Raw genomic sequence first — 144,179 nt, 5'->3', positions numbered from 1 at the left:
AAATATTTCCGTGGTGCGATTTGAAAACTGACTGGCTGCAGTTCATGCAGCCGGCTTGCAGTGAAAGGGTGAGGGGTTTGTTGGGATCGGCAGTGTAGGGGCCCAATGGAAAGGTCCGGAGGGCCTGGGGTAGAGGATGGGCGGGGTGCGCCCTCGCGCAAGGCTCGGTTGACATAAGCCCGAGCAGCGGGGGTCAAGGCGGCCTTCACCTCCTGAAGTACGTGCCGGGTGGTACGAGGGCTGGAGAGCCCCATGCGCCGAGTGAGCGTCAGGGGATCCAGCCAGTCTCTCCGGTCATAGTCCAGGAGGTCTCCGACCCTCGTGACTTCCGCCAGGACCAACCTCTGGCGCACCGAGCGGGACTCCGCCACCTGCACACAGAGTTGGGGGTTGTGCAGCAGGGGCTCCGTGAGGAGATCTGCTCCCACGGTGGCCGCCACGGACCTGGTCGTTAGAAACAGTTTCCAGGTCCGGAGGAGGTCCTGGTAGAAGACCGGCAGCCTGGAGAGGTCTCGCGGAAAACCTCTTGGACAAAGATAAAAGAGCTGCCGGTCGTATCGGAGCCCTTGGAAGCGGTACAGGAAAGCATGTGCCAATCTGCTCCACGCCGAACTACCTGCACTATAAAGGAGCCTCTGCAGGGCCTGGAGGCGGAAAACGCGGACCTGAGTGTACAGACACTTCAGGCCCTGCCCTCCTTCCTTCAGGGGTAAATGAAGAACTCCAACAGGGGCCCAGTGCATTCCTGACCAAAAGAACTCTAGAATCAATCTCCGGAGGTGGGTCAGGAAACCCGGGGCCGGGGCCAAGGTGTTGAGCTGGTACCAGAGCATGGACAGGACTAGTTGGTTAAGCACCAGTGCTCTCCCTCGGAGGGAGAGACATTGGAGTAGCCTCATCCACTTCCGGATCCATTCTATCACCCTGCCCTCTAAATTTTGCCAGTTCTCCAGCGGGGAAGGGTGCGTGGCGGAAAGGTAAACGCCGAGATAGAGCAGTGGACCCGCACTCCACCGGATGGTCTGAAGCACGGGTGCGAGGGAGCTCACCTGCCGCCAGTCCCCCACCACCAAGCCAGAGCTCTTGACCCAGTTGACTCGGGCAGAGGATGCTGCCGAATAGATGGCCTGGCAAGCCTCCACTCGCGCCAAGTCGCCTGGGTCCTGGACCACGAGGAGTACGTCATCGGCGTACGCCGACAGGACCAGCCGCAGCTCCGACTCCCACAGCACCAACCCTGTCATCCTCCTGCGGAGGAGACAGAGGAAAGGCTCGATCGCCAGAGCGTACAGCTGGCCCGAGAGGGGGCACCCCTGCCGCACCCCTCGCCCGAAGCTGACCGGTTCAGTCAGGGTCCAGTTGAGCCTAACCAAACACTCCACGGAGGCATACAGCACCTGGAGAAAACTCACAAACTGAGGTCCGAATCCAAACGCCTGCAGGGTGCTCAGGAGGTACCCATGGTCTACTCTATCGAACGCCTTCTCCTGATCAAGAGACAGGAGGGCGAACGACAGACCATCTCTCCGCCCGAGTTCCAAAAGGTCTCGGACTAGAAATAGGTTGTCAAAAATGCTGCGACCCGGGACAGTATAGGTCTGGTCTGGGTGGATCACGTCCGCCATCACGGACCCTAGCCGCAGCGAGATTGCTTTCGCTACAATTTTGTAATCCTTGCTAAGGAGTGAGACGGGACACCAGTTTCGTAGATCGCGGAGGTCCCCCTTCTTCGGCAGCAAGGTGAGCACCGCTCGCCTGCACGACAGAGGGAGGACCCCGCTCTGCAAGGACTCAGCCCAGACGGTGACTAGGTCTGGGCCGAGGATGTCCCAGAACGCGCAGTAAAACTCCACGGTCAGCCCGTCCATGCCCGGAGATTTATTGTTGGGCATGTGACGGAGGGCTTCCGAGAACTCGGCCAGGGTGAGAGGCAGCTCTAGTCAGTCTCGGTCGCCACGCTGACCGTGGGGAGTTCCTCCCAGAGCACCTCGCAAGCGTCAGGATCGGTCGGGTCTGGGGAGAAAAGGCTTGTGTAGAAGTCACGGGCCCTCCCACACATCTCCTCCGGATCCGTGAGGGGGGTGCCGTCTTCCGCAAGAAGGCAGGTGACGTGTTTCTTGGCCCCCCTCATTTTCTCCAGGGCATAGAAGAAGCGGGAGCCGCGGTCCATCTCCCGAAGGAGGCGGATGCGGGATCGAACGAAGGCACCTCGGGCCCGGTGGTCCTCAAGGGCCCGGAGCTCCTCCCGCTTCTCCCGGCATGCTCCGCAGAGGGACGGGTCCTCGGGATCGGCAGCCAGGCGCCTCTCCATCTCTAAGACCTCCCGTTCCAACTGCTCTATCGCCGCATTTCGCCGTCGGCTGGTGCCCCGAGTGTAGTCACGGCAGAAGAGCTTGGCGCGCACCTTCCCGAGATCCCACCATCGCCGCACCGAGGGAAAGGCACGCCACTGCTCTCGCCAGGCCAGCCAAAACTCCCGGAAGGACGTCACAAAGCTCTCATCCTCCAACAGGCTGTTATTAAAGCGCCAATAGGCCGGCCCCGGTCTCTCTGCACGGAGGGAGACTGTTACGGTGACTAAATGATGATCGGAGAATGGGGCCGGCCGAATGGCGGAGGAGTGGGCCTGTGAAAGATGGAAACGGGATAAGTAAATACGGTCCAACCGAGAGTGGTGTGACCGATGGGCCTCCACCCGGACAAAGGTGAACGTGGAGGTGTCATCTGGGTGATGGTCACGCCAGACGTCCACTAGGGAGTGATGGTCGACTATCCCTTGGAGAATATTCGCAGCGGCCGGACTCGGTTCGGCCCCTGAGCGGTCCCGTTCCTCGAGGGTGGTGTTAAAGTCCCCTCCCAGGACCAGGCACTCGTGCGAATCCAGGGTGCCAAGAAAGTCGGACACCTGCTGATAAAATTGTGGCCGCCTGGAGCTCATTTGCGGGGCATAAATGTTAACAAGATTAACCACGAGCCCCTCCATACGGACTCGAAGGTGCAGCACGTGGCCCGGCACGGCCTCATTGACCCCTAGCACCTCAGGCCGTAGGTTGGGGGGGAATAGGGTTGCCACTCCAGACTGCCAGGTCGCAAAGTGGCTAAAGTATACCCCGTCCCCCCACTCCAGCCGCCACCTGTCCTCGGCGGCCGGGTCCGTATGGGTCTCCTGCAGGAAAACTACAGTGTACCTCCCTTCCCGAAGGTAAGAGAGCACCTGGGACCTGCGGAGAGCCATCCTACAGCCCCTGGTATTCAGGGTCGCAATAATAAAAGGCGTCATGCGGAGGGCTGGGGGGGTGGGGGCCTCGTTTTGGCAGGGGGGTTCAGGGCCCCCGGCGGGTTGCACAGCAACCCATGACCCATCCCATGGGTGAGTAGATCGCGTCGGAAGTTGCGGGCTCGCTCGTAGGCCGCAGCACCGCGCTTTCCTTGCCCCCTGCCCTCCTTTATAAGGGCCCTTGTGGCCTGGAGGAGTTGATCAAAGTCCCCCCATAGCCGAAGAGCCAGCTGTGCCCTATCGCGGGTGCCACGGGAGTGCTCTAGGAACTTCCGTAGCGCATGCCGCAGCTCATGGGGGGGTGGGGTTACAATTCCCGAGGTATTCCCTGATGGGCCTCTTAATACAGCCTCGTGGTCCGCTAAGGCAGGTAGACAGGGTGCGGACCACCGACGGGGCGTCTGACAGGCTGGGGTTATTAAATTCATTTCACGCCTTGGGGTGGAGGGGGATGGCAGGGGAAAAATTGCCACTCCTAATGGGTCGCGACTAGAAAGTGCAAAGACTGCTCCCTGGGGGGAGTCTGCAAAAGGCGGAAAGGAAATAACCCCAGGGGCGGCATTAACATTGCAGGAGGAGGGACCTTGGGCAGGGGCAGGGGTGGGGGCAGGGGCAGGGGTAAGGCTCTGGGGTGCAGGAGGCGAGCAGCTAAAGGAAGGTGCCTCCTGAGCAGAGTCAAGGGTTAAGGGGGAAGGGGAGGGGCTCCCAATAATGCTAGGTGCTGGCTCCATGGTGGTCTTAGCGGTCATGGCATCAGGTGGTGGACCGCCTTCTGCAGGGTGCTCACCCGGGAAGGCAAATAGGGGAAGGGAGCATGGGGAAAGGGAGGCTGGGGTAAGGCTGCCCAGCTCGAGGCCAGCCGGTAGCAAATCATCCCCTCCCTGGGTGACCGGGGTCAAATCTAGGGCCTCAATCTCCGCATACACGGAGGAGAGGCCAACTCCTGCCACCCCGGGGGCCTCTCCTCTAGGGCCCGCCTCAACGGCCGCCTCGGGGTCCGCGGGGGGTTCGAGTGGTATCCAGGCAGACGGGGCATCCTCAGGAATCCTCAGGAATTTTGGAGGCCGCCACAATAGCCGTGGGTCCTACCACCTTCGCCAATGCCTGAACGTATGTCTCCACGTGGGGTGAGGCGGGCACCAGGAGGCAACGGACACCGTGCCTTCTGGTCAAGGTGGGGAAAGGGCCCCGGCCGCTGGTGATGGTGGCGGAGGCGGGGGGGGGCGAGATGACGAGGCGGCAGGCAGGGGGGAGCCCGTCACCGCCTGAGCATACGTCCTGGGGGCCAGGGGAGGGACAATCGCAGAGCTGGTGGAGGGAGACGCAGGGAGGGGCGCCACGGTAGATGACGAGGCCACAGCGGCGGGGGCAGCCCCTGCCATGGAAGGCTTAGTGGTTTTTGCGGGGCCCTTTCCTTTCATCCTGCCCTGGTCCTTCCAGCCAGCTGGGGGGGATTTCCTAGAATCTGGGGGGGCGGTGGGCGCAGCAGCAGCAGTGATCATCCTGGTACCTCCTGCCGCCGGTGCCCCAGCGGGGGGGTGGCGGCAAGTATCTTTACAATAGTGGTGGTGGGGGACCTTGGGGGTCGGGCAGGGGGGGAGGTGGGGGAGGCACAACTGATTTTGTTGGAGGGGCCTCGTCCCTCTCATTCCCCGCCATTGTGAGCAGGGAGAAACAGGGAGACACCGGAAGGAGGAGGAGGGAGGGGGAAAGCAAAATAACCGCTCCTCCCCGCTGGGCTGCAGGCGGGGGGTGGGAATGCCGAGGGGGTTGGACCGGGGGGGGGGAAACAAAATCAGGGTCCAGTAATAGGGGCAAGCTGTGGGATAAGCAATCGGGGGGGGGGCGCAGACCCACACATGTTTGTCCAAAGAGTCTCGGTTGGTCGGCTGTTATGTCCGGTCCGAAAGGCAAAGTTCAAAGCGAACAGCTGGATCCGAAGGGAGATGGCAGGTTGCCAGCAGGGACGGATGGCGGGGGGGCCGTGACAGTTGTAGTAATGGTGGGGGAGTTAGGGGCACCGATGGATCAGGGGTGGGGGTCTCCACGCCACACCCCCTGTGCCGCCACTAACGCAAGTAACCACAGTCAAACTCCCCCCCACGAGAGTATAATTCAGAAAATTACTCAGTCTTACGGCCCCCCTTCATGATGATTTGTAGCTTCCCCGGGTTGTTTCTCCTGTCTTCTGAAATCTTCTTCTCCGGCTGTGTTGGCTGTGTTCCAAGGCTTCCGGCATGCTGAGAATGTTGTAAAGATAAAAAACAAAACGGCTGGGTCTGGGGGTTTCCACTCCCCCCTCCGGACAGCAAAATCGGCAATCTTCCCCCCCTCCTCCGGGGGCTCAGCTGAAGCAAATAGCTGCGCCCGAAAGCAGGCGTGGGGGGGGTGTGGGTGCTGGCGGCAAGCTGAGGGCCAACCAGCACGTAGCAAGAAGAAAACAAAACAAAGAATCAAAACAAAGCAAAAAAAGCTTCTGGCCCGGTCGGGCGGGGACTAAAGCAGGTTCAAAAAGTAAGGAAAATCCAGGCCAGGGGGCTTTAGGAAAGAATAGAAAGCAAATAGCTGAGGAGCAAGCGAGGGACGTTCCGTTTCTCAACAGGGAAGGCTCCAGAACAATCAGGAACCTTCTGAAGACAATTAAGACAGGCTGATTAGAACACCTGAAACCAATCAAGAAGCTGCTAGAATCAATTAAGGCAGGCTAATCAGGGCACTTGGGTTTTAAAAAGGAGCTCACTTCAGTTTGTGGTGCATGTGTGAGGAGCTGGGAGCAAGAGGTGCTAGAAGCTGAGAGTGAGAACGTGTACTGTTGGAGGACTGAGGTGTACAAGCATTATCAGACACCAGGAGGAAGGACCTATGGTGAGGATAAAGAAGGTGTTGGGAGGAGGCCATGGGGAAGTAGCCCAGGGAGTTGTAGCTGTTGCACAGCTGTTCCAGGAGGCACTTTAGACAGCTGCATTCCTCAGGGCCCTGGGCTGGAACCCAGAGTAGAGGGCAGGCCCAGGTTCCCCCTGAATCCTCCCAACTCCTAGTCAGACACAGGAGGAGTCGACCTGGACTGTGGGTTCAGAAAAGCGGCCAAGCTGAGGGCTGCTGTGAAGCTCCAAGGCGAGCAAATCTGCCAGTAAGCACGAGACCCACCAAGGTAGAGGAGGAACTTTGTCACAACTGTTACATTTCTCTCTCTAGATTGTGGATATATGTAGCTACACTATCTTTCTATGTTTTTATAGTTCTTATTCATTCTGATTCATTTATCTGTCACTATTTAAGTTAGAAATGACCTGGCTGCTAACAGCACAACATAACTAGCTGGACTAGAAAATCCAGTCATGTCAGGCTACCAATTCAGTAAGTTATTTTAATAGATTCCAAGTCAGTGTTTTGAAGCTATTTTAGCCATAATCACAAGAGGGCAGTAGATGATTTGGTCATATAAAATGGTCTTAGTTTTGTTATCTGTATTTTAATCGTTTAGTTTCCCTTCCACTGAACTCCTATCTTGTCAAGAAATAAAAATTTGATGCTGATGCAAGAAAGGGGATTTGATTTTCATTTCCCTGTGTGAGCTGGGCACATTTTCTTCATATTCTTATTAGTTCAGCTTACCGTCAGTGTGTGACGTGCGAATTGCACTCAGAGCAAGAGGGGAGGTTGAGGGAAAACATGTTTGCACAACTCTCAAGGTCAGGACTTTCTCCCAAGAACAAAAAGTGAAGCCCAGGACATTTTAAATGGTTATTTCTGCAGGTTCACAGATTGGCCTCGATGTATTGAGAATTCTGTCATCTCTGTCTAAAACATTCCTCTAGATTTATCACACATGCCAGACTTCTGTCAACAAATAATTTAATAAGAAACCCACATAATAGTGAATCTGGATGGCTTAGAGGATTGCTGATGGGCTGTAGAGTCTTTTGCCAGTACAATACCCATTCAAATCCAGCCCTTCAGTAATGACTATAAGCTATAACTGAAAAAAGAGCAAAGTATGAAAAACAAAACATGATTTTCCCTTTTTTTGTTGTGTGGGGCTCAAGAAGTCTTTTTCCAGAGAACATAAGACAGTATGCAAAGTATACAAGGCTATACAAGTAGACAGTATTCAAGTAGACAAGCTGTCTGGGCTGAATCTGAATCTTAGAAGATTGTAGAAATTAGTGAACCTCAAAAGATCAGAGGAAGGGACATACCCAGTATGAGCTGGTATAAGTAGAAATAACAAAATCTTATTTCTAAGGGAGGAGAGGGGGGGAAGGCAAACATTCTTTAGAAATAGAATAAAAATTATGCAATTCCCAATACAAATGAAGTTTTAAATGTTTTTAAATATTTCTAATGGAGTGGAAGAGAAGAAAGGCTCTTTCTGTAGGACACTGAAAATGAAGGAAAAAAGTAGTCTCTTATCATATGCCAAAAAGGTATGAAATATGGTCCTTGTAGTTAGATTAGAACTCTGCATGTCAAAACTTCTAGGCCATATTCCCAGTATTCCACTAACTCATTGTATGATCTTGTATAAGTCATCCAAGTGCTCTGTGCGTCAATGTCTCCGCTAATAATAGGGGGACAGCATTAACTTACCTCACAAGAGCTGTTCTAAGGCTGAATTCACAAGCACTTTGAGATCCTGGGATAGAAGGTGCTACAAGAAGTGTTATCATTTAATTATTACTGTCCTCTAGCTATTTTACAGCTTCTGGGTTTTTCGTAAGTATAGTCAGACCTGCTCTCCACGGCCCCTCAGACTCGATGGCAACAAAACAGAAAGAACTCAGATTCTCCAAAAATACAAGCTCCCCACCACACGAGCTAAAGGAGAACTTCCTTTAGTTGTTAACAGTGTAGGACCCATGACCAAAAGTGGAGCAGTTCAGATTCCATCTAGTGGAGGTCAATAGCACACGTACATGCTGGCCAGTTACAGTATAAATAGACCATTAATATTCCATGACTGATCCTTGTTGTAGGGGTTTAACACACATAATAAAAAATGAATGACACTGGCCCTCCTTGCTGTTAAATGGACAGTTATGTGACACTGAAAAGGCAAAGATCCAGGCTTAAGTATGTCATGGATGGAACTGTTGATTGACTCTATGAAAAGCCTTATATCATGGTTATCTCATTTGAAGACTTTAACCTTGGATTACAGTACATTCAAAACTAGATCCAGACTTGTTGACACACACAGACTTTTCTGTTATGTGCATTACATCAGATACACATCTATATCATACCAAGCACTGCAAAATGAATATCACAACTAAAATGTGGGCAAATAAAGCACACACACAAAGGCTACAAATATTTCTTTAACCCTTATTTTTAGTATTCATGTCTCTTTTCTGTTTGCTTTCCTCATATATTGTTGGAAATGAGTTTACTGTCAGAGATGTTTGCTGACAGAGTAAATTTTAAGCAATTTTTTAAGACTATTATTGGAAAATGGATTCTAAGGTCATCATCATGAGTATTTGTGCTGGCAACTTGATTCTTAGTGTTACATTCTCCAGAAAGAGAACACAAACACAACATGAGACCTGTGTCCAAACAAAACAGCTCAAAAGTTGGATTCACACACTGAGAACAAACTGCTTGTGAACCCACTACAGACCAAGAATTAATTAAAGAAAATTTATGTAGTGAATAATTTCATATATTGAATACATTCAAGAAAATTGCAATCTATTCATGAGCAATTCTCAGGCATAAAAAGGGAAAATTAATAAATTGTCATGTGTTGTCCACATTGCTAATAAGTGTGTGTACATTTATAATTGTGTTTCTGTTACCTCAGATACTGTGCATATGCTCTTGTACTTCAAGAAATGTAATGTTAGATTCTTTCCCTTTTGATGAATAGCCTATGACTTGATTTGTAAGACACTCGGGCACTATCTTTTTGATATATGTGCTCATTCTGTTTCATTGTTTCCTTTTGTTGTATCTCTGGAATGTTCCACAGAAAACCAATAATCAATTTAAAAGTTTGGTTCATTCCAGATAAGCATCCAAAGTCAAAATGGTTAACCAAGCCTCTGTGGTCAACATCATAGTAGTGAAACTCATTTGTTGTTCTCCAGTGGTTTCTATTTTCAATTATTGTCTACAAAGTTTGAACCATATACCACTCTCAATCCCCAACAGATCTCCCAGTGTTGATAGTAGGAGGGCAGCGCAAAGACTCAAGGTAGGGTATAGCCCTTATCTAGTAACTAAAGGCCAGTATTTCCTAAGTCATCACTGATTCTGGATGCTTAAACTGAGACAGCTAGTGCCTGTTTTTTCAGGAGTGCTGAGCACTCACAACTCCAAATGAAGCCCATGGGAGCTCTGGAAACTCGGCGGCTCACAAAAATCTGGCTCAGTGGGTCTAAAAACTGAGACTTAAAATTTAGGCCTAAAATTATAATTAGTTTGTTGCTGTTAACAGCCAATGTAAACAGCTGCACAAAAGATGGTATTAGCAGTGCACACATAATGCCGCACTGATGGATGGGTTGTCAGTAGTGGGGATTAAACCTAGGACCTCTGGTTCTAAAAGTGTGAGCCTCTACTGCCTGTGATAAATAAGACCCACCTCTGTTAGACAAGGCTGTAGCAGACTCATCAATCACTAGCTGTGCGGTCCAGCCACCACTAGCTGGGGACAGAGTGCCACACTAAATGGGTGGGGGGTTGTACATGCAGCAGAAAGTTTACTGGTTCTACAAAATCCAGGATCTATGTTACAGATTCTTGAGAGCAACCTACTGGCATCTTATCCATTTACTGTTTACAAATATACACATGCAGAGCACTCTCCCAACAGCTGCCACATGGAGTGGTAAAAGGATAGGACACTTCAGGCTATTTCTGCCCCTCATTTTATTTGGCAGTTTGCATGTGCAGTTTCCACACATGCCTGCACAAATGTAAGCATACTGTTGTGTCCCTAGGTTGTTTGAAAAGCTGGGCTTTACTATATCATTAGTGAGCTTCAGAGTTCACACTCATTTTTTGATGAAAGAGGACAGATCTCACCTCTCTTAGGTCCCAAACCTATTTCCATTGAACTTAATGATAAAGCTCCCGTTTTCTTCAATGGCGCAGCATCAGACCCTTACATTTGTTGTTTCCGACAAAGGCAGAGTTATATCAGTTCAGATGCAGAAAGTTTTCTCATCAATCCTAAAGGCTAGACAATTCTTTTTAAATGTTTTTTATTCTACAAAAGCAGAATCTGTCTGGATAAAGCCATTACATGTGCTGGATAAAGGACTCGTGAGTGCCAAATCTGACCTTGAGCCCAGGAGCCCAATACCTCCACTCTAGGGAGGCTGGAAATCAGAATTTCTCATTAGTTTTCCAGTTCTCACCAGTTTTGACCCAACTGGAAATACACCCAGAAGAGTCGTTGTCATCGTGTTTCAGTATTTCTGCTTCTAGACCCAGAAAGAACAGATATGTGTAAGGGCGATAAGGTTCCAAAGTGTTTTTAAAACTCAGAAAAATTCATGTCCAGTTCTTATTTATCCAAAACATTCCACTAATCTGTAAAAGAGAGAGACTGTACCATTTATTCAAACTGAATAGCTCGGTTTTCCCATGGGCCTTTCTAAATCCTTAAGAATCCACAATCTGTGCCATCCAGCTGGCTTAGGTGAAACTATATATGCTGGGCCATAGAAGGCAGGGGGCGGGGGTGGAGGGAGGGAGCAGCCTTGTGTGTCCCATTATGGTACCAGTAAAGCTGAGGGCATATAGTAATGGTGATGTGCTTAATTTCCAAAGCAGGGGAAGGAGAAGAAGAACCTAAATATGGGTGTGAACAAGGACCAGGGTGATCTATAAAAATGTTGAAAGTAGGAAAGTCTAGTTCTGTTCTTACTTTGCACAGAACCTTCCCTCCCCCAGTATCTGCTTTTGTTTACCAAGCCTGAGGATCTGCTGTGGAACCTTCATAAGAACATAAGAATGGCCAGACTGGGTCAGACCAAAGGTCCATCCAGCCCAGTATCCTGTCTACTGACAGTGGCCAATACCAGCTGCCCCAGAGGGAGTGAATCTAACAGGTAATGATCAAGTGATCTCTCTCCTGCCATCCATCTCCACCCTCTGACAAACAGAGGCTAGTAGCCATGAATGGACTTAACCTCCATGAATTTATCCAGTTCTCTTTTAAACTCTGTTATAGTTCTAGCCTTCACAACCTCCTCAGGCAAGGAGTTCCACAGGTTGACTGTGTGCTGGGTGAAGAAGAACTTCCTTTTATTTGTTTTAAACCTGCTGCCCATTAATTTCATTTGGTGGCCCCTAGTTCTTATATTATGGGAACAAGTAAATAACTTTTCCTTATTCACTTTCTCCACACCACTCATGATTTTATATACCTCTATCATATCCCCCCTTAGTCTCCTCTTTTCCAAGCTGAAAAGTCCTAGCCTCTTTAATTTCTCCTCATATGGGACCCGTTCCAAACCCCTTGTCATAAATATAAAGGGAAGGGTAACCACCTTTCTGTATACAGAACTATAAAATCCCTCCTGGCCAGAGGCAAAACCCTTTAATCTGTAAAGGGTTAAGAAGCTAAGATAACTTTGCTGGCACTTGACCAAAATGAGCAATGAGGAGACAAGTTACTTTCAAGGCTGGAAGGGGGGACCAAAGGGTCAGTCTGTCTGTGTGATGCTTTTGTAGGGAACAGACAGGAATGCAGCTCAGAAATCCTATAAAAAGTTAGTAAGTAATCTAGCTAGAAATGCATTAGATTTCTTTTGTTTAATGGCTGTTAAAATAGCTGTGCTGAATGGAATGTATATTTCTGTTTATATGTCTTTTTGTAACTTAAGGTTTTGCCTAGAGGGATTCTCTATGTTTTGAATCTGATTACCCTGTAAGGTATTTACCATCCAGATTTTACAGAGGTGATTCTTTTATGTTTTGTTTAATTAAAATTCTTCTTTTAAGAACCTGATTGATTTTTCATCATTCTTAAGATGCAAGGGTTTGGGTCTGTGTTGACCTGTACCAATTGGTGAAGATTCTTATCAGCCTTCCCCAGGAAAGGGGGTGTAGGGTTTGGGGGGGATATTTTTGGGGAAGACGTCTCCAAATGGGCTCTTTCCCTGTTCTTTGTTTAAAACGCGTGGTGGTGGCAGCATACGGTTCAAGGACAAGGCAAAGTTTGTACCTTGGGGAAGTTTTTAACCTAAGTAAGAATAAGCTTAGGGGGTCTTTCATGCAGGTCCCCACATCTGTACCCTAGAGTTCAAAGTGGGGAAGGAACCTTGACACCCCTAATCATTTTAGTTGCTCTTTTCTGAACCTTTTCCAATGCCAGTATATCTTTTTTGAGATGAGGAGACCACATCTGTATGCAGTATTCAAGATGTGGGGGTACCATGGATTTATATAAGGGCAATAAGATATTCTTATTAGGCACTAATAACAGCATTACATGGTCACTCATGACCACTGGGGGGAGGGCAAAGCCAAAGCCCCATTGCCCCAGGCTGGGGCGGGGGCAAAGCCGAAGCCCAAGGGCTTTAGCCCCAGACAACCCTAGCACCGCTGCCCTCGGGGTTGGACTTTGGCCCTAGGCCCCAGCAAGTCTAAATCAGCCCTGGCGACCCCATCAAAATGGGGTCATGGCCTACTCTGGGGTCCTGACCCACAGTTTGAGAACCGCTGAACTATAACATATATTTTACAGTTGAGCTCACAATTCAGGTAAATGTGAAGGCCCAATTGTCACAACAGAGGTGCTCAGATACAACAGCAATGGAGGCCATTTATGTACCATGGGTAAATCTTTATAATGAACTGAATGCCCCAGTTGCCCAGGATAGGATGCTGGAATGCTGTTAACTTGGGGACAACTTGTAAGTGTGGAAATAACAATAGCAGGTATTAAAGATACAGGCAAGCCAACAGAAGCTGATAACCTAACATAGCTCATCATGTCCTGTCAGGTATATTTTTGTCTGAGAAGTTGTACAGAACACTGCCAGAGGATCCCGACCTAAGAAATGATGCGGTTTCTTTCCTGAGCTTCTATGCTCTATGGTTTTCCCTGATGACTAAGGCAGCATGCCTCACTCTTTTTGTAAATTTATTATTACTTACATTGAAGTAGCATCTGGAGATCCCAGTCAGGATCTGGATCCATTGTGCTGGGTACTGTATAAACACAGGAAGAGATAATCCCTGCCCTGAAGAGTTTACTCTAAAACAAGACACAACAAGTAGATGTGACTAACAGCGGGACTAGATTGGGGAAAGATGGTAACATGATAGAAACCCAAGGTTAACTTGGGCAGCCGTATCCCCAATTAGCAAATTTCTAGATAGGCTTTTTTGTTTGGGTTTTTTAAGATAAAATAAACAAGAAATGTTAATCCCTAATCATCAGTAATCCCTACCGGCCATCTGCCTGGTCATTAACTTTGCTTATTTCCCTAGGCCAAGGCAGGGCCATCACATTGTGTTGATGCTTCAAGCAAATATCAGTAGCAAATGACCCTCTTAAGTAAGTGCCAGTGGCTGGAGGCAATGCTGAGGGCTAAAAATACAAGATGGACAAAACCCAAAACAACTGCTTACCCTCAATGGCACTTTGTTGCTCGGGTGCCACTAGCATACTAATACAGAAGGATCCATTTAGCCAGCAATTGTCTGACAGCAAAATGAAATATATGGCCCCTTTTGATGTAGGATATCTGTTTGATCATTGCATGCTGTCATTTCTTATAACTGGTAGAGGATAAAACATTTAACATATCATGAAAATGTCAAAAGAACAGACCAAATTAATCTCTACTATAAGCCAATGGAGTTCTGCCAGGTATGTATTTAGCCAAATATGTCCACAATACTTTTAAACTTTACTTAGGGTCTTATCCAACTTTCCTTGAAGTCAGTGTTAGTTGATCTCTAAGGTGCACTTTTAAAGTAATTAAAGTGTGACAAAATATGGTTGTTATGCCTGGATGTTAGTTTTGTCAAGCAGACCAGAAATTTAGTTCATTATCAGCTTCTGATGTGAATCACCTGCTGTCATAAATATAAAGGGAAGGGTAAATATTTAAACCTTTAAATCCCTCCTGGCCAGAGGAAAAAGCCTTTCACCTGTAAAGGGTTAAGGAGCTAAGATAACCTCGCTAGCACCTGACCAAAATGACCAATAGGAGACAAGATACTTTCAAAGCTGGAGCGGGGGGCGGGGGAAACAAAGGGTCCTCTCTGTCTGTGTGATGCTTTTGCCAGGACCAGAGCAGGAATGCAGGTCAGAACTCCTGTAAAGAGTTAGTAAGCAATCTAGTTAGATATGTGTTAGATTCTGTTTTGTTTAAATGGCTGATAAAATAAGTTGTGCTGAATGGAATGTATATTCCTGTTTTTGTGTCTTTTTGTAACGTAAGGTTTTGCCTAGAGGGATTCTCTATGTATTGAATCTGATTACCCTGTAAGGTATTTACAGATTTTACAGAGGTGATTTTTTTTACTTTTTCTTTAATTAAAATTCTTCTTTTAAGAACCTGATTGCTTTTTTCATTGTTCTTAAGATCCAAGGGTTTGGGTCTGTGTTCACCTATGCAAATTGGTGAGGATTTTTATCAAGCCTTCCCCAGGAAAGGGGGGTGTAGTGCTTGGGAGGATATTTTGGGGGGGAGACGTTTCCAAGTGGGCACTTCCCCTGTTCTTTGTGTAACACTTTGGTGGTGGCAGCTTTTAACCTAAGCTGGTCAGAATAGGCTTAGGGGGTCTTTCATGCAGGTCCCCACATCTGTACCCTAGAGTTCAGAGTGGGGAAGGATCCTTGACACCTGCTCTTCAGTCTGATTGTCTTTCCATTATAAAAGGAGTCTGAGGACTATACTGGTGCAGAATCAGGTCAGAGTGACAACCAGGAAGTTCCCAGATGGACACAGATTTTGTTAGAATGTTTATCAGGAACCTTCTGATAAATTCATGAATGAATTTGCAATGGACCCTGGAATTTTGAGAGCTCTTCTGTAGTGAAAGACATGGATTTCTCTTATTCCAAATAAATCTGTTTCCTGACAAATCAAGTGCAAATGAAGATTCCTATCACTTCCCTCCTGCTTTTAATCTTCTATTGTTTAATGTTCTCCTATACTTAAGCAATAATTTCTGCTGGAGTAAGACTACCTTGTAGACAGACTGCTGCATATCTAGCTGGGAGATCCCTAAAGTTTTCATTTAGGTATTCAGACAGTTTAAATACATACCTGTAAAGTTCCTCTGGGCTATGTGGTGATGTGGTGGCTGAAAGCCAGCCCTGTTACCTGTGATCTCCCTGGCCTTTGTAACAGTCCTTTTGATTCTAAATGAAATAATTTCCTTGTCCTCCAGATTCTTTGATCCTGTTGTGTCAGATTCATATCATATTGTGTTGTCTGTCCTGTAAATTCCCCATTGTATTTTCTAATCTTCTGAACATTTGTATGACCTATCATATTTGTATCAGTGTATCTGATAATGCTGTCACATTTTCTTTTTGCTTGTTTAATTCTATACTGTCCAACATGCTCCCACTCTCTCTTCTGGATCTATGTTCTTTACCTCCTTCTATCTTTAAACCATATGGATGCTGAAGGCCAGATATACCTGTTTTGAACCCCACCATTTGAGTAGCTCTGCAGGGGCTAATTTAAAAGCAACCTTTAAAAATTATCATTTATTTTATTAACTGTTGTTTGTTAATCTCAGTCCTGCTCCTGTTACAGTTAATGGGGTTCTTGCCACTGTTTTCAAGATAGGAGAATGGAGGCCTCAGAGAAGTTTGTCAAACCATAGCATTTGTTCAGATCATGGGTGGGATTGTGAGTGGGATCCACCAAAGGGACTTAGGTGTTTGAGATACTGTGCCACAATGCCTAACCTTTAAGTGCCTAGAAAATCACAGGAACAGCACTGCAATTCACAAAGCCTGGGTTAGATGCCCAGGCACCTGTACAATGACTGGGGGGGAGACGGGTGCCTTAGAATGTGATCCACAAAAGCCAGCCTGCTTGCCTCAGGTAGCCAGTGGGAAGTGCAGATGACAAGGGTGTGTGCTTAGCCCTGCCCTCTCTTGGAGATAGGCACCTGAGTCTGGACTGCAGGGAGGCACTTCTTTCTGCTTGTGATTCATGAACGGTCGCTAAGTCACATGTAGTGTGAGTTTAGACGCCGACAGGGTTAGGCAGCAGCTAACTGGGGGGGTTTGTGGACCTCAGTGGTGTGTAAAAAGTGGACTTGGGCGCCTAAGTACCCTGGTGGATTCCACCCTGTGTTCCCTGTAGTGGAAGCGTATAGGGGCCGTAAATAGCCTGCAAGGATCCTTGCCTCATATGGTGCTCAGGACGTGAATTGGGCTGTAGAGTGAAGTTGGGCACCCAAAATTAATCTCTCAGAGTCTCAGTTCCTCATCTGTACAATGGAGATAAAAATACCCTCTTACATCACAGGGGCATTGTAAAGATGAATGAACTAATATTTGTGGACTGCCCAGATAGCACAGTAATGAGTGTCATAAAAAAGCCCAGGAGGACGTTTATAATTCTGTATTCGGTTCAGGGGTAAACCTGTGCATAGTAAATTATAGGAATAAAAAAAAGGTTGATTGAGTGCTGCCCATCCTATGCGTTGAATGATGGGTCCTGTGGGAAAACTAGTATGTGCTCATGCAATTAAAGACTGTACCATAATGCCTATGCACTCAAGTGGGAGGAATTAACCATTTAATGAGCCACATTAATTCTGGCACTTCTCAACTTTTGAGTGCTTGACTATGCACTCTTGTTGTTGCTGTAGCTTTTAAAAAAATGTAATAAATATATAGAGGATTATCCATGGCTTTAGAGGGAAGGCAGAGGGTAATCGCCCACTTGAGGGGCTCTGTTTGCTGAGGTCAAACTGCAAGAGACATTCAATCTTAAATTCAAGCAGTGCAAAAGGGTGGCAACAGAGCCTAGGGTCATCTCATGGTATTCTTAATATACAAGTAGATTTTTTGAAGTCTCACTCTTTTCGGAAGGCAGCTACAGTATTTTAGTTTCCGTTTCTCTAATTTCTAACGGAACTATATGCTGCCGTGGCTGCATCCCATGCAATCCCATTGACTTTGGTGGAGCTATTTTGGGTATAACTCAGAGATGAATTTGATATAGCATTTTCAGTTCACTGATGGTCAGAAAAAAAGTGTGACCAAACCTTATAATGCCCTTTCGTTTCTGGCATTGAGCATGAGAATTATGAGCTTATTTGCTTTGTCCACTTACAGAGAAACAAACCAGTCTTTAGGTAGTAGTATACAATATTATGATGTAATTATCAGATCTGCATATTTAGAATATAGTTGTGTTTTTTATTTTAAACTGGAATAAATCTGACACAAATCCAGTCCAAGTTAGTAATGATTGTCCGTTGCTATTATAGAACAGGTGTTTAAAAGTTAAATCATTTATAGCACGTACAATATATATCTGCAGCACTTTGCATGTTCAGGGTGCTGAACAAACAATGAGTTTCATCCCAGTTTCTAGTCGGCATGTGTCCACATTACAAAAGCATCGTCACAACTGGCACTTATTTGGCATTCTCACTAGCAGCCTCTACAGGGAGGCTCAGAGAGATGGAGTGTGTGTTGGACAAACTGACCTCCGAGACGGACTATCTGAATGGAAGGCGTGGCGTGGCATGACAAAAATACTTGTAAGCACACTCTTGTGATAGATTTGATGTTAATATTAATGCTAATATTAACTCTTGTGATTAATTTGTTACTAATAACAAGAATTGTCCACATGTATAATGTATGTGATCTTTTGGAAAAAACCCTTGAACATGTTAGTAGTGGTACACGAGGACACACTGTGTGTTAGAAACCCTTGTGGTTATGCTGTTTCATTACATGAGGACATACTTTATGTTAAAAAGCTTTATGATACTGAGATTTCACAGCTAGTGCCTGTAAACAATCTTAGAACTTTTCACAGCAGAAAAGCCATTACAGCTCTTATTTGCTGTATGAAAAAGAAAACTGAGGAACACTACCATGTTGCTTTCCTAGCTAAATGCCAAAATACCTATACTATGGGGGAACATTAATAGCTACATTGAGTTGATGTTAAATAGGTTCCAAACATTTGCCGGAGAGCTATTTTCATTAGCTCATGGCAAGATCACATAAAACACGTGGGGATTAAGCTGCAAGAGCAGATCCAACCAAATATTACCATGGATTTGCAAGGGGATTCAGTAACATTGTTATTTTCATAATGGACTTTACAAAGAAAAAGCCTGTTTTTAGTCAAACATGATTTGGATGAACCATTTCTGTTATACCTTGATACTTCTAATATTGGGTTAGAAGCTGAAATAATACAGGAACAAGAATGGGAAGTTCCTAGGATGCATTTAGCAGTGTCTGAGAGACCCCTTCCTGCATCATTTTTGCACTGGGGGTGTGATGCTGTATGATTGAAATATGACAATTTATATTGTTAATATTGCCACTGCTAGACAATTGCAACAAAACTTGTACAAAGTATGTCACGTCAGGTATCAATGGAAAAGTTATGATTCACTAAAGACGATTATCCTGTTTAAATCCATTATCATCACTCTATATGAAGTTATGAATATTGGCTATAGATCTGTATCCCAAATGTGTTTGTTCCTGGGTAACACCCACCTGGTAACATCTAGATTGAAGCCAGACAGCTTTGTGTTGATGATTCATTAAAGACTATCAACTCTCACAATGGGCCATTGAAGAAACTCATCCTGCCCAGCAAGTCTTCCTGTGGATGCCTTAGCCTCCAAGTGGACTATGGCTGCTCCTGTGAGTCATAAAAGTCGTGTGAGGGCATATAAAATGCTCATGTGACATGCTTTTGTGACCATGGCCGCCATCTTGTGCTTGTAGTTTCCCACAAACTGAGTCTGAGAGCTTTGTTTGGGACAATAAAATTCCCTCCACATGGAGGAGGGTATAAAAGACCCTGGAAACATCTCCATCTTGCCTCTTTCCTGCTCTGAGTCTCTGGACTTGAATTTACAACTAAAAGGGAGCATTCTAATCTCTGGATTGAGGACCTTCCAATCCTTTGGAAGTCACCAGAGAGACTTTACAAGCCAGCAGTTTATTCCATCACTGCTCCAAACTTGATACAAGAACTTTGCAATGATTGTATATATATGAGCTATTAACCATTTTAACTCTCTTCTTCTTTTCTCTTATAAATAAACCTTTAGATTTTAGTTAAACATGCTGTTGCCAATCCCTTAGTATTGGGTAAGATCTAAGTTATATATTGGCCTGGCTATGTGGCTGATCTCTTGAGATCAGAAGGACCCTTTGTTTGATGAAATTCGTATTCAATAGGCACTTATCATAAAGTCTAGTGTCTGGGTGGTGAAATAAGGGCTGGGATGCCTAAGGAGACTGCATTTTTGACTTCCTGTTAAACAGCAGTTTACTTTTGTTACTGGCTTGGTATATCTGATGATAGAATAACCACTAGCGTGGGATGAGTCTGCCCTGTTTCTCATCAGTTTGTCCTGAATTTGGCATCCTCAGCTGTGACCCACTGAGGCACAGTGATACAGGCTTCAGGGCTGTCAGTTCATGACTTTTCACAACAACAACCAAAGTATAAAGATGTTTATGTGACAGCATCTCTTCAGCTAAAGTGGCCAAATTAAAATTTGGTGAAACTTCCATTGACATTGGCCTAATGGGTCTCATATTGCAAAGTCTGGGAGATGCTTATACTGTCAAAATCCCTTGGATCCACTGGAAGTTGAGAGTACCCAGTATCTCCCAGGGTCGGTCCCAAAGGTTATTTCTACCTTGTAATTGGAGGTATGATTGCAATCTGGATAGGCATACACACACTAGCTTTATGCTAGCTATCGTGGCTAAAAATAGCAGTGAAGACAGGGTGGTACAGGTTTCAGCGTGGACTATACAAGCATACCAAGGACTCTGGGTTTGTACTCACATTGCTAGCCTGTGCTGAAGCCCGTGTCACCTTCACGGCTATTTTTAGCTGTGCTAGCTAGATTAAAGCTAGTGCTGGTATGACAACCCATGGTGCATTCACACCTCAGTTGAAGCACAGACATAACCAAAGTGACTAGGTTGGTTCAGTGCTTACAGAAGGATGCTACATTTTTCTTATGGGAAGGTGACAGTGATTTGAGGAAAGTTGGTAGTTGTAAGTAAACTGTTTAATCAGTATTTATCTTTAGTAACTGGATAAATATATCTTATTTTCTAGCACTGTCTGTAATACCTGTCATTGCATTTATTTCTGGTCTATTTCTTTATTTCTTCCAGTCGCCGTGCTTGGTCAGTGGTATTATTTCATTGCTGAGATCCTTTGGGCGAAATATAACTGCATGCTTTTCCTTTGGATGTGATAAAGCTACAGGCTACTTACAGCTGGAATAGCAAGGCTTGTTTCAGATGATAATTGTGCTGCCTGAGGATATCTCACCAAAAGCAGAAATTGTCATTCTGCTTCTGTTTACTGCACCTTTAAGTGGAGAGGTTTCCCTCTCCTGCTGCACTGGGAGTTGCCATTTTGTGTTTTGTTCCAGATGTCTAATGTCAGTAAGTCATGTACGCTCAGTCCCCTCGGTCCACTGGTGGAAATTTTAGACTTTTGTTCTTTGTTGTTTCTCCCTAATCTGAAATAAAAGTAAGCTAAATTTAAACTACAAATTTTGTTCTTTGTATATGCAGAAAGTGCAATGACTGACGTGATGATGTATTACTTCAGTTACCTGTATTTAAATAGGTTGTGTGTCACAACAGGGCAAGGTTTAGAGAAACAATTCCTTGACAGCTCAAGGCCTAAAATTCAGAAAAGCACTTCAGCATGTGCTCAAGCCCCATGCTTAAAGTTAAGCACGTGCTTAACTGTTTTGCTGCATTTGAGGCCTAAATTATTGCTTCTTGGAATGCCTGTTTCTAGAGCTTTGGAAGGAGAGACTCACTACTTTGAATTTGGTTCTAAGTAACACACTGGAGTTTGTTCAAGAAGTAACTGTAATGGAGTCATTAAGTAACAGGAACCACACTATAATAAAGTTCAACATCCTTACAGGAGGGACTATGCCAATAACTAACAAGGTGAGGCTGAATTTCAGAAAGGAGGTGTGATGGGGTATGCAAACTCTATGCTAGCCAGGAGAGAGTTAACAAGCATTTATGGCAGTGATCCCCAACATTTTTCTGGCATGCCCCCTTCCCCGTAATGGAACCTGTCCTGCACCTCGTCGTGGCCAGGGGCTGGGAGCTGGGGTCGGGGCCGGGGTTTGGAGCTGTGGCTGGGGCCAGAGCAGAGCTGGGGGGAGATTGGGACTGGGTGGCGCTCCCTCCCCACCCCTCAGGGGGGCTGGCCTGTGTCCTGCTATGCCCCCCAGAATGCGGGGCACGTCCCACAGTTTGGGGACCACTGTCTTAATCAGCTCACCTTGCAACACCTGCAACAGAGGGAGGGAGCCCAGATCATTTGGGAGCTGGCTGGGAGGGAGAGCAGACCTTCAGCTCTTTGCCAGTGCGAGCAGGCACTGACTTGATACTGATGTCTGCCAAAGCCTCCCGGGGTAGGCCTCAAGCAGGACTATTGTTCTGATTTTGCTACCGGTGACTTGCCTGTTGTTACTGAGGAAGACTGCTGCCCTACCTGAAGGGGTTTACCTGACAGATAAAACCCTTTTGTCTTTTGTACCCGATTGAAGACCCTCCAGTGGTTTGTTGTGAGCCCAGGAGTGAGCTGGGTCACATAATGATTGGGGGGAAAAAAGAAACGAAAAAAATAAAGAAACGAATAAAAAGACCCTAAAATTAAAATTGAATGAGTTCGCTGATGACAAATGCAAGGTAAAGTGTAGTGGAAGGAATAATTAGAACTGCTCACTCCTATTTCTGGGATCTAATTAACTGTAACAACTCAGGAAAATAACTTGGATATCATTTTGATAGTTCAATGAAAACAGCTGCTCAATGTGCAGCTGCAGTAAAAAGAAACAAGACAAAATATTAGGATATGTAAAGAATGAGATTGAGGCCTAGTGTCATAAATCAGAGGTATGGCCTCAGCTAGAATTCTTTTTTCAGTTTTGACCACACTGTCTCCAGAGGGATATAGCAGAAATAAGAAGGGTATACTGTTGGACTGCAAAAATGGCCATAAGAATGGAGGGTTCTCCACTGAGGTTAAAAAGATCAGGACTGCTTAGTTTAGAGAGGAGATAAGTAAGATGGGACGTGATGGAGGTGTATGAAATAATGAATCCATAGAGAGAATAAATTGGGTGCTTCTATGTACCCTTTCTAATAATACAAGAACAAATGAATGTCTTATCAATGAAAGGCCACATATTTAAAATTGAAAAAAAGAAATTTTTTTTGCACATTGCAAAATAAACTTGTGAAACTCATTGCTGCAAGATATCATAGAGCCCAAGAACTTAGTTAGACGACCAAAGGATTATCATTAAGGCAATTTATAGATAACTAGAACATTTAGAGTTGTATTAGGAAGAAAATGTAAAAGGGATATAAATCTTCACACTTCAGGGAATATGCAAACCATTCACTGACAGGGATTAGGCAGAAACTTTGTCTGTGATCAAGTTGTGCCATGATTGTCCATATGGGGGTTTCTTGTACCTTTCCCTAAAGCTTATGGTGCTGGCCAGTAAAACAGAAACAGTATCCTGAACTATTCTATTATATAGTTATGATGGAGGTTGGGTGAAACCTCCCGGAAGCTGGTGGATGTGTTAAGCTCCTTTTTAGATAGCTAAAATATGAGTCACTCCCCAAAACAAAGGCCATGTGCAAGGCCAGTGTGGTGGTATACATAGTCCACACTACACAGGGAAGGGTTGACGGGCGGCAGGGGGCTTGATCTGTTCCACCCTGCTTTTAGTTATGGTGAGTGGAGGGATAGCTCAGTGGTTTGAACATTGGCCTGCTAAACCCAGGCTTGGAGTCCTTGAGGGGGCCATTTAGGGTTCTGGGCCAAAAATTGGGGATTGGTCCTGCTTTGAGCAGGGGGTTGGACTTGATGACCTCCTGAGGTCCCTTCCAACCCTGATATTCTATGATTCTATGTTGGGAGTACCTTTACCTGCAGAAGAGCTCTGTGTAAGCTTGAAAGCTTGTCTCTCTCACAAGCAGAAGTTAGTTCAGTAAAAGACTTTATCTCACACTCCTTGTCTTTCTAATATCCTGGGACTGACATGACAATAACTACACCACATACAGAGTTTTTAAGGGAAGCCTCACCTCCACATGTAGATAGACTGTAGGGAAATGGTGGCCATCTTGCTGGCTTCAGCCCCATTGGCAGTAATAAGAGATTGCGGCCATTTTGAATATGGGAAAATTAATGAGTTGGTGCCTTTTAATACTGCCCCTTTGAGGGAGGGAAGGTAGGCCTGATGGAGGACTGTTGTTCTTTTGCTTTGCTACTGGTGTCTTGCCTGTTCTTGCAGGGACAAATGACTCTAGGTGGTGCCCTTTCTGAAGTCCTTTTATTTCTTTACACTCAGCCGAGGATTAGATAGTGGTTGTCCTGAGCCCAGGAACGACCTGGCTCACAGCTGTTCAGAATCTGAACAATGTGCGCAGAGGGGTTTAGCTGTGTATTGTTTAATGGAGGCTGTGTGTCTGTGAGCACACATAGAACAGGAGCACACACAGAACTAGAGAACAGGCAGAAAGAAGCAGATAAGAAAAGTCCAAGCAGACAGCAAGAGAATCACTGAAAAATTTTCCTGTGAGAAATCAGAGAGAGCTTTTGGGCATAGTGCTTGCTGGAAAGACGCTTGGAGCTGTGATCAAAAAACTGCTTTTTGTTTGATTCCTGTTGTGTCCAGGGAAACAGGAACTTGTTTACATTCTTTGCAAATAAATAGGATTGCACCAAAGAAATACAAATACCTCACTATTGTCATTTCTCTTCCTAAGGGGAAGAAATCACAAGACCTTGAGTACTGGCTAACCAGCTAGGCCAAAATGGGTAAATCTATTATATTCTATACAGGATCTTATACTGCCCTCATCACCTTAATATCTGAGCACCTTCCAGTAGTGCATTAGGTGATCTGGCTAAGATATATCATGTGAGATTTGTTCTCTCTCTTATTTTCCCCTTGGGGGGAGAGGAATGTGTATGTAGTAACATGTTTTGTTTTGGTAGGGTTTTGTTGAGGATTTTTTTAAAATATACACACCACTACTTGTTTATATATTGGAAAAAGCAAGGTTGAAGCAATGTTCTTTGGAGTGGAAGATGGTGAAGTTTGTGATGGTCCTTTGTCCCACAGTTCTGGGCCAGCCCATATGAAAAGCTTTACCCTTCTTACAGAGAGTTCCATTGATCTGATCTGATCTGATGTGGCAATTCCTATATCACAAGCAATTGCACTTTCTTGTTAATTGGTTACATTAAAAGTGTTGAGTCAAATAATTTGAAATATAAGATCAGATTTTTGTGGGAATATTATGGCCTTTTAATGAGGATTTTATTTGTGCTTCTCTGCCTCTCATGGATAGTCACCAATCAGCAATGCTCCTGCTGGGAGATATGGGCAAGCATCTGCCTTGGTAGCTGATGCCAGTCGGATGCTTGGCAGGGAATCAGTAATACCCACAGAATAGTGCCTAACATCTTCAGTGTATGTGGCCTTCAGTGCCCCAGCAAATATGAAGTGAGAACTGAGACTTTGGCATAATGTTTTGAATTAGGTGCCTCTGGTGTCTGGGATTTTCTGATACTAAGAGCAGTTGTGCACTCTGGGGCCTTAAGGAGATGAATCATTTTGTAACTGCAAGGTCAGTGTTCCACAAATTGGTGAAGATTGATCTTTAGACCCCTGAAAAAGCAACAATAACAAAAATTCTATAGAGCAAAGTGTCAAAGTTGATTGAATGTAAGTATTGTACAGGGTTTTGTTATGGGTCACGTAGAGTAGATGGGAGCTTGCCATCTTAATTTCGGTCAGTTGAAAACCTGCAGTTGGCACTGGTGTGAAATGATTTATGATCTTTTACTGGTTTGAGGGCAAGTTAGCAAAGCCCACAGAGTAGCACAAGTGATTCACTGATAGCTCGGGGACAGAGGAAAGTCTCCTCTTATCTAATTACATATGCTCAGCTTCAGCTGGGATTTTGATCCTTATAAATCATATAATGATTATTTGAGAACTTTCCAGTGCTTTAAAATGGAACAAAACATAAAGAAAGGGTGTGTGTGTGTGTGTGTGTATAAGAACTTTCTGAATTGATGGGGTGTGACTTGGAAGTTGGTGACAATGGGCACGCAATGGATCATACCCTTCAGCTGAGAAAAAAAAAATCAGAAGAATCCTGCAATTGGTAGGACCCAGAAGGAGTCAGGGGAGGGGAAAGAAGGGGTAACTCGATCCTGCTCTTTCCTCCTCCGCCACCTCCTCCTCCTGCTGCCCCTCCCATCCTTTGCTCTTCTTTTCCCCAGTCACATTGATTTTCTCATCTTCCTTCGCTCTCCTGTCTGCAAATTGTGTAGCTCTGGAACTGGGGAAAGCCGTGCTGCTAGAGGCTTTGCAGTTGCATTCAGAGCCTCTTGGTGAAGAAAATACACGCCTTTGCTTTAGCAGCCAGCTTTAGCCCCCCTCCCATTTCCATCAGCCATCCCCATCCCCAGTCAGAACCCCAGCAACCACAAATGCAGCCCCCCAAGCCAGTACCAGCAACCCCCAACAACTCCACACCCAGTCCCATCCTCCCAAGATTTAATTCTTTCTTGGTTCCTTTGTGTTACTTTCTCCAGGTTGGACTCTTTTGTTCATTCTAGACCCTTTAGATGCATTAGTGGAATTTTGGCAGGAATTAAAAACCCCAGCATTAATATATTTAGCAGGATTCACATACCAGACAAGTATGGCTGGATCTATAGGACAAAGATAATTAATGTTCTGGGCCTGGGGTGGGGGATAACTTCTTGAAAAAATGCTTTGGTAGCTGATAAAACATAGTGCAATGTGGGCTAGGAATGGAGAAACAAATAACTTTCCAGCTTCACCTTCTCTAGCCCTCCACTCACTATAGCATTGGATTCTGAGATAAAGAAGGGAAGTTAGGAGTTCTAAGCACTATTTAAAAAAAAATCAATTTACAGGGATACAGTTTAGGCCCAAAATGGGCTGTTTTACAAAACCTAACATGAATAGAATTTTGTTCCTAATTTCAAAAATTGATTAATATGATTATTCTTATGTTATTGACTTGTTTAATTAGGGCACACTGCAAGCCCTATCTATTTTCTCAGGCTTTTTCTGCAGAAGTGAAATTATTGGGGAATATGTGTGCTGTAGTGGAAGAGTGGGGGTGTTATATGGATGTTGAGATTGGGGGAAAGGGGAAAACTTTATGCAAGGTGCATTTATCCACTTCTGGATAGCAATCAATTGGAGTTTTTGATCAATTTAATATAGAATTAGTATATTGGTTAGTGTCAAAGTGAAATTAGTAGAAATAGTACATTTAAATGAAAAGTGTTTAAAATTTCACAGAGCTAGCATTACATGTTGAGTGTCCTGTCTTTGCCCCGTGGCAGCCTGGCCAAAAGCCTACATTCCTGACTTCTAGGTGCCTCACCAAACCAGGTCACTAACAGCATGCTGGGCAATTCTTCCTTCCAGGAATACCAGCCCAACACCACAGCCCATTTCCCAGGGAGCAACTTTGCCACAAGAATGGACTCTAATCAGAGCCCAAGGCAAAGAGGAAACTCTCCAGCTACTTCCATGGGTCTGTGTCTCACAATGGTGCCTCTTCACCAAAACAATGCACAACTCAGAAATAATAGCACAACAAGTCTTTCCAAGAGTCAAAATTTGGTCATATGCCACAAAACAGAACTTGGAAGTCTATGAGTAACTGCACCACTGGGTGATGCCTGCTATAACATATTACAAATATGGGAAATTCCCCTCCAAAATTAATTTCCCACAGGCACAAACAATACAAAGGAAATAAATAAGCAATTAAGTCATTCAGCTTCACCCTCTACAATGTACTGATTGGTTCCTCTTCTCAACCTCAGCTACTGACCAGGTCACTGTCAATTTCTGGTTCATGCACTTTCACACCTCTGTCCTGTTTGGATTTATTACACATTATTACATTTATTACAGTAAAGATCTCTTTCCTGCAATGTTGCCAGCCTGACACATCACTTATTTCTAGCAAAACATGGTGGCAGCAGTTTGTCTGCAAGAAGTGAACCATGTCATGGGAATGCTGGATATTGCAGACTGGAATCTAGCCCAGGTGTGGGATTCAGGGAAAGGGTTGACATGGTCAAAGCATCAGGAAAGGAAGATGGCTTTAGCAGCAGCATTGAGGATAGACGAGGTGAGAGAGCAGAAAAGCAGGGAAGACAGAGAAAAGGGTTTCAGTAATAAGGGCAACAGATGGCTTAAGGTGTGGACAATGATTTTAGTGGGAGATAATGAGAAAAGGAAAGATTTTGGTGATATTAAAGAGGTAGAAGTGACAGGGCTTCGTGAGAGACTGGACATACATTAGAGACAAGATGAGAGAAGAATCAAAGATGGCACCTACCATGTGAGCCTAGGAGATGGAAAGGACTGTAGATGTATTAACTGTAACAAAGAAGGAAAGTGAAAGAGAAGGACTTGGAGGAAAAATAAGATGTGAAATGTTAGAGTGAGTTTAAGTAGAGGTGGGCTGGGATGAGATGTGAGAATGGGGAAAAGTTCTGATAGACTGCGGAGTCTTTGTCATTCAGGTGGTAGCTGAAACTTTGGGGGCTGATGAGGTGACCGAGAGAGAGAGAGAGAGAGAAACCGTTGGGGAGAGGGAGAGACTGAGAAGCCATCCCAGAACAGGCAGAAGGAGTGGTCAGCAAGGTAGGAGTAGAAAACTTAGTCATGAGCTCTGTGTATACTAGCAGTTTTTCTAATATTTCTCACCTTGGCATTACACCTGCTGAAGCTATGATGGGGAATGGAAATGTAAACAGACAATTAGACATGCCTGTTGTCTAGACATGCTCTGAGCAAGGTTAGACCACTTAATGGTTAAGACACAAATAGCCGATACAACTTGTGCTCCTACTTCTGGTGGTAGTGCAACAGTGGGACATTTTAGAAAAATGGTACAGTAGACAGAGCCAGGGAGGAAGAGGAGAGTTTAATTGCATTAAAGGCAGCAGAATGATCAGGACGCTGAAGGTGAAAAATGTGTCCCCTTGCCTTGGCTAGAAGAAAGTCATTAGTGAGCTTTGAAAGGGAAGTTTTGGTGGAGTGTAGATGGAGGAATCTAAATTAAAAGGGATCAGGGAAAGATTAGGTCCAGAGGAAGCCTCGGCAGAAGAAAACAGCATGTCCAAGGATTTTGGAGGTAAATTGTTTTTCAAGGTAGGGAAATGAGAGTGTGCTTGTAGGCAAAGAGAAAGAAGACAGAGGAGAGCAAACAGTGAATGATAGGGAGAGGTAGGGATGATCGAAGTGAGAGAGACTGGACCTTTTCCTCTCTAAATTCCCTTGAAGATTGAACTGTAGAAGTTATTCCTCTTGCCTCCTAAACTCAACTGTTGTCATTAACCCTGTTCTGCAGTGTTTCTGGCACAAAATGGCTGCTGTGTCACTTCTCAGAAATGGTTGCATTTTGGTAGAGAGGAAGTGATTCCTTTGCATACAGTACAGTTTGTAAAGTGCTTTGAGGGATTTTCAGGATGAATGATGCTATATTCTGTGAATGGAATGTGGTAGCATTTCTTGCACCATCAGGTATGGTACTGTTTTGCTTCTGATGTTGCTTTGCAGTTTGTTGAATCCACTGGAGGCAAACAGTTGGAGTAGTTATTCCTGGAGATGGCACTGGGTTTAATTTTCTTTAACATTAAACTGTTAGGTGGCACGTTCAGGACTCCTTGTTTGTTCAGCATTTTTTCTGTCTTTTGTCTTTGACAGTGTCTCAGTGTATGTCTAGACATGTTGTTATAGCTTTACCAATGTGAACACTGCCACCAGCTAGGAGACAGAAAGTTGTTTGTAGTATGTGGGGAGACTCCAGGGCCACTAATTTTCAATAAAATGTTTTCAAAGTAAGTGTGTGTGTGTGTGTTGTGGGGAGGCGGAGCAGAAGGACAAATCTCATGTTAAAGCAAGTGGGTATAAAGTTCCCCATTGGGGTGGCATGATTTTTACTGAAGGGATACTGCTGGGGGACTCAGGCATTGTTTCTTAAAACACACACACCCCACAGCTCCCCCACCACCTAACTCCAGGGATGCTTCTTGGAATTAATTTTCCTTCAAGGATGAAATTTTGATCCTAAACGTTGTCAGAATCTTGGTCATTAAATACATTGTACCCAGAGATGGGGTTGAACCAAAACCATAGATCTGAAATACCTTGAACACAAGAAGGATTTGGAATCCAAATCTAAATCCAAGATTCATAATTGGTTCCAATTTCCAGAGGAGGCCGAATCAGAAACCCCACAATTCCAATGCTCATTTTTAAATTTTAGGTTGGTTAAAATGTGGATTTGGAACTGAATTGTGTTGCTAATTGTAACAATAGTGAGACAGGACTTTTGAACATAAATAGCTATTTCTGCATTAATACAGCAGAATACTGTGTGATTGAAAAGACTGAAGATAAAATCTAAATGTGAGGGAAGGAAAAGAACATGCCCTTTCTTCTAGCTATGACTATGTTGTTGTGTCTATTATCTAACCCTGTAATTAGAATGGCATGCAGAAAATGTGAACAAAGTTGGTATTCTTTTCATAACCCCCAAATCTTTGCATTGCTGCATGAAACTTTTGGCTTCAGCTTTTCCCTGTTCATTAACCATGCCAAAATTTTTAATCTAACACCACTGTTAAAGAGTGGCAGGCTTCCAGGGAAATATATCAGCCAGGCTTATTAATTTCATGCCAAATGCTGGAGGCGTGAATGTAGAGAACGCTGTTTGACTTTGGATAATAGGAATCAGGCAGCTTAAAGGCAGGGGATAAAGATCAGGAGCCCTATGTCTCAGGAGGAGGAGCAGGTGCAGGCTTCAAGCAAGGCCTTCAGGCCCAAAGGGGCAACCAATGCTTAAAACAATCTGCAGTGCCTTTTTTTTTTTTTAATTTGGCATGCGCCTCTCACAGCTTAACAGACCGCTGCTCCACAAAGAGTGGTAAACAGAGAAAGGGAAATTAAAAAGGGAAGTCCCCTGATAGACAAAAACAAATTAGGGCAAACAAATTACACAGAGTCAACAAATAAACAAGGGAACATCTGTGAATATATTTCTTGGATTTCCTGATTCTGAAAGCAACCTGAGAAATAGTGGAGGGAGGTATAAAATTTAATCTAGAAACCAAGTCTGTCTTTATTTTTCTTCCTCGGGAAGCTTAAATTGCACAAATAGGATACTTGAAGATATCACACTCATCTGCTTGGCAAGGTTAGAGACCCTAACGATGGTGCAGACCCAGCTCATGGAAAGTAATGTTCTGGGATATCTGATCCTATTGCTTTCACTGACAGTAAGTCTCTCTCACTTGTAGAGCACGAGCATTGCAGGGATTGGCATGTTTCACTTGTGATAGGAATGTGGAAAGAGTAACAGATGGCAGTACTGCTACATCAGCAAATAAAGTATTATTTCATCTTATTGGTTTCCTCTGGACGTGAGTTGGGTGTACACTGCACTGACTATACTGCACATGGGATCTACTTAGTATTGGTAAACATTTGAGCCTTCACTTCTGGGAGTTTAGCTCGGATTCTGTGGTAGCTGAGACGACATCAGTATAAACCCCAGGCTGGTTAGATACTATCAAAGAGTTCTGAGGGAAGCACATTCATAATGGATACTGTGAGCCAAAACTAAAAGAGCAATATTTACTTTTTATGCATGCCATATGGCATGATCAGAAAGAGAAATTTTACCTACTATGGGTTGTAGGGGCTTAAACAGCCATGTAACATGCGTCTATTAAAGGCTAATAAAAACTAGGGGAAACTTGGATTTAATGAGCTGGATTTTGCAACTGCTTGATGTCCTAATTGAAAAGTAAATGTTATGATTTCAGCTTCAAAAATTTTATTCAAATTCTTTTCAGTGGGAAGGTTCACATGAAAGGTCTGAAGCTGGAAAAGAGAATACAAAGTGGACTTGCTTCACTTCACTGAGTGCCACATTCAACCTATTTTTTAAGTGCCTGACAGTCCAACTGTAATGTTTTTAACATAGGAATTTACACACAAAATAACTAGGTTTTAATAAAGCAAACTGAAAGATCAGATTCTCTCTTGTGCATCATATTGACACCCACCTGGTTCGTCAACAGGGTTCATCTACCACACAGACCTCTGCCATTGGAGCAAATGGACTGATTAATACTAGTAGGTAATCATCCTCTGTGTGAGCCAGGACTCAGTAGGAGTGGGGGCAGGGAGAAACGTTGCCAGTGGGTTTTACAATATTTGCGAACAGCAGAAGAATGGTGAGATTTGGGAACTTGCGTTCCATTCCAGATTTTGAAGGGGAGTATGCTCTAGTGATCACAGACTTTCCTGCCCATTCCCCCAAGCATGACCCCTCATACCCTATGCCCTCCAAACTGTCCTTATCCCACTCCTGTCTCTTCCCCAGATGTTTAAAAAAAATGAACAGAACAGGGCAATTATCAAGTGATCCATTCCCTGTCATCCAGTCCTAACTTCTGGCAGTCAGAGGCTAGGGGCTGCATCCCTGCAAAGCATGGGGTTGCATCCCTGACCATCTTGCCTAACAAATTGACAGTTCTATACTCCAGGAATTTATCTAATTCATTTTTCAACCCAATCATACTTTTGGCCTTCACCGAATCCCCTGGCAATGAGTTCCACAGGTTGACTGTGCATTGTATGAAGAAGTATTTCCTTTTGTTAGTTTAAAACCTGCTGCTTATTAATTTCATTGGGTGACCCTTGGTTCTTATGTTATGTGAAGGGGTAAATGACACTTTCTTATTCACTTTCTCCACACCATGATTTCATAGACCTCTATCATATCCCCCCTTAGTTGTCTCTTTTTTAAACTGGACAGTCTTAGTCTTTTCAATCTCTCCTCATATGGAAGCTGTTCTATATCCTTATTCATTTTTGTTGCCCTTCTCTGTACCCTTTCTATTCTGATATATCTTTTTTTGAGATGGGATGACCAGAACTGCACGCTGTATTCAAGGTGTGGTCATACTATGCATTGTATAGTGGCGTTATGATATTTTCTGTCTTATTATCTATCCCTTTCCTAATGGTTCCTCACATTTTGTATGCTTTTTTGACTGCTGTTGCACATTGAGCAAATGTTTTCAGAGAATTCTCCACAATAATTCCAAGATCTCTTTCTTGATTGGTAACAGCTAATTTAGACCCCATCATTTTGTATGTATAGTTGGGATCATGTTTTCCAATGTGCACTACTTTGCATTTATCAAATTGAATTTCACCTGTCATTTTGTTGCCCAATCATCCAGTTTTGTGAGATCCCTTTGTAACTCTTCTCATTCAGTTTTGGATTAACTATTTTGAGTAGTTTTGTATAATCTGTAAACTTTGACATCTCACTGTTTACCTCCTTTTCCAGATCATATGTTGAACAGCACTGGTCCCAGTACAGATACCTGGGGGATACCTCTATTTACCTCTATCCATTGTGAAAACTGTCCATTTATTCATAACCATTTTTGTTTCTTATCTTTCAACCAGTTACTCATCCATGAGAGGACCTTTCCTCTTATCCCATGACTGCTAAATTTGCTGAAGAGCCTTTGGTGAGGGACATTGTCAAAGGCTTTCTGAAAGTCCAAGTACATTATGTTGATTGGATCATCCTTGTCTGCATGTTTGACCCTTCAAAGAATTGCAATAGATTGGTGGGACATGATTTCCCTTTGCAAAAGCTGTGTGGACTATTCCCCAAAAAATGGTATTAATCTGTGTGTCTCATAATTCTGTTCTTTATTATAATTTCTACCAATTTGTCTTGTACTGAAGTTAGGTTTACTGGGCTGTAAATTGCCAGGATTGCCTCTGGAGCCTTTTAAAAAAAAATTGGCATTATATTAACTATTCTCCAGTCATCTGGTACTGAAGCAGATTTAAGTGACAGGTTACATATGACCCTCAGTAGTTCTGCAATTTCATATCTGAGGTCCTACAGAACTCTTGGATGAATACCATCTGGTCCTGGTGACTTAATACTGTTTACTTTATCAATTTGTTACAAAATCTCCTTGAATTACCCCTCAATCTGGGACAGTTCCTCAAATTTGTCACCTAAAAAGAATGGCTCAGGTATGGGAATCTCCCTCACATCTTCTGCAATGAAGACTGATGAAAAGAATTCATTTAACTTCTTCACAATGGTCTTGTCTTCCTGGAGTGCTCTTTTAGCACCTTGGTGGTCCAGTGGCCCTGCTGATTTGTTTGGCAGATGTTGTGATTCTGATGTTCTTAAAAGAAATTTGTTAGTTTTTGTGTCCTTTGCTAGTTGCTTTTCAAATTCTTTTTTGGCCTGCCTAATTATGCTTTTACACTCGACTTCCCAGAGTTTATGCTCCTTACTATTTTTCTCAGGAGAATTTGACTTCCAATTTTTAAAAGATGTCTTTTTCTTGCTAACCGCCTCTTTTACTCTGTTTAGCCAAGCAAGGAATTTTTATCCATAGAGATTCTGTGGTGTTGTTTCATTTAAGTGTTCTTTACTTTATTTGACTCTATGCTTCCTTTCACATATAATGTCACTCCTCCACCAGTGCAACCTAATCTGTCATTCCTATATATTTTGTACCCTGACATTACTGTGTCCCATTGATTATCATCATTCTACCAAGTTTCTATAATGCCTATATCAATATCCTCAAACTCAACATCACCCAACTTAGTGTAACTCCCCCCCCCCCGCTTTGTTCCTTGTCCCAGTATGAGATTGTTCAAGATAGGGTAAGTCAGCGTTGTGGCTTTTTATACAACTTTGGGAAACTAGTCCCATGGCTTCTTTTTGTGCACGGCATTGAGTGTCAGTGTATAACACCTCAGAGCAGATCCACTCAGACAATCCACCACGAACAAAGTTTATTTCTGTAAACGTAGAACAGGATTACAGCCCAGCAGTCTCCTCCTCTCTGCTTGCTTGCCTCCTCCTCCCAGCTTCAGACAGCACTGGAACTTCCTGCTGGGAGGGTGAAGGGTACTTCCTGCCAGGAACCAGAAAGTTCTCTCAACTTGCAGCAGTTTGTAGTCCACAACTTGTCGTTCCCATTGCTGCTACTGAAGCATATGTAACCTTGGGCTACACTAGTATTAAGAATTCTTGCATTTGTATACAAGCACTTATAAAATTTGTCAATATTTAGTTGTCTGCCTTCATATGATGTAAATGAATGGGGCTTTTTTTCATTTGACTATTTCTCATCAGTTCATACCTGTACTTTATCATCCTCTATCCTCTCCTATTCACTAGAACATAGAGAATCCCCGTTAATAGATCCTCCCCTATGGGATGTCTCTCTCCAAACCACATGCTCCTCTGCACCTGTTGGCTTTCTCCGAGTCCTTAGTTTAAAAACTTCTCTGTTCCTTTTTAATTTTACATGCCAGCAGCCTGTTTCTGTTTAGGTGGAGCCCATCCTTCCTGTATAGGCTCCTCCTTTTCCAAAAGGTTCCCCAGTTCTTAATAAATCTAAAGCCTTCCTCCCTACATCATCTTCTCATCCACACATCGAGACCCTGCAGTTCTGCCTGTCTAACTGGCCTGGTGTGTGGAAGCATTTCAGAGAATGCTACCGTGGAGGTTCTGGACCTCCAATCTTTTACCTCGCAGCCTAAATTTGTCCTCCAGGATCTTTCTTCTCTCTCTCCCTATATCACTGGTACCTACATGTACCATGAGCACTGACTCCTCCCCAGCACTGCACATAAGCTCCAGCTTGACGTTGTTCTTACCAAGCGGTGGCAGCCATAGGAAGCATATTGTCTTAATGCTAGTTCTCCAGAGATAATACTGGCTTCCTATTTGCTGTCAGGACCAGTTCAATGTATTTAATGTTTAAAGCCCTATTATGGGTGCTGGTTTTCTTATCCCATGAGCCTTCATGGCAGCTGAGTTCAGCAGAGGCTCTTTTGCCTTGATTTATATGTCGGAATAGGGCATACTCTATACACTTGCACTCTCACTTCATGTCTATTGGAGATTTGTATCTCCAGTTGTCTTTTTTTTTTATTTTTTGAAAATAATGAAAATGCCTAGGTTAGAATGTTCAAAATTGTATGCCTAACCTTAGGCATCTAAATTCATATTTGAATCTAAATAAGTATCTTGATTTCCAGAGGTGCCCACGAACAGCAGATTAACACCTCTCAAAATCTGGCTAATTATTCAGATGCTTTAAATGTGGATTTAGGTCTCTAAATTTTGGCATCCGACTCTGAACGCTTTGATCTTAGTTCTCAGTGAGGAATTAGATAACCTGAAAAGCTTGAATTGTAAATTTCAGCTGCTTTTGAGTTGTGAGTGAAAACATGCCTTAAAACCTACTGTAAATGGAAAGAAGCATTTCTGTCTTTCTCTAACTAAAGGAGGGCTGAATGTATTTTGCTGATAATTTCCTTTTTTCTTCACTATTGGACAACTTTAGGAACTTTGAAAAACTGTAGAATGCCTGTCACAAATAAGTTAGAACATAAGAATGGCCATACTGGGTCAGACCAAAGGTCCATCTAGCCCAGTATTCTGTCTTCTGACAGTGGCCAATGCCAGTTGCCTCAGAGAGAATGAACAGAAAGGTAATCATCAAGTGATCTGTCCCCTGTCACCCATTCCCAGCTTCTGACAAACAGAAGCTAGGGACACCATTCCTGCCCATCCTGGCTAACAGCCATTGATGGACCTATCCTCCATGAACTTATCTAGTTCTTTTTTGAACCCTGTTATAGTCTTGGCCTTCACAACATCCTCTGGAAGGAGTTCCACAGGTTGACTGTGCGTTGTGTGAAGAAATACTTCCTTTTGTTTGTTTTAAACCTGCTGCCTATTAATTTCACTTGGTGACCCCTACTTCTTGTGTAATGAGAAGGAGTAAATAACACTTCCTCATTTACTTTCTCCATCCCTGTCATGAATTTTATAGACCTTTATCATATCCCCCTTAGTCATCTCTTTTCCAAGCTGAAAAGTCCCAATCTTATTAATTGCTCCTCATATGGAAGCCTTTCTATACCCCTAATAATTTTTGTTGCCCTTTTCTGAACCTTTTCCAATTCCAATATATCTTTTTTGAGATGGGGTGGCCGGATCTGCACAGAGTATTCAAGATGTGGGCATACCATGGATTTACATAGAGGCAATATGATTATCTGTCATATCTATCTGTCTGGCAATATCTATCTGTCTGGCAATATGATTATCTGTCTTATCTATCCCTTTCTTAATGATTCTCAACATTGTTAGCTTTTTTGACTGCTGCTGCACATTGAGCGAATGTTTTTTCAGAGAACTATCCACAATAATTCCAAGGTCTCTTTCTTGAGTGGTAACAGTTAATTTAGACCCCATTATTTTGTATGTATAGTTTGGATTATGTTTTCTAATGTGCATTACTTTGCATTTATCAACACTGAATTTCACCTGCCATTTTGTTGCCCAGTCACCCAGTTTTGCGAGATCCCTTTGTAACTCTTCGCATTCTGCTTTGGACTTAACGATCTTGAGTAGTTTTGTATCATCTGCAAATTTTGCCACCTCACTCTTTACCCCTTTTTCCAGATCATTTCTGAATATGTTGAATAGGACTGGTCCCAGTACAGACCCCTGGGGGACACCACTATTTACCTCTCTCCATTCAGAAAACTGACCATTTATTCCCACCCTTTGTTTCCTACCTTTTAAACAGTTACCAATCTATGAGAGGATCTTCCCTCTTATCCCATGACAGCTTACTTTGCTTAAGAGCCTTTGGTGGGGTACCTGAAAATCTAAGTATACTATATCCACTGGATCACCCTTGTCCACATGCTTGTTGACCCTCTCTAAGAATTCTAGCAGATTAGTGAGGCATGATTTCCCTTTACAAAAACCGTGTTGACTCTTCCCCAACAAATTATGTTAATCTGTGTCTGACAATTCTGTTCTTTACTATAGTTTCAGCCAGTTTGCCCGGTACTAAAGTTAGGCTTACCAGCCTGTAATTGCCAAGATCACCTCTGGAGCCTTTTTTAAAAATTGGCATCACATTAGCTATCCTAAATTCGGTATTCTCCATGCAAGATACTTCACTTGAGCCAAGTATGGCCCTATAAGCCCCTGGAGTACTGTGGTGGGAGGAGCACCTATAGGACTCCAGCAGTGGGGGAGCTTGGTGTTATACCCATAGAAAGCACAATGCCTTCAGTGGTGCTGGGGGAAGTGAGATAAGGAGTGGGTCTTTCACTCTTAAAGTGTGTATCCTGAAGGCTCCCTGGTAGCATATACTGGTGTGCGGGGAGCCAGGACCATTATTGCACATGTCAGACAATCCCAGTGCCTTGCAGTCTGAAGTGCAGCCAGCCATATTATGGTTGCCTGCTATGCACACATTATAGGTTGCGGGGAAGGATTTCCTTGCTACTTAAGTACACACACTCCGGGCTTGCCATAATTTGGCTCTAAGTGATTCAGTTCTGTCTAGCTGTGTCATGCTGTATTTTAAAGAGGGTTTCAGTCTCCTAATACTACTTTATCTTTAATTAAAGGGGGGGGTACCTAACTAGTAACAAATTTCACAGTAATTGTGGTTGAAATATCAAAATATGTAAACATCTGAAATTTCTTGAATTTTTTTGATGGTCAAAAACTTCATTTTCAACCTAGTTACATTTTTTTGGTTTTATCTCCCCCACCAAAAATTTTATTTTCAATGAAAATTTTCATTGAATGAAATTTTGATGAAAAACGTCATTAAAAATAAAAAATTGGGCATTTTTGACCTGCTCTAGCTTTAATGGAGTACTTATGGCACCTTAGAGACTAACCAATTTATTTGAGCATAAGCTTTCATGAGCTACAGCTCACTTGGACAATGAAGTGAGCTGTAGCTCACGAAAGCTTATGCTCAAATAAATTGGTTAGTCTCTAAGGTGCCACAAGTACTCCTTTTCTTTTTGCGAATACGGACTAACACGGCTGTTACTCTGAAATCTAGCTTTAATATTCACTATTACGTGGAACTTTAAATTCAACTTATTGTCAATTTTAATCCACGTGGGTCCAGAGCCTCAAAGGTATTCAGGTGCCTAATTCATATTGATTTCAATGGGAGGTAGGTGCCTACATACCTTTGAAGATCAGAGCGTTGGTGTTACATTGTGAATATGAAATGCTTGTTCATAGGAATTAGTGCTGGATTAAACAACACTGTCTGAGTCTGTGGTATCCTGTCCCTTGGGCCTGTCAGGATATTTCAAGATCCCTCAAAGCAGTCTGTCAGGCAATGGGACAGAAAAGTAACTGTAGTTTATCTTCAGCTTCTTGTTTGGTGGTAACTTTAATTTAATCATTTCATTTTTCTCTGTTCTTCTGCCTTTAAAGATATGGTGCTGCAAGAGGTCAATGTATTTGCTCCCTTTATTTGTGATTTTTAATTTTTTTAATTTACGCCATGTAAAATGCAGCCAGATAATACAGAGATGGGCTCCTTGTAAATAATTAATAGAATACTAATACCCCTAAGAAAATCAGAGAATCATGTGGTATAAAAAGCAGGCTTTGGTATAGTACTGTATTTTAAAGACTGGCCCCTCAAAAGTATAGAATGCAGAACTTATTTTTACCGAAATTCTGTTTGTTCATCCTAGGGCTACAACTCAATTCTGGCCTATTCTTTTCTCTGTACCTCTGTTTGTTTTCCCTCTGGTATCCCATGCTCGTATAATGGCAAACTGGCAGCAAAATAAAACACACTATTCCAGTCCAGTTTTGGGGGGTCAGAATCAGTGAAGGAGTGGCCTTTTGTGAGATAGGGTTGGAGAGAATGCAAACACTTTTTTGTTTTTGTTTTTCTGACAGGTTTCATGATGCCACCACGCTCTACCTTAAACTAGTGATATATCTCAATGGAAAGCATCACATCATTCACTGTTGCTTGAATAGTATACCTGGAATTTGAATGATTTTTCCTAAGTCAAAGATACACATCATTGCACCGCTATTGGCTACAACTACAAGATATTTTTTATAGATATTAAGGAACAGACATTACTACTTTTACATTGACACCATTGGGGGCTACTCAAGGGGGTAAGGAGCTACTCACTGTGAATAAAGGCATCAGAATCTGGCTCTTAGTATATGTCTACAATGCAATTAGACACCCATGGCTGCCCCATTGCAGCTGAACTTGTGCTCACGAGGCTCAGGCTAAGGGGCTATTTAATTGCAGTATAGATGTTCGAGTTCAGCCTGGAGCATGGGCTCTATGACCCTCTCACCTCGCAGGCACCTAGAGCCTGGGCTTCAGTCCAAGTCTGAATGTCTACACCGCAATTAAACAGACCCTTAGCTTGAGCCCAATGTGACATTCTGCACTCCAAAGCACCCCATATTGGTGCTGTAATTATGATATGTTTTGTACAAAGTGTGCCTTGTGAGGTATCATTCTAAAAGTCTTGATCTGCTAAACATTAATATCTCATTGGATTGTATGTGCTGTCATCGTATGTGAAGTTATAAAGTTTTGCTATGTAGGTGTTACAGAAAGATGTTGAGAAGTTGGAAACACTCACAACTAGCCTTTCAGGTACAATAATGAAGAAGCTAGATAGTGCTAATGGTTCATCAACAAACACAATGGGCCATGGAAAAGGCTTGTCCTCACCTGGGAACATTTCAGCCAGCCTATGTGTAATGGCTGTGATGACTCATTGGGAGCATATAAGGGCTTGTGACCAGATCACACAATACTGAACTCCATTGTACTTTTCCACAATCTGGGCTGGGAATCTGTCTTGGAACAAAGGGGTTCCTGCCATATGGAAAAACTATATAAGGGGGAAGTGACATTAGTAGGCCTCACTCCCCTACAAGACAACACTTGGAAACACTGGAGGAACAAAGACTGAACTGGGAAGGGGGTCCCAGGTGGGAAAGAAGAAAGTCCTGCCTGTGTAAGGAAGCTAAAACGTGTTTGTATCATCAGTCAGGGTGAGATATTGCTGATTCAAATCCTATCTAGCTTGTATAAGTCTTAGTTTGCAATTTTGTTTAATTTCCTAGGTAACCTGCTTTGATCTGTTTATCACTTATAATCAGTTAAAATCCATCTTTCTGTAGTTAATAAACTTGTTTTATGTTTTATCTTAACCAGTGTGTTTTTGAGTGAAGTGCTAGGAAATCTTACCTCTGGTAACAAAAGCTGTTGCATATCTTTCCCACATCGAGGGGGGAGTGGATTAATTAATGAGCTGGCATTGGACAGATTCCCATGCAGTACAAGATTGTATAATTCCGGGCTCATACTCCAGTAGGGGTGCAATGCTGGGGAGCTGGGAAATTGGCTGGTGACATTATCGTTGGTCCATGGCTCAGCTGGATGTGTGGCACCACTTGCTGTCATGTTTGGTGATAGCAGGGTCCAGAGAAGGCTGGCTGTGAGTCACCAGGTGAGCAGAGGGAGAGGCAAACTCAGCTGAATTGTCATGGGGCACAGCGGTTTCAAAGGCTCCCAGACTGTACCGTGGGGGTGACAACCTGTCACACCCAAGTCAGCTAGTGTGGGCCAGCCATGGGTTTTTAACTGCAGTGTAGACGTTCCCTAAGCCAAGTATCCTTGCAAAAATTGGCCTTCAGATTGGATCATTATGATGGACATTGATCAGTATTGTCTTTATTTTTCCATTGGTGTAGTCATGTTCCCTCATGCGTTTAAAATCATCCTTACTCTGGAGCCAGTTCTGCAGCATATGCTCATTACTGAGCTCAGTGGGACTGTTATTTGCATAAGTAAGTACTACTTGGTATAACACAGTGGAAAAAAGGTTGAAGTATCAAGCCTCCTATCGATAATCTTGCTAAAAAGAAACACTTCTTTGTTAAGAATAATACTGATGCCTATTTACAATATTGCAGAAAGTGAAGTGATGGAGTTAGTCTGTATTCACTGCATAGCGGTGAATTATAGCTTCTCAAACTGTCAGGGTTTCTTGACAGTTGTCTGTTTATAATATAAAGCTACTGAGAAGAGCACCTGGCATTTTAAATTCCTTGAGGACATTAGACATAAAACGAGCCTTTTGCTGTGATTCAAAAAGCCAGTTAAAGGCAAAATTTGGTCAACAACAGTCCATTTTTTGGAATGGTTAGATATGCCTAATGAAAGAAGATACCTATTTGTCATATCAATAGTCAATCCACAAGTTGGAATTTTCACAACTAGCAAATCAGCTGTTCATTTAAACAGGAGGATAATCCCTTTTGTAACATTGACAAAATAAGGGAAAACAAACAGCTCCTTAAAGAAAAGTCCATTCCCAGGCTTTTTCCAGAAAGTCTAGAGGCATCTTTACTATTTGTAAATGGAAAAAAATCATTTCAGAAAAGTAACCTCTACAACACTCCACCTCATTCCTGATTGTTCAAAGAACAATGTTGGCAAAAAGTTCATTCTTAGATTAAATTAATGGAAAAATGTTTAAGGTGATGACACATATCTAGGATGAAAAGAGCCTGTCTAATTCCACATTGATTCATTAATCCCAGGAACCTAATAAATCTATGCATCGTCTATTCCTGGTGCTAAACTCCTATATGAAGTATGGTCCTGTAATTATTCAGAAAAGGTATTTTACCTGCAAAGGTACTTAGAAACATGGTTTGGCTTTTTTTTGTGAATCAGACCTGAGACAAAAATATCAAGCCTTGGTAAATCTTAATGTACAGGGACACAAATATTTACTTTGATTCAGTGCTTTGAGTCTTTTAAGGCATTTGTGCAAGGTCAAATGAATGTAATAATGAAAGTACTGTAAGTGAATACAGGAATATGGCTCAGATACACATTTGATCCCAATATTGTTTTTAAAATGTAATGTCATTACCCAGGATTACAGATTCATAGGTGAGAAGAAGGCTTTTCTAATACATAGATACATTTGTTAATAATAATTAAGAAAGCCTTGACTCGTGATTTACAGAGTACTATCTCACAGCAGTACATAAACCATAGACAGACAGACAGATAAAGAAAACCTTGGATTCATTTTAAAGTTGTTCTTCTCTCTTCCACCCATTCCCTCCCACATAAACACTGGTAACTTGCAAGGGCATTTGATTCACAGAAATAAGGTAACCCGAGCTGCCTGGGCTCTCAGGCAAAATGTCTCAGCCTGCAGGCCCTGTAGCTTGAAAATGTTTTCCATGGAGTCCTTTGAGGAACTCACTACTTTCATAATCAATCTCATGGGCTCACAGATTTTATGGGCAGAAGGGACCACAAAATTAATCTAATCTAGCCTCCTTCATAACAGAGGCGATAGAACCTCACTCAGTAATTTCTTCATGGGGCCCAGAGCTTCTGTTTGCACTGTAACATATCTTTTAGAAAGATAACCTGTCTTGCTTTAAAGACCTTAAGTGATGGAGAATCCACCACATCCCTATCCATCACGTTATTCTAATGTTTAATTATCCTCCTCTTAAAAAAAAAAAGTGACTAATTTCTAATCTAGTTTCAGCTTCCAACTATTGGATCTCATTATGCCTTTTTTTCTGCCAGGTTAAGGAGCCTTCTACCATCAGAAATCTCTTCCCCTACACGGATACTTGTAGACCATGATCAAGTCATCTCTTACCGTTGTGGATAAATTACAGTAATTCAATGAAGCTTTTTTAGTGTCTCACTTTATGGCCGGTTTTCCAGACCTTGAGAATTTTTGTAGCTCTTTTCTGAATCCTTTCCAATTTTTTAAATTTCCTGTTGTTCACAACTTTGAGGGTCATGACTACTCTCCCTTTCTTTATAACTCCATGAGACAAGGCTGCCAAAGGTATTTTTATGGCCTAACATGGTCTTGTGGTATGGTAAAAGTAGAGAATCATTGATCTAGCTGTACTTGATTTTTTTCTGAGGCAGTTAGTTTTTTCACTTACAAAAGAAAAGGAAAAAAATCAGAGTGCACTGCTTTTATTATTTACTGCACTTATCTTCCAGCTGTTGAGGTGGAAATGGATAGCCTGACATACTGTGCCCATTACTCTTTCAGAGCCGGTCATCTAAGGCTAAAATATGCCTAAATAAAAAGTGGGAGGATGGTTAGAGGTGTTTCAAGAGTCTCATCTCCAGTTAGTTTCTTTAGATGCATCACTACCCAAGATTTTAATAGTTGGAGCAAAATCTTCTCAATTGTTGGAATGTTTTATTTTGTATGTTACTACCTGTTGCTGCAAGGGTTATGCAACATGAATTCCATTAAAACATCAAATGCAGATTCTTCTTCCACTTCAGAATTTTCCCCTTCTAGATCTTCTGTTCTTCCAGTTGCTTCAGGGAGCTTTATGGCTCAAAAAAATTAAAGTCTGGATCTATTTTCATTATGGAAGGATTTGTTAATTCTAGCTAGGCATTTCTCATTTTGCATTTACATTTGTCATCTTTTAAGCTAATTTTCAGTGCTGCAAAGCTATTTTAAATATTGTTTGAAGCCCTCCGTTGAACTCTTCTTAATACCACAGTTATGTTCTTCCAGCAATCTTTTCTTCAGTCCTGGAAGTGTCCAGTGATTGTCATCAGAGTATATTAGGTGGTAAAAGCTAGAGACATTTGTAACCATTTTTCTATACACAAATATAACCCCCCCCAATACTGTGACTGATTTTTCTCTTGCACTAAAAATATGAATACTTTTTTTTATTAAGAAGTAAAATAAACAAAACTTTCATGAGATGAAATGAAAGAGGAGATATTTGTGAGCACTCCTAGTCATTCAGCAAAAAACCCATTAGCAACTGAGTTTTCACTGCAAAAAAATCTTCAGAAAAATGTAAACTTGCAGTTGTAAACATATGTCTGAATAATTATTCTGACTTTATATCAAAAAGTCCACCTCTGCCAGTGTGGTGAGATTTTAATTTAGCATTCCCCCCACAGCTATGGAGGGCAAGGTTGATGATTGAGAGGGCAAGGTGACTTGGCTTCAAGGGCTATCTTTATTTGCATGAATGAGTAACTGTAAAGCACAGAAAATATCTTTAAGTAAATTCCGTCTGTCACTGACAGGGATCTAAATGGAATTATAGTGGCATGAAACCCTCTTTTGCTAATATAGATTTTTTTTCCCTGGGAAATATTTTCTCCCTTTCACCTCCATTATAAATCACTGAAAAAAAAGCTTGAGAACAAAACCAGAATTATCAAAGAGCAACCAGAAAACATGATTAAAAACAATTTAAAAAACCCACCCTGTATTTTACTGCTTTTGAAACAGGCCAGGTTGAAGCCACTGGAGGCAGAAGCCTTTTATTTAAAATCAGAACAGAATTAGATCAATGGTAGTGGTCTGCTAGTGTGCCTCGAAGATGATCTAGAGAGGACCACCTCCTATGAGTCGGATGATAGTTCAGCCTCCTTACTCATGTTAAGGCCAGATTTGAAATTGATGGGAATCTTTCTGTAAACTTTGATGGTCTCTGATTCCAGACATTACTCCTTAATTTCAGTGGGAGGAGTGGGTGCTGTGCGCGTCTGATAATCGTATTCTAGGAGTGTCAAGCTGGAGATCAAAAATCAGTGGCCTGTTTTGAGAAAGTGCTATAAGGGGCTTCCCCAAGGACACACGGAATGTCTGGGACACAACTAGGAATATAACCCCAATCACCTGACTTCGAATCCTGTGCTTTCACCACAAGACCATCTCCTAGCAAAACCTTTTAGGCTATTTGCCTTATGGGGGTGCTTGTAAAAGGCTGAGTTTTCAAATGGCAATAAGAGAATTAAACTCTTCTGAAACAGGTTTTTACAGATTGAAATGACGTACCATGTTGGTTGTCATAATCCCTCAGATTTATTCTGCATCTTCTCCAGTGAGTTATCTTTTGATCTTCCAGAAGCATTCAAACATACCACAATAAATGCTCTAGTCCCATCACACTAGATTATTATTTACACATCATTTTTAATAACTGGTGATTTTTAATTTATTCCCCGAGTTACTGGAAACATACTCCAGATGTCTTAATTACATTTTAAAGTCGTTCTCTCAAACCATTACATGACAAAATGTCCCTAAATCCTTCTCTTCTTAGCTTTGTTTCCCCACAACATTAACTCTGGGACACACAAGCAGAGACGTTTTAATGAAACATCAGACATCAAAAAGACTTGGAGTTCTTTATGAAATCTTAATAACTTTATTTGATGAACTGTAATCAGAAAAGTTTCTGATTTTTTCATGACTTTGTTTGTGTTTCACTGAGGACATACTCTACATGTGGTAATATGAAAGACTTGTTCTTGTGAGGGAGTATTGTTAAATGTTTGATGTTGTATCAGTCTAAACTCTCATGGTGAAGAGCTTTGCTATTGAGTTGCTCCCCAAGATATGAAGTGTCTCAAATTGCTTTTCTCATATCAGGTTTCAGAGTAGCAGCTGTGTTAGTCTGTATTCGCAAAAAGAAAAGGAGTACTTGTGGCACCTTAGAGACTAACCAATTTATTTGAGCATAAGCTTTCGTGAGCTACAGCTCACTTCATCCATGATGCATCCGATGAAGTGAGCTGTAGCTCACGAAAGCTTATGCTCAAATAAATTGGTTAGTCTCTAAGGTGCCACAAGTCCTCCTTTTCTTTTCTCATATCAGTACTTCATCTGTTGCAGTATTGTTATTTTTCTGATCTTTTTTTAAAGAAAACATTTGTTTGTAGAAAACTTAGAGGCATAATTTTAAAAAGAGCTAGAAAACTCTGCCAATTGGAATAGCTAGCACAAGGATTATTGGAAAGTTTTTTGTAATCCTAAATACTTGATGTAGAGGTCAATGTCTTTTTAATAATGTGATTTGCTATAACACAGATGAGATGAATCTATTAGAATTTACTGCAAGATACCAAGGGCAGTGACCCCAGCACTCTTACTTTTTGGGTTATTGGATCAGCAATGCATAATATAGCTGACCTACTGTCAGGGCCGGCTCTACCGTTTTTGCTGCCCCAAGCAGAGAAAAAAACGGTCGCTGCCTAATTGCCGCCGCAGACGACAGAAGAGAGAAGCTATGGCCGAATTACCGCCGTGGATGGCAAAAGGGAGAAGCTGCCGCTGAATTTCCACCACCATGGAAACACTGCCGCCCCTTTCTGACTGCTGCCCCAAGCACCTCTTTGGAATCTGCCTCCTGTAACTGATTTTGGAGAGTGAAGTTGGAGTGTGAATTATTGTAGAATTCCTAGAGCCCCTCTCCTGTTGGTGGGTTCCACAGAATATTATATGAAATTGTAACACAGTCGCTGTCTTACCTGAAAATACGTACGTCAGCCAGAAGAGTGATGTGACAGTCAAAAATCAGGAGCTCAGAACTGGATATGTAGATTATTATAATTTTTATTAGCCAGTTGTCAGTAAAAATGATAAATTATTACCTTCTATTCTCCCAGTCATGTGCAGAAACCATGAATACATTGACAAATCCCATTGCAAAATACCTACAGAATTTACAAGTATTTGTAAATGTGGTGGTTTCACCTTGATTACAATAATGTTTTTTGACAGTTCCTGACTTCCCTTTGTACGCGCTACTGTACTGAAGATGACCTAAATGAATGGGAATATAAAAAAGATTTATTTAAAATGTTCAATATTTAAAGCCTTTAAATTCTCACAACTTCGCCACTAAACATCTATATTTAGGATAATTTCAGTGTTTTTCTTCTCAGCGGTGTCAAATATTACTAATGATGAGAGAGTATTAGGGAATATGACCAAACTGCTAAGGGTTTGTCTACGCGGGGAAACAGATTGGCATAACTAGACCACTATCATTACACTGATAAAACTCCCTGTGTGGATGCTCTTATTATGGAATAAGAGTGCCATTTTCTGGTTTAATTTATATCTCTTTGAAGGTGGTACATTACACAGAAAGCACTCTTATTCTGGATTAGGAGTGTCTCCACAAAGAGTCATACTGGAATAATGATAGCAGAATATCAGTATAATGATGCTGGTAATTTTCCCCATGTAGACAAGCCCTACGATGTGAATATTGTTGGTTCTCATATTTCATTGGCATCCACCATGTTGCTACTGATCCATGATATTTAAATGAAAGTCACTATATTATTATCTTGCAGAAATGATACTCATTAAAATAAAAATGATGTTTACAAGCTGTTTACTGAGTCAAATGCAAGCACATCAAGCAAAGTTAGTTATAAAAGCAATTGTACTCAACAATCTGACAAATACCTGCATCTTTGTCCCCCCTTTTGCCATTACTCTGGTCAATGGCGCTCTAGTGGATGATAATGCATGTGATATGGACCACTGAAATGAACAGGGATTATCTATACTACACTAAAAATTGAACAGTGATACCTGTATGTGGAAACTCAGTCAAGGCTTTAGCTGTGTTTAGGGACATGCTTAAGGGAATTCTGCCACTTCAAAATTGTATTTGTAACCACATCCAGGACGCTGGCTGGGTCTTCCGACACAGTCACATGTGCAGTGCAGATGAGTTCTTTGTGCTCAGAGTTATCCTCTTTGCACATGTTATTAACAATCACTGAAATTTCACTGAATCCTTTCTACTTCTGCAGTTGCTAATGAGAGAGATGCTGTTTCAGGAATTATTGAGTGTCCAGCATTATAATTTGCTTTTTGTTTTATGTAATATATCTCTGCATAGAATTGCAGGAGAACTATTTGTGTTTGACTTTTTTATCCTTATTTTTCCATAAGCTTACTGTTAAACTACAATGTTAGATATAGTTTTACAAGGATTGTAACACAAATTCTATGTTAAGTTTGATTGTTTTTACATTTGGGTTATGTACATGACATATATGTAAATGTGTGTAGTGGGTTTTGTATTTTACAATATACATGTTTAAATCTGAAATCCATACCACTGATTTAAATAACTAATGAGTGTTTGTATTGTAAGAAAGAATTAGGGCATCCTGTGATGCATAATTCATTGGCACAAGTATATTTTTAAGTGAAAGAGTGGGTTAGATAAGCAAGAAAATCTAATGTTTAAATACTGGTATCCTTATTCATGTTGAATGGTACCTCACTACAAAAACAAAACACTGAAGTCATGGGACAATTCATTGGATAAGGCGCTACTCAAAGTGAGTTGGAGTATCAGATTATGATACACAGGTTAAGGGTACATTATTCTGTACTACTGCTGGATGGACTGAGCAACTGCTCCTTAGATTTTCCAAGGAGATTAGGGGAGTTAGTGCCCACTTCCCATTGAATTCAATGGGCACTTAACTTCCCTAGATCCCTCGGAAAATACCAGGATGCACCTTTTGGTTTCTTTATGAAAAGGTGTGTGTGTGTGTATTTGAAAATTAGAGAGGGAATATCATGTCTTCACCCTGCCAGCCAGTAAAGAGAAGGGGCCAAGAAGCACAACTCATATTTAACACCTTTGCTTTCAGAGGAGTTAAACCAGAGATGAGCTTTTTCAGGGAGAAGCGTTTTGCTTTGGTTCACAAGAAAAAATGTACTGATGTATTTGCAAGAAGTGTGAGAACAAGTATTTCCAGACTTCAGAGAACAAATACTGATTATCAAAAATATCGACATAATCAATTATCGAAATCAAAATGATTATCGAAAGGTGATATGTAATTTCAGCAAGGACCTTATTCTACAGTTCTTAGACAAGCAGCCCCTCATTGACTTGTGAGAGGAGTTCAGGATCAAGCCCGTAAATAGTTGTCAGATCACAATATTTTTCTGGGCCTTAAGTCGAATTTCAGAATAGTTCTATAAAACCCATGACAACTAAGAATTAGATATCACTCTTGAACATAAGAAGTTAAATCTTCAAGTTCAATATACAGAAAAAGTTGTTTTAAAATCATGGCTGTCTAATGTAACTTTCAAAGTATTGGGCTCTTTACAAAAAAATCCAATATTCTGTGTTCTATCCAGTTTAGGGCACTGCTCGAAGGCATGGCAAAACAACTCTTACTATGAGACTTCTGTTGATCCCTGGCTTTCCACTCCACTGAAGTCCTTTAGTAAAACCCTTAGGATATACATGTTGCTCTCACTCATTTCTTGGCTCCAAGGAACAACATTATGTAGAAGAAATACTGAACTAATTTTTTTGGAAATATGCAAAAATTCTGTGAGCAAGCTTGTTTCACTAGGGGAAGAGACTGCAAAATCACTGAGCAGCTGCATTACAGAATGGCAGCTGAATGAAGCCAAAATATTTAATCACTAGCTATGTAACATGGTGTATGCACAAAGGATAATTCTTAGCAAAATTCTACATTAACTTTTTTACTTTTGTTTTATTTCCAGCTCTGTTACTAACTCACTGTGTGACCTTGAATAAAAGTCAGTTAGGTGCAAGTTTTCAAAAGTTCCTAACTCCTATTTTAAAAAGTGACTTAAACACTTTTGAAAATAGAACTTAAGTTCCTAAGTCATTTAGGCCCAGAGTTGTAAAGTTATTTAGGCATTGCTGTACTCAGCATTGCAGCATTTGACTGTCAATGGGATTTTGGCTCCTAAGAATCTGAATCCCTTTAAAAATGAGACTTAGAAGTCTAAGACAGTTAGGTATTGCAAAGCTGATAACTGCAATGTCTAAGTACCTTTAAAATTCTGGGTCTTAGGCACTTCTGAAAATTGAACTCTTCATCTCTGTTCCTCATATGAGGATCATACCCACTTTTGCAGAGCATACAGCTATCATGGTGATGGATGTGGCATAAGAACCTAAATAAAGTATAAGATTTGATTATAGTTAATAATAATAATAATTAATTACTAATATTAATGCTTAAAGCTAGATATATACTTAACTATCCAAAACTTTTATATGAATTTACTGCTATGTATGATGGTTTCCATTAATATTTTTACCATGTTGACTTTGCAAGTAGGTGTTTGTAACACAGAAGTCCATTTGGGTTCACTACTCTGTCAGCAACGCTTGTCAGGCCTGACAAACTCACTAAACCTCACACATTGTTTGCTATTCAAAAGGTGATATGTAAAATATCATTTGAAATCTAATAACACACATGTGATTAATATAATAATAAAATGTATGTATTAACACTATATAAGGCATTATGGATACTCATTGATATTAGGCTTTACAGTCTGTGCCCAAAGAAAGGGAGAAACAGGTCTCTCCCAGACAGGAGGAGAAGTCACAGCTATTTGCCTGTCTCCTATGTAAATTAAGCCCAGTAGAATCAAAACAAACAAAGTACCATTTATGTAGCGGGGGATGGGAAACCCACAGGAAAGGAAAAAACATCATCCCGGCGCTTGAAGAAAGGTCATTGAACTTTGGAAGCAATAAGTAAAGACAGAAGCCATCTTTGGCTTCCATCACTAGACAGACACAAGGAAACAAAGCTCAACAAAGCGCAAGCTGAGAAAGATGGGCCCTTCAACCAAGGAACGGGGGGGTTGAAATTCTGCATATAGCTGAGAAGACTGCTTAGGCAAAGCTCTTTTACACGTAGGAAGACACAGGAAGCCAGCATCTTGTACTACTGTGGAATGTCCAACTAGGGCTGGGAAGAGGAATGACTGGTGAGAGAAACCATCTTGAACAAAGTTTGTACCTTGCTCAATTAAGTTTTAGACTTCTAGATGTGTGTTTTCACTTTTGTTTTTAACCCTTTCTAACTTTATTCCCTATATTTGAACTCACTTATTCCTAGGTATATTTTGTTAATAAATTTGCTTTATTTTTACAATAAACCAGATAGTGTTGTATTTGAAAGGAAGGCTGTATCTACCCCAGTTAAGTTAATATATAATGTTTTTGTGCCTTTGATGGAGTAACACACCTTATTATTTTCCTGAGCTGTCCAGCAGAGGCTGGATGCTTCAAGGTACACAATTTTGGTGAAATTTGGGACTGGGCGTGTGTTGGGGTCATCTTGCTGGCGTAACCCAGGCTGGTGGAAGCAGTGTGGGACTGTAGACAGGCTGCAGGGGTCAGAGCTGCTGAACCCAGGCTGTCTAGGACATAGACCCGCAGTAATCTACGTACTTGTAGGATGGCTGTGAGCATCCCAGTCTGGGAGCTATAGCAGCAAAGAATTTGTAAGGTACCCAGGGTTGCAGGGCAAGTGGTGACACAACTCCTTACTGGTTTGGATTGCACTCCAGAATCAGAATGTGACAGTGTTGCAACAGGGTATACATATTTCCTATACTACTAATAGGGAGTATTGTGCATAAAGTGATAGTATTAATTAATTGGTAAGGCATTTCTGAAGGTTTTAATAGTGATCACTGCATAGAAGTTCTCCTCCTCCTAGAAGACATGTCACGAAAGAGGCTCCTAAATTAATCCAACCAAGCAAAATTGTGGGTTCTTTTATTTTATGCTCTGCCAGATAGCGCAGAAGCAAACGTGATGTTTCAGTTGCATGAAACCTCATGTTGTTTTGTTCTGTTTTTATTCTGCATGTGAATTTAGTGTTTCTGAAAGTTGCTAACCTATTTGATTCCTGGATTGGTGGGCAGAGCCCACCAAAGCATGAAAGACCTGGCAAAATGAGGGAGGGGCCACAGAGCCCATAACTCAAGAGATTTATGAGGGACAAAGGAAAAATAACCAGGGACCGTGGCAGGTCACAGCAAATGGGCAAACATAAAGACTGATGTCCTTTAACCATAGAAAATAACACTAGATGGGCTGCAGCCATTCAAGTTTCCATTCACTGCCATGTCAATTGTCTCAATACTAATCAGAAGTAAGCAACTCTAGGGTTTAGGGTATTCAGTCTCCATGCCCAGTAAATTCTTGACCACTATGTTGGAACTATTTAGCACCAATTTGATATAGGATTTTGAGATGTGGATGCTTTGACACTGAGGTCTCAAAACTCATTGCACATGTAGCAGGCTGCTGAATAGCCAGGGAATGGTAATAACTTTTCAGTCACTACTGACGTGCATCAGATTTTGCAAGTGATTTAGAAGTAGAAGGATCTGATTCCATTACTAGTTCCTTGTGTCATCTAGTCCTCTTACTTTTCCTTGTCTTGGAAAAAGGCTCCAATGGCTAACATTTAGACATGACTGCTTCTCTGCTTGCTATTGATTATATTTTTGGAGTTAAGAACATATTTTAGAGAGAAAGGAGAAGATAAATTGTTTAGATTACAAACCAGGAATAGGAAACATCCACAAGTTATAGAAACAATTATTTTAAAACATCAGAATTGAAAATACATTTCTCTTGTATTCACCTAAGTTCCAGGCTGTTTTTATGACTGATGATATCACTTGGTAAAATCTAATGCAGTGCAGTGAATGCAGCTGCTAATCCCCTTTAATGATACCTTCCTAAGTGTTAATATAATGTGTTATGTCATGAGAGAAGATGACACCTGAAACACAGATTTCGGTAGGTAAAAAAAGCTTTTGTGTTCAATTTCAAAAATTACTTGGAAATTATTCTTGTGGAGATGTACACTGTTACTTTAAGGATTTTGAACCTTTTGTGGCTTTGAGGGGCTATTGTTGTTTATCAAAGCATCCTCATCACTGTCTATATTGTTTCTTCAAGTCTATCTGCAATGGTGAGTGCTGGGGAATACTGTGAATCTTTTCCCTCCCCCTCCCCACTGGTGAATAAATGCTCTCTGAGTTTGCCTCTGGTGTAACAGAACCCTGCAGGGACTGGCTAGATTTCATCACTGGCATGTGTTCCCTATGGACAGATAGACTATATTTCCTAGGCACTCTCTACTGATGTGAGGGGAGTAATAACTGCTGGATGAGTTGGACAATTTCCTGGCGCAAGTGCTAGAGGAGCCAACTAAGGGGGGTGCTTTTCTTGACCTGCTGCTCACAAACCGGGTAGAATTAGTGGGGGAAGCAAAAGTGGATGGGAATCTGGGAGGCAGTGACCATGAGTTGGTTGAGTTCAGGATCCTGACGCAGGGAAGAAAGGTAAGCAGCAGGATATGGACCCTGGACTTCAGGAAAGCAGACTTCGACTCCCTCAGGGAACGGATGGCCAGGATCCCCTGGGGGACTAACTTGAAGGGGAAAGGAGTCCAGGAGAGCTGGCTGTATTTCAAGGAATCCCTGTTGAGGTTACAGGGACAAACCATCCCGATGAGTCGAAAGAATAGTAAATATGGCAGGCGACCAGCTTGGCTTAATGGTGAAATTCTAGCGGATCTTAAACATAAAAAAGAAGCTTACAAGAAGTGGAAGGTTGGACATATGACCAGGGAAGAGTATAAAAATATTGCTCGGGCATGTAGGAATGATATCAGGAGGGCTAAATCGCACCTGGAGCTGCAGCTAGCCAGAGATGTCAAGAGTAACAAGAAGGGTTTCTTCAGGTATGTTGGCAACAAGAAGAAAGCCAAGGAATGTGTGGGCCCCTTACTGAATGAGGGAGGCAACCTAGTGACAGAGGATGTGGAAAAAGCTAATGTACTCAATGCTTTTTTTGCCTCTGTTTTCACTAACAAGGTCAGCTCCCAGACTGCTGCGCTGGGCATCACAAAATGGGGAAGAGATGGCCAGCCCTCTGTGGAGATAGAGTTGGTTAGGGACTATTTAGAAAAGCTGGACGTGCACAAGTCCATGGGGCCGGACGAGTTGCATCCGAGAGTGCTGAAGGAATTGGCGGCTGTGATTGCAGAGCCATTGGCCATTATCTTTGAAAACTCGTGGCGAACCGGGGAAGTCCCGGATGACTGGAAAAAGGCTAATGTAGTGCCAATCTTTAAAAAAGGGAAGAAGGAGGATCCTGGGAACTACAGGCCAGTCAGCCTCACCTCAGTCCCTGGAAAAATCATGGAGCAGGTCCTCAAAGAATCAATCCTGAAGCACTTGCATGAGAGGAAAGTGATCAGGAACAGCCAGCATGGATTCACCAAGAGAAGGTCATGCCTGACTAATCTAATCGCCTTTTATGATGAGATTACTGGTTCTGTGGATGAAGGGAAAGCAGTGGACGTGTTATTCCTCGACTTTAGCAAAGCTTTTGACACTGTCTCCCACAGTATTCTTGTCAGCAAGTTAAGGAAGTATGGGCTGGATGAATGCACTATAAGGTGGGTAGAAAGCTGGCTAGATTGTCGGGCTCAACGGGTAGTGATCAATGGCTCCATGTCTAGTTGGCAGCCGGTATCAAGTGGAGTACCCCAAGGGTCGGTCCTGGGGCCGGTTTTGTTCATAATCTTCATAAATGATCTGGAGGATGGTGTGGATTGCACTCTCAGCAAATTTGCGGATGATACTAAACTGGGAGGAGTGGTAGATACGCTGGAGGGGAGGGATAGGATACAGAAGGACCTAGACAAATTGGAGGATTGGGCCAAAAGAAATCTGATGAGGTTCAATAAGGATAAGTGCAGGGTCCTGCACTTAGGACGGAAAAACCCAATGCACAGCTACAGACTAGGGACCGAATGGCTAGGCAGCAGTTCTGCGGAAAAGGACCTAGGGGTGACAGTGGACGAGAAGCTGGATATGAGTCAGCAGTGTGCCCTTGTTGCCAAGAAGGCCAATGGCATTTTGGGATGTATAAGTAGGGGCATAGCGAGCAGATCGAGGGACGTGATCGTTCCCCTCTAGTCGACATTGGTGAGGCCTCATCTGGAGTACTGTGTCCAGTTTTGGGCCCCACACTTCAAGAAGGATGTGGATAAATTGGAGAGAGTCCAGCGAAGGGCAACAAAAATGATTAGGGGACTGGAACACATGAGTTATGAGGAGAGGCTGAGGGAGCTGGGATTGTTTAGCCTGCAGAAGAGAAGAATGAGGGGGATTTGATAGCTGCTTTCAACTACCTGAAAGGGGGTTCCAAAGAGGATGGCTCTAGACTGTTCTCAATGGTAGCAGATGACAGAACGAGGAGTAATGGTCTCAAGTTGCAGTGGGGGAGGTTTAGATTGGATATTAGGAAAAACTTTTTCACTAAGAGGGTGGTGAAACGCTGGAATGCGTTACCTAGAGAGGCGGTAGAATCTCCTTCCTTAGAGGTTTTTAAGGTCAGGCTTGACAAAGCCCTGGCTGGGATGATTTAACTGGGAATTGGTCCTGCTTTGAGCAGGGGGTTGGACTAGATGACCTTCTGGGGTCCCTTCCAACCCTGATATTCTATGATTCTATGATTCTATGACTCTTTCTCTACAGAGAGGTGCCTAAGATTTGATTATAATAAAACTGCAAACGTTACAGAATATGTCCCCCGAATTATACGTAGGAGTCCTCTATTTATAGCTTACATTATATGAGCTTTGTCTTTCTCTTTCGTAACAACCATTGCTAGTCAGTCACATAGGCTCAGTGCCTTATTTTAGAAGTTATGCCGATCAGTTAATTTGAGACAAGGGAAATGCAAGACACTTTGCTGTTGCTGTCTGTCAAGGTTCCTCCCCCACTCTGAACTCTAGGGTACAGATGTGGGGACCTGCATGAAAAACCTCCTAAGCTTATCTTTACCAGCTTAGGTTAAAACTTCCCCAAGGTACAAAATATTACCCCCGTTATCCTTGGAATGGCCGCTACCACCACCAAACTAATACTGGTTACTGGGGAAGAGCTGTTTGGACGCGTCCTTCCCCCCAAAATACTTCCCAAAACCTTGCACCCCACTTCCTGGACAAGGTTTGGTAAAAAGCCTCACCAATTTGCCTAGGTGACTACAGACCCAGACCCTTGGATCTTAAGAACAATGAACAATCCTCCCAACACTTGCACTCCCCCTTTCCTGGGAAATGTTGGATAAAAAGCCTCACCAATTTGCATAGGTGACCACAGACCCAAACCCTTGGATCTGAGAACAATGAAAAAGCATTCAGTGTTTTACAAGAAGACTTTTAATAAAAAATAGAAGTAAATAGAAATAAAGAAATCCCCCCTGTAAAATCAGGATGGTATATATCTTACAGGGTAATTAGATTCAAAACCATAGAGAACCCCTCTAGGCAAAACCTTAAGTTACAAAAAAGATACACAGACAGAAATAGTTATTCTATTCAGCACAGTTCTTTTCTCAGCCATTTAAAGAAATCATAATCTAACACATACCTAGCTAGATTACTTACTAAAAGTTCTAAGACTCCATTCCTGTTCTGTCCCCGGCCAAGACGACTACAGACAGACCCTTTGTTCCTCTCCCTCCTCCCAGCTTTTGAAAGTATCTTGTCTCCTCATTGGTCATTTTGGTCAGGTGCCAGCGAGGTTACCTTTAGCTTCTTAACCCTTTACAGGTGAGAGGAGCTTTCCCCTGGCCAGGAGGGATTTCAAAGGGGTTTACCCTTCCCTTTATATTTATGACACTGTCTAAGTAGGCAAGACAGACATCGATGTTTTTCAAAAGCTTAAACGGCACAGGATTGAGAATCTATCTTAGGTACTTATATGTTCCCCAATGCCACAGTATCTATGCGACTCCCAATTTTAATGTGTTTCTCCTCACATCACCCTCATGAATCCCCCATTTTTCAGCTATAGAACTGAAGCACAGAAAGGTTAAAGTGACTTGCCTAAAATCACAGAGCAAGTGTCAGGTGGAGTGGGGACTTGAACACAGCTCCCTCAAGTTCTAGGCTAGTGGCCTAACCACTGGATCACATTGTTAGTTAGTGGTAGATTCTATATGTAGGCAGAGTTGTTTCATCTAACCCTGATTCAGTAACATATTATGACTTAAAACTGGTCAGCAACATTTAACAAAAAATGGTGTCATTTTGTTTCCTTTTTTTCTGAGTGATTCTGCTTATTACTGAGCATGGTCATCGTGCTTAACAGAATGTAGAGGAGGAAAAGGAGCTTACAGTCTAACCTGGACAGACAATCTAGTTCAGTCACAAATGAAATACTGGATCACCATGGACTGGGAGGCCTAATTACAAATTGATTTATATAGTCTTCTAAAAGCTTTTTTTGATGGCGGATTTCTCATGGAAAGATGCATGGAGCATGTGTGTTTTAAGGAGCAGTTTGAACAAAGAGAACGTTGGTAGTCCAGCAGTTCTCAGTCACATCAAGTATAATCTTTAACTGCTGTTATGCATGCCTATCACATATGGTGTACCACATCCAGGGCACTAAATGCCCCAGTAACAACTATGTGGGTAAAACCATGTAATCACTATGCTCTTGAATGAACTCTCACAGAAAATTCTCATAGATAAGAGAAAAACACCCTACCACCTGTAGGGGAATACTTTCAGAAAATGATCACTCCATATCTGACCTCTCCATCCTCATCCTCAAAGGAAACTTGTACAACACCTTCAAAAGATGAGAATGGGAGCTTACATTTATAACTTTGCTAGACATTAAAAGTCATGGTCTTAATAAAAAGACTGCTTCTATGGCTTATTACAACAATTGGTACTCCTGGGAGGGATTCTGCATGTCTGTGTGCCTACATAAAACACCCCCCTCCCCTGCAGAATTCCCATGCTTCCCTGCAGAAAACAGCAGGAAAGCTGCATCGGGAGGGGGAGGGGCAGGGGTGACCATGGGCTCAGTTTAAATAGAGGTTAGGTATGGGGGGAGGCTCACAAGGCTCACAAGGTTACATGCCATTGCCCCCCACTCATTTCTGCAAGCGCAGAGCTGCCCAGCTGAAGGAGGCTGCCTCTCTGCTCTGCTGATTCTGAAGCTGAATGCCACCTCCTGGGTCCTAGTGTCAGTCATGATCCCCTTCTGCGTGCTGGGAGCCTTCCTGTTTTGTGTTTCAACAGTGAGTGCATGCAGTGGGGCTGGGTACGGGGGATGGGAGAAATGAGGGAAGGGGGTAGGATGGGGGAAAGAGGCAGTGGGAAAGGAAAGGGGTGGAATATGGCAGTGGGAGGGGAATGTGGGAGTGAAGAGAAGGGGATGGAGAAGAAAAGGGGATAGGGGAACTGTGGGGGGAAGCGGGAGCCCGGCATGCAGTGTCCCCTCGGCAGCAGCTGGGGTTCCCCCATTAAGCAGGCCCATCAAACCCTCACCCTGACAAGCCCTACCGCCCTACACCTGGACCCCTCAGATAAGCCCCACACACCAGTTCCCCACCCCATTGATCCCCAACCAGCTGCACCTTGGATCCCCACCATGGGCAGTGGGTATAATAGGCCAGAGGAGGCTCTGCCTCCCCTAGCGCAGCCACTGCCATGGGACCCTGCTTGCAGGTTTGGCTGGGGAAATTTTTGCTTTTTATTATGCCCCATGCAGGTTCCGGGGAGGCTGAGGAGCCAGTATGTGCTATTCAGCTTCCTGGGTTCATTAGTAATCTCCCTGGGCTCCAGGGAGATTACTGATGAACCTGAGATGCTAAGTAACACATACCACCTCCTCAGCTGCCCCAGAACCTGTATGGGGCATAGCAAAAGCTCAGGTTCTTCTTCTGGAAGAGAGAAGAAGAGAAGAGCTTTTGAATTTTTGCAGGGCAGCTTGGGGGCTGCGGAGGGGAGGCGCGGCTGTGGGGGCTCCGGCCAGCCTGGGGCTCCTCTGAGCAGGTTGGGGGCGGGCTCAAGACTCCGGCTGGCCTGGGGTTCCTCTGGCTGTGGGTGGAGGAGGGATAGCAGGTCTCAGAGCTCCAATGGCAGGGAGGGGGGGTCTCAGGGTGTACAGCATTATTCATGCATTTATGTTTTAATATGTTTTGCTCTGATTTATGTCTGTGTGGTATCTTGTATTATTTACCTGGGAAATGGGAATGTCAAAAAGTTGTTAAAATCACCATCTTGAATGGTGTCTAGTAGTTGTTTGGCAGCCATGATGCCTACCCTTCTCTTTGGAACCTTGGCGCCCTTTTGTTTGAGTTTGGCGCTCTTTTGTGGAAAGGCAGGAAAAGGACTAGTCAGGTGATCACTAATCTGCCTAGAGCAGAGGTGGGCAAACTATAGCCCGTGGGCCATATCCAGCCCACGGGACCATCCTGCCTGGCCCTTGAGCTCCTGGCCAGGGAGGCTAGCCCTCGGCCCTTCCCCTGCTGTCCCCCCTCACCCTCCCGCAGCCACACCGCTGCGCAGCTGCTAGTCCTGCCACTCTGAGCGGCATGGTAAGGAGGTGGGGAGTGGGGGGGGTTGGATAAGGGGCAGAGGGTTCTGGGGGGCAGTCAGGGGACAGGGAGCAGTTGGATAAGGGGCAGAGGGTTCTGGGGGGTAGCGGTCAGTGGACAGGGAGCAGGGGGGGTTGGATAGGGGGTGGGGTCCCGGGGGGGTGGTTAGGGGTGGGGATCCTGAGAGGGGGCAGTCAGGGGACAAGGAGCAGGGGGGGTTGGATGGGTCGGAAGTTCTGAGGGGGGAAGTCAGGGAGCGGGAAGTGGAAGGTGGCAGATAGGGGGCAGGGCCAGGCTGTTTAGGGAGGCACAGCTGTCCCTACCCAGCCCTCCATATAGTTTCACAACTTCAATGTGGCCCTCGGGCCAAAAAGTTTGCCTACCCTGGCCTAGAGACTGTAGGAGATAAAATCCCCACACACAGGCTCTAGAGTGTGGGCCTCCCTAGTGGCAGCCCGCCTTTGTGTCATAGGATCAAGAACCACCAGAAGATCTCTGAGACATACCACCACAGCTACTTACCTGAGAAGTGATCCTGATCCAGTAGTCATCAAAGGTCCGAATCCTGCCTGCACCGCCTGTCATTCCCAAGTGCAGTGGTAGGTTCAGATCCAATATCTCGAGGCTGAGGCAGACGAACTTTGATCTGTAAAGTATAAGTACCTTTGTCATTTGTAGAGGGAGAGGGTTCTGGGCTTCATGCCCAGAGATATATTGTCCATATACTTACCTTATGTTAAATGAAGGACCTTTTTAGTTTACCTTTTCTTGTCCCTTATCCTTATTTGCACTGAGATCAATTAGGTGATAGATCCTAATTCAGGGACAGCCGCACCTGTGACTTCTTAGCGGGGATCCATAACATCCTCAATTTCTCCCCCCGCATTGATACATTGCAACAGGGGCTCCGGCCATGGGGAATGGAGGAGGTCTTGGGGCTCTGGCCGTGGAAGTGGAGGGTTTAGGCTGTGAGGGGGAACAGTGGGTCTCGGGGCTCTGGCTGCAGAGGGGAGTCTGGGGGTCTTGGGGCTCTGGGTGCGGAGGGAGGGCAGGGGGGATTGGGCTGCAGGGGGTGAGGGGCTCAGGGAGGAGGTGGAAGGGGTGAAGCCAAGGGCTAGCCTCCCCTAAGGGGGGCTCCACCTGCCGCCCATGTCCCCCACCCCAGACCCTACTGAGCCCCCCACACCCAGACCCCCCTTGTGAGCCCCAACCACCTTCCCCTGGATCCCCTGCAGAGTCCCATTGCCCTGCACCCAGAACCCCCCAATGAGCCCCTGTGCATCCAGATCTCCCACTGAGCCACTCACACCCAAATTGTCCTACACAGAAACCTCTTACCCCACACCTGGATCCCCCCACACTAAGCCCCTCCACACTTGGATCCTGCTGGGCTGAGCCTGCTCACCCATTCCTGGTGTACCTGGTGCAGAGGGGCAGGGCCCCAGGGTGTTTCTGGGGCAGGCCCAGCCCTTGCACTGTGTCAGGGTCAGGTGCAGCCTCATTGCCAAGTACCTGTACCGGGGCAGATGGGGGCTTCAGGGTGATCTCCCACCTCAATGTAGTCAGTGGCCTGTGCTCCCTACTGCCATGATGGAGCCACATTTATTTACTGACCAATAAAATTTGCAGAATTTTGCAGAATTTTAAAATATTGTGTGGAGAATTTTTAATTTTTTGGCGCAGAATTCCCTCAGGAGTAAATTGGTAACCCAATTATCTCAATTTTTTGTCCTGTGACTGCAGGGGTTTTAACAGGCCACTTCACCTTGAATGGTCTCTTAGAATATGTGCTACCTCTTATTCTAAACAATTTGTTTAACCTTTTATTTAGCAATAACACTCTGAGTATCTTTCTCAGACCTGATGACCTCTGTGTAGCTTGAAAGCATGTCTCTTTCACCAACAGAAGTTGGTCCAATAAAACATATTACCTCATCCACCTTGTCTCGTTTTGTGTCAGTTTTGCCTGCAAACTTCGAGTTATCCACAGCCTTTCCTGGCCTCGTGAACTGAATGTGAGAAACAAACTCCAGTGGCAGTCATGCACTGTTATGCTCAGTGAATAGACCATAACTAGAATATTAATGCATTTATGGCTTCTGCCCAGAACAGGATTCATTGTAGCCCATATGCTGTCAATAAAAGATTGCTGGTCTTTCCATTTGTCAGAGATGGGGTGGTATTAGCCAGGGGGACAACACAGCAGGCAGCAGCACTGGCATGTCTCATGTACTGTTCATGCTGCAAGGGAATTAAATCCTGTGATTTCACTGGGGTATGAAGTAGTCCTGTAAACCAAACAACCTGTGTTCTATCGGTACAAAGATTCATAGATACTAAGGTCAGAAGGGACCATTACGATCATCTAGTCTGACCTCCTGCACAACGCAGGCCACAGAATCTCACCCACCCACTCCAGCGAAAAACCTCTCACCTATGCCTGAGCTATTGAAGTCCTCAAATCGTGGTTTAAAGACTTCAAGGAGCAGAGAATCCTCCAGCAAGTGACCCGTGCCCCATGCTACAGAGGAAGGCAAAAAGATAACATAGCTTGTGGGGTTTCAGCGATGAGTTGCATTTGGTATCAAATTTAAATTCTGAAGATGGGGAGAGGTGGGTGGGTGAATGTAGCTTGCACTTTTGCTTATCTGTAGCCAATTAAAAATATCTCCAAGTTTCTATGGACTTTGGATGAAGCAGAAGCAGCATATTTTCCCTGTCTCTCCTGAAGCATCACACCTCACTTTGGGAACTTCATTTATATGCACATCATATGCAATCTGACTGACTCCGACTGTACCTTTGAACAGATCCAATCAGATACCCATATGCATGTAAATGAGGCTCCCAGAGCCGTGCTCTCAGTGCTGAGGAAGTAGAGTTAAAGAGCAGCCTCCTCTTGAAACTTTTTACAGTGACAATCTCATGCTAGAAAACACAATAAAGCTTCTCTCTCCCTCCCCTCCTTTTTTCCTTGCCACTGTGAATACCAGGAGAATGCCCTATAACTCACTTTTCCAGACGGAGGTAATTTATTTAAACATGGATTATGTGAAAAATGGGAAGGGATACAGGGCTTGATTTTTTAATCCCTGCTAACACAGGGAAAAGAATGCTCGTGTCACAACTCAGTGAGTGTAAAAATTAAAAAAGGCTGAGACTATTGTTTGAAAACAGGCAAAATAATTAAAATAATTATGGAATAATCACATATCACACAACAACCTCCCACTCTGATGAGCAACAACCAAAACAGCTCCTCCAAAGCAGGCCCAAGGGCAGAGGTTCTGTATATCATTCAAAGACCATCTGTCATTCCATTCCTGTAGCCCCTTTCCACTATTCTAGGGGAAGGCTGAAATTTAGTCCTGGCATTTCTTTTTCCATTTGCTAACAAACAGCAGTGATGGCAGATAAATATGGCAAACAATAGGCGTTTGTAATGAACTGGAAAGGGATATGGATTTTTGGAACCAGTACCTAGAAGTTCCTAGTCCTATGCTAGGCTCCAGGGATTCCCAAAGCCTGGTTCTGCCATGTGGCTGCACAGACAGACATCTGCAAGCTGGGCTAGGTTTTCAAGAATACAGCCAACCTGCTAAGGGGCTGATTTAAATAAGATCAAATGTAAAAAAAAAAAAAAAAAAAAAAAAAGACTGAAAGCTAATTTAATTCCAGTAAAGGATAAAGAGCAACACAAAAGGTGCAGAGATATATGGTACAAATGATGCAAGGAGCGCAAGTCCTAATAGTAATCTCCATTTTTATTCTGTGCATTTCTAATTTTTTCTATTTTATATTTTTCTCTGTAAGAACCAACAGCAATGCATCCTGCTTTTGCATTGCACTTTGCGAACTCAACCCTGATAATTACTGTGCGTCAGTGCTCCTTTGACCTTTATTTATTGTTTTGAAGTGTAAAACTGAAGTGTGATTTATGTGGCTGAAGAGACAGAGTTAAAGCTAGAATTAAAGCTGAATGACAGAATTATTAGCTGAAGCTTGAATAAATATAGTTTATTTTCACAATTTAACTGTACCTGAAATATTCCAGCTAGCCATTCCAAATTATTAGTGATCTGGAATGCGGTCATAGCTCTATTTGGTTAAAAGAGCAAGGGTAGTCTTGTGGAAGTACTGATACTCATCCTGCTGACATTTGATGTAGATAACAAAATACTCTTGTCCTGCCTCTAAGAAGCCATCATGGTAAACAGGAATGCTCTGAAATGAGTCGCATCCTTCTTCTTGGACCCAACCAAAAGAGTCTATTCTGCCATCTTACCTTCATTGTCCAAAGGCGCTGTCCTCTCCCTCTTATTATTCAGCAGCTATGTGAGACTGTTAGGACAGCTGATGCCACCAATACACATACAGCACTCTTCTCTACATCTCCTTTTGGGCAAGTATAAATAACACCATCTTCCAGTTTTCATAATGCTTGTATGAACTAAGCACCTGGACAAAGAGTGGCGCGCAAGTCAGACTAAAGTCTTGCTGGTCAGGAGAGGGAAGTTCTTTGAAGAACTTGCCTTTTCTGTAATAAACCTCACTATCTGAGGACCTAAAGCCTTAGATTAAGTTAGAGTACATCCTTGGGATCTTTTTGGACTCTTCCCAATGCTATCAGATGCTCAAATAAGCACAGTGACAAAAAAAAGTTCACTTCCTTTTGCAAGTTGTCAGAAAAACTGAGTCTTATCTCATCAGATACAGCCTTGGCCATGCTGAGCCAGGCACTATTGACTTCTAGACTTGACTTCTGCTTGACTACTTACATGTAGGAGTGGAACCACAACACCCTGAAAAAGTTCCAACTTGTAACCTGACAACAACCTACCTGTTTGACAGCACAGGTCACTGTGAGTGCATCATCCTGGTGCTTCACTCTCTGCACTGACTCCACATTGAATACAGTTAAAGCTCTTTTTCGTAGGATTGAACCAACAGGGAAAGGCTTGTGAGTGAAGGAGACAGAACCTTCACAGGCACTGCACCTAGACTATGGAACTTGCTTCTGCAAGGGATAAGAATGACCATGGACATTGTGACTTTCAGTACTAAACACAAAACTCATTTCTTCTTAGTTTTTTTTCTTAGTAAGTTCTTTATAGACATATAACTCACTCTGTCTTTGAGAGAAGGCACCAGATCTGGAAACAGTATCCTGGAGCAGTTGCACTGGTGCCAAATACAGAGGTTAAATAACCTCTCTGTTACTCAGTATTCCCCTGTTTAAGCATCCTAGGATTGCATTAGCTTTTTTGGTCACAGTATTACACTCAGAGCTCATGTTCAGCTGATCATTCGCTAGGACTCCAAAACCTTTTCCAGAGTCACTGCTTCCCAGAATAGCATCCTCCATCCTGTAAATGTAGCCTACATTCTTTGTTCCCAGATGCATACCTTTATATTACATATACAGTTTATATAATGGCATCCATTTACATTTAACAGTATTAAAATTCAAAAAGCTTGCTTGTTTCCAGTCTACCAGATGATCCAGATCACTCTGAATCAGTGACCTATCCTTTTCATTATTTACCACCCCTCAATTTTTGTGTCATCTGCAAACTTTATCAGTGATGATTTTATGTTTTCTTCTAGGTCATTGATAAAAATGTTAAACAGTGTAGGGCCAAGAACTAATCTCTGTGGGACCCTCCCTGGAAACACACCCGCTCAATGACGATTCCCCATTTACAGTTACATTTTGAAACCTATCAGTTAGCCAGTTTTTAATCTATTTAATATGTGCTGTTAATTTTATATCATTCTAGTTTTTTAATCAACATGTCATGTGCTACTAAGTCTAACCCCTTACAGAAGTCTAAGTATATTATGTCAACACTATTAACTGTATCAACCAAACTTGTAATCTTGTAAAAAAATAAAAATAACCAGGTTAGTTTGACAGGTTCTATTTTCCATAAATCCATGTTGATTTGCATGAATTACATAACCCTCCTTTAATTCTTTATTAGAATAATAGAATATCAGGGTTGGAAGGGACCCCAGAAGGTCATCTAGTCCAACCCCCTGCTCAAAGCAGGACCAATTCCCAGTTAAATCATCCCAGCCAGGGCTTTGTCAAGCCTGACCTCAAAAACCTCTAAGGAAGGAGATTCTACCACCTCCCTAGGTAACGCATTCCAGTGTTTCACCACCCTCTTAGTGAAAAAGTTTTTCCTAATATCCAATCTAAACCTCCCCCACTGCAACTTGAGACCATTACTCCTCGTTCTGTCATCTGCTACCATTGAGAACAGTCTAGAGCCATCCTCTTTGGAACCCCCTTTCAGGTAGTTGAAAGCAGCTATCAAATCCCCCCTCATTCTTCTCTTCTGCAGGCTAAACAATCCCAGCTCCCTCAGCCTCTCCTCATAACTCATGTGTTCCAGTCCCCTAATCATTTTTGTTGCCCTTCGCTGGACTCTCTCCAATTTATCCACATCCTTCTTGAAGTGTGGGGCCCAAAACTGGACACAGTTTAATTGAGTATCAGCTGCTCCATTATCTTGCCCAGAATTGGTGTCAGAGTGACAGGCTCATAATTACCCACTTGATCTCATTTACCCTATTTTAAAAATAAGTGCAACTTTAGCTTGCCTCCAGTCTTCTGGAACTTCCCCAGTGCTCCAATACTTATTGAAAAGTAAAATGAAAAATCCATTGAGCTCCTCAGCCAACTCTTTAAAAATCCTTGGATGCAAATTATCTGGACCTGCTGATTTAATTATCTCTAACTTCAGTACCTGCTGTTTAAAAAACTAAAACCCCCAGGGCACTTGATTACTACAGTACTGAGCATAGTATGGGTAGACAGATGGACCATCTCATTTTGCAAAAGCTACTAGATGGCTATAAGGGGTGACAATGAATTACTGATACTGATGTAGGTTGAGTATGAATTGGGATCTAGAGACGAGAAGCTTCAGGTTTCCTTATCAATCTTTTGGGGGCATCTAGATACTCCATGATCATTTTATTAGAGTATATTTTAAAAAATATATATATTTTGTCTTGTGTACAGTAAATTTCCAAGACTGACACAGGGAGCCCCCTTCTGAAGACTTGCTCCTTTTGCGATGCCCACAGGAAATGAACCAAGTCAAATGTTAAAAGAACCCAAACATCTCCCAAATTATTCCATCCCTTTGGGCTAGCCTAGTTCCAATCAGCTTACAAGAACTGCATGGCAATGGCTGCCTCCATTTTGAGTGAAAGTCACTACTGTGCAGAAGACCAGCACGAGGCCCTTTTTTCATCCCAAAATAGTGACATTTGAGTGGCGCAGAGGCTTTGTACTTGTCTTCTGCAAAGCGGTAAATTTCACGCTTTGTGCCTTGTAAGAGCACCAGGAAAGTTGTTGGCAAATAACAAATAATAGCAAGAAGTTTAGATGCCTTTTCCCTTCACTTGCTAACCTTTTACCTTGCTGCACTCAATTATTTTTGGAAGCTGCATAATCAACTAACTTTGTAAATTTCAGTGTTCCCAGGCCAGATTAGAGAGGATTTAGCATTAAGGGGTGGCAGCCAGTCAGTCGACCGCACATTTTTAACGTGGAAATGTTCCTAAAAGAAAAAAAAGGTGGAAGATGGCAACAGCCTTTGAGTCTACTCAAAGCCTTTGAGTCTACCAGGGTGAAAGCAGGGTGGGAGCACAGAGGAGGGTGAGGCACAAAGTCAGAGAGACAGTAAAATGTGTAATTGCAGACTGAAGCATTTTTGCCACTCACCTAATGCCCAAATGGTCCAATTCATTGTTGCAGTGAACAATGGGACTGGTGACAGTGAGAAGGTACTGATGAAGGGTGTTGGAATCAAAGCACTGGAGATCGAATTTTCTGTTTTATACCTAGAAATACTACAGCACCGACAGTGGTAGTAATGTAAGCTTCCTCACATGCCCCTGCTGCTGTGCTTCTGACCGGATCTTCTGGGAGCACTTCTAAGAACGAGAGTCCCTCATCTCATTCAATCCTTGACCTCCCTTCTGAGTACTGCCCACAAGAGTGTCAATTAGTGCTAATTGTAAGAAGTTTATTTTGTCATGTGGCCACCTGTCCACTAGGAACTGGCCTGAGACCACCAACAGATCCTAATGAATAGCTGTCAGACAGTAGCAACTTCCAGTCACGGATGCCCAGGGCTGGATTTGAAGAGCAAGTTAAGATGAAAGGCAAACTGAATGATTTCAGTTTTAAATTGGTAGCATTCCTTGCAGAAGAAATTTTCCAACAATTAGTAGTGTCGCCAACATAACCAATCTTTTAAAAGAAAGATAAAGAAGATTTGTTGTTTAGCTAATTAAATTACACCATCTCAATAATTCCAATATTTGTATTAAAGAGTGTAATTCAACAAAAGCCACTAATGAGAACAACTCTCAAAAGAATGTATTTTCACATTGATGCTCACATGTAACTTCCATATGTCTGAATGGGAATGGTACGTATATAAGCATGGGAGAATATGCTGTATCACTTAGAGCTGATTTTTACATAGCAATAAAAAATATTTAAGGTCAGTCTGATTTCTCTGCTGAACTTTTTATTTAAACTTATCTTGGTGATGTATATGCTGAATTCTTCTAATAGGGGAATACCCAGTGATGTATGGATTGAAGGTTAGAGTTACTGTGAGAACCTTGACACAACATTCAAAGATATGCCTAGGAGAACTGAAGAAATGGATTTAGTGCTGCATTCCCAACTCAAAGTCAAATAGTTCACACGCACTTTTCCTTAAATGATTCTAGTCTGGAAAAGTGACTGGAAAAAATGGCACCTTTTTGCTCAACCATTTCTTCACCTATGTGTATTCAGAGTAATAGCTGTTGAATTTAATGACAAGAGTAAGTTTTTAGCTGCTTTTTGATTCTGTTGGCAGTGCAGAACCAGCACAACTAAGGAAGATGGATTCCATTCCTTTTCATGTACTATCAACATTATGGTTTGCTAAATTCCAATCAGTTACATCAGAAGCTAGTGAAGTTGCAAAATGTATTAGAAGGCCTAAATTGACTGGCAAATCTTTATTACAAGTGATGATGCATGAGAAGGAAAGAACCCAGTGCGAATCTCAGATTCCAGGCTGAGTTCTCAGGACTGGCAGTTAGAGAAACTTCCTTTTACTTGTAAACTGAACACCTGAAATACACAAAAGGAGAGAGAATAAACATAAGACACCAGAATGCCAGTTTTAGAATCACTTTTCACAGCAGAACTGCACTTTAACTTCCCGAGATGTGTGTGTGTGGATCTCATGGCGTTAATTGAGGCTTTTGATTATAGCTAGAATGGTAGCAACTTACAGAATTAAGGTTGCTAACACATTTCCATTCCAAACTCCTATTTTGAGTCACTCACAACTTTCCAAAACTCCTACCTATTGGACTAAAATTATCCAGACCTGCTCTCTGCACAAAGTAGATATTTTGAAAGTTTAGAGTAAAAATAGCTCAGTTGGTTTTGAGTGTGAGAAGAGTGAGGAAAATATACATTTCTTCCCCCACCCCCGCCATTCTCTAAACATTCTGACAATTGTTTTTAACTACAGTCCTACAGGCTGGGGGTGAAGAGTTTCAGTGTGGCAGGGATATAGCTTTCACTCCAGAGAAGCGTAGCACTGGAGCTGGGCCAGGGTTGTTACTGTCAGCCTTCAGGCTGCAGTAGTTAGTTTCTCTGTAACCAGTCCATGACAGGCGGAGCCACAGCTCCCACTGATCTCCTGGTCAACCACTACCCTTCTCCCAAATTCTTCTTCAACAGAAGTGGAGGGTGGGGGGGTGGGGGATGACCCTGCAAACCTCATTCCCATGCAGCACAGGAGATGTGACTTCCTGCCAGGGGCCACGCATCCTGCCCTCTAATTCACACAGCAGAACTACGCTGGTTCTAATATGTTTGGAGAAATTACACAGCTGTGAAAGAGACGGCAGGATTTGGCCTATTATACTAATCTTACTTACTAAGGAGGGACAGGTTATGTTCCATAAAGAAATTACAGGAAAGTCCATTCTGGTTTGGACAGTCTAATGCAGTGGAGGGCAGCTTGCAGCCGGTCAGGACAATCTACTGGCAGGCCACCAGACAGTTTGTTTACATTTGCATGGCCGCCCACAGCTCCCAGTGGCCACGGTTCGCCGTTCCCCTCTTGTATCAATTCCTATTTTGTGTGTGTGTGAGTGAATGAATCCACTTCCTGCTCACATTTTCTGTTCCCTAAGGTCTCTTCTTTACAAACTGTCTCCAGAGTGATTCAGGATGCTGATGCAGCTGATCACTGTATAAATATTTCAAGACTGAGGATGTTACAATGTTATGCAGTACACATTGCTGAGACTGCAGCTGAGCTGTCCTGTTGTTACAGAATTTCCTGGTACAACGAAGCAGGCTTTATCCATGGATGGCATCTTTAAGAAAAGGGTGCTCTGTGAACATTAGTAAGTATTTGAAGGGTTGCAATTATTTGCTGTACATATATATTTATAAGAGCTTTTGTGCAAAATACGAGAAAGTACAGCTAAGTAGTTTTAGGATTTGGTCAGACAGTGAGCACTTTGCTTCCAAAAAGACACAGGCTGGAGGTCCCTTATAAACATATATCAGATATTGTAATACAGGCAGTTATATTATTTGAAAATAAAATTACTTTTCTGAGCAAGCAAAAAGAAAATTAATGTAATTTTGCCCACTTACAATTAGTTATCACTGTAATGGAATGTCTGAAATTTTTTTTAATCTCATGTTTCAGAGTGGTAGCCATATTAGTCTGTATCAGCAAAAAGAACGAGGAGTGCTTGTGGCACCTTAGAGACTAACACATTTATTTGAGCATAAGCTTTCGTGGCCTAAACCCAATTCATCGGATGCATGCGGTGAAAATACAGCAGGAAGATATATATATATATATATATATACACAGAGAACATGAAAAAATGGGTGTTGCCATAATGAGAGTGATCAATTAAGGTGAAGTGAGCTATTATCAGCAGGAGAAAGTCAAAATATTACAACAAAAAAACTACAAAAACAGACTTCAACGAGAGACTGCTGAATTGGAATTAATTTGCAAACTGGACACCATTAAATTAGGCTTGAATAAAGACTGGGAGTAGATGGGTCATTACACAAAGTAAAACTATTTCCCCATGCTTATTCCCTCCCTTACCACACTGTTGCTCTCACCTTCTTGTCAACTGTTGGAAATGGGCCATCCTGAGCGGTAGGAGATATGCCAAGGACTGCATTAGGGAGGCTGTGTTGGTGAGTATCTGAGTGTCTGTTGTGGGGACAGTTTGACAGTTTGACAGGGTGCTCGTTTGAAAAGTGTGAATTGGGAGTGCTTTGTTCCAGGTGAGCCTTGAGTGGGCCTGACTGTTATAAAAAGCCAGTCAGCTGCAAACCAGCTGAGCCGTGAACAGCAGAGAGGCTAACAGAGGGAGTTTGCCTGGGATCTGCCTGGGGAGAGCCCACTGAGACTTACATCTTGCCGGCTTCTCTGAGTAGTTATTACAACTCCTGAGGAAGCTCATAGAAGGAAGGTAATATGGATGGGGATTGTTCAGCTGTTGTGACCTGCACCGGATGTGCCATGTTTGTCTTTCTTCCACAGGACAGAAGCGACTTTGTCTGTACAAAGTGCAAGCTGGTCTCCATATTGGAAGAGCAGGTTCAAGGTCTGGAGAAACAAGTATCGACCCTGCGTTGCATAAGAGAAACTGAAGATTTCCTGGACAGACATCAGGATATGCTTCTACGGACACAATGTTCTGAAGATTCAGAGCAGGCTGCGCAGCGGGGACAGGAGGACGGTGAAGAAATTTGGCAGCATGTGACCTCCAGAAGAAGAAAGGGGAGCGTCCATGTACCAGCAGCACAGATAGAGGTAAGTAACCATTTCCATGTTCTCTCCACAGGCACTAATGCGGAGAGTGGACTAGATGATGCATCTGAGGGAAGGGAACAGAAGGAGACTCCGCCGATTGGAAGGCATGAGATGCACTGTCCTAGGGATGGGGTTCCATGACCACCGCTCCCAAGAGGAGGAGGTGGGTGGTGGTGGTCGGGGACTCTCTCCTCATCGGGACTGAGTCATCTATTTGCTGCCCCGACCGGGAAAACTGAGGAGTCTGCTGCTTGCCAGGAGCTAGGATTCACAATGTGACGGAGAGACTGCCGAGACTCATCAAGCCCTCGGATCACTACCCCTTCCTGCTTCTCCATGTAGGCACCAATGATACTGCCAAGAATGACCTTGAGAAGATCACTGTGGACTACGTGTCTCTGGGAAGAAGGATAAAGGAGTTTGAGGCACAAGTGGTGTTCTCGTCCATCCTCCCCGTGGAAGGAAAAGGCCGGGGTAGAGACTGTTGAATTGTGGAAGTCAATGAATGGCTACGCAGGTGGTGTTGGAGAGAAGGCTTTGGATTCTTTGACCATGGGATGGTGTTCCAAGAAGGAGGAGTGCTAGGCAGAGACGGGCTCCACCTAATGAAGAGAGGGAAGAGCATCTTTGCAAGCAGTCTGGCTAACCCAGTGAGGAGGGCTTTAAATTAGGTTCACAGGGGGAAGGAGACCAAAGCCCTGAGGTAAGTGGGGATGTGGGATACCGGGAGGAAGCACGAGCAGGAAAGCGTGAAAGGGGAGGGCTCCTGCCTCATACTAAGAAAGCAGGACAAACAGCAAGTTATCTCAAGTGCCTATACACAAATGCAAGAAGCCTGGGAAACAAGCAGGGAGAACTGGAAGTCCTGGTACAGTTAAGGAATTATGATGTGATTGGAATAACAGAGACTTGGTGGGATAACTCACTTGACTGGAGTACTGTCATGGATGGATATAAACTGTTCAGGAAGGACAGCAGGGCAGAAAAGGTGGGGGAGTTGCATTGTATGTAAGAGAGCAGTATGACTGCTCAGAGCTCCGGTATGAAACTGCAGAAAAACCTGAGTGTCTCTGGATTAAGTTTAGAAGCGTGAGCAGCAAGGGTGATGTTGTGGTGGGAGTCTGCTATCGATCATCGGACCAGGGGGATGAGGTGGACGAGGCTTTCTTCCGGCAACTAACGCAAGTTACTAGATTGCAGGCCCTGGTTCTTATGGGAGACTTCAATCACCCTGATATCTGCTGGGAGAGCAATACAGCGGTGCACAGACAATCCAGGAAGTTTTTGGAAAGTGTAGGGAACAATTTCCTGGTGCAAGTGCTGGAGGAACCAACTAGGGGCAGAGCTCTTCTTGACCTGCTGCTCACAAACCGGGACGAATTAGTAGGGGAAGCAAAAGTGGATGGGAACCTGGGAGGCAGTGACCATGAGATGGTCGAGTTCAGGATCCTGACACAAGGAAGAAAGGAGAGCAGCAGAATACGGACCCTGGACTTCAGAAAAGCAGACTTTGACAACCTCAGGGAACTGATGGACAGGATCCCCTGGGAGAATAACATGAGGGGGAAAGGAGTCCCGGAGAGCTGGCTGTATTTTAAAGAAGCCTTATTGAGGTTACAGGGACAAACCATCCCAAGGTGTAGAAGGAATAGTAAATATAGCAGGCGACCAGCTTGGCTTCACAGTGAAATCCTTGCTGATCTTAAACACAAAAAAGAAGCTTACAAGAAGCGGAAGATTGGACAAATGACCAGGGAAGAGTATACAAATATTGCTTGGGCATGCAGGAGTGAAAACAGGAAGGCCAAATCACACCTGGAGTTGCCTCTAGCAAGAGATGTTAAGAGTAACAAGAAGGGTTTTTTCAGGTATGTTAGCAACAAGAAGAAAGTCAAGGAAAGTGTGGGCCCCTTACTGAATGAGAGAGGCAACCTAGTGACAGAGGATGTGGAAAACATTAATGTACTCAATGCTTTTTTTTTGCCTCTGTCTTCACGAACAAGGTCAGCTCCCAGACAGCTGCACTGGGCAGCACAACATGGGGAGGAGATGACCAGCCCTCTTTGAAGAAAGAAGTGGTTTGGGACTATTTAGAAAAAGCTGGGTGAGCACAAGCCCATGGGGCCAGATGCACTGCATCCGAGAGTGCTAAAGAAGTTGGCGGATGTGATTGCAGAGCCATTGGCCATTATCTTTGAAAACTCATTGCGATCGGGGGAGGTCCGAGATGACTGGAAAAAGGCTAATGTAGTGCCCATCTTTAAAAAAGGGAAGAAGGAGGATCCGGAGAACTACAGGCCAGTCAGCCTTACCTCAGTCCCTGGAAAAATCATGGAGCAGACCCTCGACGAATCAATTCTGAAGCCCTTAGAGGAGAGGAAAGTGATCAGGAACAGTCAGCATGGATTCACCAAGGGCAAGTCATGCCTGACTAATCTAATTGCCTTCTATGACTTAATAACTGGCTCTGTGGATGAGGGGAAAGCAGTGGACGTGTTGTTCCTTGACTTTAGCAAAGCTTTTGACACGGCCTCCCACAGTATTCTTGCCAGTAAGTTAAAGAAGTATGGGCTGGATGAATGGACTATAAGATGGATAGAAACCTGGCTAGATTGTCGGGCTCAATGGGTAGTGATCAATGGCTCCATGTCTAGTTGGCAGCCGGTATTAAGTGGAGTGCCCCAGGGGTCGGTCCTCGGGCCGGTTTTGTTCAATATCTTCATAAATGATCTGGAGGATGGTATGGATTGCACCCTCAGCAAGTTTGCAGATGACACTAAACTGGGAGGAGAGGTAGATACGCTGGAGGGTAGGGATAGGATACAGAGGGCCCTAGACAAATTAGAGGATTGGGCCAAAAGAAATCTGATGAGGTTCAACAAGGACAAGTGCAGAGTCCTGCACTTAGGATGGAAGAATCCCATGCACTGCTACAGACTAGGGACCAAATGCCTCGGCAGTAGTTCTGCAGTAAAGGACGTAGGGGTTACAGTGAACAAGATGCTGGATATGAGTCAACAGTGTGCCATTGTTGCCAAGAAGGCCAATGGCATTTTGGAATGTATAAGTAGGGACATTGCCAGCAGATAGAGGGACGTGATCGTTCCCCTCTATTCGAGTTTGGTGAGGCCTCATCTGGAGTACTGTGTCCAGTTTTGGGCCATACACTACAAGAAGGATGTGGAAAAATTGGAAAACATCCTGCTTAGGGCAAAAAAATGATTAGGGGACTGGAACACATGACTTACGAGGAGAGGCTGAGGGAACTGGGATTGTTTAGTCTGTGGAAGAGAAGAATGAGGGGGGATTTGATAGCTGCTTTCAACTACCTGAAAGGGGGTTCCAAAGAGGATAGATCTAGACTGTTCTCAGTGGTAGCAGATGACAGAATGAGGAGTAATGGTCTCAAGTTGCAGTGGGGGAGGTTTAGGTTGGATATTTGGAAAAACCTTTTCACTAGGAGTGGTGAAACACTGGAATGCGTTACCTAGGAAGGTGGTGGAATCTCCTTCCTCAGAAGTTTTTAAGGTCAGGCTTGACAAAGCCCTGGCTGGGATGATTTAGTTGGGGATTGGTCCTGCTTTGAGCAGGGGGTTGGACTAGATGACCTCCTGAGGTCCTTCCAACCCTGATATTCTATGATTATCACTACAAAAGGTTTTTTTTCTCCTGCTGATAATAGCTCACCTTAATTGATCACTCTTGTTTTAGTGTGTATGGCAACACCCATTTTTTCATGTTATCTGTGTACATATATATATATATATATCTTCCTACTGTATTTTCCTCTTCATGCATCCGATAAAGTGGGTTTTAGCCCACGAAAGCTTATGCTCAAATAAATTTGTTCATCTCTAAGGTGCCACAAATAGTCCTCATTCTTTTTATCTCATGTTCTTTTCAGAAAAGACCAAAAACAGAAAAGCCAACTTAAAAAATTAGTTGTAAGGATATCAAAACAAAGAGTTGAAACTGAAAGTGTTTTACAACCTCACCTATTGTGTTAGTAGTGGCATTCAGTGAAATAAAGGAAACCCTAATATTGAATAATACTTCGTATGTCTGTAGGGGATCTTTTCATAAGGGGGAATCTCAGTGTTTTAAATATACTTCTAAATCAATATTGTGATGTAGGTAAGGTATCAATTGACCTATCTATATATTTATAATGCACTAATTGCGATGGTATCTGAGCTCCCTCAGGCAATGATTTTGAATAATAAGATTATACTACATGAGGCAACTTATCATGTACAAAAAGAAGTGCTTAGAATACTGGTGTCCTCTTCTGTGATTGGGAGAGTTTGTTGCTGTAGAACTGAGTGAAAAACCCTCCATGATCATTCTCTTTCATCACCTTATTTTTTGACACCGCTGGTTAGTAGCTTTCTTTTCCTTTTAAAGGAGCTATCTCACACTTTAACAGACTGTCATAACCCACTTGAATTATTGCACTTCTCTGTGTAGCTGATGTGACAGGATGATTTAGGGCCAAATTCTGCCATCAGAGTCACATGGTGTGCCTATGTTTTATTAGACAGGAAGCATCTTAAAGCGGACACCTCATTTAGGGCCTGATCCAACATCTATTGATAGTAATGGAAAAATACCCGTTGACTTCAGTGGGCTTGGGAGCAAGCATTTATTTTCCAGCCTACCACATTGTTTTCTCGACCATTCTTGTGGGAACTGATCACACACACAGACAAATCTTGGCCAAAATTAAGTGGATTTACCCTTTTCCCCAAAGGAGTAACTGGACTCTGCTTTGGACGAGTGAGTCACAACTAACCTTACACTAAGTAATATGCAATTATTATAAATCAGCATTATATCATATCACCAACCGCGTGTTAGGTGCTTTTGAATTCCCTCAGCTGCACAGGGATGAAGAAAGCACTTGGGCTAAAACAGAAACCATCTTGAACCTTCATTCAGAACAATCCCAAATGGATTTTTTTGAGGTTTCAGTAAGTTTGGTTAATGTTAAAAAATGCATCTATTTTTCATTTTTCACACCCCATTTACACATTTTGATTCTTACTAGAGCCAAAAATTCCAGAATATGGGGAGAAAGGCTGCCCTTTCTGGTGTTTCTAGCCCAGGTGGAAGAGGAAAGTATTGAAAATTTCACAAGAGAACTTGGCTGTTTGATATTTCTTTCTGAAATTTGTAGAATCTATTGATCAGATTTTTTTCAAAGTTGCAGAGCACCCACAACTCTAACTGAAGTCAGAAGGAGCTGTGGATTCTCAGCAAGTTTTGAAAATCAGGCGAAAGAGATTCAGTACTGTGATGGGGTGTTCACCCCACACAGGGCCGGAAGGGTTAAGATGGCAAAGTGGGCCAATTAACTGCCCAGGCTGCACTTGGAGAAGGAGACAGGGAGCAGGGATTTGAGTAGAACAGGCTCAGCTGGGCAGGAAGAGGAGGCAACCTACATAAACCAGGAATCTGGCAACAGAAGGGGGCTGGAGGGAAGGAGTCCTCAGTCACTCCTTGGGAAAAGGGGGGTGCATCTGGGGCTTGCAGCAAATTGTCTACAATTATTCCTTGGGAGGAGGAATGTGGCTTGGCAAGCCCAGAGAAGGGGGATACTCAGGGGAAAGAGCAACGAGGTATGGGGTAGGTCAAACCTGGGCTGCTGATGAGAGTGCCCCTGAGCTGGGACACGGAGTAGAGTGTGGGTCTGGGTCCCCCTACCAGTCGCCGATGAAGTGGCACCGGCAGGGCAATGAGCAGGAAAGCTGCCTGAGCCCATTTGTCAAGAAGGACTTTGAAACCCTGGAAGGTGGGAACATGTATAGTGACCTGGCTGGAGGGAGGAGCCAGTTCCTGGAGTGAGAGGGGTCTACAGGGTAAAAGGACAATGGGAGAGACACTGCCAGGGAGGGTGCAATGGATGGTCAGAGCTAAACAGTAGAAGGTGCCCTCAGCGGTGAGTGCATCCTGTGACAAGCACCCAAAAGTTAAACTGCTGAGTCTTTGAGATTCATGTATCACTACAACAGAACTGTCAGTATATTTCTGAATTTAAACATCTACAATGTAAATACCAATGACTTAGGGTAAGAGAGAGTCTGAGGTTTGATACACTCTTTGAAACAGACTGGAAGGCCAGAGAGGAAGTTGCATTAAACAATATGAGAGACGACCAATGCATTGATGAACCTTTTGTAGAGAAAACAATGAATGTTGAACATGAAGAACTGTCAGTGTTCAGTGACAGCCTTGTACATGGGATGGGGGTGGGGGTGGGGGGAAGAGTTTTAAAATGTAAGACTAGACTAGAGCTCTTTAGGTAAGGGATTGTCTTTTCATTGTGTGTGTACAACGCCTAGCTCAATGGGACTCTGATCCTTGACTGGGGGCCTGTAGGCACTACTGAAATATGAATAATAATAAAGGAGTCCAATATGACACGTGTGTTACTAGCTTAGCTGAGTGGGAGGGTTGTCCACAATGACAGAAAAGCAAGAGGAAGGAAAGATAGGGAATTCACTTTTTGCCATGTTGAGTTTGAACTGGAGATGGGACATCTAGGAAGGGTATTAAACAGTGAACTATAGGAAACTATTCTATTTTTTAAACAGAAAGAACAATCATATACTTTCAGTTTGAATTATTTTTATTTTAGATTAAGGGAAGCAACAAATCAAGAAAAGCCCTCGGTGACAGATCACATGTCTCTTCTGTAGCATGTTGAACTAATCCCGCTTTCCAAAATGGCAGCTGCCTCTCCACACAGCCAAGCTACTTAGTTTTCCATGTACTGCACCTTTACATTTCTAAATTGTAACATAGCTACATCCCAGAGACATAACCGAAGGGATGAGGTCAGAGAAGCAGGGTTGTGAGTCAGCCGACTAGTGATGTGAATAGATGTCACCTAAGGATAGCATCTAGAGGGAAACAGAAGAAAGCAGAGGACAAAGAACTGGGGAATATGGCTAGAGAGGAGGGAAGAAGTTGAGCCACGAAGCATACAGTTTGATGATTGGAGTGACAGGAGAGCAGAGAGTCTCTGAAGTCTTGGGAAGAGAGAAGCAGGGATTGATCACTTGCATCAAAAGAGGTGAATGGATCAAAAAGAATGAGAATAGAGAAGAGGGCCTTGTAAATATAGCTTTTGAAAAATACTTTAGGTAAAGAGAGTGAGAAAAAATGAAGATTTTACTAAATCCTTTTTGAAAAGGGAGCACCTTGTAGTAAACATGAGTACTTTAACAGGGCCCACAAATCCTACATCTGGATACTTAGATCAGTACTCTGGAGCAAAATCTTACACAGGTAAATATAGATTTAAGTACTTTGGGGCCAAATTCTGACCTCATATGCACAAGCATAGTTCCCATTGACATCAGTGGAAACTATATGCGTTGTACACCATGCCAGAATCTAGCTTCAGATTCTGGATATGGATGTCTTATTCAGGCATCCATGTTCGAAAACTGAGTCCAGCACGTCACTTTTGTTCTGTATCTCTCCATTTTTCCTCCTGTGTCCCCGTGTGTTGGGTTTTTTAAGATAATCGTGGCAAAATTTTAAACATCAGATATAACCATGAGGAAGTAAAATCTCTTTTGATGAAAAGGAAGCAGTGAGAAATAAGAGATTTTTTTTCTCTCCTGATTGAAAATAAAATACACGAATAGTACTGGCATTGTATTGTGTTATCCAGCATGGCACAGTTCAACTCTGGAACTGTCAAGTGTAGGGTCTACAGCTGTGGATGAGGATTATGCTAAATTCATGAAGCTCTACTACTTATTTGAGGTGTCACTTGTGCATATGTCAAGGAAATTCAATGTTCATTTCTTGTCACACCACTTCTTAAACCCAGGTGCCTGGGGCCCTTCTCAGTTAAAACAGAATATAAAGTTTTCCTCCTCACAGGTGCCTGTTAAATTTAAGAAACATTACATTCATAAACTTTCAAAAGTCCCTTTGAAGTGTAATCAGGTAACTGATTTCAGTGAAGGAGACCAATTTCAACCTAGATGTAGGGATGAATTGGATCGACAGTTTAGAAACTCTAGATTTGAAAACAAAGACAGTGGGTCAGTTTCGGAGGTGATGTGGAAGCAGGTTTAATTTAAACTCCCTGCTGCCACCCACTCCCCAACATGTAAGGGTGTCTAAATTGGTGTACCTTACATGCCTAGGAAAAAGGAGTAAGTGCTTGTCTACATGGGGGGCTTTAATTCTCATTTCTTTGAGGTAATGCTCAATACTAAAGCTGCACTAATAGCATGCAAATGGGATGGTGCTCCCTCTTTCAATGTGCATGACGTACACATGGCGGCGGCTTCCTGTCTACTAAATGTGTGGCCTTTAGTTGTCTGCCTGCAGTGTGCATGCTGGAATTTTTCTCACTGTACACTGTGATATGCATAGCAGAAGCCAGGTGGGTACAAATTAAAAAAAAAAAATCCCATGTTTCCAGTGGCTCTGCCCCATTTATTCTTTCTTGATGTGCTAGTGTCATTTTTGAATTGCTGTTGGTCAGTACGGCCCCACCAAAGCGCTGTGCTGCTATGCTGGCAACTGGGCATATGCAGAGGCTGCTTGGTCTGTATTTTGCACTCAAAGCTGGATGAATTCGGGTTTGAACTCTGCCCACCACACCACTAAGGAGATAATGTGGCAGCAGCAGCGGGAGAGCCTTCAAAGGCAGAAGCGGGACGAGGAAGAAGAGGGAGACCCTGAGCAATTGATCATTCAGGATCATTTTCACACTGTGCAGTGCCATTTCTGGGCTCAGGAAGCCAGCACAGAGTGGTGGGAAACGATTGTTGTGCAGACCTGGAATGACTAGCAGTGTCAAGAGAATTTTGGGATGGGGAAGGCAGCCCTTTTAAAGATATGTGTTGAACTAACTCTGAAGCTGCAGCGGCAGCATACAAACATGCTGTGCCCCACGCTCGCCATTGCCATCTGGAAGCTGGCTGACCCTGAATGCTACACTCCATACTGAACCAGTTCAGCGTGGGGAGATCGACCATTCAGGCTATTGTCATGAAGGTGTGTGATGCCATGGAAAAGGTCCTGTTGCAGTGAGTTATAAAGCTGGGTAATGCTCAGGAGAATATTGACGGCTTTGCATGCATGAGGGTCTCAAGCTGTATTGAGGCAGTTGATGGGACCCAGGTGTCTATTATTTGTCCCGCACACCAATCAGGGCTCAGAATTTATAAACAGAAATGGGTATTTGTCTGTCGTGCCTCAAGGGCTGGTTGATGACTGGGGCAGGTTTATGGACACAAATGCAGGATGATTTGGAAGGGCCCATGATGCTAGGATCCTTTGGAACTCAGCTCTATTTACCTTAATGGAAAAAGGACTGTTTGCCCCAGAAACACTATGGATATTAATGCTGTGGAGATTGCTCCAGTAATCCTGGAAGACCCAGTTTATTCTCTGCTTTCCTGGTTAACAAAGCCATTCACAGGCCACTTGGACAAAAGGGAGGAACTGTTTAACTATCGTCTCAGTAGCTGCAGAGTGACGGTGGCGTGTGCATTTGGCTGTTTGAAAAGAAGGTGGCACTGTCTGTGGAATAGGCTGGAAGCAGCAGGAAACATCCATGTAAAAGATTATAGCAGCGTACTGTATTTTGCACAATATTTGTGTAACCCTTCTGCCCACTGGATTTGGTAGCAACAAGGGCAGGGTTCAGCATCTAGGGGTTCCTCTTCAACAATACAACACAAATCCGGCTCGAGCCCCCACCCAGTAACCTAGGACATTTACACACCACCACCGGGTGCCTCTGAGAGGCAATACTTCCCCTCTTGCAAGCACAGAGTCTGAGTGTAGGAAAGAAACTTTTAATAAAAGGCAGGAAGTCATTAATTTGGGAAAATGCCGCAAGGAGGATTCATAAACATAAAACCATGAGCAAAAGCCCAAATACATTGGGTAGTTCACTTTTGCCTCAGGTTCTTAAGTCCAGCAACCAAAAGTCCCTTTAATGTGCCTGTCCCTTCTCTGCACCCCACTCACAATTGTTGTTCTTGGCCAGTACAGGCCCAGAGTTCAGAGGTGCATCTGTAGAGTTCACCTCCCACCCTAAGTGGAAGGAGGGGTAAGAAGACAACCTACTTGCTCCGCTGACTGGGCACTCGCTTGCTGCTCCTTTCCATGACCATCCTGCTGGCCAATTGGTGCTCAGCGCCTCTCCACTGGCCACCCTGCTGGCCAACCACCTTGCCGGCTGCCCTGCTGGCTGTCCACTGCACCTCACTGTTGGCCACCCTGCTGACTGATCGCCAATCCACCCCGGGATGTCTTCAGGTCCCACCACTTAACGCAGCTCTCTTACATTTGTGAGAGTAAGGAGAAAGCCTTAGCAATGGGTGGAAGGCTGAGGCACAGAGACTTGCTCAGTGGCTTGAGCAGCCAGCAAGGCATCCAGCAGAAAATGGAAACAGAGGGGGCAATATTATCAAGGATGCTATTGCTCTTATTTTGACTTTCAAGCCTGAAACTTGGCAGCTGTACATCCAGCTGTTAACCCATAGAGGATAGGTGTGGGTGGGTGGGGAGTGAAGGGGAGGGGATGGGATTGTGAGCTGTTCAGTGTTGTTTATGGGTGGTGGGAAGTGCAACATTCTGGCAATTCTTACATTACTTAGGCTTCTGAGAGCAGTGCTGTGGAGGCACAGTGGTAAGGGTTGCTGCTGGTCCTAGTAGTCTGTATTGTCCAGGGGCTGCATGATGTGTCTGGTTGTTGGTTCACAGCACTGCATGGCCTGCTGCCCTAACAGCAACATATGCTGCAACAGGGCACTCTGGCTCTGTGTTGCCTCAAGCAGTTGCCTCTGCACCTCCCCGTTGTTTTCAATACTGCCTTTTTGCCATGGCAATACTGTCCTTGGCCACACCAGGAGCTCTCTGGAGAGCTCTGTCTGTCTCCCTCTCTGTCCTCATGTACGGCCTTCGCCTCTCCGCTACTTTCGGGTTTTCTGAAGACTCTGAAATGACATCAATAAACATTTCATCACAAGTTTTGCTTTTTCTCCTTCTCAGGATAGCCAGCTGCTAAGCCATTGATAAAAGCCCTGTCCTTGAGAGTCGGGGTAGTGCAGGTGCTGTGAGCTGTGGGAGTACAAAAAACCACAAGTGGTGATGGCTCATATTCCAGAGAAGCAAGGCTAGCATTTTTATATGCATTTCTGACTCCCCCTCTCTGAGATTCTTCCCAGTCTTGGGGTTGGAGGGACTTCTGAGATGGTAAGTGGTGTGAGCAGAGAGGAAAGCTGTATTGGGATTTTTGTCTGTGCAGTCTTTGGCTTTGCTGTTGTGCCTTGGAGTCTCTGTAGGTGTTGGTGTGGGTAGTGGATCAGAAATTATGTTCACAATCTGGCTTTCAGTTTTGCTGTGCCTTGGAAGTGATCGGCAGGTGAGATCTGGTGTAAGCTGGATAGAAATCCCCTCTACATCCCCGTTAGGCTGTCCTGACTCTTGATGTTGTTACACTGAGGTGGGTGATGAGGAAGCAGAGAATGGCCTTATTCAAAAAACCAAAGGGCAGACCAGTGAAATATATTGTAAAGTTATGCGCTAAGATGGTCCCCGCCCCCAGACATGCTGCAGGAGTGGAAGGAAGTAGTGAACTATACCTGGGGGGAGGTGGGGATGACCATGCAGCTATCCCTCAGAATGTCTGGACAAAAATAGAGCAATTTCGTAGCCTGAGATTCTGCTTTATCTTCCCTGAAGACATGGTGAAAGTGTAGAGAAAAATACTGAGGGTTCTGCAATGATTGTGTGAAGCATGCACTGTTCCCAGTTTTTCTCTATGCAAACCTGTCAAAGGACATTAAGAGTTTTGCTATCACTACGGTAAAGCTCTTCTCCTGTAATAATTCATGTTACAGGGCATTTATACCTCAGAGTGGAGCTTTAATCCTTGTCCCTTTATGGGCATGCAGTCTCCATGTCTACATCCTGTAAACTGAGAACACTAACCAGATTTCTTTTCCTGTAACCACTATCTCAATATGCTTTTGCATTTCACACAAATGAACATTTTCATGATTAGAACCTGCTGCAGGAGGTTGGGTGGAGTAGAGGCTGTGGATGCTGCCATTTTGAGCTGGTGAATGTGGTTGGAGCAAATGAGGAGAGGGGAAAAAATAGGTGGATGGGCATGTACCCTCTATGCCAGGGGCCTAAAAACAGTCAATAGCAGCTGCTTTATCATGAGACAGAGGCCAGTTGCCTGACCAGAGCAGTTGCCATTTTGGAAATGTTTGGGAGGGCTGAATGGACAGCGTGGGCCTCGACTCAGAAAGGCTCCCAGATCACATCTGCCTAAAAAAGCTCTGGCACCTGGAAAAGAAGCTAGCCTGGCAGTATAGCATGATAATAATAATAAACTGTAAAGACAGATTTCTTACATAGTATCATAGAAATGTATGGTGGAAAGCAGATCATCAAGTCCAACCCACTGCGTTGAAACAGGGCAGGAAACCTAGACCATCCCTGGTGCTGTGTGGATCATCCAGTCCTTTCCCTTCCTGCCCAACTAGGGAGGAAATGTTGGAAGCACAGAAAGCTTCATTCTCTTCTTTTCTCTTCAGATTTTGATACCACGCTCATCATCATAATGTGTGAATGCCTTCCACAAAGGCACTGAGCAAGGTGACTGACATCTGTCACAAAGTAGCCTCCCTGGAGTGGCTCTTGTTAGGATATAGATATTCCGGCCTGTCTGTAAAGGCCTGTACTTTAAGAATTTAGGTGTATTCTTATCACTTGGCTAGTTAGAGGTATAAAAGAAAGAATCAAAATCACTGTCTGCCAGTGTAAGGTCCCTCTCTTACTGTGACAGTCTGAGACCCTGTTCTTAGGCTAAGGCCTTTGGCTAAGCGACAGAGGCAGCCATAAGCTGGGAAGCGACCGGTCACATCCTCACATTCCAAAGTAGTCACATTGAAAGAAGGTGCTATTGGGCTGTTAGGAATACAATCCTGTCCTGATAGTGCCTATCACCTCCAGAGAAAGGGAAGTGCCTAGAAGATGTAAAAGGAAATTGAGGTTGATAGTTTTCTGTCTGGTAAGAACTCACTTATCAATAGACACAGCTGGGAAACTCTTATGTCTTTGTAGATGTAGTTGTGAAATCCTCACTTCTGTATTGTTTTGTCATTATAGTTCCCACTTTGCTATTGTTTATTGGCATGGTCTCTGTCTGGTTCTGTGATTGTTTCTGTCTGCTGTATAATTAATTTTGCTGGGTGTAAACTAATTAAGGTGGTGGGATATAATTGGTTAGCTAATCATGTTACAATATGTTAGGATTGGTTAGTTAAATTTCAGTAGAATGATTGGTTAAGGTATAGCTAAGAATATTACTATATAAATTAGGGGCAAACAGGAAGTAAGTTGGGATTCGAAAATAAGGAAAAAGGAACTTGTATTTGAGCTTGCTGGAAGTTCACCCCAATAAACATCGAATTGTTTGTACCTTTGGACTTCGGGTATTGTTGTTCTCTGTTCATGCGAGAAGGACCAGGAAGTGGGAGAGTGAAGGAATAAGCTCTCTAACAGCTCTGTTCTCTTCTCAGTCCTGTTACTATTAGCTGGAAATACCTAGCACAAAATGGCTACTTAAGCTGGGTACTGGGTCCCTAGATTTGGTTCAGTAAGAGGCTACTAGTTAGAGGTCAACCTGAGCCACGAAGTTCATATCTGGGCCTTAACTTCCCCTAAGTCTGTGAGCGTTTAGGACCTGGGGTTTTTATTTTGACCATCTGTAGTTCCTGTGTCTCTAAGGAGGGCTGATTACAGACTGGTAGTGTTTGAAGTGGGATCCAAAATTGTGTGGGACTTTATTTATTCAGCACCATCACCATGTTAGTTTTGGTCCGTGTTTCACAAGTGTATTGATAGGAAGGAAAGGAAATGATGAAAAGTCGTCTTCTGTGCCCTCCATTTTTCCAGGCCCCGTTTTGTATTGTAGCTACTTTTCCTCTAACTTGCCTTACAACATCAGAATGTCTTTATGGAGGAGGTTGTCAGCTTTCTCTTTTGAGAAGTGAAGATCATCACCTATTTTAAGTATTTCACTTGCTAGAGCAACTCCATTTTCAGCTTACGTTTTCTGCCCCCTCCCTATTTACAGACTGTCTGTTGCTAGAATGATTCAGGATGCTGAAGCAGTTGATTGTTGTATAAATCTTCACAGTATATATAATAAACACCTCTGAGGGTAGAGGTGCAGTGCCCTGTTACCACACATTAAAGCAAGCAAGATTCAGAAAGCCATGGAAACTTGAATTTTGGGAACTGGATGATGGTGCCAGAAATGATGGTTTGTTTAAAGCATAAAACTACATTATTTTAGTCTTTATGTAAAGTGCCAGATTGACAGACCTGGAGACCTGTGCACAGAACAGGCATAACATGGGCAGTGGAAGCTCAAGCTTCCCTAGTACAATGTAGTAGTTGAATGTTCCATGACTATAAATAAAGCCCAAAATTTAAGGAAACCTTGTGTGATTACACTAGCTGGCATAGGCTGCTAGCCAGTCTTGAAGCTAGAGAGCCAGAGAAAATTACAGGATCTGTTTGTCCAGCAGCCTTAGTAAAGAATCCTCCTCATTTTCATTACAAAAAAAATCCCTTTCTGTTCTCTACCACTAGAGTCACTAGATCCACTAGTGGATTCATTCAACCATAACATACACAAGTCAGTGCTAGAAGTGAGAGGTAGTTTAAGCTTCATGCCATCTTATTTAGACTTGATTCAGTCTTTGAAGCATCTGACAAGATTTCCAACAAGAGTGCCACAATGAATAACTGCCCAGCAGGGATTGGACTGGGAACACCAAATAATTTCATTTGTCCTGGATTGAGATCACCAACTAGTTTCACAGTGACTACTGAAAAGACATCTGGATTGTATTTGAACCAGTGATATAAAGGTGAAAAATTCTATATCTTACTTCCAATCCCCTGGGTTATGCAATCTCCCTGAGTTCCTTTTAAAATGCACTTATCCAGACTCCCACAAAAAACTCTCCCAATAAACAAACAACAATAGAAAAGCCAACCAACCAACCCCAAATCCAAAAGTGCTGAAAGACTGTGAAAAGACGCCAGCCAGTCACACCCTCATTAGCACTGATTGCACTTGCACTTAACCCTGTGCTCTAGTCTAAAAGATCTTTCAGGGCTTCCAGGAAAACTGCTGTAATAGCAACTGCACTGTCTGTACAGGTTTATTTCTGTGCGCTGATTATTAGAGGTCAAGGTCTTCCCCATTCCTCCTTTGCTTGCTATGGCTCTTACAATAGCCAAGCCCATACTTTGTAGAGCTGCTTTGCAGATGCAAGTAAAGCTTTTTCTTCATGCATATGTGCACACATTCGGACATCTATATTATAAGGGACCAAAACAAAGAGTCTCCCAACAATATATTTAACATTTTTAATTATTATACAGCATGGTGATGAAGGTCTTTAAAATAAATCACATAAACAAATTAGAAACAAAAGCTGGACCATATCAGGGACTCAGCTATTTTCTGGAAGACACAAAGAGAAGAAATAGGAATCAATACCAGGCAAAGACATCACAGGCTACTGGCCTTTTTTTGTGTGTTCTGTAAACACCAACCACACCGTGCAGGGTAATCTGCACTAGCTTGGAGAAGGGAAAATTTTAAAACATTAACAGCTCGAAGAGACTGGCCGAGAGCTCAAAACAGCCTAGACTTGTATACTTGTCCTTTTCCATGCAGTGTTTGCTTGTTTAATAAATGGAATATACCTGTCAGTCTAGGCTTGTCAAGTGAATTAGGCAGCCTCTGTGCAAAATACTGACATCAGTTGCAATATTAAATTAGTGTTTTTTCTCAGAGCCCGAGTACCTAGAGTCATATTGTGACATGAATATCTCAGCTTTCATTTAAAAAGAAAAAAATAAGTTTGTAGACCTCATGGTTATTAGTTAGGCTGGAAAACTGAAGGCTACACAAAAGAACCCCAAATTTATTATTTTTCTATAACGTTATGAGTTTTGAGGCCTGGCTCCTGATTTTGGACACTTGCGACTGCCAATATTCATATAATTGGTCATGTCTTCTGGCACTAAATAAAATGAGAAAAAGTTATAGAATGGCTAGGATACTAGATATTTATATTATAGCAATAGGTAGCATTTCTTTAAGTCATTAATTCACCACCATCTTTTCTTCTTCTATGGAGCATTGCCTTCAGTCCTCAAGCAGCAATAGTAGTGTTTTGGACCAGGTCTTGTCCATTGCTCCAAGCTAGCTAGGACCTGTTTTAGGAAGTTTAGTAAGAACCCTTCTAGGTGCAGTATGCAACAGTGAAAAATGATTCAGAGCAGCCATATACTCTCAGCAAACAACAAAAAGTGAAATCCTAGCTCCCTTCAAGTTAGTGGCAAAACTTCTATTGACTTTGGCGGGGCCAAAATTTAACCCAGTGTCTGTGTCTCGCATTCCAGAAAACACACAGTGCCTGAATGGGTCAGGTGCGGACAACTGAGAAACCTACTTCTTCTCCTTGGGACCCTGCTGCCCATCAACCATCTTCCCCTTTTGTCTGCTTATTGCCAGCCAATGTTTGTCCTTGTTATTATGCACATTTGGCATATTGAAATGGAGCAGAAAGTGCATCCCAGGGAACAGTAATATAATAACATAGGCACTAAATACCAAAATTAAATCAGCAAAACCCACCTAATCATAGAACAAAACCAACAGGAAATTCTTGGTGGTAAGATTTTGTTCGACAAGTTGAAAAAGCCTCCTAGTTAAGACATCCAGCTATGACTTTTGGAAAATCATAGTCTCTCTATCAGTGCCTGGAATATGAGTGAGATCAAGCAATAGATAGAGTGGCAAAAAGGTTGATTCTGGACGCCTGAATGAGAGACTTGACTGCATGGCGAACCATCATTAAAAGAGGGTAAATATGAATCAGTGAAAATGGCAAGGTTCTGTAGGACTACGTTCCTCCTGGAGTTCTGAACTATATTAATACTTTAACTAGAAGTAGGCCTGAAGAAACCCCCCCAGATCTCTGCCCCACTGAAAGTCCAGATCCAATCTCTGCAGCTCAGACTCACCTCTCCAGGTAATATGTAATCCTAGATTTAGGCACACAAAATGGGAACCTCTGTTGCATGTGTAACTGCTCCCATGTAAGCCAGTCTCCTTCCAGAGGCCTTTTGAAAATGTGGCCCTGCAAATCACAAAAGCTCAGGATAGTTTTATTTATGTATGTATGATTTTAGTCCAGTAAAAAGGGACTAAACCCAAAATGTTGCCTTTTTATTTGTTTCCCTTATTTCCATCAGTCTCTCTTGTTGAGCCTTATGCTTCAACGGTTTCTCTCACTATGCTGCTCCTTTTGTCTCCTCTTCGCATTTATGACTCTATTCCTCGTTTCACCCCATGTCCAAGCTTCCCTCTGTGGTTGCACTTAAACTAGGAAAAATGCGAACCACTCCTCAGCAGTGGTGTAAACTCTGGAGTAAACCACCATGTCATCTAACCCAGTGCTAAAAACATGTCTGCTTAGAACATATACTATTGATAGCATAGGTGCAGCAAAACTGCTCACATCTTTCTTATCTGTGCCTCAAATGACCTTTCTCTTCTCCTTCAAATCTCTCTTCAAAACTCCCTTCTTTTGGCTAGGTTCTCATCCATCTACTCCTGATGCACCTGTCCAGCTATGTAAACACTGGAACTAATAAGATACATGTAGATGAAGTCATGTGGATCTTTTATTACTGAAACTCTCCTTCTTCCCTATCTTTGTAGGCCATCACTACTTGCTGTGTTATCTCTAATTTAAAAGTAAGCCCCCGTCATTGCCTCTGTAAAGGGCCGTGCAGCCCTATCTGCATTATTTATTATTGACTGGACTGACTCACTCTCCATTTCTAGTCCCCACCCCACCCCCACCCCCAAAAAAAACAACAACAAAACCCTCCTATAAAATACCAATTTACCAAATATGTAAAACTAAAGCAATCTCAGAGAAAATAAACAATCAGCACCGCAAGCTGGGAACTCACATGTTGAATCCTCACATTAGAACACGGTAAGCAGGAAGATATTGCATGGTGCCATGCTATATCTCTGGGATGTGTTTTGTTCTCCACAGTATGGCAAGGAACAATCTCTTCTTCTTACACCAGCTCAAAACCTAAAACGGTTTCCAGCCACACACTGACTTGGCACTAACCTGCATTCATTACAGACCCTGTGGGGATTTATATGCACCACACAAGCTTTGTATGTGGCCCATATTTTCATTCAGTAAAATCATATGTAGTTACCTCAGCATACACAGTGAAAACAGCATGAATAATGGAAACTTTAATCCTCATTTTTCAAAATTAGATTATAGTTTTACCTTTCTTTTTTTTTGTAATCCCTCCCAAATAGTGCCAGATAGCCTAGACACTGTCTAGACCTTCCCTCTAAGCATATTCAGTGGCTTTTCCAATCTTAGCTGGATAGAAAGGGTTGCCTATGCAGATCCACATTCTACGAGACTGCATGGGTCACCTTCAGTCATCTTCCATGTGTCGCTTGAAGAATTAGTTTAATCATAACTGATAAAATAAATGCCATATAACGTAAAATTAAATTAAATGCTATATGCAACAACAAAGATAACATTATGACATATCCATCATGCTTCTTTATCTGTGAGTGCACAGATAAACAGAAAGATTTATAACGCTGAAATTACTTTATTGCTAAAACAGAAGCTGGCAATATTGAATTAAACTTCATATGTTTGTCAAAGGCTTTGCAGAAAGTAGTTAGCATACACACTGTGCAGCTCTTACAAAGGCATAACAGATTCCGTTGCGGAAATCCAAAATGTTGTATACTACAGTGGACGTACCCTTATGATACAGAATAAAATTATCCTGTGCTTTAGGTACTCAAGTGACTTATATGGTGACTGCATAGGTTTTAGTTAGAGTTTCAATTTCAGCTGGCAAAGTTTGGTATCTTCCAGTGTTGTCCATATTGGTCCGAGTTTAGTTGGCATATATACACAATAGCACCGTCATACAGTATGCCTGATGATTTCACAGTAAATTACACTGAATTATTATTAAGAAATTACTATGCAAACTGCAGTCTGGTTTCGAGGAATGAAATCTTCCTGAATTATAATGGAAGCATAGTTAAAGTTGCAATTAGGTTCCATTTTTAGGTCCCCATATAATGATGGCTAGGAAACTTCATTTGACCTGAAAATTGAAGGCAAGGGAGAATTCTTCCGCAAACTTGTCAGAAAACTAACTATTTTTGAGTTACAGAGAATTAAAAATTAACCTACTAACCTGAACTGAAATGTCTCCAAAAAAGGAAATTGGGTGAAAAACTTGGTTACTTTTAGGTTTCATAGAATCACAGAATATCAGGGTTGGAAGGGACCTCAGGAGGTCATCTATTCCAACCCCCTGCTCAAAGCAGGGCCAATCCCCAATTTTTACCCCAAATCCCTAAATGGCCCCCTCAAGGATTGAACTCACAACCCTGGGTTTAGCAGGCCAATGCTCAAACCACTGAGCAGGTTTGTTACTTAACATTAAAATTGAAACACACATGTATTAATTATTGTGATTATTATTGATACTGCAAGGAAGCCTAGGAAACTCAATTGTAGACCAGGACCCCATTGTGCTAGGCACTATACACAGAACAAAAAGAAGATCCCTGTACTGAGAAGCTTACAGTTAAAAGCTACTTAAGTATTTTATAAGGTGAAATGACCAGTTGTAGGAAGGTAGATAAATATTTAAATATCCTCACATTTCATCCAGTTTCTTCAATAAATGTACATAGGTAAAATATCACATTGCACATTCTAAAAACAATCTTAAGTCTTCCCTCGTGGGACAGTCTAGAGGTGCTACATGCGTGCTACTAGCAAATTAACACTCCCGGTTTGTCTGGGTCATCCAGTGTTGTGCCTTAGATGCACATCACTTTTGTAAGTTTCCTAAGCTCTGTTTTCTATTTCTAACATAAGCAAACACATGCTGAACTTATACCTTGTGCTGGTTGAGCAGTAGTGTAGTTTGAAACTGGAAATCTCTTATTTAGATTCCAGCTCTGCTGATGTGCATGTATTAACACTAATTTTGTATCTGTGAGTTGCACTAAAATAGTACTCCTTCCAAGTCCTTGACCCAATATGATAGTAGTTGTATCACTCACAACTTTTCTGGTTTCCGAGTAGCAGCCGTGTTAGTCTGTATTCGCAAAAAGAAAAGGAGGACTTGTGGCACCTTAGAGACTAACCAATTTATTTGAGCATAAGCATCCGATGAAGTGAGCTGTAGCTCACGAAAGCTTATGCTCAAATAAATTGGTTAGTCTCTAAGGTGCCACAAGTCCTCCTTTTCTTTTTGCGAACTTTTCTGGTGTATCAGAAACCTTTACTTATAAAATATCCTGATTTAGAGTGTTGGCCTTTGCAAACCTAAAGTTGCTTGATTAATCTGCGCATTTAATAAACCAGATGCACATATTGCACTAAACCCCTCTACCTCTTGGCCACACTGACTCATATAAAGAAAATATAAAGAAAATAAACTGTAGCACTTTTGCTGAGAGAAATTAGGATACATTAAGTTTTGACAGGTATCATAAGCTTGAAACTGAACTGTAACTGTGGATGGGTTTGTAAAAATCTGTGAAAGATCTAATCGTGGCAAATGCTTTGCAATTTTAGCAAAGATGTCTTAGGCTTGTAAATCATAAATGGGTTCAGATGATATTGTTGAAAATAGGAAAAAGTAACTAAATACCCATGTCTGTGTATTTCTACTTTTTTGGCCAGCAGAGGGTAGTCTGACACTGGACTTCGTTTTCAAGAGCAGATTCTTAATCTTCAGTCATTTAACTGTCTCCCAGGTGAAGAAGAGCCTTCTGAACCAGGATAGATCTCGCTTCCTTGATGAATCAGACCTGCCACTCAAACCACAGTGTTAAATGATATTAGCACAAAGGCAACCACTCAGCTATTTTAAACTGTGTCTTTTTAACTGCAGATAAAAGAAATGAAAGCTAGCATTTTATCTTAGGTATATGCAAAAAGAAAAGGAGTACTTGTGGCACCTCTGTTAAGCTTTCGTGAGCTACAGCTCCCTTCATTGGAAGAAGTGAGCTGTAGCTCACGAAAGCTTATGCTCAAATAAATTGGTTAGTCTCCAAGGTGCCACAAGTACTCCTTTTCTTTTTGCGAATACAGACTAACACGGCTGCTACTCTGAAACTTATCTTAGGTATGTGAGTTTTAGGCTTTGGCACTTCACATTTGTTCCCACTTTTAGGGCCTCTTATTCCTTTTTGTTTTTTCTTCTTTTTCGTTTCCACTTCTTCTCCGACCTGTTTCCCTGCTGTGGCCAGATTCTCAGTAGCAGAGTTTTGACAATCCTGACTAATAGCCCAGCAGATTGCAAGATTCTGTACTCATTATTACTACTTCTCCACTTGCTCAAGTGTTGTTCTGTCCCCTCCCTCTCTTTCCCACACCATTCCATTATTCCTTCCTTCCTTCAATAAATGATGGGGGCTGCATTCTATTCTGAAAAAAGTCAGTTAGCAAAGGATGCCCACAGGGTCAATGAATGCAGATTTTACCTGGTCCGTGAGCAGAGCTAAATGGGTAGGTTCCACTAACCATAACAATGTCTGTGTAACTAGGATAATGGCTGTGTACCTTCAACTCTTTGTACAGGTACAAATTGAAAGGGTCATTTTGTCAGTGAGTTGGTGAAGTTTCATTCCGGACCAGCCATACATACCCTTCTGTGGAATTTATAAATTGAGTTTTTAATGACCGAATAAAAGCAAAAGCAAAAAGGAAACTAGTTGGGCTAGACAGCCATTTGGAAGCAGATGAAATATTTAATTCACTGTATCAGATAGTAAAAAGATCAAACATAGCAATGGTTTAAATAGCTGGTATGTTGGGGAAAACTATCCTGGCATGGAAAGGAGCTGGGCACAATCATAGGGTTTTTTTTTAAATTTCTGACTATTATGATTTTAGCAGCATTCTACAATTTTCTGGTGTCTAATATGCTGAAATTTGGAGGACGCTTCTAATGTTATATTTTAAGACTGGAATTATTTTAAAAAATCACTCCTTTAAATACGTTTGCTTGAGGTTTTCAAAGCAGTACAGGAGATTCAGCCACCCATCTTATTCTAGAACAAATAGCAGATGTGTGAATAAAAAAATCCCCTGAACTGCTTTGAAAATCCCAGCTTTTGCATTTCCACAGCCCCCTTGGTATGTGTTAGGGCGATCTGCTTGTCTCCTAAGTTTTTAACTAACATTCCCCTTTCACTTTGTTTCCTCCCACTCATTGCTTCTCTTCTCTGTCCTTCCCCTTTGTGTCCCTCATCTTGAAAAGTTTTATAATCAAGTATTACTCACTGTTATTCATGCAGGCACAATATAAGACTCTTTTAAACTGTGAATAGAGTTCACTCTTGGGCACAAGGTTTCTGAGGAAGGTGACTTTATTACTAAGAGGCACTCTGCAGAATACAGATAAACTCTAGTTCTCTTAACTCTGTCTTCCTCTCCTAGCATTACTAGCACAGAGTAATCTTCACTAACAAGTTCAAATGACTATACAATTACTGCCTTTTATTTTAGCTGCCCATAAACATTCACTCCCCCTAATGGAACAGTTTAATTATTGCTTCCTTATAATAATCCAGGGGTGGCCAAACTTACTGACCCTCCGAGCCGCATATGACAATCTTCAGAAGTTTGAGAGCCGGGGCGCGACTGCTGGGCTTGGGGTTTCAGCCCCACCCTGAGACCTCCATCCTCACGGGGCTGAAGCCAGAGGCAATGTTGGAGGGGGACACATGGGGTCACGTGCCCTCCCAGGTTTTTGCCAGGATTTGCTGGCCCTGCTTAGTCACATGGTGCCGCCAGGGCCCCTCCCTGGCATGGAAGCTGCTGGAGCCAGCGTGCTGGGAGCTGCACTTTGTGGAGAGGCAGTGGTAAACAGCTTGGAGCTGCTTGGAGAGCCCATGCTTTTGCAGCTGCCTCTCCCTGAGGAGCTAAAGCAAAGGCCCCGCCTTGCAGCTCCCAGCTGTTTGCTGCTGCCTCTCCATGCAGAACTAATACCTGGGAGTTGAAGGGAGGGGCTGCTGAGGGAAAAAGGGATGTGTGATTTTGAGCCTTTAAATTGTGACCCCCCCCATTCTTAGCAGGCACCAGTCATACCTGGCAGAAGGCCCTCGCCCCACCACAGGGCAGAAACCATCAGCTCACCCTCCCACAATTCTGGTAGGCAGAGAATAGGGGTGTTTGGGGAGCTCTAGGAGCTGCACTTTAAGTGTAAAAGAGCCACATGCGGCTCACAAGCCACAGTTTGGCCACCCCTGTGATAGTCCAGTGAGACATTGGTAAAGGTAGGGCTACACAAAGGCATGCACACATTAATCGTGCTTAGAGTATGTGCAAAGAGATTCAATGTGCACAGGCAGTTTTGGTATTTGTTCATGCCCATAGTCAGCTCGGTGTCTAAAAGGTCACGTGCAAATACCTGTTATGCACATGCCGATCATATATTGGATGCCTTTGCAAATGCATGCATACAATTGCACAGACTTATCTTTGAAAATTTGCCGCTGTGCATCAGTACTGTATTTTCTTTTTTATTATTTCAAACAGTCATTTTAAAAGGATTTTACTGTTAGAATTGTTGCTGCCACTAGCCTGACTTCCTGCCCCAGGCTCTCTTAAGTCACTCAAGGCATAGGGTTGCCAGCGTGATATTTCAAAACTAAGGGATTGTTTTCTTAGCACCCCCGCCCACCGCTCCTCCTGATATTATTGTCATTATTAGCAATAATAATAATAATTAATAAGCAGCACTCACCTACATTCGCCTGGGGTATTTCTTGCTGCTTTGTTTGCAGCACTCGACAACTCCCGATCTTGTTGTACAGACATGAAAAAATAAGGGACATCTCTTGTAATAAGGGACTATTGGCAGCTCTGCTCAAGGGAGAGGCAATGTTTCCTATTAATGCCTGACTACAGTTGCTGCTGTGGGGAAGATTAGTGTACAAGTAGTGTATAAGTAAGTAGTACAGAGTCTGGCAGGGAAAAACCCAGTACTATATGTAGCTTTTATTGGTAGGTGCTGGGCAATGCTGAAAGAGGCAATATGGTATGGTAATGGGAAATGCAGAGTGCTAATAATAATTGACATGGTATGAGTACAGGAATGGAAGCCAGGAACACTCGAATCCTAAACCCAGTGCTAACACCAACTTTGTTTGTTACCTTAGGCAAGTCACTGAGAGGGTGATTTTCAAAAGTGCCAAAGTGACTTAGGAGCACACATCTGGCTTTCGTTGGGACACATGCCCTTAAATCCCTTTGGCACTTTTGCAAATCTCCTCCTACAAATCGCAACCTAAGTTTCCTCATGTGTAAAATGGAGATAATGATTAGACCTGAGCAAGTGATTCAAGATTTGCATTGTGAAAGCAATCCCCTGTAAGTTCAATTTGTGAAAAGCATCAGCCCAGATTCATGCCCCATTTTTAAACTCTGGCAGAGGTTCACTTGTTTTGGAGTGGGTTCAGATTTCTAGGTGAACTGTTTGCACAGACCTAATAACTCATATACCGACTCTTCAGGAATGTTTGAAGGATTAATTAATATTATAAAGTGCTTTGAGAATGCCAAGCCATATGTTGGAGCTAAGTATTAAGATCATTACAATATAGTACTGTATATTTGATGGATCCCAAAGCATTTTTACAGCATTTACAGTAAATGTGGGGACTACCCACCCACCACTGACAGGTGGCATATATTCCATAAAGAAATGTGCTCCCCGCATTGATCTTGTGTATCTAGAATGATATTATAAATTATTTAGATTGTAAACTCTTTTGGAGCAGGGACCATCATTTTGTTCCGTGATTGTACAGCGCCTAGCACAATGGGGTCCCAGTCTATGACTAGGGCTCCTAGACTGTATGATAATACACATAATAATAAATGATCTCATCAGCTTTTGCAGTATCCTCAGTCTTCAGCTTGTATGCTAAACCAAATTCATAACATTAGTGTTATTTTTATTTTTTAAAGGACCAGTGAAGAACCCATTCATTAATCCTCCCATGGAGCTAAGACTCAGAAAACTTTGGAATAAAGTCAGCTGCTGGAAGCCCTGTCTGCAGTACTTATGCCTTCATTTGCATTTCGATTTCTGTGATTTAACTGAAGGCACAGGTTATCCCTGCCAAATATCCCTAGCCTACCCAGGGATATATAAGGTAGAACTGCCCAGAGCAGCCTGACTTACGAGGACTGCCACAGCAACACAACCAATGCATCCCTAAACATTTTGTAATAAAAAATCTGTTGTTCTTTGGTCGCCAGGATTTAACAAGCCTAATCCCTAGGAGAGGTGATAAAAATTCATTAATCTAATTAAATACTTCTTATTGCCAAAGTGACTTTGTAGAGTAGCTTTGCTGAAGGATAAGTGCAAAGTAAAATGGAGTCCCAGCAGAGAAACAAATGTTAGACTTGAGCAAGCTGGTACACGCTTCATTAAACTCATAATTATCCTTTGGTTCTAAGTAGCTGATAATATTTAATGAGTAGCCAAGATAATTTAAAGAAAATGTTTAGTAATGAGGGACAAACAGTGCCATGGAAAGCTGATATCTGGGTACCATAACCATGTATCTTGTGTACTAGGGCTTGTATATGTGATTTTTATGGATTTTTTTTAAACATTCTGTTAAAGGCTGGCGTTAAAAGACCTCACCAGAGCTTGTTGTGAAGTTCTAGAAATCATGGAAGCATATACTATTTTTTAAGGATATAAGGACATGAGGCTTAACAGATAACAATAGAGTTCATTAGAGGCAGCCCCCTCGAGACCTGAGCACAGGAAGGGGAACAAAGAATTCCCGGGGTTCTAATCCTGTCTCTGCCACTGATGCACTGTGTGTGGCCTTGGGTAAATCACTTAGGCCCACATTTTCCTTAGTGTCCACTAATATTTGGTGTCTAAATTTTTGAGTTCCTCGCTATGGGCAGATTCATCCTGGTCACTAGGGGCCAGTTTGGAAAAGACAAGGTCATCCCTCAGAACACAGAGTCACTGGGGAATAGGAACATTCTGGCCAACACTATCTCTTGCCCTTGGTCTGTATCCTCTTTTCTCCAGCCCATACCCACCTGCCCCAGAATGTCCCCTGCACTAAGAACTTCTGAAAAGGTACAGTTAGCAGAGGGCCCTGATGCACTGGAAAATGTCATTGGTAGGGCTATGCAACCACTTTGCACCAGTGTAACTGGCACAAAGTGACTATAGTGCAAAGGTGAATCTCTTCACCCTACCAGTACCCCTGAGCCAGATTTTTGAGGTATAGATCAAGCACAGCTCCTATTAACTTCATCTGGAATTGCGGCATGGGTGACCAGGATCACAGGTTAAAGTGCTTTCCCTCCTCTGCTTGAAAGCAGAGGGGATCTCCCTCTCTTCTGTGTAATCTCCCCTAGACCTCCTGCTCTTCCTTGGCTGCCCCTTTCTGTTTCAGTCCACTTTAACCATTGATCAGTACCTTTGAAAAGTAGGGCCTAGTTTACTTAGGGTGAGCACCCACCCAAAATTAGTTGACCTTTTAGAAAATATTGATCTTATTCTCTCTGCCTCAGTTTCCCATCTGTAAAATGTGGATTATGTGTATGCCTCTGCCACTGCACCTTGCATTTTCACCTTCATCTGTTCAGTTGTAGGAGCTTCAGAGCAGACAGTGTCTTCATTTTGTGTCTTGCATAATGATGAGGGGTAAGTGAAAAGTACTATATGAACCCAGCCCTGTACCCATTGCAGTCTATGAAAGTTTTGCCATTAACTTTAATAGGAAAAGAATCTGACCCCATGTGTGCTAAATATAACTGTCAGGAGGGGCTCTAGAATGTTAGCTCAAGTTCCAGAAAGATCCCTTTCCTTCTAATAGTCCTTTTTGTGCTTGAAGTTGGTAAGAGCACCCCTGTTTACCAGCTGTGTTTCCTCAGCAGGTCCACCTGGGTTTAACCCCTGCAAGAGACTTCCCTTCTGGAGCTTTGGCCAGTTGGTGAATACAGTGATTCAGAACAGTTTCTTCAAAACAAAGTATTTATTTATCCATAGGAACATAGCAATCAGAGAAGAAAGGGTTAAAACAACAAAAGACCAATATGCATCTGTTTTACTTAAAGCTTAGCATCTCCCCTTTCCCCTTGAGACTTAGGCAGACCCAATTTATTCCAAGTATTCTGGCTTCTGGAGTTCTATCTGCTTTCCTGCAGATCCTGCATCTCCCTCTCTGTGTTTTGTTTTGGTTTTGGTTTTTGCCCCCCCACAATGGTTCCAAAGTGTGTTGTTTAAGGCTTCCTATCTGAAGAGTCCCTTCTCTGTCCCAAGGTAGGCAGTGTTGTGCCCAGCTTGGTCTGTCAAACTGCAAAGGCCTTGACACCTGTATTGTCAGTTAAGTACTGTTGACTGCGTTATTGAAAGTAATATTTGCTTTCCTGGAACATGCATACAGAACAAGCTTCTGTAGGAGTTAACCCTTTGAACCCAGTGGCAAAGAGCATAACAATCAAATACACAGAGGTACACACAATATTCATAAAAATAATACCATCATCTCCCACATTCTTCACAGGAGAAAAAATCCTCTAACCCGAAATGCCTACATATAGTCCACCATCCGGATAACGTATGTTATTGAAGAGCTTCCTGTGGTAGACAAAAGGGAAAGGAGAATGTCTGGATTATTAGCTTGCCACATGTAAGCCTCTATTTTATGGCTGTGATTATCTTTTTAAGGTGCTAGAATGTTGAGTATAGTAAACTACAAATGTGCAGACAGATTAGATTAGATCTGTGATAGATTAGACCAGACCTATGATCTTTAACATGGGAGTTTACTTGCTTTTTCGGGTGCTGAGTATTTTCTATTGAAATACTGCGTTGCTGACTGGTTTTCTGCCCTTTATTAACTGACTTCCTACTAGCAACCTCATAGGGTTCCCATAAGACATTGTATGTCATTCCCTGGTTGTACCTTGCTCTGGCCACTGTTATGAACAATTCAAATATATGCATGTAAAAATATGAGGAATATGTACAATAATAACCAACCATGGACCCACTCCTGCTTCTATTAAAGTCAAGGGCAAATCACCCATTGACTTCAGTGGGGGAAGAACTGACCTCCAAATCTTCCTGTATACATGTCTATATATGTGTATAGATTCAGTTTTATGTAATGGGAACCTGATTTCAGAGTGGTTGAGAATTAGTTGGTGTTGACTATGCTACTGTTATACTACTGTGCTTCATTTAAATGGGACTGTTGTGAAAATGCATGAGCAGTGTGCCTGGAAGTTGTTTTTCATTGGTCTTGTTTTGTAATTCAGAAGCAGAGGTGAGGTAAGATTACTCCCTAACAATATTCACAAGCCTTGCAACCAGCTGATGGTTTTAAAGCAGGAAAAGTGTAATTCTAACAGCTGCCTTTCCTGTATCTGAGAACGACATTGCAGATGTGTTACCTATTATACTGCACAAAAGGTGCCAGCCTAGTAAGCAGCCATCAGTATATAGAAAGGAAACCGTCTGTTAGCATTCTGAAAATACAGGCACATGAATGAGAATGGTTTATATACTTCATCTTGTAGACAGGGAAAGATTCATAAAACTGTCTTAGCCATTTAAAAGTTGATTCCTTTCAAAATCCAAAGCACTCGTTCTACCTAAACTGAACAGATATGTTGATATGTTTACAACTACTGTACTTTGAATGGTAGAATTAAGTATAACAGTGATCTGAACTTCAGAGATGTGTATAATATAATCTTACTTCTGTAACACTGTAATTATTCTTGTTCTCTTTTTTTTTTTAATACTCAGTGTTTTTCAGTGTCAGAGCTAAATCATACAGCATTGTTATTCAGAGAGATCAAGTCTTTCAGTTCCCAGCAAATTCCCTTTGATTTTAAAGTGAAATTGTATGTAACAGATCTTTTCCTTATCACCAAATAAAGGCCACATACAAGGAAAGAAAAACACCCAGGGGATCGAGAGTGAAAAACTGACATCTGCTCCTTTTATTTGGGTAGGCAGGTGAGGTCAGACAGAACACCACATATTGGCTGAGCTTTCTGAGGTGCCCCTTACAGATCATCTATTTTTCTCTGTACACCAAAGATACTAACAGTTTTAGCATGAAAAATAATGTATATAATATTGTAAATTGATGTTGTGCTTTACAAATTTAGGTCCTGATCTTGAAAACCTTTCCTATTGGGTATAAGTCTTACTATCTGGAACAGCTCCATTGGCTTCAATAGGAGCACCCATGGTGACAAGCTCTGCCCATGTGGCAGGGAGTATTTACAGCACTGAACCTATACACCTGAAAGACCAGACTGGTCCATTAAAGTACTGGCTCACTTTGGCTTTAGCTAGAGACAGTGCCTGCCAGAGCTCCCTGCCAGGCTGACAGTGCCCTGTGTGCTTTCCCTTAGAAATGTACAGTGTACATTCCCCTCTACTGACAAGCCCAGGGGGAGCCTTTCCACCTTGACCTCTTTGGGGCTATTTACTGCCCTTGGGGATACTTTAAGGTATCCGTCCCACTACTTAGAGAGCTGGAATGGCTATCGAGCCTGGTTTTTACACAGTGGGTATGAGTATGGAAGGCTCCTTGCACTCTCCCAATTAGACAAGAAAGAAATGAGACACTGGGAGAAAACTGAGATAAACAAAGTTGAGGGGACTGTTGATAAGAAGATTAGGGGAAGAATTGTCGGAATTTTCTTTAATGACATAACATCAAATACAGCAGAGTTCATCCCCTCCCTGTCTGTAATTTTGTGACCATATGTACCAGTGATCCATAGTTTCATTGGAGTAATAGAAACAGATGAAAAATTAATAACTTATTAAGAAATGAGAGCAAGTTCAGATGGGTGAGAGATCCTTCTGATTAGCTTGTAAATTAATTTTTGTACAGTTCAGTTTTTAACATTTAACTTCCACAACTGAGATTTAACTATGAAAATGTACCAAGATTTCAAAACCTAACCTCTAAAAGCAGCCACGTTTCAGTAGGACAGACTAAGGGGAAAGACTTTTTTCCCCTCAGTATTTTATGTACAGTGCATATTGGATATTCCATATATTCCAGATAATTGTACTTAGAAGTTAGATTTTCACACTGCTATAATACATCATACAGAATGGAAATCCTATGATAAGCAAACCAAGGACTGAAGTGGAAAAATACCCAATTAATTGCTAGCTAAATGCCACTGTGAGCTTGTGTACCTGGGCTCCAGAAATAGGACTGTGTCTAGAAACCAGTTGCTGTCTCTCACAGTCCAACAGATGCCAGGTCTGGTAAGATGTGAGGACCAGCAGTCTGTAAGTGGAAAGTTTACAGCTAAAACATTAGGGAGTGAGACAGAGAGAGCTGGTGCACAGGAAATTTTTACTTTCTCAATAACGTGAAAATCCCTGTGCAACTATTCTGCATGTGCCAACAGACAAAGATCAATGTGGGTAGCTGGGTAATAATAATTACCTGGATGCCTGACTACAGTGCGTAAAGCATGTGTATATATACAAAGGGCAATGTGTTAGTTAAAATAGGGATAATAGTGCATGCTATTCCCTATTCAGAATGGTATAAAGTCTGTATATCAGTGCCTATCAGCTTTATAGATGGTACAAGAAATGGATTTAGCATTGGAAAGGACATTTGAGTAAGAGCTTTTTTCTCATTACACTTAATCAAATAAGTTTCTATGCTCATTCAATCCTTTCACTTTCTTAATAAATGGGAACTAGTGGGACACAGTGTTGCCTACCTAGTGGCTAGAGCACTCAGAAGACCTGTGTTCAAGTCCCAGCTCTGCCACTGGTCTGATGTGTGACTTAGAGACTGGAAGTGAATTGCCAGTGCCTCAGTTTTCCTTTCTGATCCCCAACTAAATCATCCCAGCCAGGGATTTGTCAAGCCTGACTTAAAAACCTCTAAGGAAGGAGATTCCGCCACCTCTCTAGGTAACCCATTTCAGTGCTTCACCACCCTCCTAGTGAAAAAGTTTTTCCTAATATCCAACCTAAACCCCCCCACTGCAACTTGAGACCATTACTCCTCGTTCTGTCATCTGCGAACGGTCTAGATCCATTCTCTTTGGAACCCCCTTTCAGGTAGTTTAAAGCAGCTATCAAATCCCCCCTCATTCTTCTCTTCTGCAGACTAAATAATCCCAGTTCCCTCAGCCTCTCCTCATAAATCATGTGCTCTAGCCCCCTAATAATTTTTGTTGCCCTTCGCTGGACTCTCTCCAATATTTCCACATCCTTCTTGTAGTGTGGGGCCTAAACCTGGACACAGTACTCCAGATGAGGCTTCACTAATGCCGAATAGAGGGGAATTGTCACATCCCTCGCTCTGATGGCAATGCTCCTACTTATACAGCCCAAAATGCCATTAGCCTTCTTGGCAACAAGGGCACACTGTTGACTCATATCTAGCTTCTCGTCCACTGTAACCCTTAGGTCCTTTCCTGCAGAACTGCTGCTGAGCCATTCGGTCCCTAGTCTGTAGCGGTGCATGGGATTCTTCCATCCTAAGTGCAGGACTCTGCACTTGTCCTTGTTGAACCTCATCAGATTTCTTTTGGCCCAATCCTCTGATTTGTCTATGTCCCTCTGTATCCTATCCCTACCTTCCAGTGTATCTACCACTCCTCCCAGTTTAGTGTCATCTGCAAACTTGCTGAGGGTGCAATCCACGCCATCCTCCAGATCGTTAATGAAGATATCGAACAAAAGCGGCCCCAGGACCGAACCTTGGGGCACTCCGCTTGATACCAGCTGCCAACTATACATGGAGCCATTGAGCCGTTGAGCCCGATAATCTAGCCAGCTTTCTGACCACCTTATAGTCCATTCACCCAGCCCATACTTCTTTAACTTGCTGGCAAGAATACTGTGGGAGACCATATCAAAAGCTTTGCTAAAGTGAAGGAATAACACGTCCACTGCTTTCCCCTCATCCACAGAGCCAGTTATCTCGACATAGAAGGCAATTAGGTTAATCAGGCATGACTTGCCCTTGGTGAATCCATGCTGACTGTTTCTGATTACTTTCATAGAATCATAGAGTATCAGGGTTGGAAGGGACCTGAGGAGGTCATCTAGTCCAACCCCCTGCTCAAAGCAGGACCAATCCCCAATTTTTGCCCCAGATCCCTAATTGGCCCCCTCAAGGATTGAACTCACAACCCTGGGTTTAGCAGGCCAATGCTCAAACCACTGAGCTATCCCTCCCCCCATTCCTCTCCTCTAAGTGCTTCAGAACTGATTCCCTGAGGACCTGCTCCATGATTTTTCCAGGGACTGAGGTGAGGCTGACTGGCCTGTAGTTTCCTGGATCCTCCTCCCCCCCTTTTTTAAAGATGGGCACTACATTAGCCTTTTTCCAGTCATCTGGGACCTCCCCCGATCACCATGAGATTTTTTAAGATAATGGCCAATGCTTCTGCAATCACATCCGCCAACTCTTTTAGCATTCTTGGATGCAGTGCATCTAGCCCCATGGACTTGTGCTCGTTCAGCTTTTCTAAATAGTCCTGAGCCACTTCTTTCTCCACAGAGGGCTGGTCACCTCCTCCCCATACTGTGCTGCCCAGTGCAGTAGTCTGGGAGCGGACCTTGTTCGTGAAGACAGAGGCAAAAAAAGCATTGAGTACATTAAAGTTTTCCACATCCTATGTCACTAGGTTGCCTCCCTCATTCAGTAAGGGGTCCACACTTTCCTTGACCTTCTTCTTGTTGCTAACATACCTGAAGAAACCCTTCTTGTTACTCTTAACATCCCTTGCTAGCTGCAACTGCAAGCGTGATTTGGCCTTCCTGATTTCACTCCTGCATGCCTGAACAATATTTTTATACTCCTCCCTGGTCATTTGTCCAATCTTCCACTTCTTGTAAGCTTCTTTTTTGTGTTTAAGATCAGCAAGGATTTCACTGTTAAGCCAAGCTGGTAACCTACCATATTTATTATTCTTTCTACACATCGGGATGATTTGTCCCTGCAACCTCAATAAGGACTCTTTAAAATACAGCCAGCTCTCCTGGACTCCTTTCCCTTTCATGTTATTCTTCCAGGGGATCCTGCCCATCAGTTCCCCGAGGGAGTCAAAGTCTGCATTTCTGAAGTCCAGGGTCCATATTTTGCTGATCTCCTTTCTTCTTTGTGTCAGGATCCTGAACTCAATCATTTCATGGTCACTGCCTTCCAGGTTCCCATCCACTTTTGCTTCCCCTACTAATTCTTCCCTGTTTGTGAGCAGCAGGTCAAGAAGAGTCTACTAACTAACTAACTGAATGACATAAAGCAGTGATGGATTCATTTTTAGTATGTGACATCTCAACATATATTTTACAACTAATATATTGTAGTATTCTCCTTTATTGTTTGTATTCAATATTTAAAATGATAGAGTTGTAATTTAAGCATTAATTAAGACCTCAATTCCAATACACTGAGGTTCCAGGTTATAGGTCTCATGAGTTTTATTTACTCTAATTCATGTCAGCTCATTATCAACCTCATCAGCAAGCACAGACTTAAAAGTAAGCCTGGATCAGTTATTATTCTAGGTACACACAGGTGGATTAAGGATCTTTTCATCTATACATTTTGGAGGAGAAAAATCTATATTGTTTCACTTTCCATTATTCAAATTTGCAAAATAATTTTTAAATGAGTTGGCGAGGCCATGGAGATCACTAATAATATCTCTTGTATTGGAAGTAATTTGGTTTATAATTCTCTGTGATCAAATCAAATAATCCTTTTATACCTGACCAAAATTACTTTGTAGAGTTCATGTGTTATTGCTAATAACTATCATCACAGTGTGGCTTTGAACCATTGGTCACTATGTTACACAGATTTTAAAGATAAGGATATTAGAACAAGAGATCTGGTGTCTACTTCAGACAGAATGCCTCAAATGCAAGTTCAATTAATCTATCTCATGAGTAAGTTTGGGAGATGGGCACTGGTATCTGCCTTGTATAGAAATCTATTACAAATTTCAAATCACCGTAGAAGTCCAGAACTGAGTCACAATAACTCTTGTACGCCTAACCTTCTCCTTTTGCTACAGGCAGTTGCTAGTGGGTCTGTAACCACTAATATTTTGTGCCATAGAGTTCTCACTGAAGATCATTAACAACTTTTTAATGAGATTGGTTTGTAACTAGTCTATCATTATCGGGGCATTTCCTTATTTTGATATCAAACTTTCTCTGTCCTTTAAAGATACAGAGCCATTACTTTACTGCCATGAAATATTAATTTTAGAAATTTAGCCTTCTTGTGGTAAAACTACGGGCAGACATTGTTATCTTTACAATTATTTCTCTATCCCTTGGGACTAACTGCTGTACTAAATCTCACCTCTGTTTCTCATTGTGGACATCACTCTGCAAAGGTTGAGAAATATTATTCTAGTTCCTTTTAGAAAGTTTAGCTTTATTCAGATTTCAATATAAAACATAATAAGTGTTGCTGTGCTAGTCAAAAGTTCACAATCTATGGTCCCTGCATTAATGAATATCAAGGACACTACACTTCCTATTCTGATTAGAGATTGATTTTAGTGCTATAAACAAGCTATTTCCTTGTTTTGACTTCTATGCTAATTTTAATGCAACATCATCATATGCCCTCATAAGGTACCTGTCACTGTGGTATCTGGGTACACTCAGTGTTGTCAGCTTTTGTGATCTTATTGTGAGTCTCATGCTATTTAATGTTTTTCTTAAAGTGTTTCAGCTACTGGAATGAAAAGAGCATGAGAATCTTAGCTTTCTATTTTTTTAAAATAAAGTATACTGCTCGCCCTCATGATTATGGATAAAAGTTTGAAAACATGAACCAAATGTACCCTAAGGGCCCAGAAAAAAGAAGTCAAATAAAGAGCCCCACATTTAATATTTGGTTAAAAATGATGCCTTTACTATAAAATTTAGATGAGGACACACAAATTAAGGAGCATATACCCTCCCACTGAGGGTTACCAAAAGAAACTACACCATCTGCTCAAGAAACTCCCTGCAGAAGTACAGGAGCAAATCTACACAGACACATCCCTAGAGCCCCGACCAAGCGTATTCTATCTGCTACCCAAGATCCATAAATCTGGGAATCCTGGACACCCCATCATCTCAGGCGTTGGCACCCTGACAGCAGGACTGTCTGGCTATGTGGATTCTCTCCTCAGGCCCTATGCTACCAGCACTCCCAGCTATCTTCGAGACACCACTGACTTCCTGAGGAAACTACAATCCGTTGGTGATTTTCCAGAAAACACCATCCTAGCCACTATGGATGTAGAAGCCCTCTACACCAACATTCCACACAAAGATGGACTACAAGCCGTCAGGAACAGTATCCCCGATAATGTCATGGCAAACTTGGTGGCTGAACTTTGTTTCTTTGTCCTCACCTACAACTATTTCAGATTTAGGGACAATGTATACCTTCAAATCAGTGGCACTGCTATGGGTACCTGCATGGCCCCACAGTATGCCAACATTTTTATGGCTGACTTAGAACAACGCTTCCTCAGCTTTCATCCCCTAATGCCCCTACTCTACTTGCATTACATTGATGACATCTTCATCATCTGGACCCATGGGAAGGAGGCCCTTGAGGAATTCCACCATGATTTCAACAATTTCCATCCCACCATCAACCTCAGCCTGGACCAGTCCACACAAGAGATCCACTTCCTGGACACTACAGTGCAAATAAGCTATGGTAACATAAACACCACCCTATACTGGAAACGTACTGACTGCTATATTTACCTACATGCCTCCAGCTTTCATCCAGACCACATCACACAATTCATTGTCTATAGCCAAGCTCTAAAATACAACTGTATTTGCTCCAATCCCTCAGACAGAGACAAACACTTACAGGATCTCTATCAAGTGTTCTTACCACTACAATACCCACCAGGTGAAGTGAAGAAACAGATTGACAGAGCCAGAAAAGTACCCAGAAGTCACCTACTACAGGACAGGCCCAACAAAGAAAGTAACAGAAAGCCACTAGCCGTCACCTACAGCCCCCAACTAAAACCTCTCCGGCGCATCATCAAGGATCTACAATTTATCCTGAAGGACAATCCCTCATTCTCACACACCTTGAGAGACAAGCCAGTCCTCACTTACAGGAACCTGAAGCAACCTGAAGCAAATACTCACCAGCAACTACACACCACACAACAAAAACACTAACCCAGGAACCAATCCCTGCAACAAACCCCGTTGCCAACTCTGTCTGCATATCTATTGAAGGGACACCATCATAGGACCTAATCACATCAGCCGCACCATCAGGGGCTTGTTCACCTGCACATCTACCAATGTGATATATGTCATCATGTGCCAGCAATGCCCCTCTGCCATGCATTGGCCAAACGGACAATCGGACAGTTGCTACACAAAAGAATAAATGGACACAAATAAGACATCAAGAACTTTGTAACATTCAAAAACCAGTAGGAGAGCACTTCAGTCTCCCAGGACAGACTTAAAAGTGGCAATTCTTCAACAAAAAAACTTCAAAAACAGACTTCAATGAGAAACTGCAGAACTGGAATTAATTTGCAAACTGGACACCACCAAATTAGGCCTGAATAAAGACTGGGAGTTGATGGGTCACTACAAAAAGGTTATCAACTGTTGAGAATAGGCCACTTTCACCGTAATTGAATTGGCCTCATTAGCACTGACCTCCCCCCACCCCCCGCACTTGGTAAGGCAACTCCCATCTTTTCATGTGCTGTCAGAGGTGAAAGTAAGCTAGTCCGGTCCGGTCCGGAGTACCGGTAAAAAAAGATGCAGTAGTGTACTGGCAAAGAAGTGGAGCATTCAATACTGGCTTACTTTCACCTCTTTTTGCTGCAGAACAAAAAGTTCAAACTCAAAGCTAATGAAAACTTGGAAAGGGAAAACTCACGTTCACTTTTGTTTGTCGTTTCTCCCCCTCTCCTCCTCCAGCCATTTGGCCGCACAGCTTAAATCCAGATGTGACAGTGAGTTTTCCCCTTCCACTGGCTTTTATTAGCTCTGGATTTAAGCTGTGCAGCCAAATGGCTATTCTATTCTGCCCCTGCCTTGGTCTCACACAACCCTCCCTCCCCCACTCCCAGCAATAACCCTGCGTGAAATTAACAAGGAAGCCAGAAATAGCCCCTACTCCCACGGTTCAGACCGCGGAGTGAACAGCTAAATTTAAACTGTACTTATGCAGGCAGCAGGCTACCTGGGGAGGCTTCTCCCTCAGCCAGTCCCTCTGCTCCCTGCTACAAGCTAGAGGGGAGCCCCTGCAGCCCATGCTGAGTGCGGGGTTTGGGGGAATGCGGAGCCTAGCCCAGTCGGCAGCCTGGCTGGAGGAGGAGGAGGGAGGACAAGGAGAAAAATGTGACCGTGAGTTTTCAGGCTTATTACAATGGTAAAGTTTTATTACAGACAGTACTGGTAGTAGTAATAGTAGCTTTATTTTCTATATCTAAGTCATGCAATGGGAGGGATCCATGAAGTATGTAGGAGAGGTGCGTTGCTTGTGTTTGGACTGTAGGGGTAAGAAATGTAACTTACTTCCACTCCTGGCCTTGCCCCTTCCGCCTGAGGCCCTGCCCTTTCTGGGGGGGGTGAGGGGGGCGGGCGGAGAGAGTAGGACCCATACCGGTAAGAGCTGTATTTTACTTTCACCCCGTGTGCTGTAATATATATGCTGCTTACTGTATTTTTCATTCTATGCATCTGATGAAGTGGGTTTTAGCCCACGAAAGCTTATGCCCAAATAAATTTGTTTGTCTCTAAGGTGCCACAAGGCCTCCTCGCTGTTTTTTCTCGGAACCTATGTTTCTGACTCTGGTCACATGCACTGCTGACTCACTCTAGGTGTCCAGATGCCTATCTCCTACCTAAGCCCCAGAGCAATTCACAGACTGGGGGAAGATAGGTGGGCAAATGCCTATCTCGTCTGCAGGGCCTGATCCAAGAGGTGTACTCAGATTGGATCAAATATGGGTGGGGGTGGGGGGAGTTGATGCCTATCTTATAACTTTTAGCTCAGTTGTTAGGGCACTCACCCAGGTTCAGATTTTCACCTCTGCATAATGGGGATGAGAGAATTTGAACAAGGGCTTCCCACTCAATGGTGTGCTCTAACCACTGAGCAATGGGCTATTCTGCGCTGGGGAGCTGCCTCATTCTCTCCTGTTGAAGCTGCTCCACTGAATATAAACACTGAAAGAGTCATTGAGCCAAAGAGAGAGCGAGAGAGAATGACTCTAGCCTGGTACCTCCCTGGGAGGTAGGAGACCCAGGGTCCAGTCCCCCTGCTCCAGTGACTATTTAACTGTGTATACACAGTGGAACAGCTTGCCCAGGAGAGACGGAGAGCGTCCACAACAGAATATCCCATAGTTCAGTGGTTAGAGCACTTGTCTGGGATTTGAACTGAGGTCTCATCTTTCCACCTTCCCCCGCCCCCACAGGTGGGGGGAATTGAACCTGGGTGTCTCACATCCCCAGGTGAGTGCTGTAACTAGTGCGCTGAAAGTTGTACCACCACAACCTTCCCCTGCTCCCTGCCATTTTGTATGTGGCACAAGGCCAGCATCTCATTTATCCTCACAAGAAACGACTTAGGCACCAAATCTGCCTGACTCTGGGAGATGGGTTCCTGGTTGTGGATCACGAGCAAAGATACGCGGCTCCCTGCAGCCTGGACTTAGGCACCTGCCTCTGTGAGATTGGAGGCGTTTAGGACACACTCCTGTCTTTGGCATCTTGCACTGACTAGCTTAGGTGGCTCCCCACCTAAAATGGTGGCTTTTGTGGGTCACATTCTGAGGTCCCTATCTCTTCCCATTGATTGTATGGGGAGCCTAGCCACCTAATTCAGGCTTTGTGGATTGCAATATTGCCCTGTGATTTTCTAAACCACAAGAAGTTAGGCGTTGTGATGCTGAGTGTTGCAATGTCTAAGTCCCTTTGTGGATTCGGGCCAAACTTACTTGTGATGGCAGGGAATTCTGGAGTTTGAGGGCCTGCAAATGAAAATGTCCCTGGTTTCTGCAATCTTCACCCTTTGGAGCAGCAGCCAAAGTATCCAGGCTAAATGCAGATGTAGAGATGAGGCAGGCAAGCAGAGATGGTTTCTGAGGTAGCCAGAGCTTTGTATATTGTAACTGATGCCTTGAATTTCACATGGAAGTAAACTGGCAGCCAGTGCTGAGTAACTAGATGCCTTAGAACCGTATGGTGTATTAGGAAACTGGTCAGTTGTACACTGATAATTAATGAAGAATGGCTCATCCAACCACACCAAAATAAGTCAACAAATAAAAACCAAGCTTTGCAAAGAGCCCTAAAATGGTAGGAAGAAAAGCTTGGGGCATCAAATATGTCTTACCCCTCCCTATCATTTCCTCTGCTGCACAGAGGCTTTGACCCTGATGTATCCCATTGTGAGGGTGTTACTCTGTTCCCTTACTCGGTAGTAATTCCAAAGAACAGTTTTTGGGTGTGCTGAGTTGAATCATGGCTGGTTTTTCCCCTTTGTGGTGGAGTAATTGTGGAGAAAGCAAAAGGGGAATAATACCATTTGTAAAGGATTCAGTCCTCCCTTGTGATAAAGCAGCAGCAGCAGCAATTGTTGCTTGTTTTCCCTCATTTTTGCTGGAAAAGTCTGTCAAAGCATGTCAGGATAAATTCTTCTCTTTCTCACTCTCTTCCCTCCCCTTCCCCTGCCAAAGTCTGTCTTTGTGTCATCTCTTCAAAGTACACTACCTGTAAAATATTGATTCACAGCAGGCTGAGCCTGCCAAGGTTAGATTTCTTTTTCACTGGCAGCAATAATAAACTACTACAGACTGTGCAGACTCAGTACCCGTTTCGTCATTGCCTCGCAAGCCCATCCCTCCGTCTCCTGCGTGACTCGACATAATGAAACAAGGACCAGTGATGTCTCAGAAGGAAAGGGAAACTGAGAAACAACCACAAGGAATATCAAAGGAGTCTAAGAAGCTTGTAAGTTGAGGATGCAGCATGTGCCACCCTAAACAGCAGTAACAGCAGCTCTGCTTATGCAAAGTAACTTGTCAGAAAAACAATACAATAAAACAAAGAGTGCCACCTGAGACTAGGAATCTAGTAAGAATAAATTCTCTCCTTCCTCTGCTGAACTTCAAAACAAGAACACAGCCACCCCCAGCTATCTCAGTACCCTTTTTGTTGTTGAAGCAAATGTCAGCAGTGATTACAGGAAGGTAAAAAGACCCTCAGTAGCTTATGGCAGTGCTACGAAAATTGTCTGGTAGGAACAGTGGATACACATATGTGTTCTACGAAATGTATTCCATTTTGATCAGAAGCAGGACTGTCTTGATTTGTGAGCTATAAAAGAATAAAGGCATAGGTCCTAGAATGAGTCAAGGTCCCTGTGACATGGGGAGCTGTTTGTCGAGTTGGGCCACCCCTGTTGGCCCAGTGTGGGGTTGGTACACCCCATTACACAGTCATCTGGACTCCCTGTGGTGTGGGATCAAATACTTGCAACAGTGTTGTCTCAGGACCCCTGGTGGGGTCGAACAAATATCAACCCACTGCCCCCAGGCTGTGTAGGACAAGCAGTCCGTACCCTCCGAGTCTCCTGGCCAGGGCAGATAGTAACAATTAGGTTTTCTGTCCTTCTGGGTAGGGCCGAACAAACAGTCAGTCTATAGTCCCTAGGTGGGGCTGAACAACCAAGCAGTATATGGATCCTGAGCCTCCTGGCTGGGGCAGGCAAACAGTAATGGGGGTTCTAACCCTCTGGACAAGTCCAAACAAACAGTCAGTTTGTAGCCCCCTGGCAGGGCAGAGTAAACAGATGGTCTAGGACCCCTGTGCCTTCTGGCTGGGGCAGGCAAACAGTAGCCACATCTAATGGCAAATGGGGTGGAGTAGGAGAACTTGGACCCACCCTGCTCCACCGGATTCTGACTCAGGGCCCAATGTAGCCCAGGGATTCCTCGTTAAGGGTTTAAGCACTAACTTCCACTACATTCCCTGGGTCACTTCCTACCGCGAGGTACATTTCAGGCATCTCCTTGGCTGGCAGCAGTTCAGTGTCCCTGTCAATCTCTGCAGTCATCTGGTTGTCCACAGCATAGTCTGGGTCCATGGTTCAGGCATCTCTGAAGGAGCTTGCAATACACATCCTTCCTCCTCCTCAGTCAGACCAGACTGAGCAGGACTTGCTCCTTTTATCTGCCCCTTCCACTGGAAGCATGAGCAGTGGGGGCATGGCCTGTTCGGCCCATGGTGATTGGTCTGCCTCGTTGCCCCAGTGTAGGGTTGGTACACCCCGTCATGGACCCTCCCTAGCATTTTTCCTCCCCTACTTTTTTTTTAACTTGGTGCAGACACACTGAAGCTGCCTTGTCCTAGAAGCAGTAAAGTTAGACAGAGGAAAACAGCAAACTATATAGTCTTGGAAGGATTAGATTTTTATCAGTATATATTCTCATCAGTAACAGAAATTTACAGATCGGCAAAGTAAAAAAAATGCTGCTTGAGAACTTACTAGAGTTTGATTTAAGCATATTTACTTTGTATATTTTGACATGTGTTGTTGACAATTTGTCTTTTAATGATTATAAATCTCTATCTTTTTGAATCACGTCTACTGTCATTAAATAATTTCCTGTCCCCCCATAAGTTCCTGCGATTGTGAAAATTTAAATCAATAAAAAATGAAAAAGCTTTAAACACATAATTTTGTGCAACTGTGAACATTTAAATTCATACAAATAAAAAAATGTTTAAAAATAAATGTTGATATTATCCCTCTAAACTACGGAGAAAAATCAAATTCTGCCAAGCCTAAAAATATTCTTGGTAAACAACTAGGGTTGGGAATCTGTTTGGATAGCGAGAATTGTATATTCCTTTCTTTCTGCTTTCATTTCCCCAGTTTCACTGTTCAGCTAAGTATATATTTTATCCTAAACTGGTGACTGTGTTTATTCTAAGTAAGTGTCAAGTAGCAGTAAATGTGAAAATGTTATACGAGAGCCTGATTTGCAAGGTTTTTTGTTTTTTGGGGGTTTTTTGGGCTGCCATTTGCTTCATATTTATAGAGCTTGCGAAAGGGAGAGCAACTGATGTCAATAAATCAATAGGCAGAAACGACAGCCTTAGCTTTGCATGCTTGTTTTATTGGAGCTTTCAGAACGTGATAAAGGTTGTTGTGACATCCAACTATGAATCTATGAGTGGCAATGGTCCCAAACATATTTTCCTACCTAGGCCATGCTACAACTCATGACACTCTGGGGTGCACTTTCATTGCCTTAGAAGGTGACACACCACACCAGAAATGTACCCTATGTGCTAAACAATTAAGCTGGCTTCAAACCTTTTTTTTCATCCAGATTTGAGTCACCTTGCAAGGGATATGAGTCCAATGGGGAAAGATTTACTATATGATAAACTGACAATCAGGTTATTCTTGATTTACTTAAAAAAATTCCCACTGGATGTTCACATTTAAATTTTCTTTTTCAGTGGGTGGGGACTCCTGTGGGATCTCCTAATTTCTCTTGTTATCCTCTGTCCCTTCACTTTCCAAGTCCCTGCACAGTGGTAACTAAGTCATTGACTGAGGAGGACACCTTCACCCTTGGAGTCCAACAATGTCACTTTCATAGCTGGACAGCACTGCATGGTGTTATTCCCTCCCTGGCACCTTTTAAAGGTACTGAGGTGCTTAAAGATGCAGATGGAGCTTAATGGGATTTTCAAAAGCAGCTGGGAGCTTAACTCCTTAGGCACCCTTGGGCACAGAGGTGCTTTTGAAAATTCCACTAGGCACTTAATACCTTTAAAAACCCATCTCAGCTTCACACGTTCAAAAATTGAGTCAGCCTCCCGGCCCTGCCAAAATCATTGAGACTGGCTTAAAAATCTTGATTTTAAAAAATAATTTTTGAATCTTTTTATTTACCCACTGGTTCTTGAGATTTTAGGGTGCACCCGGGTCATGTTTTCAAGCTTTTATTTGCAACCACAAGAGTTGGAGAAAATTACTTTTTTTTCAAAAATGAAAGCGGAGATTGTTGTGTTGTAATGCTGACAGGCCAGATGCCAGCGCTTGCCCAGGTTGCAGGCATTAGCTAAGAACTGACAGCCTCATAGCTGGAAACTAAACCAGGTCACCTGTATGTTAGTTTTGCTCAAAATGGGTATTAGTCTAATAAGAACGTATTTAGTGTTTTGACTCTAGGAAATGCTTGTAAGCTGCTGTATGCATTAATCTCACAATGTCTGTATTCCATGCTATAAGCCAGGAAATATGTAAGTTTTGCTTTATAACTTTGAAAATGTTTGCTCTGAACTTATGAACTCAGGCATGGGAATCATACCCCCCCCCCCAATCCCCTGTTCATCCAGAAGGATTATCAAAATCAGATGTCATCAAGGACCATTGCAATTCAAAGACTTGGTTAATGGCCCTATCACACCTGGGAAATGCTATATACAAGCAAGAGCTTGTTCTGTGGACTTGGGAGCTGAATGAAGAAAACAAGACTAAGCCACAGGAAAATTTTCCAGCTGTTTGGCTGTTTGAACTCTGAAGGGCCAGCGATTCACAGGAGCTGCCTCCTCGGGCTGCCCTGAGAGCACTTTGAATGGACAGGTCACTACAACTCTGTCACTCTTAGGATTTAGATGGTAACTTATTTGTGTGTATATGTCTGCTTGCTTTAACCTGTCAATAACTCTTATTCCTTTTTCCTAGTTAATAAACTGTTAGATTGTTTATTACAGGATTGGCTACAGGCATTGTCTGTGGTGTAAGATCTAGGACACCGATTGATTGGGGATAAATGACTGGTCTCTTGGGACTGAAGCAACCTGATCGTGGTGTGATTTTTTATATAAGTGACCATTTATCACTAAGTCCAGTTTGTCTAGGTGGCAAGATAGACTGGAGAGTCTATGAGGACTGTCTGTGACCGCATGGTAAGACTGGTATAGTGGTCCAAGAGTTCACATTTGGTACTGGCTTGGTGAAATCTAGTTACAGAACACATCACCAGTTTGGGGTGCCTGCCCTGTTTTCAACAGTCTGCCCTGAGGGAGGCACTCACAGTTGTGAGCCACTTCAGACAGTATGACCTATATAATCACTTATCCCCAGGAGCTGGGGCTCTCAGGAAAATACCAAAATCACAAGAGCTGGCAATGCTGTACTTGCAGCTTCTGCATTAGGCTGCCAGACTACTTCCACTTGGGATTTATTTTTAATGCCACTAATTTAATGCCAAATTCTACTACCTTTATTCATGCTGAGTAACACTGTAACAGAGTTACTGTGCTGTCTGTCTGGATGAGTGGGTGTCTCTTGGCACAGGAAGCCCTTATTGGGTGTGGCTTCTCCCAGAGAGGAAGAACTTCTGCCTCAGGAAGTAACTCCGAGAAGTTGAGGTATATAATTTCTGCGATGGTGAGAGAGAGGAAGCAGTTGTTGATACCAGCGACACCAGTAGCAGGAGTGGGGACTCTGCGGATGTTCTAACTTGCCAATAAGGAGACTGTGAGGTTGCATAACAATAACCTACTGTACCTGAGGTCCCATAGATGTTGGTCTGACTGCTTGTGGAATAAGGTGCTGCTCAGAGTAAGGATGAGTGATTGATAGAAACTGGGCCTTCACAGTCAGAATTTCAAGTGTGCTGGTGGGTGGCTGAGTGAAAAGAGAAAGTCCTCTGTGTTTGTAGGGCAAACACGCTCTCAGATTCACAGTGGACAGCCATGACCAAAGACAGAGCCATGTTTTTGTGGCTGTCATTATTTGACAGCACTTGGTTGATATTCCCCTCTGTGCCAAGGGCCAGCACCAAGCCTGTGCATCAGTTTAAGCCATAGTGCACAGGTCTTGTGCTGACCCCTGGCATAAGGGATGAATTTCACCCAAAGTGCTGTCAAATGCACAAAATGAGCAAACTGACAAAATGGAAAATTGTTTTCTCTGATCTCTTTCAGTGACAGTAACCTTATGTGTTACTTAGTAGACTAACGGTAGGTAAAGTAAATATAGACAGAAATGTGATTTTTAAGTTGTCAGTGTCATTTTAACATATTACAAAAAGAGAAATGAATATCCTTTCAACCTACTCCCTCTTACAGCTTCCCAGCGTATCTTGTTCTTTTGGATCCATTTCTTAAATTGTGAGCTCTTTAGGGCAGAAGTTTTTTGTTTGTATGTGTCTTGCACAGTGCTGAGTACACTTATGTCACTTAAAAGATGATGATGATAAGTAGTATAAGATGGGGCTGCAAAAAAGTCACTGTAAACTGAAGTGGATAGCTTGATGCAATAGTCTCCATCTCCTTAATCTTAGACACAGTGCAATGCTTTTCCAGTGGTGGGATTTTTGCCAAGGTGTTCATATATGTGATGTAACTCCTTTTGGCTATGTTTCTCAGCTGGCAGATGGTGAGGGGCAGTGAAAATGCTGCTGGCTCCCTCCCTCAGAGAAGGCAGTAGTCATGAAAACAATATTTGGCTCCTTCCCTATATAGTGAGGGAAGGGAGAAAGTAGATTGGAATGAAATTGCCCTGCCCACTGGCTCCTCCCTTTGCCGGAAGGCAGAGGTGAACTAGTGCAGCTACTGTTTGCTCTCTACCTCTTCGGGCTGACCTTAAAGCATGCATTTCTTCTGTAAATATCTAAACCATCATCAAGTACCTAAAGACTCCAGAGAACTTGGTGAGCAACTGAAGATCTGATAGCTTATTTTTAACCCTTTGCCTGTATAGTTCATTTATTTTAAGTGCATCTAAGCTCTGAGAAATGACAAATGTGCTCTGGCAGCTAGGCTTGTGAGTGAGGGGGTAGTGATGTATCACATCCCAAAGTGGACAATGATAATTGTCTCTCAAGAATTGCAGACTAATTGTTTTCTCCTTTTACCTTTGTTACTAGATTTCAAGTTGCTCTAAAGGAAAGAAAATAAGTGCTTGCAAAACCTAGCAAGATAAAACAGTTGAATTGGAGCAATGCAAATAAATGAACACCTATCTTTAATTGCAGGAGAATGTCAAAGGCCGCATGGTTTCAGACTGTTCAGAACTGCTTTTTCTTCTGTGCTTCCTAAGCAGGGGGGAAGGGAGGTGGGAAGGGAGAGGGGGAGGGGCAAGGGGAAGGAACTCTCCACTTCCACCCTATGTCACCTCACAACCATCAAACCTTTTCCCAGACCTGACACTGAATGAAAATCAAACCTCTGAGGCATGCAAATGTTTTTTAACAGACTAGTCCAGCTTTCTTCCCTTCCAAAGGAGAATGAGACTGTACGACCATTCCTTTAGGCTCACTCATCATGTCCTCTGCCTGTAGTGGGAAAATGTCCTAGACACATACCCAGCAGCCTACAGTCTACTCCATGATATGCAGGCAGTCTCTCCGTACTTCTATATGGGCTGGCCTTTCTGCTCCAGTCCTCCCCTGAGGGGTCTTCTGGTGGGAACGCAGCTTATGTCTGAGTCAAGGATTCCATTACTTCAATGCATTCCATGCTCTAGCGTAGAGCAGAAATGCTCGGCTTGGTCACATTACAGCTGTTGCTTCTGATCCTTTAATATTTTTTGGTACTCTTCAATCTCCATTTGCAGACCAGCAGAAACAAACAGAAGCAAGGAGCAGAGCAGCTAGCCATCCCAATAAGCTCTTAGAAAGCTGGAGGCTTTCCTGTTTTCTCATGGTGATGTTGAAGGGAGAAGGTCGCAGGCTTCAGAATCCAGCTGGGGAACAAGAGGATTGTGTGGTGGAAGAAAATATCACTAGACTTGTGTGCGGAAGAGGGCAGCTGAGTGGTGAGAGAGGGTAGAATGCTTGGGGTGGGGGGTGGGTGGGGGGAGGTGTGAGAGACACCGCCAAAGTTTTTATAAATAGGGTAATGTTTGGTTGCTTATCTAAAATGACTCCAAACCTGCAGAGGTTTTCCCATCACTGTTTCTAACATTTTGAAGATGGTCTCAAAAACACTAGACATGAACAGAAATGTATAAAGAGGAGGTAAATAACAATACATTAAAGGATGGAGGAGGGCTTGTCAAATAAAATTGAAAGGAAACTAATGGTCAAGGGAAAAAAGATTAAAAAGATCCCTCTTCCGTTCCCCCCGCACACCACTACAAAACCACAAAATGGTGAAAGAGAATTTAGAGGAGCAAGGGCAGGACCACATTTTTGCTCCTCCTGTATGACCCCATGCAAATCCATGGAAATAACTGTGATTGAGTAGCTATAACCGAAAGCAGATTTTAGTTGTAGGGGCCAGATTTTGTGCTCCGATATTGTGCTGCACATTTATTATGAAACACAATGGGAGTTGCATATCTGGGAGCAAAATTTGGTTCTGAGGATATTACAGTACAAACTTGGCTAATATGTCAGTTCTGACTTCTAGTCTTACAAGGGACGTGGATGTGGTGGCTGGAGAATGTGTTGGTTCACTTCATCACCTGAGCAGCCTTTACTGTAGAACCTCACTTGCAAGTGAAAGCTGCCATTTCCTGCCAGAAGCTCAGAGGGAGGGCAGATATTGCCCTTACTCTGAGTGAATTGCCCCTCAAGCATACAGATGCAGGATGTGACAGGCAGTGTTGCCAACTCTCATGATTTTGTCGTGAGTCTCATGATAATTATTTTTCTTAAAGCCCCAGCTCCTAGAGTCAAGTGGATATGTGATGATTTCAGCCTTCATTCTTCAAGGAAGTTTCTTGTCCTCGTGGCTGTGGAAAAAGCTTCAAAATGAGACCCCAGTGCACCCTAAAGTGCTAAAAAAGCAGAAGGCAAAGAAAAAGTTTCAGACAAAAGTTGGTGCATAACCCATTGTTACCCGAGCGGATAAGTTCAGACTTCCCCTACCAGGCTGAGATAAGAAATTCCCTTGCACTCTCACTGAGATCTATTATTTTTGCATAATCTCATGATTTTAAAGCCAATCTTGTGATTTTTGGTCAGCCTGACTCATGCTTTTTGAACATTTGGGGCTGGCAATACTGGAGATGTGCCAGCAGGGGTGAATCTAATTCTATATATGAGATTTTTAATATACATTATTATGTGTAGAACTGATAGGTTTCAGGCTAAAAATATCTAGGTCTGGTTTAATATATCAGAAAAGAATCACTATTTACTTGACAGCCTGTATCTCAAAATGTTATTCAGGGTAAGAAGCTTAGAGGCACTAAGGTGATATTTAAGGGAAATTTAACCTACACAGGTGAATGTAGAAACAAGAACTGAGTGAATAATTTTTAATATTTCCTCTCTTTTTCTCTTCACAGAATGTCCACATACAAATCACGATTGTCATAAAGCTGTGACACTTTGGAGTTGCTGGTAAGAGATCAATCTTCATTTCTTGGTGCCAGAAACATGACATGAGTCGGGGTTATGAAGGTTAATACCCCTGACACATAACAGGGGTCAGCTCACTTCATAGCCTGTTATGATGTTCTGCAGTTTGTTCATTAATCAAAAATTAGATAGGTTTTTCCCAAAAATTTCATTTACACCATGACTCTACTCATTTGTTCAATGGTTTGTTGCCTAAGTTGTGTTTGCTTACTTGTGATTGGTCACATAAATCACATGGTACTGCTTCAGTTCCCAGACTGGATGAGTAACTCTTATAATTAGACTACAGGAGCGAATGGCTGCAGAAAGAGAATTTGAAATCTAAGTGGGTATAGTCTAATGGGGTTTAGGTGGGCGAGATTAGAATTTGTTCTATGTCAGTGTTTGAGCTAGTAAAACTGAATCTCATGAATGCCCACAGAAAACAAATGAAAAGGAGGGGCAAGCCTTGCTGGAACAAATTCATTTCAGAATCTGAATGAATAATTTGATTTTTTTTAATGCAGTATTTGCTCACTGGGGCAGAATAGAAGGGAGGCCCTAATCCCCATACAAAGCCTGATTCTCAACTGCCTACCATTCACTTTGCACAAATGTAAATGACCACAGAGGGGGAAGAGGTGAATAATTGGCTCCACACTTCCTACATGCCTACAAATTGACCAGAATTCTCATCCAAGGGGATGAGCCTTGCTGGGGGGAGTGTGGACACAATTTCAGTGACATGTGAGTTGGAATTCCCTCAGGAGGAGAACGAAGGGACCCTAGTATCTGGGCTGAAGTGAAATCACTGACGTTGGTTCTTCCAGAGGTTTTTACTGGGACTAGATGTTGCTAGGCATTCTTGGTACACCATCATGAAAGCCTAGGAGGCCCAGCAGTGAGAGTGCAAGGGAATTTCTTATCTCAGCCTGGTAGGGGAAGTCTGAACTTATCCGCTCGGGTAGCAATGGGTTATGCACCAACTTTTGTCAGAAACTTCCATTCCACAAGACTTTATTTTTATCCTGAGAAAAACAAAGCATGGAATAAAGATTATTTCCCTCATTATTATTAATTTATTGTAGATTGCAAGGCTGTTAGTTTGGTAATTTTTGACCTGAATCAACTTTCTAGTTTAAAACCTTATCTTTTTCTATGCTACCTTTGTGGTTTTTCTCTGAATACTTTTTCAATATCATTCTGTAAAGTTTGAAAATTCAACTGAAATTCAATTCAGTTTCACCTTTGCTTGTGCTTTTCATTTGTTGAAAGCATAACTATTCACGGAAGGCTTGTCTTTGGGGAGTTTTTTGACAGATTTCTTCCTCTCTAGAGGAAATATCTCTATGGAGAGACCTGACATAAGGAGTTAATGTGGTGGTTCCTGCAAAAAAACATCCCAGGACATATTTTTTTGTTTTAATTGGTCCTCTACAATAGGGAATTCTGGGAAGTACTCTTCCTTTGTAGAATGTGATTGACTCATCTTTGCATGGTCCTGTCTTGATTGTTGAATAGGGAGAAGTTATCTCAATAGGCCCTGAACTACATTTTATAAGTGTTTATTTTATTGTTTTTCTGTTGCTCAAGTAGTGATTCTGTTTATGCTCTTTTCTTCGACAGTAATAAAAAAAGACTGAATTTACACTTGAAAAAAGTCTCAAGGCAATTTCTTCATAAATCCTTTACGATACCCACTTGGTCACCCAGCTGCTGCTTTCCCATGACAGGGTTGTGAACACGGATGAGCTTTACAGAGACACAGCAGAGGTCTGCCACTAACTGTGCTATTTGCTGTCTTTAACACAAAACAGGTAGCAGGACTGGCGAGGAGCTGTGGTGTAACTTTCCATAAGTGTTGGACATTGCACTCCTATTCTTATCACACACTCTGCATGTCTTGTAGGTGATGCTAACCCCAAACTAACAGGCAAAAAGAAGAAAGCATAAATAAAATGAAAAGATGCTATCAAGGAAGGTAGAAGAGGAAGAAGTCCACCCACCTCCTCCAGTCCTGGTGGGAGACAGCAGGAGAGGAGACTTTTCATCCTCCAGATAGGATGGGGAGTTGAGTAGACAGGAGAGTCTGGGCTGGCAAGAGCAGCTGCTCTCTCGCTGGTGCAGTGTTTTAAGGGCTGAGCCTGCAGGTGTGCTCCAGCTCGGTATATGCAAGAGGGAGGGGAGGCAGCACAGGCTGCTCCAAGGGCTTTCCCTCTCAGCACACTAGAGCGGTTCTGGTTGGCTGCTTTTCCCCAATAGATGTGGGAATTTGCAAGGGCAGCCAGTCAACTGGGGATTTCCATCCAAATGATAGCATTTTCACCATAGACCCAAAATAGACTCAGGAAACTTGATAAATTTGTATCAGAGGGGTAGCAGTGTTAGTCTGCTAGTATCCACAAAAACAATGAGGAGTCCGGTGGCACCTTAAAGACTTCCAGATTTATTTGGGCATAAGCTTTAATGGGTAAAAAGCCCACTTCTTCTCCATGCACCTGCAGAAGTGGTTTTTTTACCCACAAAAGCTTATGCCCAAATAAATATGTTAGTCTTTAAGGTGCCACCGGACTCCTCATTGTTTTTTTGGGTAAATTTGTTAATTTCTTGAAACTATTTCAGTTGAATGGGATATTTTCACTCAGCTGAGAGTAGCTGAGAGCAGTTATGGCTTCCATGACATTGGAAAGTCACTGAGCGTGTGAGCCACATTTGTAAGGAGATTTAGAACTTGGATATTTTTAGAATGAAAGCACAAAGATCTCTTGGGTTTCCTGTATCATATACATTTCAGTTAACCATGTTGTCATGAAAAGCAGAGATATGGCTAGTCCTTATATGTTTTCTTCAAGCTGTTGACCCCATGAAACCTGTTAGCATTATTGGACAAACAATACCCCAGATATATAAGACCAGTGAGACTGTTGTTAAGTGTAAAGATTATTGGTTAGATTCTGCTCCCATCTAATGGAAGTACTTTAGACTTACACCAGTGAACAGAATTTGACTTTATAGTCATGGGGAAAAATACACTTCATATTTAATTCAAATCCTTCCAAACATTAAACATGAAAATGTGTACCACGCATCCGCAATATTAAAAATAGATTTCAGAGTAACAGCCGTGTTAGTCTGTATTCGCAAAAAGAAAAGGAGGACTTGTAGCACCTTAGAGACTAACCAATTTATTTGAGCATAAGCTTTCGTGAGCTACAGCTCACTTCATCGGAGTTATTAAGACCTTCTACTGATTATGCAGTTGTAAGATCATGAGACCTAAACAAATGAACTCATCTTTATCCCAAAGGGTGTATTTAAAGGACTTCTCACACACAAGATATAAGCAAAAGTAACATAATTACAAGAGTCAAAATCTCTCTCTCTGGCATTTGGTCAATATCACCCTAAATATTCTGGTGTATGTGTAGGAGTGGTAGGTAAGTGAGCCAAATTTGCTACGATCCACATCCTTTCCTTACAGGTTTTTGAATTGATTGAAGTACACTAAATGATTGCTCTTTGGTGACAACGCTGATCAACACTGTGACCAAGAGAGAGGACTGTGCTGTGACGTCAGGATAAAATGCCACCACTGCTATGTAATAAGAACAGTGTTTGCTCATCATTCTTCTCCTGAAGCAGTTTCTCAAGTGGTCCCTCACTACATGTGGAAGTTTTGACATGTGGAATGATCTACTTGCATCCCTCAGAGGCTGACATCCAACCCAATTGTTAGATGATTTTGCTTGGGTATGACATTCTGAACAGAGAAGTGAGCATCATATGCAGACAGGACTACATCAGAAACTATACATCTGTCTAGTATATCCATGGTATTTATATTATACTAGTTGACCATGTGCATACTTTAGGAATGGCAAATAAAAGTGCCAGCTACTCAGCTGATGTAAATCAGCTTCATTACATTCTTTTGCAGTATTTCTTGGACTCTGAAGCTCCTCATCACTGTCCACAGCCCCTTTGCATGACCTGCTTGATGTGAAGTGCACATTCTGTCAAACATTGTACCTTGCAATAAAATATCTCAAATTCTACACTGGCCTCTTTTTTCAGTCTATTTTTGCAAGAGCAGTGGCAGGGGCCTCAACTAAACCGAAATACAAAAGAGTCAACACGTGCCAATGAAAGAATTAGAAAATATGGGTGTGTTGTATGCTTTTGGGAAAATGTAGTTGGTGCATAAAATTATTCAGCATTTTCAATATAAACAATTGCTCTGAGTCGTGTATACCAATCACAAAAGTGTATCGTGGCCATAAAACTGTATTAGGAGGGATCATGCACTAACATATGGGAGTAACCATTAACCTTTGTTGTTCTATCTCAAACTTACAACCATTTCTGATGTAATGGATACCTAATTTATCAGTCTATATTATATTATTATATCTACCTAATCAATGATATTTCTATAGTACCTATCATCTTAGAATCTAAGTGCTGGTAATAGGGGCTTTGTCTTATACATTTCTACAGTGTTGAGAACACTGGTGGTACTCAGTAAATAAAAAAATACTTGTATACTGCTGGACAATGGCATGGTTGTGCTTTCGGGCTTGATTCTATCTTCATGTTTACCTGAAAAACTTCTCAACTTTCCTCTTTGTTGTGTAAACTTTGATATGCCTGGCACAGGAGAGTTATAATACTGTAATCAGCCAGAATAGATGCTAGAAATACAGTGCACCTATTGCAATGAACGGCAGTGCTTAATTTGTAATGAGAGGTGCTGGGGCTCAAGCAATTTTTTACCTTCATAACTGATGCAGCAACCCCAGAGGGGTTGGGGCTATGAACTGCCAAGCCTAGAGGTGCCAGGGCTCAGCCCTGGCAAGTCTTGGCCCAAGTTAAGCACTGCTGAACAAAAGCCAGGAGTTGCATTTGCAGACAGTACTCACAGCTCCAAGTTTTGATACCTTTTCACACTTTTTCACCAGAATTCTCTTAAAACTTTTAATATCAGAACTGATCTAGGAACTTTGCTTCCTTGCATTCTTCATTTGTATCTAGAATTATACGGCCGTGTTAATGTTGTGCAATCTTTTTGTGTAAAAATTCTGCAAGATTTTTGCTATTTATCACAAATGTAAAGAAGTTTTTTCTGTGCTCAGCCTTGCTATCCTAATTATTGTATATGGAATCAACAGATTGAGGTAGTTGGTCATATATGTGTTTCCTCTCCAGAGCTGTACATAATTTACTTTGTTTTTAATTATGTTGCTTTATTTTATGGGCCTATAAACTATGGTTCAGATCCTTGACTGATATAAATTGGAATAACTTCACTCATGTAAATAGAGTAACATCAGTTTACACTAGCAGAAGGTCTATCCCCATATGTTTGCTGTGTACTTGCAATAATTTGTAGGTACACTTCATGTGTCCAGTCTCAAAATGAGACATTCATACAACAGAGCATCTATTGTGTAGACCAAGATGGCTACTTCCAGTAGAAAGGTCCCAGGTACACCAATAACTAGAATATTCATTGTATCAAAACTGTATTCATAGGAGAGTGCTTGGCAGAACTTTGTCCACATCATGAACCACTGGTGTCACAGAGCAGCAATTTTTGCAAGGCAGTTAGATTTCTAAACCCCTAAGCAATTATTGTCATGCAGTAAAAGGATTTACCACGAGCTGCCAAATACAAAATCCTTTCATATGGATTATAATTAGCTATTGTTTGCACAGTGCTTTAGAAGTGCTAAACATTGTTATATAAAGCTTTCAACTTCTGGTTGGATCTTAGGAGCTCTAAGAGACTAAGCCCACAATACTTGCTCTTGGATTTGCTGCTATGTAGCACAACCCCTGCCAGATGATCTAAGGCATAGATGGAAATAGCGGGGGAAAGCATCGTGTCCCGCCATCTTAACCAGAAGATAGTCTTTGCCACTTCCACTGTCTCCCCCTTTTTCAGTATAATGCCCTCTCTCGTACATCAGCCACATTCAACCTCTTTATGGCAGATTAATATAGAAGTCTTAAACTTTAGTACTTCTAAATGTTCTTTAAAGTTTATATTTACAGCATGTCCTTTAATTACTTAAAAATAAATATCTAATAGAACACCCTATTGGTGTCTACAGTATATTGTGGCTCTGTGATGGGTAGTAACCTTTTAAACATATTGAGGCAGGGAATTGGCTCAGTAAATCTACAAGAACTATGAAAGTTATGAGGTTAGGGCTAGAGGTTAGTCAGGGTACACTGTATGAAAAAGCCATAGTGGAATCATAGGAGCAATTTTGCAAGTCATTGATGTTTGAGGGAAACACAGTATGCATGGAAATCACGATTCCCATGACAACCATGACAGAATTCATACTTAATCATTATTCTCCATCTTACAGCCAAGAGCATAATGCTTCACCTTTAAACAATAAGGGGGAGATTTCAAAGGGTAGTTAGGCACCTGTCACTCCTTTTTACTTTTGAAAATCTTCCTGAAAGCATCAAAAATTCCAGATTTTTGATCAATATAAAAAAGAAGCAGTATTTAAACTCAAAGCATGGCTGCATAACTGTAAATAACAATTGTTACAAGAATGTTATGATTCTTGAAGGAGTTAAAATGTTGCTAGTTTGAAAGTGTTCTGATCCACAGATTTAAAATTAGTCTTATGAGTGTCTCATATAGAACAACTCAATCTCCTATATAGTCTACCAAGACTTCATCAATTAATATCTTGCTTCTTTTTAAACTTGATGTTTCCCAAAATACGTTGAAGTTCAAAAAGCAATGAAAAATGAATTAGACAATTACAGGTGTTATAATTTTACTTGATTCTGAATTTAGAAAACTGACACCTTTTTAGACTTAAGGTATACTAAGCAGTGATTATGTTCTGCTATAAACAGAGATGAATAAAAAATGAACAATAACCAATTGGAGGTTCACAGTACATTGTGAGAACCCTTCGATGTATATTATCTTAAGACTTTTGTATTTGTCAGCAAAATATACTTTTTAAAGCTTCAAAGCAGTGGTCTTTGGGGAACCTGTATTTATTGCTTCTGAACATTAAAAAGCTTTTATAATGTGCTGCTGGCTAGGGCAGGATAGTTGGGTACCGCCTTAGTGCCTTGGGAATTGATGCTAGTTGTCTTCTAATGAGAAAGGCACTGAAACTCAGCACCTATGTCAAGGTGGAGTCCCTGCTGAGAAAATGACACCAAGGGAGAAAAAAGCTCCTCTTCTGGTAAGGTGCATGAATATAAAGAGACGTATAATTGGATTTCCTTAAAGACTTGGACAACTAACACTCTTTACAACTCTTCACATTGAAAGAAAGTTCTTTTCAATTCTATTAGTTCTCCAGCCTACATTTTTTAGAAAGTAAGATGTGCGGCTTCTGAAGGAAACCAGGAACAATGAGGTGAGCAGTATTTGCATTCACAAGTTATTCTGTGTTGGCACATTGTCATCTTTTGTTGAAATATCACAACTTTTCAAAAGAAATTCTTTGAAGCTAAAGAATTACATTTCATCATGTTTTCTGAAAAGTTATATTGAATACACACTTTGAAATGACAAAGCGAGATCTGACTGCCCTTTAGCATTGGTTTGTCACATAAGGTGCCTCTGTTCAAATCAAGGTTGTTGTGTTTCTCTTATCTTCAGATCATTGTATACAGTCGTCCATATTCACACTGCTGCCACCACTACATTTAGTTTGGAAACATATGACACATTCTGTTTGGAAAATGATCAAGAGTGAACTAATAAAGGCATTGAATTTAAATATTGATCTCTATGTTAAATGGTTCCTCATCATCAAAGTTGAAGTCAGCACAAATACACGTTCCCTAAAGCAGCTGGTACCATACCAGATTAACAGTTAAAAAAAAAGTCTTCAGAATGTTATGCTCAGACTTCTGGGCTATCTAACAAGTTAAGCATATCATCAACCTTATAAAACAAAGCAATAGACTGTAATGTAAGGAGGAGCTGAGAAAACCCTCCAGTCAACACAATCAGGCAAATCTAAAGCCAACACAAATTGCAATGATAACAGACAAGCAGCATTAAAACAGACTTTAAAAAGTTGTCATTTCACCAATGTCCTTACCTGTATCTTATGAACATCTCAATCTTTTCAGCTGGCTACAGTACAGTTGCTTTACTGTGATAGACATCACTACATTAAAAGGATATGACCAACCTATTTTTAATACAATTTAAATTAGTTTTGTATGTGCTGATTAGATAATAATCTTTTGGAAACGTCACAGAAAAAAACACCTTGTTCCAGAAATACTTTTCCACCATGTTTCCCGCCCCCGCCCCCTCCCCCCCCCAGCTGGCTTTTTTGTTGGAGGGGCATTCAAGAGGGCTGTGTTGTCAGCACAGAATATTTATTTAAAACCAACACATTTGCTGTCAAGAGAAAACAAGGGTGGAGAAAAAAGCCTATCAAGCTCAATGGCCTAATGCATCATCAAAGATGTAAAGGGCAGTTTAATTGTCTTGTTTCTCTCTCCTCTTATGTTTTATGTGGTGGTTCCGCTAGCAAATGGATTGTTTTCATGTTGTTGTATTGCTGCCTTACATGCTCACACTTCACTTTAAGGCTAGGGTAAGTTGCTGCCTTGCATATTGGAAGCTGCTGGATGACATAGTGGTATGGCACTTGCCTACAGGCCAAGAAGGGCTGGGTTCAAATGTCCAAGATACTATGCTTGAGGGATTGAAAATTATCACTGACCATTTTAAAATCAAGACTGGATGTTGCCTAAAAGATATACTGTAGGAATTATTTTGGGGACGTTCTACGGCCTGTAGATATAGGAGGTCAGATTAGATGATCACAGTGGTCCTTTCTGGCCTTGGAATCAATGAATCTAGGGAAAGGATGGTTTTGCAACTAACACAGAAATCTCAGAATCACGAAATCTGGGTTCTATACCAGATTCTTCCACAGACGTCCTCTGCATGACTGTAGGCAAATAGTTCACCTCTCTATGATCTTGTTTTCCCATTAGTAAAATAGGAACAATAGTACATCCTCAAGTCACTGTGAGCCTGAATTCTTCAACATTAGGAACGTGCTTTAAGATCCTTGGATAGAAGGTAGTATATATGTGCAAAGTGGTGGTGTTATTTTATTATCATAGGGCCAAATCCCGAATTCCTTACTCAGGTTTTTAACTCCATCTTTACTTAGGCAGAATGGCCATTGAAGTAAACTATGAAATAGGAACTGTGTGAGGACTTCAGGAGTCAGCCCGGCATTTGCCAATTATGCATTAAAGGTCTGTGACTACTGTGATCTTTGGCTACACTCCTTTCAAAGAACACACCTGAGGTCCTGAATAAACTGGTTGATTAGGTATCTGCAAAAAGTTCTGCCTAAAAATATTGTCATTCAGTGGAATGAAAATTGGCCATGGTGAATGCCAAGTCTTAATGAGAGGTTTTTGTACAGTTTCTATCTGCCTCTGTTTGAAAGATGACGATATGGATTGTCTTGCGGTTAAAGAATTGGACTTGGACTCAGGAGCTCTGGGTTTGGTTCTTGATTCTATGAAAGACTTCCTATGTAACCTTGCAAAAATAATTTAGGGCCAGATTTTTAAATGCTTTTAGGTGCCTAAATTTCAGAGGGAGTTAGGCATCTAAGTACCTTTTAAAATCTTGCTTGTAGTCCCCCATTGACTTCAACTGGCATTGGATCAGTCCCTCAATTTCTCTTGTTTCAGTTCCTCATCTGTAAAATGTGGATAATAATATTCTACCACATGGATTTTGCAAGTATAAATCCAAAAATATAGTACTTGGGATGTGCATATATAACATGGTGTTTGGGGACATATAAATACATATATAGATCTGCTAGGGAAATATCCAATGCAATAATTGAGAAGGAATTATCTCAGATCAACTAAAAAGAGAGAGTGCTGTATTTTTGTCTTACCAAAACAAAACAAAACACACCAATGAAATGGAATTCAATTGGATTTTATTCCAATTAAATGAGAAAATCTGCAGATTTTGTATTTCGCTAACATGATTTGCTGAGAGAGAGAAGGCTTATACCTATAGTTGCTTTTGCTGCCGTACAGTTTACAAAGGATGAGTTAGAAAGGTCTGCGATGTTGTGTCCAAATTGGTTGAATTAAATCCACTGCCATTGTTTAATAACAACAGAAAAGGTTGTACTTGAAACAGCTTAAATCCTAGAAAAATGATGCTGTGGGTGCCATAGTCCTATAAGGGAAGTCAGTGCTAAAATATATGAAACAGAATTTACTTGAGAGTTAGGAATGAATGTGTGTGATCCACTGCTGTCATTTTTCTTAAGAATCAGCTGTGGAAACAGATGGTTTGAAGAAACTGGCTCGAAATTTTATTTCAGTGTTCTGGATGGATGTTAGAAATCATGTTAATTTTAAAATCAGTGGAAGAAAATGTGTAAATATTATGATTTGTGATCACAGTCTTGGTTACTCTATTTCATTCTCTTAGAGATTTTATTTCTGATATTGCAACTTTGAGTCAAATTAATTAATAAGCCTGCTGTGCTGAGACATTCTGAAATCTCCCATTAAACTTTCTTCCCACATGGTATGGAGAGCAGGACAGCTTGTGCATCTTGGAGCTCAGTTCAATCATTACACTTATTTTCTTTTGGGTATTAATGATTCAGATGAGCTGAAAACTCCTTGCAATTTTTATTTGTTATTTATGCCAGGTCACTAATACATATTTCCTCTATCATAGCTAATGCGATGGATCACAGATGACATTGTCTGCTGAGGCTCTCTGTAGGATCTATTAATTTGGATTTGAAATACTGTATTTTTTCTGAAAACTTGTTTTAATTCTTATTTTACCATAAAATTTCACTCTGTTGCCTATTAGCTTACATTCACGAGGACTTTACTTTTTGCTTCTTTAAAATAGCCTTTGTTGTTTCTAAAGGTGAGGACCTCTAAGAGGAGGAGCAGTTACCAATCACCATTCTGAGTTCTGCTGAAGAGGAACAATTGGAGCCATCCTCTTCTGATATGACATGGTAGGCACATTAGCAGTACCTTGAGGTCCACTGTGTCAAAGGCTGCAGAGAGGAGCATACAGATCCTTCCTGTGTCCGTGTCCATGAGGAAGTTGTATTTTAGTGCCACTACAGACATCTCTGTACCATACCTGGTCTGACCCCTGAATTAGGATGGTAGTTGGAGAGATCTTCAGGGTCTAGTTGCGGTTTCTTGAGGACTAACTATTCAGTTTTTCAAGAAGGTTGGTAAACTTCATCAGACCTTTTGAGATTTTGTTAGCCAAAATGAGGGTAAGTAACAAGTCATTCTCTGTCTCTGGCATTTGTTCTGTCTTGCGTGCCAAAAGAATAAAATTAATGAAAATGAATAAAATAATACTCTTCTATAACGATTTGTCTCACCTAACTTTTAAATAATTCTTCATTTTTGTGCATGTGATTGAGGAGAGGTTGAGACAATTTCTAGCTCAGTGGCAGGTGACGTGATTTTTTTCACTTTTCAGCACTCATGTCCTGGTCTTTTTCACTATTAATACATTTGTTAAATGAGTAGTAGACCTTGAAAACCAGTGTTCTTTGATTGTACCATAAATGTCAACACTTCCGTTCATTCATATTTTTAGACTGAATCACAGTGCCTACAAATGCTTCTGAGTCGTAAGCTGTACTTACAAGCTTTGGACTGCTTTATTTTACTTCATGTCAGTGCTCATTTGACAAACTTGACCACGAACTCTTATTTGCACTTGATTCCTATGTCAGATGTTACCTGCACACCCTAATCAACATCTCATATAAATCATTCAGTCAATCCTAATATAAAATCTTGACTCACAAAAGACACATTATTATTTCTAGTTTCTTGGCATCTTCATTTTTTTAATCCACTACTTAGTAAACAAAACAGTTGATGGTTGAGGTTGAGCATCGTGAAATATGGACTTCCCTTAGGCAACTTGTTAACTATATACACAGACTTAATTTTCCATTGAATATTATTGCCCTCTTGTTTTGCCTGCTGCTCACTATCAGTCTTTCTTGCTGCATTAATAAACTCTAACATGATGTAATATCTCAGGGTCAGATTCTGATACCCTTATTCATGTTGAGGAGTACCTTACTTCTCAAATAGTCCAGCTGAAATCTGGCCTTTAGGTTAACAGCTGTGGAGTCATCTTCAATTCTTCCCTCTCTTTCTTACATACATCCAGTTTGTCACCAAGTCCTGCTGCTTCTTCCTCTACAACATTTTGAAAACCCAACCCTTCTTTTCTGTCCAGATGAACAAAATAGATATCTAGGTCCTGGTCATCTCCTACCTTGATTTCTGCAACCTTCACCTTTCTGAAACCCTATCCTCCCAGCTCCTATCTTCCCTGGGCAATACACTGCTGCTAAAATTATTGTTCTTTTGTTAATCAAACCACATCACTCCCCTCTTTAAATCCCTCCATTGGCTCCACCTTACCCATTGTACCAATTAAAGCTTTTTTCATTCTCACCTTCAAGGCCCTACATAAATCCAGGGCAACCTACATTATATATTAGATCTCATTTCTTATAATGTTCTCTTTTAGCCTTTTGTTCTGCCAGTGATACCAGTCTGTAGGCCATCTTCATGTCTTATTCCATGCCATCCCCTTAGTCCCATTCTGCATATCTTCAGTTCTCCAAGACTACTTCTTCTTATTTAAAACTCTACTAAAGGCTTACTTTTTAAGTCAAACTGTCATGGACACATTAAAATAGTATGGATTTATGCTTGGGAGCCTATTTTCTATCTGCAATGCATCTAACACAGCATGGGCACTGTATAAATATTATTAATAATAATAATAACAACATTGTTACCTTAAAATACCTTTTTTGGTCCTTAATACTGAAAGAACATACATGGAGCCATTATAATATTTAGACAAGTCATAGATTCACAGAATAAAATCCTAGCCCCATTGAAGTCAATGGGGTCAGAATTTCATCCATATATTTTCAGGTCAAAAGGAATGTGATGGGGTGGACTAGACCCAGAGGCTCCCTGCTGGAGGCCTCAGTGTGCTGTCACACCCATCCCAGGAAAAGAGTAGTAGAGAAGTCCTCCAGGTTGCCAAGAGTGGCTGCGGGGAAAGCAGCCAATTGGAGAGAGGCTGCAGAGAGCAGCCAATCAGGGCCCAGGAGGGCATATAAAAGGAGCTGAAAGGCCAGAGTCACTCAGTTGATGCTTGGAGTCTGAGGAGTGAAAAAGGTGCTCTTAGTGGGTTGAAAGACTGCAGCACCATAGACAGCTTAGTGCTGGCAAGGACTGGAGGAATGAGAAAGAGCTCCTGGTTGGCTGCTGGGCCTGAACATAGAAAAGCTCTGAGGTAAGGGTGAAGCATTTGTGAAGGCTGGGGCCATCGGGAAGTGGTTCAGGGAACTGAAAGCAGTTTAGTTAAGGGGACATGGCAGTATGTGGTTGCTATTCTTAGGGTCCCTGGACTGGGACCCAGAGTAGTGGGTGGGCCCAAGTCTACTCTATAAGCCACTGGGGATGTGGCCTACAATTGGACAGTGATAGACCCCTAAAAGGGGATCTGAACTATTAAGAGGCCCAGCTTGGGCCAGAACAAACCAGAGTGGGCAAAGAATCTCTGGGGAGGAAGCTCAGGGACATCACCAAGAGCGCTTAAAAACTTTATTGGAGTAAAACCCAGAAGGGGTCTGTTTGAGTTGTGTTCCATATTGATTTTGTGTGATTTGGCCAGAGGGATGAGTCACTAGAAACTGCCAGAGAAACTGCCAGAAGGGGTCACCACAGACTGAAAGAGGTGCACATCCAAGTAAGGGGGCACTCACGAGAGGTATCATTATGATAATTTAGTCTGACCTCCTTCATAACTCAAGACCTACTGCACAACATAGTCTAACATCCAGTTAGACCTCCTATATAACACAATTATACGGGGAGACTTTGGCAAACCAGTAAAATGCCTGAAACCACTAAGGCTTATTGCTAAAAGCAGCCAAGTCAGCAGACTTAGCTTAACCAAGACAGGAGGGGAGCGGTTTTTTGGGTGCCACAGAAAGGGCAGCTTGACCCCTGCATCCTTCCTGAAAAGAATTGTGTTGAAGTTGCTGATACATGCATCTTAGAGTAAGATGTGCCCCAGGAATGTCTATTGGGGCCTTAAGGCTGCAAACTCTGGAAAAACCCGCACCTGGTTAATTGATAATCAGAAGGAGCCTCTTGCTTGCCCATTGGAACTGCTTGCTTAACAAGCTTTCTTTAAGGGACATGTCATTCTATTACTAATGTATAAATAAGGGGGAAAAGTTTGAGGTGGTGGGACTCTTCAGGACTGGACTCTCCCTCTGGATGCATCTTGTGTTCCCCACTAGCAGACGAGCTGCCGCTGTGCTACTAGAGAGCCACACTCAGCTTTGGTAATTATCAAGGGTTGGGGGTGTTTTACTAACCTGTTGCAGACATATGTATAAGTGATTGAGACTAAGTAAAGTTTAGCTTTAAGTGAAAGCACTCTTGTGTTGTCCTGTCTGTGCCAGCCATCTATCGGTTGGACGGCCGTGTCTCCCCTGATTTATTTCCTGACACCACCTCACACAGAGTAAAAGCTACCAAGAGCTTTGGGTCGAAAGAACCCCCGGTAACAAATTACTAAAACTAGTTTTACTGACTACTTGGCAAAGCCTGAAAATCATTTCGTATACATTTTGTAGAACGTTTATTAGCTTATATGTTTTTGTTAGTGAGAAAATGCAGGGATGTTTATAAGAACATGAGAATGGCCATAGTGGTCACACCCACTGTCCATCTAGCCTAATATCCTGACTTCTGACAGTGGCCAGTGCAGGTGCTTCAGGGGGAATGAACAGAATAGGGTAATTTTGTGTTATCCACCCCAGTCAGCCAGTGCCAGCTACTGACAGTTTGTAGTTTAGGGACACACAGAGCATGAGGTTGCACCCTGACCATTTGGTTAATAGCCATTGATGGACCTATCCTCGATGAACTTATTTAATTAGTTTTTGAATCCAGTTATACTTTCGGCCTGCACAATATCCCATGACAATGAGTTCCATAGATTGACTGTGCATTGCATGAAGTACTTCCTTTTGTTTGTTTTAAACCTGCTGCCTATTAACTTCATTAGGTGACCCCTAGTTCTTGTGTTATGTGGAGGAGTAAATCACACTTGTTCTCCACACCATTCATGATATTCTAGACCTCTTATCATATCCCCTTCCCTGTCCTCTCTTTTCTAAGATGAACAGCCCTAATATTTTTAGTTTCTTCTCATATGGAAGCTATCCCATACCCCAATCATTTTTGTTGTCCTTTTCTGAACCTTTTCTAGTTCCAAAATACCCTTTTTGGGATGGGTGACCAGAACTACACACAGTGTTGAAGGTGTGGGCGTACCATGGAGTTATGTAGTGGCATTATGATATTTTCTGTCTTATTATCTATCCCTTTCCTAATGGTTCCTAACATTGCTAGTTTTTTTTGACTGCCACTGCACATTGAATAGATGTTTTCAGAAAATTATCCACGATGACTCCAAGATCTTTCTTGAGTGGTAACAACTAATTTAGACCCCATCATTTTATATGTATCGTTGGGATTTTTTCCCCAATGTGAATTACTTTACATTTGTCAACTTTGAATTTCATCTACCATTTTGTTGCCCAATCACGCACTTTTGTGAGATCCCTATGAAACTCTTTGCAGTCAGCTTTGGACTTAACCCTCTTGAGTAATTTTGTAGAGTCTGTAAATTGTGCCACCTTATAGTTAATCCCTTTTCCAGATCATTTATGAATATGTTGAACAGCACAGGTCCCAGTACAGATCCTTGAGGGATCCTACTATTTATCTTTTTCCATTCTGAAAAGTGACCATTTATTCCTACCCTTTGAGGTCTATCTTTTAACCAGTTATGATCCATGAAAGGACTTTCTCTCTTATCCCATGATTGCTTAGTTTGCTTAAGAGCCATTGGTGAGGGACCTTGTCAAAGGTTTTCTGAAAGTCCAAGTACATTATATCCACGGGATCATCCTTGTCTACCATGACATACCCATGGTACAATCCAGATTAATGCATAGCTGTGTCACCCTTCCCTCTAACCTGCTGTGCCCTTTATATTTCTTTGTCCTCCAGTCAGGACAGCTCACAAATAGCCTCCTGCATGCAAGTCACTGCCAGCTGTGTGTGTGTGTGCTGCAGCCAGCAGCCACACCTTGTTTATATTGTAGGGTAACTCCAACACTTCCCCAGAAATGTATGCCCTGTACTGCCCAGCCCTCTCCTGAACAATACAAGCTCATTTAAAGTCTGTCATTTTATTTATAGAAACTATCTGCACACATCTGATTATCCCAAATGGAGTTTCCCAAACTCTTCAATTCAAACACAATGGATTAGATAAAACAGTAAAACAAGTTTATTAACTACAAAGAAAGATTTTAAATGAACTCAAGTAATAAGGCATAAGTCTGAAATGGTTGCAAGAAAAATAAAGATAAAATACAACCGGTGCCTAACTTAGCAAACTATGTTAAATTCAAAGCAAATTTTTTCTCACCACATGCTCTCAGCAATCTTTTCGGCCAGACTTCTTAGGCCAGGACCTCTTCTTCTGTTTATGGCTGCTTCTTTGTCCCTTCTCGTGCAGTGAATCAATGGAAGGAGAGAGAGGGTGGCTTGGGGTGTCTGCCCCTTCTCTTATAGTCCTGTCCCCACCTTTGTAAAAGCATTTCCATCTGGGAACAAGGCAACACAGTCTATGTGAAGGGAAGTCCATGCTGTTTCTTTGTTAAGATGTAGATTTTTTTTTTTTTGCTCCTGCACCGTTTTGTGCCAAAGAATGTCCACTTAGCAAGTAACGACACATTAGCCTTGTTTTACACCTGGCTGAGGCATCAGTTTGTCCTTTGTTTCTGAGGAACTTTTCTGGAAAACATACACTTAGTCATGATCTCAGCTTATGTTTATAACTTCACATGTAACACTGCTACATGCATTTTGCCATGATATTACTGAGTTTTTAAATTATATCTCAGAAGGTATACGTTGTACAAAGATTACAATAGTATGTAAGGTGTGGACACAGGTACATTCTGTCACATCTACATGTTTGTTGACAACCTCAAAGAATTCTAATAGACTGGTGAGGCATGATTTCCCTTTACAAAAGTCATGTTGACACTTCCCCCAAGATATCATGTTTATCTATGTGTTCAATAATTCTGTTCTTTACTATAATTTCTACCAATTTGACTAGTACTGAAGTCAGGTTTACTGGCTTGTAATTGTCTGGATCACCTCCGGAGTCTTTTTAAAAAATCAGTGTTACACTAGCTGATTTACATTAGCTACTCAGAGGTTTATGCTCCTTTCTATTTTCCTCACTAAGGTTTGACTTCTAATTTTTAAAGGATGCCTTTTTGCCTATTTTACTGTTCTGTTTAGCCATGGTGGCAATTTTTTGGTTCTGTTAGTGTTTGGTTTTGGTTTGTGGTGTACATTTAGTTTGAGACTCTATTATGCTGTTTTTACTAGTTCATGCAGTTTGCAGGCATTTCACCTTAGACTGTTACTTGTAATTTCCGTTTAACTAGCTTCTACATTTTTGTGTAGTTCCCCTTTTTGAAGTTAAACGCTACTGTGGTAGGTTTCTTTGGCATTTCCCTCCCCTATGAGGATGTTAAATTTAATTGCATTATGGTTGCTATTACCAAGGAGTTCAGCTATATACACCTTGCTTTCAATTCAGATTAGTCAGTTTATTTCAAGCTTCTGCATATCCTTTCCCTTATGTGCAATGAATGTTTCAGTGGGCTGGGATTTCTAAAGAGATTGCACCTCAGGAGTTAGAGAGGTCTAGGAAGTAGAGTTGATTGTCAGTTGTGATATCAGGTGCTTTGTTTGATAGTGAGAGTCTTAAAATAGACTAGGGATGGAGCCATTAGGGGGATTGTATCCTGGGTGCATCAGAATCCAGAAGTAGAAATGTGAGCTTGTATACAATCCTGATAATCCTCAACAGACAGTGTGGTCAGCATTTGCATCTGCAATAATTCTTTGACAAAGTCTTGATACAGAATTACAACAATTCCACTGCAGTAAAACTGCCTCACATCCCAGTGACTAATGTACAACAGCATGTATGAATGATGCCATTCTTTTCAAAGCCTCCTGGAGAACTCTCCAGACGTCTCCTATTTCCTCTACTTCTCTGATGAAGTAGCACAAAAGAAAAGACAAAGAGCTCTTTTCACAATTGCATTCAGTTTCTATACACTTAGCTTAGTAGGTTTCCTTCAGAGCTCTCATGCCATGTTGATTATTGCATTTGATAATGCAGACTTGCATCTCTAGGACATGAAGGCCATATCCTTCCACCATTTTGCATGAGCAACTCCCATGGAACCCAGTGGGAGTTTGGAATAAAATCAGTGGCAGGATATGATCTTAAGAGTGTCTTCAGTTTTGTGTAGTGCTTCAGACATTACTCCCAATCTTTCTATAGCAACAACTCTCATTGTCTATCTCATCACAGTTTACAACCATATGTCTCTGTTGGCAGGAAAAACTGGACATCAGTTTGAGCAGCATGCTCTCCCTGAACACTAAATTGATTATCTTCCCATCAGTGCATTAGAGAGTTACTTCCTAGATAAATCGTAGCATTAATGAGAATTGCACGTGAACAAATCCCTTATACACCGATGGGAGAATAGACCCTGTATACATGTTTCCTACCTTAGTCCACTACTTGTTTTGGTCCCAAAGAAATTTCCATTCTTGAATATCTCAGATAGCAGCATAAAGTGCCTCTGTTTTGTCTTCTTGCCACTGTGCATTCTGCTATCCCTCTGTTATCCCAAAAGGTGGATCCCAGATTCTAATATAGGATTTGCATAATACAGACAGCAAAAAGAATAACATCAGCTAGATCTTGTTACAGCTTCCTCCTTATGTTGTTCCTTCCTCCTGTTGCTTTGGTTTCCATGGGAGATCTTCCTCATGTCATAGAATAAATAAGCACCATGAAACTTTTCTTGCATACTGCTTTAGCAGCAAGGTACTCAGAGCTAAATTTTAGCCTCAGATATGCTTCCACAACTGTGTTTTAACTTCAGGGGAGTTGCATACACATATCTAAGGACAAAATTTACCTTTTACTGTGTATATAATTAGAGATAGCAACAGAATTATCTTTGTAAAGAAAACTATAAACCAGGTGTTCACATAAGACACACCATTTGGGCATTAAGAGGAGGAGTTGCTGATTGTGTGTGCTACACATTGTATGGTGATATTAAAAAGATTTCACCACACAATGTGCATGAGATCATGACACAAAGGAAAGTCAGTCAAGTGTTGCATGTCATTCCTTCAGACAATTTACATTTGTAAGCAGGGTCTGGATGAGCTCTCCCCTGACATCTAGAGACCCACTTGGGCAGAAGACTTCAGGAGAAGTCCATATTTGCATTTACACACTTACTCTGCCTAGTTGTTTGGCTGACAGACATGCTTTGCTAAAGTGATCAGTTTTGGCTTTGGATTGCAATTCTTGGCCTTTTGGTTAAGATCAAGTATAGTATCTAAGAACACCTTGAAGAAAACCCACTGAGATGCTGATGTAGGGAGGTCTTGCATTTTGAGGACTGCATCCTGGGACATGAGAGCCAGGACAAACATCGACTCACACACTTTTCAACAGAAGGATATCACAAGGAGAATCTTTTCCACCTCTTCCATTTCCCAAGATGATCCTCATATCTGATGGTGCTCCTGTTATTCCAAATGCCATCCCAGAAGGTAACACCAGCAGAAGGACCAGCATCTCCTTGAAACCCCCTGGTGGGGCCTCAACACCGCACCATATGCTTTCCTTGCTGAACCTCTTGATATTACTCTCCCAGATCAAGGAGAACTGTCTAGCGAGACCATTGAAGCCCATCCAGTGCACAGAGAAGAAGGGAGAATGATTACATCTACAGTATCCCCTCCCTAAGGACAAGCTCCTCTACCTTTTCTGCTATCTGGTCTGAGGATTCCAATGCCTTGGTGGTCTTAACAGACATTTGAAGAGAATACATAGCAAGCAGATTGCCTTATAGACTTTAAGGTCAGAAGGGACCATTATGATCGTCTAGTCTGATCTTCTGCACAACACAGGGCACAGAATCTCACCCATCCACTCCTGTAACAAACCCCTGACCTATGTCTGAGCTATTGAAGTCCTCAACTCATGGCTTAAAAACTTCAAGGTGCAGAGAATCCTCCAGCAAGTGACCCGTGCCCCAAGCTGCAGAGGAAGGCAAAAAACCGCCAGGGCCTCTGCCAATCTGCCCTGGAGGAAAATTCCTTCCAGACCCCAAATATGGCAATCAGCTAAACTCTGAGCATGTGGGCAAGACTCACCAGTCAGACACCCAGGAAAATTCTCTGTAGTAACTCAGATCCCACTCTATCCAGCATCCCATCACAGGCCATTGGGCATATTTACCACTAATAGTCAAAGATCAATTAATTGCGAAAATTAGGCTATCCCATCATACCATCCCCTCCATAAATGTATCAAGCTTAGTCTTGAAGCCAGATATGTCGTTTGCCTCCACTGCTTCCTTTGGAAGGCTATTCCAGAACTTCACTCCTCTAATGGTTATAAACCTTCGTCTAATTTCAAGTCTAAACTTCCTGATGGCCAGTTTATATCCATTTATTCTAGGCCATCTGACACATGCCTTTTGAAACACAGAAGAAATGTTAAGTTGCATCAAGTTATCTGCAAAGGGCATCTTGCACCAGAAGGGGCCAACTCTAGCAGACTCTCTTACCACCATTGCACCCCTGCTTGGAATGCAGAAATGCTGCATGCCCCAGCTCTGGCTTTCAACTCATCTGCACTCCTCCTATTGTGTCCCAGACAACTCCCTCAAAGCCACAACAAGAAAACATGGTCCAACAATTTACTGCTGAAAGGACTACCCCTCTCCCTGGGACCACTGAACAGGATGTTATGATTGAAAGGATAAATGTTGACTCAAAGATCTCTAAACAGGACCCCACCAATAGAAGGACTGGTGCCCCCTCACAGACTACACAAGGTAATTCCCTCTCCAAACAGAGCATAGAATGTCCAGCATGACCCCATCAGAACAGTCAGCACCTCTCCACAGATAACTTGTGGGATCCTGCCACAAGGAGGGCTAGCACCACCTCGCAGGTCATACAGAGGGACCTTGCCAATGGAGACGCTATCTCCATTGCGAGGATCACGCAACAGGACCTCATCCTTAGACTGACCAGCACAGCTTCCAAGACCACCCAATGGGACCTCGTCCCCAGGAGATCTCACACTATATATGAGAGACCAACCAGATAGACCTCATTCACAGAAGGACCAGCACCATGCCAGAAACTCCCGAGCAAGCCCACATCCTTAAAAGGACCAATGCCTCAAAGACTGTCCTTCCTAAAAGGACCAGTGCTGCTGCAAAGACTGTAAGGGAGGATCCTGTCACCAGGGGTATCAGCATCATACCTGAGAGCTCACCTCAAAATCTGGTGCCATGCAATCCTGTGCTCTGGGAGGAAAAGAGGCCACAGGCTAATCCCATAATAATCTTATAGCCTATGCCTGCTGTAATGGAGAAGCCAGAAGAAGGAGCAGCATCTTAGATGGCAAGCTTGGATGGGGAGGAGTTGGCAAGGACAGACTCCTTCAATGACTTTGACCTCCTTGTAGACAGTCACTGAAGACTTGTCTGCCGAAATTGCATTGGGGGAGGGATGGAATCAGGAGAGCACACTGACTTCTCATAGAATCCATGTGTCTAGCTATAACTACTACAGCAGGGAAGCCATGAGAAGAAATACCAATCGCTACTATAATCTGGCGGCAGCATCTTGGATTGAAGCTATACCAATCAAACTGCTCTATGACTTTCAGGGAAATCCTCAATGGGCCTTCCTCATACTGTGTCATCCCGTCTGAAAGACTATTCTTGCACTTCAAGGATGTGTTCAACTGTGTAGTCCAGAATGATACATAGAATCCAGGATGCCTTCATCATCTGTCCTGGCTGAGGTAAGAAGGGAAGCTGGAAGAAGGCTTTACACCATAGGAAATAATGACCATACTCATGAAGACAAAAACCACAGACCCAGGAAAAGATGGCATTAGCTATGATCTCCTGAAAAAACAAGATCCCAGTTGCCTAACTGCTATCTTCAAGTGCAAACAGTTCTGCCATACTCCCAGCTCATGGAAGAAGTCTCACTGTACTCATCAGCAAGAAAGTCAAGTGAGACAACCCCAGTAACTGGAGACACCTCTCTCTGATCCATCAGGTACAAACTGTATGCCAGGTGCATTGCGGCTAGCATTACAGACTGGTCAGTGAATAGAGGGTCCATCAGGCCATCCAGAAGGGCTTCATGTCATGCAAAGCCTGCTACGAACATAACTTTGTCCTTCAAACTGCCATTGACACCGACAGGAGGGCATGGAGGAAATGTGCCATGGACTAATTTGATCTGGCTAATGCATTTAGTTCCATGCCCAGTCAGCACATTTTTTGCCATGCTTTGAGAGTATGGGAAGCCTGAAAATTTCCTTCAGCTGGTCCAGGAACTTCACAAAGACTGCACCACCACCATCCGCTCCATGGAAGGGGAGACCCCTGAAATCCCAATCCATAGTGATGCGAAGCAAGGCTGCGCACTCAGCTCCACCGTCTTCAAATTAGCCATGGAGCCACTCATTCAAGCTATCACCGGTGGTCCCTTACATTTAAATGGTCTAAGATTTAATATATTTTTTTTAAATTGAATGCAGGGGTAATGAAATGTTTTCCTTATTGTATGAGTAAAGGGCAGCAGAACTGTACTTAGCATGCCCTGATTGAGGAGGTCACCCTCAACTGAACCTCACTTGCTAAGCAGGGGGTACAGATGCCAAAGCCCACTGAGGCTGAAAGGAAGATGGGGACAGGTGTTTCTACCTGGATGGTGCGGACTCTGCCTAAAGAGTCCTAGTCACCATTTGACTCTCCCTTTTCCAGTGTTTAAAGACAGAGCTGATTGGATTCAATGGAGAGTCCTTGTTTGTGTTCAGTGATTACTAGAGCTGATATTCCTGAGAGACGTCTAGGGGCTAAGTCTTAGAGCTGGTGTGGGGACAGTTTTACAACAAAAGACAATGAAGAGGCAGCAGTGTGGGACCCTCAGAACGCAGCATTACAGAAGTGATGTGGCAAGCAGCAGCAGAGATGAGCAGTGGCAAAGATAACCATGAGCATTGAACGCATTGCTCAACCTTTCAGAGGTGGGAGGTTGATCCATGCAAATGCACCTTCGAACTCCAGGTCTTTGCTGACTAAGGACAACCAACTGTGATTGGGGTGCAGCAGAGGGCAAGGGGAGTGGCATGTTAAAGGAACGTTTGTTCGTCAGACTTTCATACTGCAAAGTGGGAAACTGAGGCAAAGGACACTGCCCAGCAGACTCTGGGTGGGTGTTTGCTTACAGTCATATGCTTTTGAATCATTATGGTGGCATTTGTCCAAATTAATACTGGGTTCCCTTTCACTTCTAATTAATGTTCTCTTTTGTTTATACACAGATTCAGCGCTTGTGAGTGGGGAAGTATTGCTTCTTTGGGGCATCCAGGGGTGGTAAGTTTTTTCCCAGGTTACTGGGTGGGGGCTCAAGCTGGTTTTGTTTTGTATTGTTAAAATGAACCCCTAGATATTGAACTTGACCCTTGTTGCTGACTCCACCTGGCAGAGGGATTACGCATTTTTGGAGATATAAACACAAGGCTATGTAACCTTTGGTACTGCATGATTTGCATAAATAGGTTCATATATTTTCAAAATTGACTTACGATGTTATGCTCAATCTGAGTGAAAGATGAGAAGGAAGAAAATCCTGCTCCATTTCCCTCACTTCCATTTCTCCCAAGTCCCACTTGTATTTTACAATCAGAATCTCCCTGTAAAGTTGAAGGTGCTAAACTTCCAATGCTTTGATTCATTTTCTTCAGTTTTAAGAAGGAAAAACAAAGAAATCCCTGTTCCTGTTGGAGTGGATATTAGCTAAAC

General features: G+C 42.6%; 1 long non-coding RNA gene across 2 annotated transcripts; it reads left to right on the top strand.

Annotated features, from left to right (window-relative positions):
* Positions 1 to 82,569: 82,569 nt before the first annotated feature.
* Positions 82,570 to 143,781, top strand: LOC311518562. Of its 2 annotated transcripts, none has more exons than XR_014711021.1 (4): positions 82,570 to 82,693; positions 118,305 to 118,505; positions 119,985 to 120,039; positions 143,699 to 143,781. It is a non-coding gene; the product is annotated as an uncharacterized lncRNA (long non-coding RNA). The 2 variants fall into 2 exon arrangements; XR_014711022.1 differs by lacking the exon at positions 143,699 to 143,781 and adding an exon at positions 130,985 to 131,072.
* Positions 143,782 to 144,179: the final 398 nt, after the last annotated feature.

The sequence above is a fragment of the Lepidochelys olivacea genome (genome assembly GCF_965140295.1).
Source record: "Lepidochelys olivacea isolate rLepOli2 genome assembly, chromosome: 3".
Taxonomy (NCBI): domain Eukaryota; kingdom Metazoa; phylum Chordata; order Testudines; family Cheloniidae; genus Lepidochelys; species Lepidochelys olivacea.
This window is presented reverse-complemented; position numbering and strand designations above follow the sequence as displayed.